This window comes from Rhinatrema bivittatum, chromosome 9, assembly GCF_901001135.1.
Source record: "Rhinatrema bivittatum chromosome 9, aRhiBiv1.1, whole genome shotgun sequence".
NCBI classification, from domain to species: Eukaryota; Metazoa; Chordata; class Amphibia; order Gymnophiona; family Rhinatrematidae; genus Rhinatrema; species Rhinatrema bivittatum.
Window position 1 is genome coordinate 31,316,185 of NC_042623.1, and position 144,179 is coordinate 31,460,363.

Consider the following 144,179-nt stretch of genomic DNA (forward strand, 5'->3'; position numbering starts at 1 on the left):
CAACTGTAACAGCGGCAGGGTTATCTTCTTCCTTGAATGGCCATCTTCCCCTCTGGTTGAGCCTCCTGGCTAGCAGGGCTTAGGTCAGAGCTTTCCAAAGTGTGTGTCGCGACACTTTAGTGTGTCGCCTGCAGTGTGCCGGTGTGTCGCACAAGCCCGGTGCACGTGACACACCAGGAAGTGGGAGCCAATGTGGCCGCAGGTGGACCTCATCCCACTGGCGGCTGAGCAGTGAAGTTTCGCTGGGCTGTGTGCCGGAGACACACAGCAGGAAGATCGGCAGGGCCGTGGTGGAGCTTACGTCACCACGGCCCGAAGAAAAAGGTCACGTTTAAACGTGCAGGTGCTCCACCTCCTTCCTGCCCACGCGGCCCCGGAAGAAAACTGTTGCCGGAGCCGCGCGGGCAGGAAGGAGGTGGAGCATCAGCCGCGTGCAGAAGAGGAGCAGCGTTGTTGCAGCGAGCTAAGAAGAGGAGGAGGCCCAGTAGCAGGGTCCCCACCGCGGATCGGCCCGAGAAGATCAGGGCCGCTGCAGAGCCCATCCTGCAGCGACCCGTGAAGAGGAGGCCCAGAGGTAAGAGAGAGGCTGAGGGCCCGTAGAGTGCGTGTATGAGATGAGTTGAGAGATTGTGTGCGTGTATGAGATGAGTTGAGAGATTGTGAGTGGGAGTAAGGACCTGAATGTTTGCAGAGACAGCATGTGAGAGCCTGTGTGTGTGAGAGAGAGACAGCATGTGACAGTGAGAGCCTGTGTGTATGAATGATTGTATGAGAGAGAGCATGTGACAGTGAGAGTCTGTGCTTGAGCAAGACAGCATGTGGGAGTAAGAGAGAGCCTGGGTGTGTGAGTCAGACAGCATGTGCAAGAGAGAGACTATGTATGAATGATTGTATGAGAGAGAGCATGTGACAGTGCGAGTCTGTGCTTGAGCAAGACAGCATGTGGGAGTGAGAGAGAGCCTGGGTGTGTGAGAGTCAGACAGCATGTGCAAGAGAGAGACTGTGTATGAATGATTGTATGAGAGAGAGCATGTGAGAGTGAGAGCCTGTGTGTATGTGAGAGAGAGAGAAAGCATGTGAGAATGAGAACCTGACTGTATGTTTGAGGGAAGAAGATAGATGGAGAGAAAAGAAATAGAAAAAAAAGACAATATGAAAGGAATTGGCAAAAAAATAAGAAAGGGGAGGTGGAACAAAAAAGCCTGTGACCAACTGATTAGAAAACTAAGATCAGACAGCAAAGGTAAAAAAAAAAAATTTACTTTTTACTGATTGGCACATGTAATCTTTGGTAATGTGCAAGAGTAGCACTTTCTCTATGCGGATCTCACAATGTACAAGATCAACATGGAGGAAGTGGAAACCCACGGGGCCTGCACAGAGGAGGCAGCAGAATGGGCTTCAGTGCCAATAGCAGCAATCAGCGCCTCCCCAATAGCCATGTGGCATCAGTGACAGTGGCAGCAGAGGAATGAGAGAGGCTCCGAGGTTGCTGGCAAAAGAAAGAGAGGGGGTCTGCCTTTAGTGTGCATGTGTATGAATGGAAGTCTGCCTGGAGGTGTATGTGTGTGAATGCATGGGCGCCTGCCTGAGGGTGTGTCTGTGTATGAGAATGTATGGGTGTCTTCCTGGGGTTTGTATGTGTGAGAATAGGTCCCTGCCTGTGTGTGGTGTATGTGTGTGTGTGAGAATGAATTGGTGCCTGCCTGGGGGTCTGTGTGTGTGAGAATGAATTGGTGCCTGCCTGGGGGTCTGTATGTTTGAGAATGCCTGGGGGATGGTGAGGGAATGGTGTGAAAATGAATGAGAGCCTGCCTGGGGGTCAGTTTCAGTGTGTGAGAATGATTGGGAACTTGCCTGGGTGTGTGTGTTTGTGTGTATGTGAGGGAGCCAGAGAGAGTGAGAGCATGAGTGTGTATGAGAAAATCCAGGGGAGTAAGAATTTGTGTGGGGGGTGTGTGTGGAGGGGGAGAGAGTGTCTTAGAGCCTGAGAGTGTGTCAGTGTCTGTGAGAGCGAGAGGTTATGGTGGGTATAAGAGCATGAATGTGTATGTATGTGACTGTATGTGTGAGAGAGAATGGACATGTGAGTATGTGTGAGAGAATAACCTCCTAATCATCGACAATATCAGGGTGACTGGAAATCAAGAGCTCCCATGTATGGACAGCAGGGGCTTTTTTAAAATCCTTATTAGTTTTAATTATTGTGTGTTATTTGATATATGTGCTGTTTTGGAATATTTTATTGGTGTTTGGGAAATTGTAAAAAATGTATATGATTTTAATTAATAGAAATTCTATTTATCAGTAGTTTTAAAATATTCTTTTATTAGTATGGTTTTACTATTATAACTGATGCTTTATGTTTCTTGATTTTGTTTTATGAGGAATGGTGGTTCTGTTTTTCCATTGTTAATACACAGAGTCTGGCTTCTTGAGGTTTCCATTTCAGTTTTTGTCTAATTTGTGCTCCTTTATTTTGTATTCTGTATTTGGTGAGGGTCTGTCTCTGCTCTGTGTGTGTGACCATGATGAGAGATTCTGCTGGCATAGGTGGTGTATTGGTATTCTAGGACCCAGTGTAATATTTACCCTTGCTTTTTCACAGGTAGGGTTATTGTTGTTTGAGTCCTTGGTGTTATTACTGTTATGTTACGATGGGATTGCAGTATAGATTTAGAGTGTCTTTTTTGCAAGATTTTGTGTTAGTTCACAATGTGCCTGGCAGTGGAAACTGTTTGTGCTGCTGTTACTGTGAGGTGACACCAGAATTTGAAAATATCTTTTAGTATGATGAGCTGTAAGGGAAACATCCAAGCTCCATTGTTTGGGGGAATTTCAGTGGATGTACAAAGTTACAAAACTGGAGGTGCAGGATTTGTATTGACATTCTGTCCCTTCCTATATATTCCAGACTTCACTCTCATAGCCATATAGAATTAGTTGAATGAGGCTATCAAATAATTTTATAGTGTGAAACTGGCCAGCTTTTTTAAATTACGCAGAAGACCCTTTGGACTTTTTTATTAACACCAAATATTCAAAAGCTGTGTTCATCCCATCAAGCTCATATATCTCATTAAAGAGGTAAATTGAATAACACAATAACTATGTTTTATTAATGTTACTCATAAATTATAACAATAACATTAATCTTTGAATATTATATATATTTAATATAAATGAAAGGTTTTCACAAGATAGGTTGTGTCGTGAAACATTTTATGATGTATATATTTAAGGAAACATACATAAATTGTCGAAATACATTTCATTCATTTAACCTTTAACCTCTGGTTTGCTAGTAGACTGAATTACTGTGTCCCGAAATTATGTTTGTCTAAAAAGTGTGTCACCAACATGAAAAGTTTGTAAAGCTCTGGTCTAAGGCATAGTCCCCCTTTGTTTCATGTGGCAGCTAAGGAGTAGATCCTGTGGCAAAAATTAAAAAATTCAGACGCAAATTAGCAAACTTTACAAAACAAAAGTAGTTTTACACTATATTAGTTAGTATAACTTATTATTTTTATTGGAAGGCAGCAAATCTTCACCCCCCCTTCCCGTTGCCCTGTGCCTATTGACATATCCACATGCTGCCAAAGGAGGGAGCACTGTTCCAGAGCCGCAACCAGTAAGAGGGAGCACTATACTGGAGATACTGCCAGTAGGTAAGTTGGGGGAGCAAGGCTGAAGATTCACTGAGAGCTCTGGCTAACAGGGAAACTATAGGGCTGAGCATTCAAGAAGGCTGGCAGGGTCCGTCTTCTGCCGGCTTCGGGCACGCGTCTACAGCACTCATCCTCAAGCCAGGAGCTGGTATGCTGGAAAGTAAGGAGCGCAATAAATCTGACGTGGTCAGAAGGCAAAACAAGTGAAAAAGTAAATTTCAACCCCCCGAGACACCAGCTGAAAGGAACCACCACCGAGCTCGACGCCTCCCTAGTGAGGCCTCAGCACGCCCAGCGCATGTTTACATTGCCTAGGCCCCGCCCGCTTACGCTCATTCCACGCTTCCCATTGGTCGCTGGGCGCCGGGACTCACGTGCACCCTAAGCTTCGCTTCCTTCGTTTCCATAGCAGCCACAGCCGGTCGTGGAGGGGCAGCTGCTCGAGCGGAAAGCGGCCGCACACTGGCGCAGAGAGCCATGCAGGTGCGTTAGAACGGGCCGGGGGAGCGGGAAAGTTGGCGGTAGGCCCCGGTCTTGGGAGATGATGTTGAAGAGACAGCCGGCGGAGGCAGGGCCCCTTGCTGGGACCCAGCCCCTGGGAGTCTGAGACCGGCTTTAGCTAGGCCTGGGGTGGCGGGAGAGAGTCTGTTCCGGAGAGGGGAGGCACATGGGGATGGGGATGGGGATGAGGATGAGGTTCGTCGGTGGCCCGAATATCTCTAGGGGTTTGGAAGAAACCCAGTTAGAGGAAGTTGGTAAGCCTGAGGGTCCTGGCTCCGAGTCGTGTGTGACGTGAACCCTACCCCGACTTTCTGCCAAGATTTTGATATTCTTGGTTTATCAAGAGACGCATGCGTGCAGCCATTCCCAGGTGCAAATTCCGCTCGGGGATTTGGGCGTCTAGACTTTTACGGTTTGGGGAACACATAAACATGGGGTAAGTTGCTGATGCGGCGCTTACAACCAACCCTTAGTCATAGAGGGGACGATGCAATACAGTGCGCTCAGCCACACTCCGACGCGGGTTAAATAGGCGCTAATCCACCCCCCTAATGCAATAGGGGTATTAGCACCTATTTAACCCGCGTCTGACGCGGAGTAAATGTAATAGCGCTCATCACATGCAGATGCATGTGAAAGAGGCTATTACTCATGCACATGCATTTGCATGTCGCTTGCACGACCCTGGCGCCTCCTTGCTAGCGCGACCCCCTAGTTTGGGTATTGCGGGCACCATGCGCGTTAGGAAAGCGGGAGTTGACTTTTCAGTGCCCGCCTTCCGCGCTTTATATTGCATCGGCCCCTAAGCCTGATACTTTGATGTAACTCCAACATTGGAATGGTTAAGGGAAATTGGATTCAAATAGCATCTGAGGGCCCTGACTTTAACGGTCTGGTAAACTGATAACTATGGGGGTAACCTGCACACAGGCCAATGCAGTAAAGTTCGCAGGAGAGCAGGCGAGCGCGCACAGGCCAGTGTTCTGTGCGCACGATTCAGTAAACTAAAATATTTAAATTAGGGCCGACGGTAGAAAGAGGCGCTAGGGACACTAGCGCGTCCCTAGCGCCTCGTTTTGGTCAGGAGCGGTGGCTGTCAGCGGGTTTGACAGCCGATGCTCAATTTTGCCGGCGTCGGTTCTCGAGCCTGCTGACAGCCATGTGTTCGGAAACCGGTCGCTGGCAAAATTGAGCGTCCGGTTTTCAACTCGCGGGCCGATTTCAAATTTATTTTTTTTTTTAACTTTTTTTACCTTTCTGGACTTCCGACTTAATATCGCCATGATATTAAGTTGGAGGGTGCACAGAAAAGCAGTTGTTACTGCTTTTCTGTGCACTTTCCCGGTGCCGGCAGAAATTAGCGCCTACCTTTGGGTAGGTGCTAATTTCTGAAAGTAAAATGTGCGGCTTGGCTGCACATTTTACTTTCTGTATTGCGCGGGAGTGACTAATAGGGCCATCAACATGCATTTGCATGTTGCGGGCGCTATTAGTCTCGGGGGGGGTTGGACGTGCGTTTTCGATGCGCTATTTCCCCTTACTGTATCGGCCTGCATGTGCAGCAGATAATGGCATAAGCTTGCTGGGCATACCGGGTGGATCATTTGGTCCTTTTCTGCCATCATTCCTATGTTTCTATGTTAAGTATTGGTTTCTAATGTAAAGAGAGCTGAAGGAGCAGTATTAGTAATAATGTCATTCCTCAATTACATTTGGTAAATAGGAACATAGAAATGATGGCAGAAAAGGACAAATGGTCCATCCAGTCTGCCCAGCAGGCTTCCCATGGTAGTATCTGCCACACTGTACAGGTTTCTCTCCTCATGTATCTGTCAATGGTGCTTGATAGGCTTTGCTTATGGACTTGGTCATATAAGCAGTCCAGTGTTTTTCCATTAATGTCTGATGATCATCAGTACCCTAGACTGTAAAAAAAAAAAAAAAAAAAGTCATGGCTTGTGTTGGTTGTCTCTGAATCCAAATTTCTCTTTCCTTTCAGCCCCCACCCCCTCCTTTGAAGCAGAGAGCAATGTTGCAGTTACATCAGAAGCATCAAGGTTTATTAAGGGTAGTAATCTCATGCCATCTGTTAAGGATAGTAACTGCCTCTCTATCAGGCTGATACAGTACAGTGCGCTTTGGTGGAGCTCACTGTTAACTCGCGATTGGACACGAGTTTTCGATGCGCTAGTTTTACCCCTTATTCAGTAAGGGGTAATAGCGTGTCAAAAACACGTGTCCAACCCCCCCCGAACCTAATAGCGCCCACAACATGCAAATGTTGGCCCTATTAGGTATTCCCGCGCGATTCAGAAAGCAAAATGTGCCGCACATTTTACTTTCAGAAATTAGCGCCTACCCAAAGATAGGCGTTAATTTCTCCAGGCACTGGGAAAGTGCACAGAAAAGCAGCCGTCCAGGTATTTTCTGTCCTTACCTGGAGGTACGTTTGAGTTGCTGACTCAACAACGGAAGCATGCAGTAACTGTACTGGTCCATAGTGTTTTTTTCCTAGAGATGGTAGGATTCGAAAACGGAGAAGTCAGGATTCTTCCAGTAAATCCTCTAGTACTGTGTGGTGGGGTAGTAACGTGGGTTCTGATGGCATGTCGAATATCTTTAATATTTTGTGAACTTGTGTTTTGGATCCGGTATCTTCTTTATTTCAGCTCTGAGGAAGGAGCCTACTTTCTCTATTAATTTAGAGTATGTTAGATCTTCAGGAGGTGAAGATGGTTCAGGAGGTCCTTCAGGTGGGTCTGAAGGAATTCCTGTTGCTGATCCCGGAGATATTAGTGGAGAGGCTGGGACATAAATCTCTTGTTCTGAGTCCGCCGGGCTTAGGTCATGTACCATGGCTGCTTCTTCCTTCTCTTGGTCTGTAGGGGAAGATGGAAGTGACCTTATGGAGATGTTGTCTTCAGGTTCTCTTGATGAGCCCTGCCCCAGAGGGGGCTATCGCATTAATGCAAAGAAATTTTTTAAAATCTCAGATATTTGTGTCATCGCTTGTGAAGCTGCAGTCTTCCCTTTAGGGCGGGATATATGGCCCATTTGGCTAGTATGAGATGGTAGAGTTGCCATAAGGATGGCGGAGTGCGGTTCCCTTTGTATAACTGATCTGCCTTCGGATTCAAATTAGCACTTAAAGGTGCTTTTTTGGGGTACATTGTAGAGTGTAGATGAGAAAATAGAAAAAAAAAGGTGCGAGAGAAGAAAAGCGGGACTATGAGCTGCGCGGGATAAATGAAAACTGAACGGGGGAGGGTAATCAAGTGGGAACACTTGCGCAGGCGCACAGAGAACAGCTCTGTAAATTTTGAGAAGATTCTGCATTGGGCCACCGGGAGGACGTCCCAGAGAGCATGGCAATTCAGCCTGCTTATCTATGGGAAAATAAACGTTTTTTGATACATGTTAATAAGTTTTGGCATTGTGAGAGATAAAAAGAAAAAGAAAAACATCTTTAGATAAGTGTTGGAGAAATAAGAGTATAAAACACTTCTTGTGGTTTATAGAATGATATATTTTTAAATTAATAGTTTATCTTGGGAAAATGTACATTAGGTGAACAAACTGCTCATCTGTATGATACTGGTTGCAGCCCATTGCGGGCAAGAGCCTATGGATTACATTTGAGTGAGCACACTACAATCTGATACTTTTTTCCCATTAGTTTTGTTAGTGAGTCCGTATGGTTTTTCTGAAATCTTTATTCCCAGCATGTAGTACATTCACAGGTTTGAAAGGCCGTAGGATATATGGGATTAAGTCTGACACTTCAGATTTATATTGTGCATGATACCATTCCCAAAATCTCTCCATGAATATTTATGCTAGCTGCTGTGTCAGAATAGAGTAACTCAGTCCACTTTATAAAAGGATGTGGAAGCCATACTTCCGAGGCAGCCAAAACATGTATACCCATTGTATGTTGTCAAATGCTTTCTCAGAGTCTAAACTGACAATGAGCCCATTCGGATTATTCACCTCCCCAGACCAGAGCTTCAAGCAGTTTACGAATGTTAGTAACCCCATTCCTATTTTTAACAAAACCAGTTTGATCTGTAGCTATGAGGTCTGGAATGACTCGACTGAGCTGAGTAGCCAGTATCGAGGCTAATATTTTTATGTCCACATTAATTAAAGAAATTGGCTTGTATGAGCTAGCATGCTTCAAATGTTTTCCAGGTTTAGCAAAAACCGTAATAAGAGCATGATTCATATCTGGATACCACACACCTGTATTGAAACAAGTCTGATAGAGGTTTTGGAGGGGGGACACCACTTCCTCTTTAAGTAACTTATAAAATTCAGCCCCAAAACCATCAAGTCCTGGGGCTTTCGCCAGGGATAGCTTATTGATAGTAAAGAGTATTTCAGATTGAGAGATAGGTCTAGCCAATCGCGAGCAGCATATACTGACCCATCCCCACACATACAGCCAAATACATAACCCAAACATCTCACACACTACTCATTGCACACATACATTGTTCCATACACACTACATGAGTACACTAGGAACAAAGATAATAAAAAGAAAAAAAACTGTAGGGAACATATAATGTAGACATTCTGGCTAGTACACACTTAGAAATATTCCAGCTCTGGATTCCAGTGATACAAAATGGCACCGAAACACAATATGAAAAATGGTTGCCAAGTATATTTCAGCATATGGCAGAATCCTTAAGGCACTGCAAATAGAACTTCTAAAGTCATACCATCCACTCTACATTGTGCAGGCAATGCAAACCAAAAATATGTGATGGTCATCGCGTTTCCAAATGAGTAAGCCATGTTCCCCCACAGTCGGGAGCCATCCACTCTCCTGCCCCTCAACTCACTCGATCCACACTCTTCACCAGAATGCATGCAATACAATTTTAAGGATCGGTCAATGAGTCCTCCTTTGTTTTAAGCGAGGAGAGGAACTTCTGCGCCATTTCTCTAGAAAGAAAGGTACTTGTTTTGCCCACATGAAAAACTTTGTTTCGCAAGATATTGAAGTGTAAACTTGATTCCCCACTGAAATAATTCAGAACACACCACCGAGAAGGCTCTCTGTCCTCAGACGCCTTTGCTTAATAATCGTTAAACAAAAAAAATATGTGCACCTTCATACTTCAATGGTGATGATACCCCTTGTTTTTTATATGCCGTATCTTTATTTTATCTGCAAAATTTGAGTTTTGCAATGACCAGCCTCGACTTAGAAGCATCTGGTTATATTGTCCAAGACGATGGACCCTCTCCATTATCACAAGCTCCATGGTTAAAGAAAGGCCAAGTGACTTGGGTAACCACACCTGCTAAAGTTGAATTAGATCTGGATCTTTCACTGATTCCGGAGCGCCAATTACTTGTAAATTATTTCTTCTTCTTCTATTTTCCTGATCTTCAATGCTGTCTTTTAAGATGGCATTTTCTTTTTTAACTGCCTGCAATTCTGCTTCCATACGATCCGTAGTTGTTTCCTGCGTCACAATACGAGATTCGAGGTCATTGACCCTGTTCCTCTGAGACTCAAGGGATTCTTTTACCTTGATAGAGGACTGCAATTTATTTAATGTATCCTGTAGAACTGCTGAGCCATTCTTCAAAATTTCTTTTATTAAATCGGCTTTCATTTCTTGTATCGTTTTCTCATGTTCTGTCACCATTTGCAGTTCTCCGACTTCACAGCTTCATGACTTCAACGGAAGCCGAATTTTGTTCTTGTAAAAATTTCAATGATCTACTGATGCTTTTATATTTGCAACATAAACTGTCAGAAAAAAAGATCAGGCCGATATAGAAAGACTTGACTCTGCTTGTAAGCCTTCCAGTGCCTGCAGAAAAGTTAAAATGATTGTATACGTTGCAGTTCTTTTTGTTTTCCTGAACTAGCAAACATCCCAAATGAGAGCACTCATGAGCTATTTTAATTGATTTGGCTTTTCATCTGGCTGCCTTTTGTTCTTTTTGTGTACAAAAGCAATTAGTCATGATATTAATCAGAGCTAGCTTCATGAGTTCCAGCAAGTCCAGCCATTTCTCTGTTTGAAGTAAAAATATCAGGATCTCTTTTATCTTTACAAGAACATAATTCAAATTGTTTTCTTGCACAGGACTTTAAGCAGTTTGTGTCTTATGCGATTTGAAATGCTTTTGATGGAGCCGAGCATATAAGGTTAGACTAACATTTGATACACTGTGAGAAACTGTATTTATTTATTTAAAATGTTTAATCTGCGCAATCCTTAGTTCTTAGCAGCATACAACATAACATCCGTAATTAGAAACATGATAGAAAATAGAAATGATGGCAGAAGAAGACCAAATGGTCCATCCAGTCTGCCCAGCAAGCTTTCACACTTTTTTTTTTCATACTTTTCTGTTACTCTTGTCCCTTTAAATAATTTTTTTGGCTCTATTTCCCTTCCACCCCCGCCATCGTAGATAGCAGTGCTGGAGCTGTATCTAAGTGAAGTATCCAGCTAATTGGTTTGGGGTAGTAACCGCCGTAATAAGCAAGCCACTCCCACGCTTGTTTACCCAGCCTATGCAATTCAGTCCTTGATGGTTGTTTGAATATAAATCCTCTTTTCTTCATTCCCCCTGTCGTTGAAGCAATGAGCTGTGCTGGATATCTATTCTAAGTGAAGTATCAGGCTTGATTTGGGGTACTAATCGCCGTAACAAGCAAGCTACACCCATGCTTATTTGTTTTACCCAGACTATGTAATTCAGTCCTTGTTGATAGATGTCTGAATATAAAACATCTTTTCTTCATCCCCCCTGCCGTTGAAGCATAGAGCTATGCTGGATATGCATTGAAAGTGAAGTATCAGGCATTTTTGGTTTAGGATAGTAACCACCGAAACAAGCAAGCTACTCCCCTGCTTTTATGTGGAGGCAAATCCTTTTTTCCACATTTCCTCTTGCCGTTGAAGCATAGAGCAATGTTGGAGTCGCATTAACCGTGTGTATGTTTATTGAATAAGGATATTCATCTCCAGGTAGTAGCCGTCATTCCCGTAAGCCACCCCCATGCCTCTTCTCTTCATTCATTTCCTCTAGACTTTATAAAAGATCATATGACCCATCTAGTCATCCCCCCAAATAATTTAGCTTTACAATTCCCATCTCTCCCTCAGACATCCTCTGTATTTATCCCATACTTTCTTGAATTCAGATACTGTTTTGTCTCCACCACATCCACCGGGAGCCCATGCCATGCATCTACAACCCTCTCTATAAAGAAATATTTCCTAAGATTACTCCTGAGTTTACTCCCTTTCACTGTCATCCCATGACACCTTGTTCTAGAGCTTCCTTTCCATTGAAAGAGACTTGCTTTCTGTGCCTGGAATCCTTGGAGATATTTAAATATCTCCATCATATCTCCCCTATCTTGCCTTTCCTCTAGTGTATACGTATTTAGATATTTTTTTTGGACTGTAATTTTTATTGAATACAATATTAAAACTTACAACTTGAATCCAAAGTGCAATCGAACTGTATTTAGATCTTTACATCTATCCCCATATGCTTTAGAATGAAGACCACTGACCATTTTAGATTCTACCCTCCGGACCAGCTCCATCCTATTTATATCTTTTGAAGGTGCAGACTCCACTATTGTACTGTTATGACTTGAGAGGTGGACCCTTGGACCGGCGAGGAATGTAGACCCCTCGTCGGTCGGCGAGGCCAATCACGAATGTCCCTGGAGGTACTAGAAGAAGATCTGGACGCAGGCGCCTCCTGCAGGTCATTTAGTCCAGATAGCTGGCGCCTCCAGCAGGTCGAGCGAATAGAGATGAGCACCTCCAGTGGGTCGTGAAACTGAAGCTGGCGCCTCCAGCAGGTCGAGGAAAATGAAGAAGTAACAAAGTAGTCCAGAGAATCAGAGCCAACACACTCCGCAGCCAGTCCAAGGATCAAGGAGCCAGAATACCCCGCAACCAGTCCAGGGGTTTAACGCCAGAAGAATCCGCAGCCAGTCCAGGGGTCAAGAGCCAGAAGAAACCACAGCCAGTCCAGGGGTCAAGAGCCAGAAGAATCCACAGCCAGTCCAGGAGTCCAGAAACAACGAGAGTCCGCAGCCAATCCAGAAGTCAGGAGCCAAACAAGAACGAAAGCCAGTCCAGGGATCAAACACAGAGGCAAGCAGGAACCGGAACCAAACAACACTGGAGCCACGAAGCCGAGGCAAGGTCTGAGGCCCCAGACCTTGCCTTAAGTAGTGCAGGGAAGCTGGAGACAACAGGAAGGAACCCCCTACACTTCCTGTAGGGGTTCCTTTAAGGCCGGCCCTAGCTGCCCGCACGGGCCTAAGAGAACTTCAGGGGGCGTGGCTTAGCCACGTCGAAGACGCCGCGGCCATCTTGGAAGGCAGCAACGCTGCCTCGGAGGCAGCCTTCGATGACGGCCCCGATGTAGCGGAGGTGAGTGACCGGCCCCCTGGTCGTGGTTCGCCGCGACCGGCGGTCAACATGTACACAATATTCCAAATGAGGCTCACTAATATCTCCTCCCTTTTTTCCGTTGACCTATGTAGCTAGAATCTTTCATGCTTTTGCTGTTGCACCTGTTGATTTCACTTGGATAAGATCCCAGGGGAAGTCAGTATGCCTCATCAGATACAGTCACTCCCAGATCTTTCTCTTTTGTGCTTATAAGAATTCCACCTCTAATACTGACCTCTCCTTTGGGTTTTTGCATCCTAAATGCATTACTCTGCATTTTTTAACATTAAATCTTAGCTGCCAGACCCTTGAGCTTTGCTAGATTTCTCCTTATGTTTTCCACACTTTCCTGGCGGTCTATTCTAGTGCAAATTTTTATGTCATCGGCAAAAAGATGAACCTTTCCTGACATTCCTTCCACTATATCGCTCACGAAAATGTCCAAAGATGATCCCTGAGGTACAGCACTAGTAATGTCCTCCTCCTCAGAGAAAACTCTGTTTACCACTGTCCTTTATTGCCTCCTACGCAGTCAGTTTCTAACCCTGTCAGTCATTCTCGGTTCCATACAAAGGGCACTCAGTTTATTTGTAAGTTGCCTGTGCGGGACTGTGTCAAAGGCCTTACTGAAATCCAAGTACACTAAATCTAGCGCTCTTCCTTGATCCTACTCTTTGGTCATCCAATCAAAGACATTGATTAGATTCATCTGACAAGATCTAGCTCTGGTAAAACTATGCTGGCTCCGTTCTTGCAATCAATTGAATTCCTGAAACTGCACTATTCACATTTAAAATAACACACTTACAACAAACAATGCCCAAATAAACCTGCTAGAAATTAATCTGCTTAAATGCTCCCGGGCATATCCACTGCAGAGCTGCATTCTCAACTTCTGAACAATAGTCCAAGTTTTAGCCGTGCAACAAAGTTTAACCATTTAAGATGAGTTTAAACAATACTGGCTTCTAACACTCTGCAGTGAGTGTTTAGGTAACTTCAGTCAGTGCCTCCCTGCCTACTTCATTGGAGTCAAAGTGGCTACCATTAATGGTATATTACTGTAAACAGCACCGTAATATTCTGACATTATCCCTGGGTACTAGTTTCTAATTACAGTATTTCTTTGGGTTTTTTTCCCCCACAGTTTCTAAGAGTTTGTCCCTTAAAACAGATTCATCGATTAGAACTGGAGTCTAGACTGGAGATTATTTTTTCACTCATGGGACTTATTTTTCAACATTTTGGAATCTGTTGTTTAATACTGAGACTGCTCTGAGGCTTCAGGATTTGTGACCTAGTTGTGAAGTTTACTGCAAGAAATTACCAGCATATGTATTTATTTATATGTTACAAAACAACATCAAGGTATAAACCAAAGATCCCAATATAGAAATACTTACAAATATGAAGGAATCTAAATTTGCTATATAATTTTTTAATTGTGTCAATTTACAAAACATCAAATTACAAATGGAGCTTAAGGTACAAAATATATAAATAAATGTACAATACAATAAAATAGCAGCAACAATGGTGCAGGTACCACATTTAATATATGTTACAACAACAACATATCTCTGTTAATCACAATCCAACTCTCTCAAAATGCCTAAACTCATTCATGCCCAATCAACATACACTCATTATGGGGTAGATTTTATAACATGCGCGTGCGCTAACTGGCGTGCGCACATGTACACCCAATTTTATAACTGCACGCGCATTTGTTATAAAATCCGGGGTCGGCACGCGCAAGGGGGTGCCCTGGGGCTGAAGTAAGTTGCGTGCGCCAGCCCAGCAGCCATGCAGAGGTCTCTGGCCCCACCCCCAAACCACCCCTTTTGTAAAGCTCCGGGACTTACACACGTTCTGGGGCTTTACACGCATTGCTAGGCTTTTAAAAAATAGGCCCGGCGTACGTAACCTTTTGAAAATCCGGCCCTATCTGTACAAATAAATGAATAGTGTCGCATAATTCTTAATCTGTCCTTACAAAGTAAGGATCCACTCTGTTTCGCCTAAGTAAGACTTCTTCAGGGGACCCTAAAAAAATCACTGTGTTCTAGAATGCTGCAGCTTCTTCTTGTGGATCATAGGTGATCATTCAGCATTCCTCCTATTCCAAATGTGATCACCAGATATATGGACTGAATTGATTTCATCCTGTCTCTATGCTTTTTAAGATACAGTCTCCTGAACTGAACACAGTACTCCAGGTGAGGCTTCATCAAGGACCTGTACGAGGGCATCATCACCTCCTTTTTCTTACTGGTTATTCCTCTGTTTATGCAGCCCAACATTCTTCTGGCTTTGGCTATCACCTTGTCATATTGCTTTGCCGCCTTCAGATCGCAGACACTGTCTTGGTCCGTGCACAGTAGTCTTTCATCCCCCATCACATACAGCTCTTTTGGATTACTGCATCTTAGATGCATGACTCTGCACTTCTTGACAATGAATCCCAGCTGTCAAATCTTAGACCACTCTTCAAGCTTTCTTAAATCACTTTTCATTCTCTCTACTCCTTCAAGCGTCTCCATTCTGTTGCAGATCTTAGTATAATCTGCAAATAGACAAACTTTACCTTCTATCCCTTCTGCAAATTCCCTCACAAAGATATTGAACAGAACCGGTCCCAAAACTGATCCTTGTGGCACTCCACTTAAAGCCATTCTCTCTTCTGAGTAGGCTTCATTTACCATTACACATGTCTCCTGTCAGTCAACCAGTTTGTAATCCACTCCACCACCTTGGCGCCAACTCCCAAGCTTCTCATTTTATGCAGGAGCCTCCTTTGCAGGACCTTATCAAAGGTTTTGCTGAAATCCAAGTATATCACATCGAGTGGTCTTCTTTGATCAATTCTCTAGTCACCCAATCAAAAAAGTCAATCAGATTTGTCCGACGGGACCTACTCCTAATGAATCCATGCTGCCTCGGGTCTAGCAACCCACCAGTTTGTAGATAGTTCACTATTCATTTCTCCAGCAGCATTTCCATTAATTTTCACACCACCAAGGTAAGGGTAACCGGCCTGTAGTTTCCAACCTCCTTTCATCTACCATTCTCGTGAAGCGGGACCACCACCACTCTTCTCCAATCCCTACCCTAAATGCAACTAAAAATGTACATAAGAACGTAATTGCCATACTGGGTCAGACCAAGGGTCCATCAAGCCCAGCATCCTGTTTCCATCAGTGGCCAATCCAAGTCGCAAGTACCCAAACATTAAATAAATATCAAGCTACTATTACTTAATAAATAGCAGGTATTGATTTTTTCCTCTAGAAACTTATCCAAACCTTTTTTAAATCCAGCTACATTAACTGCTGTAACTGTAACCTCTTCCAATGGCAAATTTCCCAGGGTGAGCTCCTGTTTCTTACCAGACAGGCATGCTCAATGTCAGTTTAAAAAGCAGAGTGTACAAGACCCTAACAAAGGGCTGAAGAGCCTGTGACTTACTGTCTACCAAGCTCACATCTCCCCCAATAACAGAAGGACCGGGCCACTGTCCAGAAAAAAAACTTTCATGGAGCCAGCATCAACTACATTTATAGAATTACAGTACAAGACTACTCTCAATCCTGCAAAGTTGGCAGATATATAGTACATTAAACTGCAGAGAATTGATGCTGGGTCTTTGCTCCAAATATTATACAGTCCTTTCATCATGGACATAGCTTAAATTTGAATCTTACTAAAATGTGAGAAATTTAAGCACACTGTACTAAAAATACTGAGCTAAATATTCAAAGCTGTTTAGCTGGATAAAGCACAAGTTATCTGGTTAAATGGCAGTTTTTTGAGAAGGTGACCAAAATGGTGTGGTGTCTGTATCAGAAGACTTATGAGGAGAGGCTAAAGGATCTGAATATGTACACCCTGGAAGAGAGGAGTGTAGGTGCAGGGGAGATATGAAACAGACCTTCAGATACCTGAAAGGTTTTAATGATGCATGAACTTCATACCTTTTCCATTGAAAAGCAAGCAGTAGAACTAGGGATCACAAAATGAAACTCCATGGGGAGCAACTCAGAACCAACATCAGGAAATATTTCTTCATGGAGAGGGTGGTGAATGCCTGGAAATGACCTTCTGGAAGAGGTGATGAAGTTGAAAACAGTAAATGAATTAAAAAAGGCATGAGTAAACACTGTAGATCCCTAAAGGCTAGAGGTAGAAATGAAGAAAGGGTGTATGGGGTAACCTGCAGAGAGCAGCAGCTAATACTCCTAACAGAAGGCATGGGGATTCCCACCTTTAACAAATTAGCTTTCATGATTTTGATGCAACTGCAACATTGCTCTTCATTTTGACGGCAGGGTTGAAAAAATCAGGGCCCTGACTTTTACAGTCCAGGGTACTGATACACAGACATTAGATGAAAAAGTGCAGGACTGCTTCTATGGTCTAGTCCAAAAGCAAAGCACATTCAAGCAATATTGAATAATCAAGAAGGCTGCTTATCCTGTAAAAATGTTGATAGCAGTGTTTGGTTTTGATTGTTAATATTACTATCCTTAGCATAAGGCTTGGAGGTAACCAGCAGGAAGTGGCAGTTACTGCCAAAAGAAATGTGCTGGGCAGACTGGATGGACCATTTAGTCTTTTTCTGCCGTCATTTCCTAGCATGTAGACAGATGGACTCAGGAATAATGAGTTTGTGCTCCCCTGCCAGCAGATGGAGATGGAGCAAGCTGATGTCACAGTATATATAGCCCTGCAGTGATCCCAGCCTACCAGTATTCTCAGTCTCCAGCAGACAGTGGACGTGCATCTCCTTTGGGGATTGCTTTGAGCTTTTTGGAAGGAGAAATTTGAAATTCCAGTATTGGGAAAAGAAAGCCACGCTGTTCTGCAGTAATACCTAAAGGTCCCTCTCCCAGTTGAGAATTCCTGAGGTGATTTCTGTGGACCCTCAGAGGTGTCTCTTGGTCAGGTAGCTGGGTTTCCAGGCGTGGACTTAGCTGCTAGTTCAGCTGAAAGGCAGCGGGTGCAGGAGGCTGAGCACGGCGGTAACGACAGATGCCCCCCCCCCCCCCCCCCCCCCCCCCGCAGCCAGAGACCTTCTCTGTACTCAGCCAGTAAGCGCTGAGCTCAGGTAAGGTTTGAAAAAAAGAAAAGTTTTAACCTGAATTAGAGACAATTAGAGGGGTTTCAGAACTTCCTCCGGTCTCCATTCTCGGTGCGTTATAGCCATTCCTGCTGCCGTTCTCAGTGCGTTATAGTCATTCCTGCTGCCGTTGGGGCTGGGGAACTGGGCAGCCGGGCAGGTTGAGCAGCCCCCGGTGGGATAGACCCCACACTTAGGCTTTGTTCTTGCACACGTGTGGTAGGCTGCGGCAGTCATTTTCGCGTGCTGTTGCGCTACTGCCCTCTATAGGGCGTCAGTGGGTGCAGTGGGTCGGCTCTGCGAACGCGTTGTGTGTTCAGTTTTTGGGCATGCTTTTTATGTGCACAAACTTTTTTACGCGCTTAACTTGGCACACAGGTTGTGTGTGTGCCTTGTCTTGCCTTCTCCTCGATGCTTATTTTTTAGATGCATTTCTTTTTTGAGCGCAAGCCATTCTGAATCATACTTACCACTGCAATGACTGTCTTTCTATTTGTGTTGCTTGTCATATTAGGGCTTCTCAGCCTGACCTGGCTTCTAACCTGTGCCAGTGTTGCTCATATGCTCAGGGAAAGTTGTCTTCTTCGGATTTTGCTAAGCCTGGCTCTTCCCATTTGGATGATGGGTTGATTACGACTTTTGAATGGGGGGTCGCCAGGTCTTGGTTCTCCCTTGATGGTCTCCTCCGCTGGCGAGGGCAGTTCTGTGGGACCAGCTGCAGTTCCTTCTGGGCTTGGTCTGGACCCGGCTGCTTTTTCTTGGGTGGAATTTTTTCAAGGCTTGCAAGCTTTTCTTCAGGTGCAGTCCTCTACTTCCCCCATTTCTGTCCGGTCAGACCTTCGGTGGCTCCTTCCTCTTCCCGTCCTATGCTTAAGCACTGGGCTTCCCTCGGTTCCTTGGAGATGTTCCTGACAAGAATCTGGATGGCACTGTTGATGAGGTTAATCCTGATCATCCCTCAAAGATGGAGAAATTCCTTTAGGGCTGGAACTGTATCGAACCATGTTGCGATTCTTTCATAGAGATGAGCTGCCGGCCCTGATTTTGCAGCCCTTGAAACAATTTGGTGTCCCTGGTTCGGATGCTTTGTCAGAGCCAAAGAAGAATCCCATTTTGGTTTCCTTACGTGAAGCCTCTTGTTTTTTTTCCCTGTGATGGATGCCATTCAGGAATTGACTGATCTGGAATGGGACGCCCAAGAGGCAAATTTTAAAGGGGGTCAGACATTGGAAGTCCTGTACCCCCTAGATCCGGCTGTGAGAAATTATTTGTGTTTTCCCAAAGTGGATGCTCTGGTATGTGCCGTTTCTAGGAGTGGCCTTGAAGGATATACATGATAGACGGATTGAGGCTATTTTTAAGCAAGCCTTTGAGGCGGTGGTGATGAATTTACAGATTGCCTCTAGTGGCAAGATCTTGTCTGCTTCTCTCTCAGGAGGTTGATGAGTCTGGAGAGAATTCCAGAGCAGTTATGGAACCTGCTGCCGCCTTTTTAGCAGATGCAGGCTGTGATTTGGTCCGGACCTCAGCCAGAGGAATGGCTTCGGTGATAGCGGCCAGGCATCAACTCTGGTTGTGAAATTGGTTGGCTGACGCAGCCTCCAAAGCCAGTCTTACCAAGATGCCCTTAAAGGCTCACTCTTGTTTGGGAGTGAGTTGGAGAAACTAGCCAGTAAGTGGGGCGAGTCTCTGGTTCCTCAGTTGCCAGAGGATAAGAAGCAGTTACAATGCCTCTTTGGTATGAGGGGTCGTCTCTGGGGTTTCAGGCGTTTTCACCCCTATAGATGGAACGACCTTTCAGTGGACTCGGCCTTTCGGTAGGTCTCAGTCCTTTCATCCCCGACAGTCCAGGAGAGGAGTGGGCTTGGGTGGCGGATCCTCCTGAGCTGCCCAATGAAGGTTTGCTGACCTACCTTCAGGAACAAGAAATAGGGGGACATCTCTCTCTCTCTTATTGGAGGTGGGTCGAGATCACGTCAGACCAGTGGGTCCTGGAGGTGATATGAGAAGGGTATGTGCTGGAATTTCACAGTATTCCTCAGGATATGTTGATGGTGTCCCCTTGCCATTCCCCACAGAAGAAGCAGGCAGTGGAGTTCATGCTTCAAAGGCTCCTCAGACTGAGAGCTGTGCCCACGTCTCAAGAAAGTATGGGTCGATATTCCATTTATTTTGTTGTGCCCAAGAAGGAGGGCTCCTTTTGTCCCATTCTGGATCTTAAGAGGGTCAACCGTCACTTGAAGGTGACTCATTTTTGCATAGTGGCGGCCTTGCGAAAAGAAAGAATCCTGGTGCACCCATATTTGGCTGGCTGGCTAATTTGAGCCAAGTTTGAGGAAGAGAGCCGCCTGGTGACACACAAGGTGATCTCCTTATTGCAGGAGCTCAGTTGGATGGTGAATCTGTCCAAGAGCAATCTTCAGCCATCCCAGTCGTTGGAGTATCTGGGGTCCGATTCAACACAGGACAGGACAGAGTTTTTCTATCGGAAGTTCGGATCCAGAAATTGATGTCTCAAATGCGTCAATTGATGAACACCATACACCCGACAGTGTGGTCCTACCTCAGGTTCTCTGCTTGATGGCGGCTACCCTGGAAGTGGTACTGTGGGCAAGGGCGCATATGCGTCCTCTTCAGTGCTCTCTGCTGTCTCGTTGGAACTTGCAATCTCAGGACTATGCGGTTTGGTTCCACTTGCCAATGGCAATCTGCTTCCACCTCCAGTGATGGTTGCAGGAGAATCATCTGAGAAAGGGAGTTCCCTTGTCCTCTCCGACCTGGTTGGTACTCATGACGGATGTGAGTCTCCACGGTTGGGGAGTCTCTGTCTGGAGTTAATGGCCCAGGGGCATTGGAATGCCGAAGAGTCCCGCTGGAACATCAGTCACCAGGAGGCCTGGGTGGTATGGCTGGCATGCTTGCAGTTCAGCCACAGGCTGTAAGATCAAGCGGTTCGTGTGATGTTGGACAATGCGTAACAGTAGCCTATATCAATCACCAGGGAGGAACCAAGAGCCAGCAAGTGTCGCAGGATATAGACCAGCTAATGGAATGGAATGGAATTTCACATTGTAGGAAAAGACAACGTAAGCAAGGAGAGTCTGGACCCAGGAGAGTGGGTGTTGTCAGCCGAAGCGTTTCAGCTGATTGTGGATCGCTTGGGGCCTTCCGTTTCTAGACCTGCTGGCAACTTCTTGAAATGCGAGGTTCCTCGATTCTACAGTCACAGGAGAGATCCGTGGTCCCTGGGAAAAAATGCTCTCATACAGGTCTGGTCAGAAGACAGATTGCTTTATGCCTTATGCTTTATGCCTTATGCTTTATGTCATAATGCCTCTGTATCGCTCCATGGTGAGACCGCACCTTGAATACTGTGTACAATTCTGGTCGCCGCATCTCAAAAAAGATATAATTGCGATGGAGAAGGTACAGAGAAGGGCTACCAAAATGATAAGGGGAATGGAAAAACTCCCCTATGAGGAAAGACTAAAGAGGTTAGGACTTTTCAGCTTGGAGAAGAGACGACTGAGGGGGGATATGATAGAGGTGTTTAAAATCATGAGAGGTCTAGAACGGGTAGATGTGAATCGGTTATTTACTCTTTCGGATAGTAGAAAGACTAGGGGACACTCCATGAAGTTAGCATGGGGCACATTTAAAACTAATTGGAGAAAGTTCTTTTTTACTCAACGCACAATTAAACTCTGGAATTTGTTGCCAGAGAATGTGGTTCGTGCAGTTAGTATAGCTGTGTTTAAAAAAGGATTGGATAAGTTCTTGGAGGAGAAGTCCATTACCTGCTATTAAGTTCACTTAGAGAATAGCCACTGCCATTAGCAATGGTTACATGGAATAGACTTAGTTTTTGGGTACTTGCCAGGTTCTTATGGCCTGGATTGGCCACTGTTGGAAACAGGATGCTGGGCTTGATGGACCCTTGGTCTGACCCAGTATGGCATTTTCTTATGTTCTTATGTTCCTCCGTGGCCCTTGCTGGACAGGATAATTCGCAAGATTGAAGGGTACAGAGGGCTAGTACTCCTGGAGATGCTGGACTGGCCCAGGCGTCCATGGTATGCAGATTTGCGACGACTCCTGGTGGACGCCTCCCTTTGTCTTCTGACGCACATGGATCTGTTACAGCAGGGTCCAGTTCTTTCATGAGGATCCGATTCGATTCTGTCTTACGGTTTGGCCCTTGAGAGGACTCATCTGTTAAAGAGTGGTTATTCCTCTGCAGTGATTGTCATTTTACTCCGTGCTCGCAAGTTCTCCACTTCCTTGGTATATGTACGGGTTTGGAGAGTTTTTGAGGCCTGGTGTGAGGAGCGGGGTGTTCTTTCTCATTCTGTTAAGGTCCCTCTCATTCTGGATTTAATAAAGGATTGGCTCTTAATTCCTTGAAGGTGCAGGTTGCGATTCTTGCCTGTTTCACAGGCCTGGTGACTGGTCATCTCATCCTGATGTAATCTCATCCTGATGTTGCCCGTTTTTTTTGAAGGGAGTGAAGCATCTTAGGCCTCCCTTGAGGTTACTGATTTCATTGTGGAGTCTTAATTTGATCCTGGAGTTTTTGGCAGGCTCTACGTTCTGACTACTGCATAGCCTTTCCTTATGATTGTTGACCTTGAAGACTGTGTTCCTGGTGGCTATATGTTCTGCGCATCGAATTTCTGAGCTGCAAGCCTTGTCTTCCTGGGAGCCATTCCTTTGGATGACTCCAGGGGTGTTACAGCTGCATACTGTTCCATCCTTCTTGCCCAAGGTAGTCTTGGACTTTCATTTGAATAAATCCATTTCCTTGCAATCCCTGGATAAGGTCAGGGATGCAGAGGAGTTTTGCCTCTTGCGCTCCTTGGATGTCAAGCGACGTGTTGTGCGGTATCTGAAGGTCTCTGAGTCTTTTCGAAAGACAGATCCCTATTTGTTCTCCTTGGCGGGAGTAAGCAGGGTGCTCTGGCTTTGTGGGCTACCATAACTTGTTGGATTAAGGAGGTAGTCACGGACGTGTAGGTGGATGCTGGAAAGCCATTGCCTATTCAGGTTGGGGCTCATTCTACCAGGGCTTAGGCAGTGTCAAGGGCGGAAGTTAGTCTATGGTCTCCCTTTGATATCTGCTGAGTTGTGACATGATCCTCCTTACACACTTTTTCCAGGTTTTATTGTCTGGATGTGCAGGCCTGGGAGGGTGCAGCCTTTGCATGTGCAGTGTTGACCGGACTGCAGGCAGCCTCCCACCCTGTTAGGGAGTAACTTTGGTACATCCCAATGATCCTGAGTCCATCTGTTTACATGCTAGGAAATGGAGAAATTGCTTACCTCATAATTTTGTTTTCCTTAGAGTAGACAGATGGACTCAGCTTCCTGCCCTCAGCTGCCGCATGAGTGTGTCAGTAGTCGTCCTGTGGAGCTCTGGATCCCAAGGGATTACTGGTAAGTGTTCATCCAATTCCTAGCTTGGAATACCTGCGGATAAAGGTGAACTGGTAGATGTAGTATACTTGGATTTTCAGAAGGTGTTTGACAAAGTTCCTCATGAGATACTTCTAGGAAAAGTAAAAAGTCATGGGATAGGTGGTGATGTCCTTTCATGGATTGCAAACTGGCTAAAAGACAGGAAACAGAGAGTAGGATTAAATGGACAATTTTCTCAGTGGAAGGGAGTGGGCAGTGGAGTGCCTCAGGGATCTGTACTGGGACCCTTACTTTTCAATATATTTATAAATGATCTGGAAAGAAATACAACGAGTGAGATAATCAAATTTGCAGATGATACAAAATTGTTCAGAGTAGTTAAATCGCAAGCTGATTGTGATAAATTGCAGGAAGACCTTGTAAAACTGGAAAATTGGGCATCGAAATGGCAGATGAAATTTAATGTGGATAAGTGCAAGGTGATGCATATAGGGAAAAATAACCCATGCTATAGTTACAAAATGTTAGGTTCCATACTAGGTGCTACAACCCAAGAAAGAGATCTAGGCATCATAGTGGATAACACATTGAAATTGTTGGTTCAGTGTGCTGCGGCAATCAAAAAAGCAAACAGAATGTTGGGAATTATTAGAAAGGGAATGGTGAATAAAACGGAAAATGTCATAATGCCTCTGTATCGCTCCATGGTGAGACTGCACCTTGAATACTGTGTACAATTCTGGTCACCGCATCTCAAAAAAGATATAATTGCGATGGAGAAGGTACAGAGAAGGGCTACTAAAATGATAAGGGGAATGGAACAGCTCCCCTATGAGGAAAGACGAACGAGGTTAGGACTTTTCAGCTTGGAGAAGAGACGGCTGAGGGGGGATATGATAGAGGTGTTTAAAATCATGAGAGGTCTAGAACGGGTAGATGTGAATCGGTTATTTACTCTTTCGGATAATAGAAAGACTAGGGTGCACTCCATGAAGTTAGCATGGGGCACATTTAAAACTAATCGGAGAAAGTTCTTTTTTACTCAAGGCACAATTAAACTCTGGAATCTGTTGCCAGAGGATGTGGTTAGTGCAGTTAGTATAGCTGTGTTTAAAAAAGGATTGGATAAGTTCTTGGAAGAGAAGTCCATTACCTGCTATTAATTAAGTTGACTTAGAAAATAGCCACTGCTATTACTAGCAACGGTAACATGGAATAGACTTAGTTTTTGGTTACTTGCCAAGTTCTTATGGCCTGGATTGGCCACTGTTGGAAACAGGATGCTGGGCTTGATGGACCCTTGGTCTGACCCAGTATGGCATGTTCTTATGTTCTTACGCAAGTTCAGTATTTATGGTTGGTTGAGTACAATTCTGGTTACCTGTTTTTTAATCAAGTTTTTGCTAGTCTTTCCACCGTTGCTTTTAAAGAGAATACTGGCAGGCTGGGGTCACGGCAGAGTTATATATACTGTGATATCAGCTTGCTCCGTCTCCATCTGCTGGCAGGGGAGCATAACCCACTGGTCCTGAGGCCATCTGTCTATATTAAGGAAAAAAAATTATCAGGTAAGTAATTTCTCCAGTAATATGTTACTAAGTTACTATGTTCCTGTGGTTTTGGATGGGAGCAGAAAAGAAAACACGAGGATTGCATTTTCAAGTCTATGCTTGTCGGTTTCCGTAGAAAATCTCTCCATATACAAAGCAGGTGCAAAAGTCTTGATAGTACGTCCATGCTTTTTCTTTGAAATTTGATGTAAAATCCACAGGTAAAAAGTACCTGAAAATTTCCCATAGAAATTCCGGGAAGATAAATATCAGAAGACCCATCAGGTTTGTTCATTGTCCTATCTGTAATATTATCAGCGATCCAGAAAAATCACTAGTTAATATAACTTGTATTGGCAGTTGATTAAATCCCAGAATTTGAAGTTGTTTAATGAGATTAAAATATTCTTTTTATTATCATATGATTAAAATTACTATCATGTTTAATATAGTTTGTGATAACTGTGACAAAATCTTTTCTTTTGAAGAAATCTTTTAAATAGATCTTTTGAAAAAAATCTTTTAAAATCGGAAGATAAGACCTCAGCACTGGCATAGAATTCTGATAATAAACAGAAACTTAATGAACCGGTCGTTACAATCACTGGTCTATTGTCTTCCTTTTATTTTTTTTAAATTAAAGTGCTGAAACGTGCAGTAAAACTGTTTGTTAAATGCACTACAACTTTAAGATATTGGACTAGAACTTCAAACCACAAAGGTTTTAAGTTATCAAATTTGAAGTTAAACTGTAGCAGTTTTATACTGTGCCACCTGAATGAGCATTGGCAAAGCGAGCAAAATTTCTTTTAGTTTTCTTCTACTCCCACATGGAGAGTTACTGTCCTGACATGAGTGAACTTATCTTTCTTAGCAACTTGTTCTATTGTTTGTAACCAGAGTATATTTCTTCAGCTAACACAACCACTGAGTTTTTTCTTTTTAGAACCGCCAAATTGCCAACGTAACCTGCATCAGAGCGGGCTCTACAACATGAAAAAACAAGCGAATAAAATAACACACAACTATTAGTCTAATGTTTGATTTTCTCATGAAGTTTGTTGCTCTGAACTGCTGTCGTGAATTTATGCTGTTATTACTCACTTTTTTGCTATGGACTTTTGCCGTCTCAGTAGTTGGGTTGATGCGAGGCATTTAAACATGGCCGCCTCTATTTAAACAACAAACTTACTTGATAGTGACCAATCATTATGCTCGTGCTGACGACACGACGTGATGACGTATCAGGTTTAAATGTCCTACTACCAATTCTTCTCATCTCCTGTGCACATCAATAAAGAGTTCTAATTTAATTGTAGAAACAATTTTTTTCACTGATGAATTGAATTCTTCCACTTGATGTTGTAATTTAAATGACATGGTTCTTAAGGTGTCAATTTAAGAATTCATCGATGTTCATTTTACATATAGTAATATCTCACAATTGCGTAGATAAGTGGAACAATTGAAATTGAATGTTCTTAGAGCAATTCTTGTCTTAATACTGATGCGATGATGTTCGATGATACAGTAAAACATTTCCTCTCCTATCGAATTATACAAGTCAATAGAGAATCAAAGTTGAATATTCTTCAAACCTTTCTTGTCTGAATATTATAACAATTGCTTCCAGTGATAAACTATACTTTTACACTTGATATTACTGTTTTAAACAACATGGTTATTAAGGCATCAATTTAAAAGTCCATCGATGTTCATTTTAAGTACAGTGATGTTTCACAATTGAACAGGTCAATTGAGCAAATAAAATTGAATGTTCTTGAAGCAATTCTTGTTTTGGTGTAGGAACAATGACGTTCAACAATGAATTAAACTATTCCACTCAATATTGCAATTTAAACCATTTGGTTCTTCTGACATCAATTTGAAAATCCATTGATGTTCTTTTTTGTACAGTAATTTTTCACGATTACCACCTCTTGCATCCAATCCAACATGATCTATAGCAAACCATCGTAAATCTTGTGGTTTATATTGTTCTGCCACAATAGGTGCTGATTCTTTTTTGTTTTTCAAACAGCTTTTATATTCTCCCATACTTAAACGTAATGAACGCTTAGTCTGTCCGACGTAAATTTTATTACATGGGCATTTGGTAATATATACCACAAAAGTGCTCTGACAGGTTGTAAAATGTCTTCATTTATACGTATATTTTGTGATCGGACAAGTGAATTCTTTGAGTTCTAATGTTTGATCACAAATTTTACAATGTCCACATTTATGATGTCCTATTGGTTTGGATCCATCAATGGTTGATGGTTTGGATCAATGGTTGATGGTTATATCATTTTTTTCTGGCAAAGTTGATGGACTCAGGATTTCTTTAAAGTTTCTGCTCCTGGAAAATGCCATACGAAAATCAAGATTCTCAAACCCAGGAATCATTTTAACGAGATGCCAATGATTACGCATGCTTCTTATTATTTTGCGTGTTATGGGTGAATACTTGGTGACACATGTAATTGTCTGAGAACCATCTTGCTTCTCACAAGGAGTCAGCAGTGCACTTCTATCGTAATAAAGTGCCCTTTAAATGCGTTTTTTATGCATTTCTTGGGGTAACGACGTTGTCTAAAATCTTCGGCCAGTTTCTCTGATTGTAGTTTGAAGATCTGGTTTCCTGTTGATAGCAGGGCTGAATTAGCCATGCTGTCATGGGATCTTCCCCTGACTCAGCTTTTTGTAATCTGACATCCAAAAAAGAAATTTCTGTAAAGTTGTGTTACATAACAAATTGAATTTTTTCATCACATGTGTTGATCCATTTTTCAAAAGATAGTAATTCCACTTCATTCCCACACCAAATGATAAAAATGTCATCGATAAATTGTTTATAAAAAAAAGATTTGGGATGCAAAAGGAGAGTTTTCAACCCATGTTGTCTCGAACTTTGACATATATAAATTTGCAATGGAAATGCCATATTATCAGCGATGCTACTTGCTCTCTGACTTTATTCTTACTTTCCCAGTGCTAAGGATTATCTGTGCTTAGCCTGTGCTTTATTGTATTCTAATACCATTTTGTCTTCTAACTTTGTATCCACTACCTTGTCTGTTAAGAAATAATTCCTTATATTACTCTTGAGTCTACGTCTGCTCCACCCTTGTTCTAGAATTTCCTTTCCACCCCAAAATGCTTGCTTTTTGTGCATTTTGAGATATATGAATGTTTTTATCTTATCCCAACTCCTTTTCCCATCAGGGTTATAGATAGACTTCATAGCCTTCCTCTAGATTGCTTGTACTCTATTTAGTCCTCCGAACATGTGAACACACAGGACCAGAGAAAAGTCACATTTAGAATTTTACCATTTATCTGCTTTGTAGCTTGAGCCATACTCCCTGTACTCCTGAAGAAATTGTGATCATGGCATCTGTGTGCCTGAACACTCCTCTCACATCTCTCTTGAAGGGTTTCCCTCCGCCCTCCCTATGGATATTGTTCCACTATGCGCTTCACCGTGCCCTGAATTGGAACATGGTTATGTGGCAGAGTGCATTTCTTATCTGGGACTCCTTTCCTATAATGTGTACTATTTTATTATTATTTATTTTTACGTTTTTATGGGCAGTAAGCAACATGCTCACCTGCTCCGCAGTAATGGCTGGTCAGTTTGAGGGAAGATAAGTAATTGCATTTAATTTAAAAAAACATTTATTATTCACTCTGTCTTATACACTTGGCCACGATTCCCAAACCTGTCCTGGAGATCCCCCAGCTAATCAGGTTTTCAGGATATCTGCAATGAATGCGACTGAGATAAATTTGCAAGCAGTGGAGGCAATGCATGAAAATCTGTCTCATGCATATTCATTGGGAATATCCTGAAATCCTGATTGGTTGGGGGGACCACTGTCCTAGGCAAGTTACAGTCATATACTTAAAAATATAAAAACATACAAATGTCCAAATTAACCGCAGTACGAGACTTGTGAAGCATTAGCAGTTTGAAATGTTCATCATAAGTCTATTCAGGATCATAACAGTTCTCCTCTTCCTCTGCAGAGTTCAATTTCTTTCTCGTATGTGTTTCAGAATAGTGATGAGGAGAGCAGTCCCTGGGACAGTCCACTGTCTAGCACCCGAGATCCAGTGAAAAGGAGAGATAAATTAACCAAAATCAAGGTAAACCACTAACTCAGCACAGGCCACTGCTATTTCTGCAATGCCTCTGGCATCCTCAGTCAGTAAAAACAGCATCAGGCTCGTAGTTGGCCAATAACAGCCAGGCTCAGGGTTCACGGTGGAATCCTGAACCCACCTGAACTAGCGCCTCCTTTTTGACAGAAGCGGCGGCTGTCAGCGGGTTTGACAGCCGACGCTCAATTTTACCGGTGTCGGTTCTCGAACCCGCTGACAGCCATGGGTTCAGAAAACGGACGCCAGCAAAATTGAGCGTCTGTCTTCCAACCCACAGGCATATTTTTTTTTTTTTTTTATTTTTGGGGCCTCCGACTTAATATTGCTATGATATTAAGTCAGATGGTGTACAGAAAAGCAGTTTTTTCTGCTTTTCTGTACACTTTCCCGGTGCTGGCCGAAATTAAAATGTGCGGCTTTGCTGCACATTTTGCTTTCTGTATCGCGTGAGAATGACTAATAGGCCCATCAACATGTATTTGCATGTTGCAGGTGCTATTAGTTTCGGGGGGGGGGGGGGGGGGGGAGCAGGCAAAAATAGCGCGTCGAAAACGCGCGGCCAAACACGGGCTATCAGTGTGCTCCGCCGGAGCGCACTTTACTGTATCGACCCGATAGTCTTCAGCTAAAACCCAGTGTATTCTAGATCTTCCACTGCCTTTTTTTAAAATTTTTTAACATTCATTTTTATTAAAGGCAAAACAGATCCTAGAATATAACAACTTAATGTTCCAGTCTAAAGATACACGTTGCAAGCCCTCAGCCATCATCATGATTGAATTCCAAAAGGGCCGAAATTTATTGCACATATGACACAGAGAACTAGGGCAGTGCTTATTGCACATATGACACAGCGAGCTAGGGCAGTGCTTGCACCTCAAACATCTGATTTCCAGAGATGAAAGACAACTCCTCTAGTTCTAGAAATATAAATGCAATGTATTAATTTATATTGAATTTCCCGGAGGTTTGCCTGCAGTAGGAGCCTGTAAATTGCCACAAATGTAGCAGTAAGGTCACCCTCCTCCATCTGATTTCCAAAGTACACACTCCAGTGCTCCACTAGTTTTAACAAAAACAATACATTAATTTCCTTTTTAAGGGACATCATCCAAATTTCCACTTTATTAAATTTGGAAACTGCCTATAAAAGTTTCCTCATCATCTGAAAAAGTAATTTCCTCTTAATTTAAATATTCCTCTTAAGAGTTTCCACTGCTTCTTGTACGTTATTTACATCTTTGAGGCATTTGAATGTTTGGATCATATCCCACTTCCCTACTCTATGATATACATATTTAGGTGCTTAACATGCCTGAATTCTGACTGACATACCCAGTACTCAATTTTCTCTAGTGTTTCGATATCAGAAGGCTCACTGAGACATTCTGAATGCCTCTGTTAAAAGTTGTTAAGACCTCATCTAATGCACGGTCTCCTATTCTGGAGACTATGCCTCCAAAAAGGATATCGACAAAGCAGAGGCAGTCCAAGACTGGCTACCACCATAGTACAGTCTGCACCATAAGCCCTGTCAAATGGCAGTTTTAAGCCATTCCCAGAAAGCTTATATTTTTGATGACCAAATAATGGCTCTGGGCTTTCGTCACATAGCCTCTGTTACGAATGGGCTCAGGCCCAGAGTTGTGAACACCACTAACAGGGGTGTCTCAGGGTGGAGAAAGGCAGGACTGCAGAAGAGTCTAGATACTGGCTGATGCAGGCAGGAAAGAGTAAACCCTATGGGCAAGTGGGAAGGTGGAATAGACAGACTGAGTCTAATACTGGCTGGAGATGCCTGATACCAGATGCATGAAGGTAAGGTTGAACTTGAATACTGGAACAGCATGGAGGTATGTGTGAGCGTGAATGTAGGTAAAGGTGTACAGGAAACAGGAACTGGGTGCTGGTAAGGATGAATTCAGGAAGCGTGCAGGTAAGAGTGATAATGGCTGGAGGTATAAGTGACTGAATTAAGGAAACAAGACTGACAGAGAACTGTACAGACAAACCAGGACAGCACTAACATTAAACATGAAACACATAAGCCTGAAGGCAGCAGAGTGGGGCAAAGGCCGAAGGCTGCAGACAGCAGACTAAGGGCCCGTAGGCCACACACACACAGTAGGCAGAGGACCCGTAGGCCACACACACACACAGTAGGCAGAGGGCCCGTAGGCCACACACACGAGGCCCGTAGGCCAGACACACACTAAGCAATGCAAGGCAGGTCAGAAGGCCCGTAGGCCACACACACACTAAGCAATGCAAGGCAGGTCAGAAGGCACGTAGGCCACACACACACTAAGCAATGCAAGGCAGGTCAGAAGGCACGTAGGCCACACACACACTAAGCAATGCAAGGCAGGTCAGAAGGCCCGTAGGCCACACACAGAGTAATCAAGGTAAGGCAGGTCAGAAGGCCCGTAGGCCACACACACAGTAAGCAATGCAAGGCAGGTCAGAAGGCCCGTAGGCCACACACACACAGAAGGCCCGTAGGCCACACACAGAGTAATCAAGGTAAGGCAGGTCAGAAGGCCCGTAGGCCACACACACAGTAAGCAATGCAAGGCAGGTCAGAAGGCCTGTAGGCCACACACACAGTAATCAAGGTAAGGCAGGTCAGAAGGCCCGTAGGCCACACACACAGTAAGCAATGCAAGGCAGGTCAGAAGGCCCGTAGGCCACACACACAGTAAGCAAGGCAGGTCAGAAGGCCCGTAGGCCACACACAGAACGCAAGGGAGGCTAGAGCAGGAAGCCCAGGCGAGCTCGATGCCGAAGCACTGATGGAACTACTAGACAGGGTTATAAAGGAGAGTCTGGGATATAGAGTAGACAGGAAGGAAGGAGTGGGCCAGCCAGAAGAGCATGCTCGTGGGGGACCTCTGGTGGTGAGGCGGCTGCATAGCAGCCATGGTCGTAACAGCCTCTCTTGGATTTTGGGACTCTGTCCTGGTTTGGTTCTTGTCTTTCCTCTCCTATCGTACTTTTACGATACATCCTTCTTTACCACCATCCCACTATCAACCTATGTGCCTCAGGGTTCTGTCCTGGGCCATCTTCTCTTCTCTCTCTATACTAATTCTCTTGGTGCTCTGATCTATTCCTTTGGTTTTCAATACCATCTTTATGCTGATGATTCCCAGATTTATCTCTCTATACCAGAATTTCATTAGGGATTTAGCTCCAATCTCAGCCTGCTTGTCTGACATTGCAGCTTGAATGTTCCACTGCCACCTTAATCTTACTGTGGCCAAGATGGAACTTCTTATCTTTTCCCCCAAAACCCAAGTTCCCTCTTCTCCCTTTCTCTTATTTCTGTGGGTAACGCTGCCATCTTTCCAATCTCCTCAGGCTGTAACTTTGGGGTCATCTTCGACTCCTCTGTTTCCTTCTCTACACATATCCAAAGCACTGCTAAAATGTGTCATTTCTTTCTCGATAACCTCACCAAAATCTGCCCCTTCCTTTCTGAACACACTACCAGAACCCTTATGCAATCTCATTGCCTCCCACTTACACTATTATAACCTGCTCCTCACAGGTCACCCAGTGAGCCAGCTCTCTCTACTATAATCTATCCAAAATTTATCTTTTGCCAGTGCCACTATTATGCCCCTCGGACACAGTCAGCTGCGACTGCGTGTACTTACTTCCTGCACCGCTCTCCTGCCCTCCCCGGGTCTGCTCGCGGTGCAGGTCAGTCTCCACTACCGCGTTCCCCGGGACTCCTCATGGCAGCCTGGACGCCGCCACCATCCATGTTGACTTCAGGCCTTCCTAGGCGCGCGCGCATCACCGGCCCAGCCTTTGAAGCCTCTTCGGCGGGAACCTCGGGGGCGTCCCTGGTTGATGATGTCATCGGACCTGTGTATTTAAACTCCATCTTCGCCCTCAGCTAGCCGACTTGGCAACAAGTTCCGTACATCTCTACGACTCCTGCCTTCGTGTTCCTGTGACTACGCTTTCGGGCTCTTGGTCTTGGACCCTGTCTGGCACCCACTCCTCGGGGGTCAGTGTGCGCTCCTAAGAGGACTTGTTCTCCTGGCCTACCCCACTCCTCAGGCTGGCTCTGCACCACCTGGGTCCTATCCTGTAAGACCTCCCGCTCCTCGGGACCATCCCTGGAACACCTCTGCAACCCATGAGTTCTACTTTGGGGCTTCCCCGCTCCTCAGGGTTGTGCCTGTATTCTATACTGGACTATCTGCGCCTCCCCGCTCCTAAGGTCTGCACCCACATGTTACTCAAGAGACTGTCAAAGCTCCTCAGGGTAGTGCTCTCGTGCTTCACTGCGACTGTCAGCACCCCAGCTCCTCGGAGTTGCGTCTTGTGCTCACTGTCACTGCTGGCACTCTGCCGCTCTCCGGGACTGTTCCTACGACACCAGTAGAGACCTGGCTCGGACTTCCCTGCTCCGTGGGTTGGCCTACGTCATTACAGCAACACCCTATACGCTTCGCAGCTCCGCCCCTTGGGGCTGCCTCTCCGGATTACCTCCTGCATGGCTAGTCTTGCGCCTCCTGCTCTGCGGTCTATCTGGTGCCTTCCCATTCGGGGTCTCAGCCCAGGTACTGCCTCCAGCCTGCTCCCTACTGGGGTACACTCCTGGCTCCTGGCAACTCCTCCATAGCTTCGCCCAGAGCTCCCCGCTGTGCCTAACCTCTCCTCCTGAAGGTGCGGACCTGTGGGGCTCCTCCCCACAGGCAGCAACAACTCGCATCTCAGGCCAAGGGTCCACATACCCACAAATCATAACAGTCACTACACCTATTTAACCCCTCTTCTAAGTCACTATGTAGATTTCCTATCTCTTTCTACATACACTTCAGGATCTTCTTGCTCATCTATAAGAGCCTTAACTCTGCAGCTTCTATCTACCTCTCTTCTCTTCTCTTTCCCACAGCCCTCTTCATGAACTCTTCTCGTCATTCCAGTCTAGACCCTTCTCCTCTTCCGCCAACTCTTGACTCCATGCTTTCTACCTGGCTGCACTATGTGCTTGGAATAAGATTCCTGAGTTGGTGCTTTGTGCTCCCTTTCTTGCCTTTTACAAATCCAGTCTAAAACCCAACTTTTTTGAAGCTGCTTTTACATCTTTACCTCTGATTATTCCACTTACAGCTTTGTTTATTTTAACCATTGCTTTAATAATTGACATTTCTGAAGTGTCTTTTGCTCTGTATGTTGTCTTGATTAAATTGTAAGCTCTACTGAGAAGGGACTGTCTCTTATGTGCAGCGCTATAGATGTGATGAGTTGTTTTGTTTTTTTTGCGATTCACTTCCTTGACCCATCACCAGCACCCCGATCACATTGCACACAGCAGATAATGTCTTTGTTTCATAATGTCTTTCAAGGACCTTGAACCCAAATCCTCATGGGACAGTGAGAAGGAGAAATGGAAAGGACATGGGGATGCTCAGGAAAACAGCAACCCTACGCCAAAGCAGGATGGGTAAGCTCCGTTACTGGCATTGGACTAGCTGGGCAGGAGGAGAGGGATTAACAGTGGGGAAAGGCTCAGGGCACTGGAACCCAGTTTGGACGGGTTCTAATGGAGCCGGAGGCCTGAAAGTGCCGGAGGAAGCTGTTTGGGCAGGAATGGTAAAATTGTGCCTCTTCTTTTTTTTTTTGCCAGACATGAGTGTCATTTTCAAACTGCCACAGACGTAAAAGGTCGGCTTTGCACCAGCTCTCGAATGGAAAGCTTTGCCTTTGAAAATTGCCTATGAAACAGTCCCCACAGCACTTTGCACCTGCATGCATACTTTCCCTCTGAAAACGATCTCCCCAAAACTACCCGCACACAATCATACCCGCTAATGTCAAAAGTATGTAGGCAAGTGCAGACCCCTCCCCAGCCCTGCTTACTGGCGGTAAATGTATCTATGCATGTATGTCTGTCAGTGGGCAGTTTTATAACTGGCCATTTCTGAGGGTAAAGCACTGTTTTACCCATGGAAATGCCTTTGAAAAATGACCCTCTCTCTTTATTTATTTATTTATTTATTTATTTATTTAATCTATTTATTTATTTATTTATTTAAGATCTTTTAATATACCGATACTCAAGACAAATATCTGATTGAACCGGTTTACAATAAACAAGGGATAACCAGTGATATGGGAGAAAGTTACATAAAACAGGGAGATGAATTCAGGACAACTGAGAGAGTTAACAGAGAGCTGCTAAAACATGAACAATATGCAATTTAAATCGTAGCTAGGCAGGAAACCTGATAGGTATTCAACATAATGCTGCAAAAACTTGAACAGTAAGCAATTTATAATCGTAACAAGGCGAGATTCCTGAAAGGTACTCAAAGCTAACGCAAAACAAAGCAAACGGTTCTTCAGGGGTGGTTAAATTTATAGGTGGCGAGGCATGAGGGGAGGCGTTGCAACTAGGAGGTAAATGTATTTATATGTCTAAGCCTAAGTTGCCTAATTAGAAACTGGAAAATAATGTTTTAGGAGGACAGTTTTCAGAACAATCTAGCCAGGTTACCGCTGATCCTTGGGTAAATCGTGTATCTAGCATACTGCTGAAAAGTATGTGTGTATATTCCCAAGGCATGTACTTTTTAAAAAGAGGCACTTCCAGGGCATCTGAAGGTCATCGGAGGAAACAATGCACATACAATTGTCTTTTCAATTTGTACATGTAGAGATCTATATTCAGACACACTCTGGATAGCAAAATTAGCTGGGACAATTTATCCAGCTAACTTTGGAGGCATATTCAACAGTGCAGCCACACTAGCCAGCTAACTTTAAGACAGCTCTTGATTTTTTGGGTGAGCTCAAGATGGGCTGTAGGCATGCAGGTCTGAGACCTACTAGTTGTATTCTCTTTGATAAATAATGCCATGTACTGCAATCTACAATGGCTTTCTAAGTAGTTTGCAACAGCCATTATGCATCATTTGTGAAACTTTAAAATATTTTACCTCAGCTACCAGCACTAAAAATTCCTTATTCATCTGTATTATTTGCATTTATTGCAGTTTATAAATATACAAGAATATGTAAAAAGCAAAGAAAAAAACAGATTCAATCAATCATGTAATAAAACAAAAATCAATGTATTCTTTCATGAATCCTCTTTGCAGAAAGGCAGAAATCATAACTACAATAAAATAGCATTAATTATCAGAACAGGTGCAGAGCAGAGCTAGGACAATTCACAATACAACCAACATGAAAAAAATAATATTCAAATTCTGGTGTCACTTCATCAAAAAATATCTCTCCACTGATAAACATTTTGTGAAGTACCGGTAACACAAACGACTGCTAAAAAAGACATCTAGAATCTTGCCATACCAAACAGTCACAGCACTGATCCTAAAAATACTACACCAGGCCCTAGAATATTAATACATCACCTACTGGAGTAACAGAACAAGCTGGTCTGCTACAGAGAAACCACATGCTAGCAGAAATGCTGCACCTCCGTCACACACACAGGCAAAACAGAGACCGATCCTTTTGTTTATTTCAACTTGTCTAACTTCATACCTTTTCATTCATTGCAACTACACATTATCAGTATTATTATTCTTTATATGTAGCATGAAGGAGGGAGGGGGGGGGGGAAATCAAACATATATAGTGTGATAAGATATACAGTGCTGTTACACTTTTGTTTCTTGATAATAATGTTATTGTTCATGACTGATAGCAATAAAATTATCAATTAAAAAAAAAAAAAAAAAGAAATACGAGACTACAAATTAGAAACAGAAACCTGCAGACAAAACCAAAATAGCCAGAGAAACCAGACTATGAACAGTAGAATACTGAAGAAAGAGCAAAATACAAAAATATAAGAAATATGTACATGTAGAGGTCTGTATTCAGACACATTCTGGAAAGCAAAGTTAGCAAGGTCATTCTCAAAGATGGCATATTCCAATTGCAAAAATCTCAATTTTTTTTACCTTTGTTGTCTGATCTTTGTATTTTTCTAATCAGTTGGTCCCCGTCTCTTTTTTCCCACTTTTCTCTTGTTGGTCATTTCCTAATTCCTTTTTAGGGTCTCTCTTCTCATTCTGTTTCTTCTCCTACTGTTTTCCCTTCCTCCCTCTCTCTCTCACACACACACACATATACACACTCTCATGCTTTCTCTCACAGACTCCCTCACATGCAGAAGCTCTCACTCTCATATGCTCTTCCCCCCAAGCTCTCACTCTCACATTCTCAACATATACACACAAGCTCTCACATTCTCCACACACACACACACACACACACACACACACGCTGTTACTCTCACATGCTCTACCACAAACACAAGCTCCCACTCTTAAATACTCTCCTTCCCCCCACACATAAGCTCTCACTATCTCACACACACACACACACACGAGGTCTCACTCTAATATGCTCTACCATACACACACACACACAAGCTCTCTAATATGCTCTACCCTACACACACACAAGTTCTCAACCCCTCTCCTCCGGCTCTCATTTTCACACACACAGATGCACACCCAAATTTCCATTCTTATATACACACAGATGTATACCCAGGTTCCCATTCTTATATACACAGACGCACACCCAGACTCCTGTTCTCACCCACAGACAGATGCACACTCAGGCTCCCATTCTCACCCACCCACACACCCCCACATGCAAGCTCCTATTTTCACCCCCACATACCCCCAGGCTCCCATCCTAATTCACATACATCCCCAGGCTCCCATTGTCACCCACACACACATGGGGCCTTTTCATTAGGCACAGCCAAACTCCTAATTCCGCTGTCACGGGGATGGTATCCCGCGATGGCCTTGCTGCTCTGGTCCTCCTCTTCGCCATCGCGGGGTTGGGATCCTGCAATGGCATTGCTGCTCTGGCCCTCTTTTGGGCCCAAAGTAGGTGGACCAGCAAAGTCATCCGGCTAACTGAATATTGGAATTAGCCGTTCAACTTAGCCAGCTAACTCGACTCCTCCCAGTTATGCCCCTGGGCTGCCCCTAACTTATCTGGCTAAATTCTAGCCACCTATTATGTTATCCGTCTAAAGACTTTTGAATATGGACCTCATATAGTTATGAAGGACTAGGGGGCATTCCATGAAGTTAGCAAGTAGCACATTTAAGACTAATCGGAGAAAATTCTTTTTCACTCAACATACAATAAAGCTCTGGAATTTGTTGCCAGAGGATGTGGTTAGTGCAGTTAGTGTAGCTGGGTTCGAAAAAGGTTTGGATAAGTTCTTGGAGGAGAATTCCATTAACTGCTATTAATCAAGTTTACTTAGGGAATAGCCACTGCTATTAGTTGCATCAGTAGCATGGGATCTTCTTGGTGTTTGGGTAATTGTCAGGTTCTTGTGGCCTGGTTTGGCCTCTGTTGGAAATGGGATGCTGGGCTTGATGGACCCTTGGTCTGACCCAGCATGGCAATTTCTTTTGGTCTTATCAATGGAAGCGTGGATAGCGAAGGGATTGAGGACTGCACCATTCTTGTGGGGGGAGGGGGAGAGCTCATCCTCCCCACATTCTAGGGATCTAGTCTCCATGGGCAGGAGCCCTGGATGATGTAGTCTGTCCTCTTGCTTGCCAATGCTGGCAGTGCAGTCTCCTTGTGAAAGAAGGTGAGCAGGAGCCTGGGCAAGCAGCGTTGCTGCTGCACCCTTGGTGCCATGCTCGGTAACGGTTGCCCGTGCACACCCATGACAGTGCACTGATAATCTGACATGTCGATGTCAGGACCACGTTAGGGACCAGGACTTCCATCGAGCGCCATGGCCCTCCTTGATGCCATCGAGATGCTGGGAAGCCCCCAATGCCATCAAGGTGTGTAACCACCCTCGACATCGTAAGGGCTGTTGAGTGCCATTGAGTGCCATGCAGGCTTCTGATTGCCCTGGATACGGGGCAGGAGTCCTTCTGTGTGCTATGTGTTGGTGGGCACCATAGATGTCATTGAGCCAGAGGAATGGCACCAACCCAAGCATCATAGAGTGCCATGGGCCTCAATGCGGTGTAGTAGTAGCACCAACCTCAAGTGTTACGGTCTGGACCCTGTCTGGGACCAGGATGCCATTAAGCACCATGGTCACCCTTGATGCCATCGAGGTGCAGGGCCACCCTGGAGGCCATCAAGCGCCAAGGAGGCTATCGGGCATGTTTGCCAGCGATGCTATTCATGGCTGCTCTCGACAATATCGCAAACCATCACCACCAGGGGGCAAGGGGATCACCATTGAGTGCCTGGTTGTCCTCAAGGCCATCAACTGCCAGGGCGTGGGGGTCCCAAGAGTCCTTGAGCACCATGGAGGCCCTTGGCTGACAGGGGTTTTGGACCTGAGGCAGCCATGGCCCCATGGAGCACTGGGATTGCCATTGACCCGAGGCACCCTGCAGTGCCGGGGCATCCAGGGTGCACTATAGCCCAGTGCCCTCAAGGCTGTCGAGTGTTAGGAGCAGCAATGAGCCCCTTTTGCAGTGTCTGGAAGGGACACCGAGGAATCGAGGTTTGCCATCGATGACGTAAGGCCATCAGTTGCCGTGGGTGCTGATATTCTTAGGTGTCCGTTGCTGCCATACAGCACCAAAGGCATTGGGATCATGGGGCATCGGAAGCCCCATGGGGCTTCGAGCACCATTGGTGCTGCCAAGCACTGGAGTTGTGGTCAGGGCTAGTGTCAGCCGTAGGTGTTATGTGTGCCGTCCGCGGTGCGGTCCCCTCACCTTCTTACATAGACTCCAGCCTCTGGTTCCTCTGGTAGGCCGCCAGCTCCGACCTCGGGCTGCCCCCCGGTGCCTCCGGCTACGCCATAGTCACCAGCATTTCAGGTCAAGATGCCATTGTTGTCGGTCCTCTCCGCGTGATCCACGGAGAGACGCCACTAACCGCGCCACACCCCTCCCTAGGTGCTTACATCACTGATCCTTATGAAGGGCCCGCGGCGGGAACCTGGCTGCGGCCCCGGATGATGACATCAAACTCTTCAGGGTATTTAAGCTCAGACCTCGCTCCATAGCGTTGCCTTTGCAACAGGTCTCCTCGCTTCTCGAGTACTCGTTGCTGCTAGAGATTCGTCTCTACACTTCACTCCTGACCCTCGTTGTTCCTGGTTCCTGTTCTCTTCGTTCCTGCCCTGTCTATGCTTTGGATTGACTGCACGGAGTCGATTTCGCTTTGTCCAACTATGCTTCAGCCTATCTCCAGACCCAGACCTCCGCTACGCCTGACTACGCTGCTGCCTATCTCTAGACCCAGACCTCCGCTATGCCAGACTACGCTACTGCCTATCTCCAGACCCAGACCTCCGCTATGCCAGACTACGCTATTGCCTATCTCCAGACCCAGACCTCCGCTACGCCTGACTACGCTACTGCCTACTCCAGACCTCGACCATTGCTTCGATTGACTAACGCTATTGACATCTCCGTGATCAGATCTCAGCATTGCTTGCCACGACTTCCATATTGCTGCCGGCCCTGATCCAAGCCTGTTATCGATGCCTCTCCTAGCCTACTCCCTGGACTTCGTCCTACCTTTGCTTGCGCGCCCTCAGTCAGCCTCTGTTCCATTGGCGCCCGAGTTCCAGTACCTTACCCAGTCCAGAGTAGGACTACACCACCTATCGTCTGCGGTCTCTGGGCTGAACCAACCTTCTCTGATATCCAACCTCGAGGCCCACCTAAGTCCTGCCGGCCCCGGCACCTGAAGGCTCAACCCGCGGGGAACGAGGGCTTGTATAGGTGAAGCTCCAGTGGCCTCTGCCTATCAGCCCACTCCACCTACCGACGGTGGGGACCCATAGGTCCTCGCCTACGGGTTGCGTCAACCCCACCTCGTCCCAAGGGTTCACCTCAGAGGCAACAGTAGGCACTGGCATGGACATTATCAAGCCCACAGCATCGACTCCCCTGAGCGCATAGCTGAACCGAGGGGAACCATCGAGGTCACCAGCTGTCATTGGTTCCTTTAAGCACCGATGCAGAACGTTGGTGCCGCGGGGCATCCGGTGGTACATTGGCAGGGTCTCTGCTTTCGGACACCACAGGCATCATTGGTACCGCTGGACCATTGAATCCTTCGATCTCCATTGGTGCCACCAACCTTTGGACATTTTCGGCCTGCGGTGTTCATGAGTCATTGGCACTTTTGAGTGCTGTGTGCACCTGGCCTGGGGTGCCATTGATTGTGCTGCATGCTGTTGAGTATACCAGGCTCCTGTGGCACAGTCAAGAGCCCTAGGCGCGGTTTCATTGGAGCAATAGATGCGATCCATTGCTTGTGACTGCTGAGGGCACTATTGACACTAGGAGTGCAATTGTCACTGTGGGCACCATTGGTTGCAGTTGATGCTGTATGGCACCAACGCAGAGCACAGTGGGCCTCGGTTACCATGGGTTTCCCTTCTGCCATTATGCGACAGAAAGGGCAGTGAGCCATCCATGACACTAATTCAAAGTCTTCGATCAGCTTCTTAGAGCATTGTCAGGTACTGTGGGTACCATGAAGGCAACGCCACTCACCAGCAGGGATGGTCACAGTCAGAATCCCAGTGGAACTGGGGACACAGTCGTCACACTGTACATACTGACTCCATTAGGAGTTAGTGCAACAGTGGAGCATATCATGCGCTGTTGGGTGGTATTCTCTCTGTCAGTGCCATGCACAGCCATGCCAGTGATAGCAGGATCGCCATAGTCGCGTCAAGGTATCAGCTTCCTCATCTGTTTTGCACTTTAGGGTGCAACGGGACACTAGAAAGGAGGGCGCCGTCACATACTCTTTAATTGCTTTTTGGCAGTGCACAGCCACCGACTCTAACAGGTGGAACTCTGTCCCTTTTGTGCAGTGGTATTCTACCCACAAGCGCAGCGATGGGGTGTGTATGTGCACCGCCATTCATAAGATGGGGTACCACTGCATGAGTACTGGTCATCACGCTTTTAAACGTGGAGGGCACTCTTCCTCCAGTTGCCCTCTAGTGTGTAGGTGTGTGTTTACTTTGTGGTGAACACAACAGGTTGTGTGCCTCTGCCATTGGTTGGCCCCTGTCACATGGTAGGGGCTAAAGGCCACCGGCGCCATTTTGATTAGTGGCAGCCGAGGCCCCGGGAGCGGCAGATCGCTCCCGGACCCTCTGCTGGACCACCAGGGGGGCATCGGGAGGGTGGCACGACGGGGGGAGGGGGATGGGCAGAATTTTGAAGGGGCACTTTTTGCCCTTTCAAAATTCTGCCGCCCGAAGTGGTTGCGAGCGGCGGCGGCAGCGCCCCCTAAGTCTGGGCGCCCTAGGCACAGGCCTAGCTCGCCTAGTGCTTCCTCCTAGGGATGTGAATCGTTTTTGAACAATTAAAATTATCGTCAGATAATTTTAAAATCGTCCTAAATCGTTAGAGTGCACGATACAATACAAATGCCCCCGATTTATCGTCAGGGGCATTTGTATTGTATCGTTAAAACAGGGCACGGGAATTACTTGGGGGAGGGCGGGAAAACCGGCCCCTAAACCCACCCCGACCCTTTAAAACCAATTCCTTACCCTCCCCCACCCTCCCAAACCCCCCCCAAAATGTTAAGTTACCTGGTGGTCCACTGGGGGGGGGGGGCCCGGCGCGATCTCCCACTCTTGGGCCATCGGCGCCATTTTGGCTGCCACTAATTAAAATGGCGCCGATGGCCCGATAAAAAAAAAACAACCCACCCGACCCTTTAAATCGACCCCCCTTAGCCTCCCCCACCCGACCCATCGCTAATTTATTTTTTAGGGAGGCCCGCGCCGCTAAAAAAAAAACCAACCCACCCGACCCTTTACTCATCAGCCCCTGTCACATGGTAGGAGCACTGGATGGCCGGCGCCAAGATGGCGCCGGCCATCCAGTGCTCCTACCATGTGACAGGGGCCGGCCAATGGCACGGATACCCTGTCACATGGTAAGGGCAAAGGGGCATCGGCGCCATTTTTTTTTTAGAACAGCTGATGCCTGGGAACGGGAAATCTTTCCCCGAGGTCCCCCTGGACCACCAGGTAACTTTAAAAGGTTGAGGGGGGGGGGGGGTCGATTTAAAGGGTCGGGTGGGTTTTGTTTTTTTAGCGGCGCGGGTCTACCTAAAAAAAAAATTAGCGATGTGAATTGGAATCGGAAACGATTCCAATTCACATATCTTAACGATCAGATTTCCCCCCCCCCCCCCCCCCCAGCCGAATCTGATCGTTAAGACGATCTGGCACACGATTCACATCTCTAGTTCCTCCGGCCCTGGGAACATGTACATAGTCACTTATAGGTAGAGAACCCAGATTACTGGGCAGAAGAGAAACAATTCATTCACAGTCTTGTTTAAGCCAGGCAGATTACAGAGTACTTGTTTTTTTAAACATCTGAAACCCAAGGAAGTACTGAAAGAAAGATACCAGAGAAAGGTGGGTTGTGGGTGTGAGGGTATCTTTTCTACTTTTATCCGGACCCTTTCTCAGAGGACCCTAAAAGAAACAGAAAAAGAGATCAAAGTTCAAAACCTTACAAAAGTTTTTTGAAGTTGGACATCTCTGAGTATTGATCACCTTCTTTTCCCCAACTCCTTCTTAAAATGTCCTCTGAGCAAGGAGATGCTGAAGACCTGAGACTGAGCAGGAGATGTGCAGCGTTTCTTTGGAACTCTGTTAATTCATTGCCTGGAGAGTTTCCAGACCAGGGAAAGTGTATTTCTTTGAAGACAAACGGATTGCCACTCACATGGGTGAGGTCATTGCTGCTCGGCACCAATTGGACTTTTCCAGAACTTTCCAGGAATCATTGAAAACCAACCTTGAGCATACGCAGTAGTTCCCATGCTCTCACAGTTGTGCAGCATGCGCCTGTTCGCTTTTCTGCACACTCGAATGGAGGTGTTCTCTGCTAACTTGTTTTTAGAGAGCTGAATTTTCAAAAACATGTATGCACACGAAACTGGATTTTGTGCACAGAAATGGGCTTTCAAAAATTATCTGGGGGTTTGTGCACGCAGAGGGGATTCCGTGTGTACTTTTATGTGTTCTGCAGTGAGGTGATCTGGGGAGTGGTGTAATCGTTTGTGTGCATAATTTCAGTTTTTGAATGTATACACATAAATGTATGTGTACACATTTACATCTGTTCCCAGCAGGTTTAAATGTCTGCACGTATGTGCCATTGGGTTACAAGCACACCCGCTAATTTTCAAAGCAGACTTATGCGCATAAGTTCACGTTGAAAATTGCAGTTAAAGTCTGTGGCGACTGTCTACATACAGACTTTAGCCCTATATGGGCTGTTATAAAATTACCCACTCAATGGATTTCTTCTCCTTTTCAGCTGTTTTTCAGCTGTCAGTGTACCTCATGTCATTTTTCTTCATTCTAGTTCCTTAGTTAGGGTTTTTCAACACTTTTGAAATTTTCTTATCTTTTCAGCAGTCCTTGTCACTGGACCCATTTTTAGGCCGTGGTCCCTAGTTTGCCACCCATGTTTCTCCTTTTATTTGAAAGCAACCCTCAGCTAGAGAGTTCCACGTGTGTGATGGGTGATCTGCCTGTCTCCAGAGAAAGCGAAGTTGCTTACCTGTAACGGGTGGTTTTCTGAAGAGAGCAGATCTTCCATCGCGCATGTCTTCTCACCTCCCCTTTGAGTTTACTAGCTTAATGACAGAACCAAGGTACGCTATGGGATCTGCCACACATGCTTAAAGATGGTTTTCAAGGAATTCCTGGCTAGCTCTGGAAATGTTTAATCGGCACCGAGCAGTGATCACCTCGCTCACATGTGACTAGTGAGCCACCATCTTCAGAGAATGCAGGTAAATAGCTTTGCTTAACCCCCTAGCCCCGGCCGCCTGATTCATTGCACTTACTTTTACTGTTTTCTTTTTTTTGTAACCAATTTTTGTCTTCTCCATTAGTGCCTGGATTGATATTGATCTCTCAAGTACTAGAATTTCTCGACGCTGCAGTGAAGAAGTAAATCAGACGTCCAGAAAATCTCCTTGCAGTGTGAAAGTAGAAGGGCGGCGACTTCCCTTGGAAGATTTTAAGGGAGCACTGAATGGTATTATCTTTCTCTGCTGTCTCACAGATATAAGTGGGAGAATTATTGGGGGGGGGGGGGAGGGGGGAAATCGTCAGAGAGCCTGCACAGCTGCACACTGTGTGGGTGCTTTTAGCGGGAATAGTTTTTCAGAGAGGATCTGCCAGGTCGTTTCCCCTGTGAAAATGAGCTAGCATAAAAGTACGCTTGCTGGAAATGCCCATGTGCTGTGCTTGTGCTGGTGGCCGAGGGAGTGGGAAATCCAGTGAGTGCAAGCTGTTTCCTCCCTGGACACCCCTGGAATGCCTTCTTTTAACCTGGCTGTGGAAGCCTGCACCCTTTTTCAGCTAATCCATTTTACCCATGCAGCTCGCCATTTACCTAGGTAAACAGCTTTGAAATTTGCCCCCGCGTGGCTTTTGCTCACCATTCAGAGTTATTTCCCTGCAGAACTCACAATGGGACCTGTAATTCACTTATTATGCATCTGTTTTCATGTAGTCAGTATGTGTCCTCTCTCTTATTTTGCACACATTGAGATCTCAGATTAAGGAATTTTTTTCCCTTTGTTTTGCAAAAGGCATAGTCCTTCTACTTTGGCAATGGTTGAATGTAATTGTGTCCTCAGTGGAGTCTGGTGGCAGGGCATTATCACCCCATGCTGAACAGATTCTCAACCTCAGCCAAAAGGCCAAGAAGGGTCTATCCTCAGCTCATAGCCCGGTCGCTGCTCTTGGATCTTAGCCAAAGGAGTCCAAGTTTCATGCTCCACTTTATTCAGTCTGATGAGAAACCAAAGAAGACTAGCACTAAGATCAATATTCAAAAGCTTTGTCTGACTCACTTTGGGAGTGAGCTAGATAAATCTTTGTGGCTAAAATCCAGCTCAGCTCAGTGAGTAGATTTTGTTCCTGCAAATTGTTGGCCATATAAAAAGAGGCGAGTTCAGAGATGTTCCCAGAGTGTGGTGAAACTTTTATCTGCTCAACACCGTCATTCAGTACTGGTCAGGTAATGTCAGACAGACGAGTCTAATCGCAGTGCAGGTCTGTCCAAATTATCCAGATAAGTCCTATACATATATAATTTATGCAGGTATGGGTAGAAAAAACGGGTTCCTTACTTCATTTGTTTACTGATCCTCTTGTCCCAACTAATCGTTCTCTTATAAATTCAGACGGGGCTCCAGCACACTAAGCCATTTGTGCCTGAGTTAGCTTTTTGTTCTTTTTCTCCTTGGCAGTTGTCGCAGATAGAGAGCCCATGGATCAACCAGCCCCTCTGCCTTTGAAGAACCCGAGGGGAGCAGCTTACAGGCCCTCTGAACCTGAGGACTCTCACGGTAAGAGAAAGACCAATGTGAATGCTGTCCCCAGAGATTAGAGTAGTGATGGATGATATTTTTAAATAGAATGTGGATGGCTTCTGGAACCTTAAAGGCATCAGTGGATACAGGGATGCATATCAAGCAGGTGACGCACCCTCTCCACCTACTACTTTGCAACACTCGTCATTCTCTACTGTCTCTCTGTTTGCAGAACCCCCTCAAATCCCACTTCAAAACTCATTGCCAGTTGTTAAGCTCCAGGACACGGCTGTCCCCTCTTCTCTCTTCGCAGCTGTCTTTGTGAACCACCCTGACTTACATTTCCATCTCTGTTATTTTCCTTTTGACTGTACAAGGGTATGAGAGACTTGGATGGGTGAGCAGTGAGGCTCAGTGGATTTACTAGCATCCATAGGAAACTTAACTGCATGCATGACGTCTTTTCTCTGTGGACAAGCAGGAACAAACAGCCATACAAATGGGTGATGCCATCAGACGGTGCTGATGCAGAAAAAAGTCTCTTACAGCTTCCATAGACTGTGAGCATGCACAGAAGTCCCTGTATGAGCCCTTTCAGTTTTTTATCATCCATCATTGTAATCAGATGTGGAAAATTTTTCTCTCTCACACGTTGCAGTCACTGCATTTTTCCAGTAATTTCTTTCTTATTTTTGAGTGTATTATATTTTTTCTCCTTTTCTTCCAAATACTCATCTTATGCAAGCCAAAAAAATCAAATCCAAAATAACAAGCAAGTCACCAAAATTGGGGAAGAGCCTCTTTAAATTATGTAGGAAATGTCACTAAAAATAGGAATCCAGGATCTGCATGATCGACACCTCAAGTGCCTACCTAGTTCCCAACCATGACCAAAGGGCAGCGCACAAAATTGGAAATGGTTGCCGAGAACCATGAAGCGGAGAATCTTCTGGTAATCCGTGCGGATAGGTATGTGTAAGTACGCTTCGGTCAGATCCAGGGAACCAGGAACTCACCGCTGCAGCCCATGCCGGAAGAATGTCACAGCAGGTTATCGGGTACAGGAGCAAGAAGCTCAGATATGAGCTTTCTTCAACCTCAGAAAGGCAAAGTTCCTCCTTAAAAGGCCCACAAAATCATGTCGTAGCCTTGAGGCACAAACATGATCAGCTATAGAGGACCGTCCAAGAAAAGAAAGCATGTCTCTTTGAAATCCTCAGATACAAAATGTAGAGACGGTAGACCAGTGCAAGAAAAAAAGCTATTGCGCTGAAAACTTGGTGCTGGAACCCTCGCCAGTGCTGAAGCATCCTTTGGTGCGAGTCATTTCAGCACCATTCACCTTTGTGCCATGCACATTAGTGCCAGTTTCATTGGTGCTGCAAAAAGTACCTTTGGTGCCAAAATCATTGACATCAAATACTAAGAGTTCTAGTGAAAAACATCATCTCCTTCAGTTTTAGTTCTGGAGTCCGATAAGTCATTGGAATGAACCCTACCAGTGCTTTCTCTGCTCCCACTGCCAGAGGCCTTGTTGAGAAGATTTGGAAAGATTTTTTAGAATCTTGTATGTCAAACTCAGTACATCCAAAATCAACACTTCCAATATTGGAAAAGCTGAACACAAAGGGCCGGATTTTAAAAGCTCTATGCGCATAAATCGGCTTACGAGCGCTGGGCCTCTTTTATAAAGCCCCAGGTCACATCTAAGTCCCAGGGCTTTACTAAAGGGGAGGGGCGGGGCCAGAGGCCTCTGGCACAGCGCCCATTTGCCAGGCAGGTACAAGAAGTATAATAAGAATTTTTTGGGGGGGTTAGAGTAGGGCTAGGGGGAGAAAGGTTAGGAGAAGGGGTGGGAAGATTAGGGGGAAGGGAAGTTCCCTCACAGGCTGTGCATGTTAAAAAAAAATCGGGCGTACATGTGCGCGCGCCAGGTAATGCTCGCACATATGTACACCTGTGCGCAGGTCTTAAAATCTACCCCAACGCTTTCAGCTTAATCTTCAGCTTCTATGGCTCATCCTCTGCAGGTTTTAGCATCGGATAAAGAAAAACAAGAGTATTTATCAGAGTTCACCTGTAGTAATCCCAGATTGTTTTATTTATGTATTTTTTTTATTTAATTAAATGTATTTATATCCCACCCCTCCAAAGTTCGGTGCGGGTTACAATGTAACATACATAATACCATTTAAAAATAATAAACACAAAGTAATAATAAAACAATGAAACATACGTTCTACTAAATGATAGAAGGTAAAAACAGACAAGGAAACTTAAAAATAAGTGTTAACTTAGAAACATAAAGGGGTAGATTTTATAAAAGTATGCCCATGTGTACTTTTGTTCGCACACCAGGCGCAAACAAAAGTATGCCAGATTTTAATAGATACGCGCGTAGCCATTCGTATCTTTTAAAATCCGGGGTCGGCGCGCGCAAGGCTGCGCAAAATCGGCAGCCTCCACGCACCGAGCTGCGCAGCCTGCCTCCGTTCTCTCCGAGGCCACTCCGAAATCGGAGCGGCCTTGGAGGGAATTTTCCTTCCACCCCCCCCCCCCCCCCGGTCCTAACTAATTCCCCCCCCTACCTTTATCGCGAAAGTTACGCCTGTTCTGGGGCCGCAGCCATGCCCCCGGAACGCCCCCGATGATGCGCCGGCCATGACACGCCCCCGACACGCCCTCCCAGGAAAGCCCTGGGACTTACGCGCGTCCCGGGGCTTTGCGCACGCCGGCAGCCTATGCAACATAGGCTCGACGCGCGCAGGGGGAGCTTGGAGCAGGTTTTCGGGGGGTACACGCGTATCTTACTCACGTACCCCTTTGAAAATTTGCCCCCAAATAAATAGAACATAAAATAGAGGATGGGACTAATTAAAATGTCAAGACTTACATAAGTCAGGAAAGACTTGAAGGAAGAGATGATGTTTGATGGCTTTCTTGAATGTGTTTTTATCTTGAATTCCCTGTACGTACCCGGATCAGTCCAGACTGCTGGGTTTTGCCTCCCTTCCAGCAGATGGAGACAGAAAAAAACTTGTAAAGCACTCCCTCATAACCTGGTGTGCTACCTGCAACTCAGGGCCGGCGGAACCACTAGGCGAGCTAGGCCTGTGCCTAGGGCGCCGAGACTTAGGGGGCCCCGCGGCAGGCAGCAGAATTTTGAAAGGGCAGATGGAGACCAAGCGCCGAGATTTAGGGGGCGCCACGGCAGGCAGCCAGCTCCCGACTCGCCCTGCCTCCCCCCCGAGTGTCACCCTCCTGACACCCCACTAGTGGTCTAGCCGAGGTCCCGGGAGCGATCTGCCGCTCCCGGGCCTTGGCTGCCACTAAGCAAAATGGCACCGGTGGCCTTCAGCCCCTACCATGTGACAGGGGTCAACCAATGGCACCATTAGCCCTTGTCACATGGTAGGGGCTGAAGGCCACCGGCGCCATTTTGCTTAGTGGCAGACGAGGCCCCGGGAGCGGCAGATCGCTCCCGGGACCTCTGCTGGACCAGTAGCGGGGTGTCGGGAGGGTGGCACTCGGGGGGGGAGGCAGGGCGAGTCGGGAGCTGGCTGCCTACCTGCCGCGGCATCCCCTAAGTCTCGGCGCCGATCTTCTTTCTGTGAGTATGTGTATGTGAGAAAGGAATCTGCCAGTTTAAAAAAATGAAATATGATAATATATATAGCTGAACTTTTGAAAAGTTGGATGAAAGATAAAATTACTAAATTTTAAGCATCCCTCTTCTGGAAAATAAAATTTAACTTAAAGTGGGTAGAGACAAATACTAAAGCAAAAAAAATTAAAGTATTTAAAATGTTCATCTCACAAAATCACAAATTTAAGATACTGATGCCAGGTGGGGTTTGTTTGTTTGTTTGTTTTTTTTTAAGCATAATTTAAGCATGAAGACTAGAATAGAATCTGAAATGGTTTTGCTTTTTTTTTTAAGCCTTTAGAAAATGTATATTTTTAAATGACTAAGACTGGAATCTTGTTGAAAGACACCACATGTTATGAAAGACACCCTAGTAGATGCATTAGTTCATTAGCTTATGTTATGCCCATTAACATTGTTCGCTGTTACATGTATCATTCAATTTTATTTTATTTAGTTTGTTACGGTTTTTTTTAGCGCTGTTCGAGTTATTTATGACTATCTAATATCTACGTTCTAATGTTCAGACACCCTGTTCAATGTAACGCCTTAACCGCGACTGTTTTGTTTAATGGAAACCGATCTGATTTGATATTTGTATCGAGAATGTCGGTATATAAAAATTCTAAATAAATAAATAAATCTTCCCATTTAAAAGGGAAGATTGACCAGGTCCGCGAACCATGGGTGCCGAGGCCATTCCGGAGTCACTAAAATCACCTTCCCTGGGTGAACGTCTATGCGGCGTAACACTTTCCCGATCAGTGGCTACAGAGGAAACACATAGAGCAGGACTTGAGGTGGCAACGGAAGAACCAAGGCGTCGACTCCTTCCGCCCCGTGTTCCCGTCTGCGACTGAAAAAGCTGGCAGCCTTGGCGTTCCTCTGTGTTGCCATCAAGTCCAGATGGGGCAATCCCCACCTGCGAATGATGAGATCCATCGCCTACTCGGGATCAATCTGTTGTCGACTCAAGTAGTCTGCCTGCATGTTGTCTGTGCCTGCGATGTGGGACGCTGCCAGCATGGCGAGATGCTTCTCTGCCCAGATATGAGAGAACTTGTAACTGCAACATTTCCAGCTTCGCACTTGTCAAAGTTTTATTGTATTTTCTAATTTTACTCACCCCTTGTTTAATGTAAACCGGCATGATGTGATGCCTATCGTGAATGCCGGTATAAAAAACACTAAATAAATTAAATAAATAAATATAAGGAAGGTATTAAAATCACCACCATGAGAACTAATCACTAGTTTCTTCAACACAGAAAAAGTGAACTGATCAAACATATGTTGAGCAATCATCAAATATTTAACTAAAGGCACTTCTTTTCTTTGGCATGATATAGTACTATGGTGTTCGATCATGCAGACTTGCAACAATTGCATAGATTTACCAATGGATAGCAAGTTACATATGCATCATATAATGTAAATCACCCCTCTGGAAGCACAAGTAGTGTATGACCTTACAGTATATGAAACTGGAAAAGGTAAAGTCTCACCATCAAAAGATCGTTCACACATGAACAATTAACCATAAGGGTGATGGCTGCGAGTGGACTGTTATAATTCAGGGTCCCCTCTTTTGGATCTATATTCAGAGTGCACAATTGTATCCCTGAATGTAATCTGCTTTGAAGTACCTGAGAAAGCAGAAAATAAATCAAATAAATAATAATTCTTTTAATCAGTGAAGCGATTCATAAATAAATAAATGGTTTATGGACTTTTCTTCCGGGAACTTGTCTAAACCATTTTCCCTGTACGTACCCAGATCAGTCCAGACTCCTGGGTTTTGCCTCCCTTCCAGGAGATGGAGACAGAGAAAAAACTTCAAGAGTACCTCCTCTTTAGGTGATGTGCAACCTGTATCTCTTCAGTATTTCTCTTGTCTCCAGCAGTTGGAGGTGGTGCAAAACCTGCGGTTCTGAACCGATCTTCAAAAAAAAATAAAAATACAAAGAAGGAAAAAGAAGACTTTTGGCTGTCAAGCAAGTGTCCTCCCAGGGGTTTGGCAGATTCTGGTGGGACCATCCCCCCTGGTAGCAGGTTTTAATGGAGCAGGGGTTGGGGACCCCAAAATGTCCTTGTGCTGGGGCGCCGGGGGTGACAGCAGGTGGTCCTGTTCCATCCCCCACCAGCAAGGATCTGGAGGAGCCTTTGCCAGTCGGTGTGGTAATCGTTTAAAGTTGTTTTAATTCTTTAAAAGAAAAGCCAAAAACAGAGGACAGTGCTCCAAGCATGGGGCTTTTCGGCACGGGGATGGCAGGCTTTTTGCTAGATAGCGGGCGGAGATAGGCGCAGACAGACCCGCGGTTTTCAGCCGCATCAGTCCCGTTGTCAGCAACTGGCGTCTGTCGTGCATTCTTATTCACGGCGGCCATGCCACATGCCTTGTGCGGCACGACCTGCGGGGAGTAGGCTGCGCGACTCTCCCGCTCGGGCCATGCCTTTGGTTCTTCAGGCACAGTGATCGCAGCAACTGGAAAGCAGCGCGGTGCAGGGAAGCTGCAGGCTGCCCCAGAGGCTAAGGCTGACCCGTTCCTGCTGAGCGCGGGAATGGCAGCCATCTTGAAAGCTTTCCACGAGGCTGAACAGAGGATGGCAGGGGGAGGAGATCTCCTGTCAGACCTGTCCCTGGCAGATTTTAGCCCTGGAGAGTCTCAGGAGTCTTTCCAAGAGCTCTCTGTGGACGATCCTGATCATCCACAGAGAACTCCTAAGAGCGCACTTTGATTCCTGGATGGGCAAAGTCTTCCTCTCGGATGAACGTATCGCCAAATTGCAGAGGCAATTTCAGCATTTCTTGAATGCTCAAGTACCCAGGGTCTGGGATTACTTGCAGGTCCTTGGCTCCATGGCTTACATCCTGGAATGGATCTCCTGGCCGTTTGCTCATATGAGGCCTCTACAGAAAGCATTGCTCTCCCGTTGCAATCCAATGTCAAAGGACTTTCAAATTCCCTTACCACTTACAGAGTCCACCAGGTCCAGTCTTGGTTGGTAGCTTGCCAGAGCCCACTTAGAGCGAGGGGTGGCCCTAGTCATTACTCAGTGGGCGATTGTGACCACGGATGCCAGCCTCTCCATTAGGGGAGCAGTATGTCAATCTCCGTCCGTCCAGGGCCAATGGTCATTAGCAGAGGTGCAGTGGTCTATCAACCATCTACAAACACGAGTGTTGCACCTGGCTCCGAGGAGCTTTCTCCCTCTCCTCCGCAACAGAGCAGTGAGAGTACTGTCAGATAATGCAACATCAGTGTCCTACTTAAACAGACAGGGAGGAACCTAGAGTCGCCTGGTAGCTCTAGAGGCGAAGAGTCTAATGGCTTGCACAGAGCGGAACTTAGTCTTGTTGACAGCATCCCACATAATGGGGACCGGTTACATACAACTGAGCCTCCAGCATCTGGATGCTGGAGAGTGGGAGCTTTCGGAAGAAGCAACGAGCCTCATCTCCCGCCATTGGAGTGCACCACATTTGGGTTGATGGCAACTCAAAAGAATGCCAAGTTGCCATGCTTCAGTCACGGAAGAGAACACAGAGCGGAAAGGTTTGATGCCCTGGTGCTCCCTTGGCCTCGAGATGTTCTAATCTATGAATTTCCTCCGTGGCTCCTTGGGGGAACGGTCCTCAGGAGAGTAAAGGTTCTTCCCGGCAGGGTGATTCTGGTAGCTACAGAGTGGCTGCGAAGTCCTTGGTTTGCCGACCTGGTCAACCTAGCAGTGGACGGACTCCTGTAGTTGAGTCATCTTCCAAATCTGCCTTGTCACGGCCCTATATTTTTCGATCAGGCGGATCCCTCTTGTCTAGCGGCCTGGCTTTTGATAGGAGGCAACTGAGGAAGAAAGGATGTCTAGGGGATGTCATTACTACTTTGCTCTGGGCTCATAAGGCTTCTTTGACTTACATCACGGTATGGTGAGTCTTCGAGTTGGGGTGTCGAGAACAGGGGAAGATCCCACATCGGTCCTCAGTGGGGCACATTTTGTCTTTTATTTCCCTGCGAGTACAGGTAGCAGCCTTAAGCTGTCTGCGGGGCAAAATTCATGGAGCTCCCTTGGCAGCACATCCAGGTGTGGTGCTTTTTCTTCGAGGGATGAAGCTTCTAAACCCTCCAGGTCGCCGAGTGTGTCCTACCTGGAGTTTTGTCTTGGTTCTTAAAGTCTTGTGTGAAGCTCCTTTTGAGACAATCAAAAAGGGCCACCATTAATGATTTGATTTGGAAAGTAGTCTTTTTGCTGGCAATTGGCTCAGCCAGAAGGGGGTCTGAACTTCAGGTCTTGTCCGACAGGGAACCCTTTTTGCGAATATCTGATTCCGGAGTGTTGCTCAGAACGGTTTCTTCCTTTCTGCCAAAGGTCGTGTCAGCTTTTCATTTAAATCAGTAGGTAGAGCTTCCGGCTTTCTCCATTTTGGACAGGGATTCGCCGCATGCTAGGGTATTGAAACGTTTGGATGTCAGGAGGGCTCTGTTGCAATATCTAGAGGTCACTGATAGTTTCTGCCTGCAGACCATCTTTTGTGCTCTGGAGTGGTGCTAAGAAAGGACATAAGGCATCAAAGGCCACTATAGCCTGCTGGTTGAAAGAGGTGCTTGCTTCGGCGTCTATCTGTCGTGGTTGGCCTGTTCCAGAGAGTTTGAAGGCCCATTCGACACGTTTGTAGGCCACTTACTGGGCAGAATGCCAGTTTGGTTTCTCCACAAGGTATTTGTAGGGCAGCTACACAGAAGTCCTTGCATACCTTTGCCAGACACTATTATCTACATAAATATTTTCGGGAGTAGTGTCCTTCGAGCGGAACTCACAGTCCCACCCCAGATAGGGAAGCTTTGGTACATTCCAGGAGTCTGGACTGATCTGGGTATGTACGGGAAAAGGAACGTTGGTTCTTACCTGCTAATTTTCATTCCTGTAGTACCACAGATAAGTCCAGATGCCCGCTTAATATGGTGGGTGAAGGGTCATTGAGGGGCTATTGGAGAGTCTGCTCGTATTTGGCTGATCAGTGTATTACTTCATTGTAAAGGATATCACCTCCTCCTGCTCATCAGGGCTTGGGATTCCCTGATATGTTTTAAGGTTTTCTGCTTTGGTAATGTTTAATACTGAAGAGATACGGGTTGCACATCACCTAAAGAGGGGGGGTACTCTTGGTGTTATTTTTCTGTCTCCATCTGCTGGAAGGGAAGCAAAACCCAGGAGTCTGGACTGATCTGTGGTACTACAGGAACGAAAATTAGCAGGTAAGAACCAATTTTCCTTTTAAACCAGCTACACTAGCAGCTTTCACCACATCTCCTGGCAACGAATTCCAGAGTTTAATTATGTGTTGAGTAAAAAAAATATTTTCTCCTATTTGTAACTTCACTGTGTGTCCCCTGATCTTTGTGCTTTTTGAAAGAGTAAACAACCAATTCACATTTACTCATTCCACTCTATTCATTATTTTATAGACCTCTAGCATATCTCCCCTTTGCCATCTCTTCTCCAAACTGAAGAGCCCTAACCTAGGCTTGCTTGAAAAGAGCTGCCGGTTGGAGCAAACACTTAACCTTCCCAAGTTTAGATTTCTGGGACTGTTTTCAGAAGCGGCATACTATAAGAAATCACATGAGCCAACGGTGTGACTCCATGAAAATACTATATATGGAGGATGATTCCATAACTTTCCTTTCCTGAATGTAGTGACATGTGTCTCTTATTGTTTTCCTGTAGCAGATCTTTCATCGTGGACCAACTCGGCTAAAGATGCCACGCTGCATTCTCCAAGCCAAAGTAAGTGCGAGAAGACAGAAATATAATTTCCAGTCTTGGGTCAGGGGCTGCCATCCTCTTTGCCTGCTCTGGAGAATATAATTTTAAAAAACATTTATTAAGAATAATACATCCTAATACAACCCCCTAAATACATACAATGGGGTAGATTTTCAAAAAACGCGAATAGGCGTACTTTTGCTGGCGCATCAGGCGCCAGCAAAAGTACGCTGGATTTTAGTAGATACGCGCGGAGCCGCGCGTATCCGCTAAAATCCTGGATCGGCGTGCGCAAGGCTATGAATTCTGTATAGCCGGCGCGCGCCGAGCCGCGCAGCCTACCCCCGTTCCCTCCGAGGCCGCTCCGATTTCGGAGCGGCCTTGGAGGGAACTTCCTTTTGCCCTCCCCTCACCTTCCCCTCCCTTCCCCTACCTAACCCACCCACCCGGCCCTGTCTAAGCCCCCCCCTTACCTTTGTCGGGGGATTTACGCCTCCCAGAGGGAGGCGTAAATCCCCGCGCGCCAGCGGGCCGCTAGCGCGCCGGGACGCGACCTGGGGGCAGGTCCGGAGGGCGCGGCCACGCCCCCGGGCCGCCCCGGGTCGTAACCATGCCCCCGGGCCCGCCCCCGAAACACTCCCGGCACGCCCCCTAAACGCCACGACGACCGGGCCCGCCCACCGACACGCCCCCGACACGCCCCCCTCGGAGAACCCCGGGACTTACGCGAGTCCCGGGGTCTGCGCGCGCCGGTGAGCCTATGTAAAATAGGCTCACCGGCGCACAGGGCCCTGCTCGCCTAAATCCGCCCGGTTTTCGGCGGATTTAGGCGAGCAGGGCTCTTAAAATCCGCCCCAATATAATCAGCCACACATTAAAACATCACATACTGAATAGCATATAGGCAGTGAACAAATAGGATATAATCATCAATTTGTTTAACACATCACATTCACATTATTTCTAACACCATATCATAATGTTTTACATTGACTCCTATATAAACATCATGTACTCAATAAGATCTCATCTCAGTCATCACATGTAGTTCATTAAAGTGCTTTTCAATGCAGATTCCCGTAGTTTTCAACTCCACGGCTTTCCTCCATTAATCACTGCCACAATGTGATTCAATAAGTACTGAGCAGTACTGAGCAGTAATGCAGATTCCCGTAGTTTTCAACTACTGCTCAGTACTGCTCAGTACTGCTCAGTACTTATTGAATCACATTGTGGCAGTGATTAATGGAGGAAAGCCGTGGAGTTGAAAACTACGGGAATCTGCATTGAAAAAACTACGGGAATCTGCATTGAAAAGCACTTTAATGAACTACATGTGATGACTGAGATGAGATCTTATTGAGTACATGATGTTTATATAGGAGTCAATGTAAAACATTATGATATGGTGTTAGAAATAATGTGAATGTGATGTGTTAAACAAATTGATGATTATATCCTATTTGTTCACTGCCTATATGCTATTCAGTATGTGATGTTTTAATGTGTGGCTGATTATATTGTATGTATTTAGGGGGTTGTATTAGGATGTATTATTCTTAATAAATGTTTTTTAAAATTATATATGAGATTAATAGTTAAGGTTCTCCTTTTGTGTGGGGTGATTGTGTATATTGGGGAACCGATTTGTGATTTATTTCCCTCAGTATTGTATTGCTCTAGAGAATAGACAGAAGGAGAGTAAAGCTAGAGGTTAATATAGACTAGTTTGGCTAGATGAAGGGGGGGGGGGGGGCTGTCTGTGCTTCAAATGGAAGGAACTTGGTTTGCTGACATGTTTGACTTGCACTCCAACCAAGTCGCCAACATTTTCATAACTTCAGAGTCTAGACAAAAGTATTTGAGTCTCCAGAAATCTCATCAGAGTGCTGGCAAACTTGTAGAATAATCACCAGCATAGTACTGAAAGCCCTTCAAGCACATGAATTGGAGCTGTACTATTTATGGGTCAGTCTTGTTTCACTGTAAGCAATTTCCTTTCCATTTCTGTGATATCAGTGTCGTGGAAAATGAGAAGAGGCAAGTGTCTGGCCTTCTTTACCCATAAGTAACAGAAAACATAGGTTTCATTAATGAACTGTTGTTTAAATTCATCACTACGGAAAAAACTAATTTACTTTCACCATAAAACAATAGAAAAGATATCTGAAACAGTTCCTAAAGCCATTTATGTGGGAAAATATCGATTTACACATCTAAATTGGCCGTCTGAAAATTACCCTGCCTTGTATTGGCTAAACTTTTATAATAAAGATCACTGTCCTGGGTTTAACCTTAAACTTGAAATCATACAAAACCCAGTATGTCCTGATTGTACCTCAAATTGTATTGCCGGGATTACCTATAATTTTTCAAAAGATCATTTCTATTAAAAAGGAAATGTTTTAAAGTGAAATGTGGTGGTTTCATTTAATGCTTAAACGGGAACCCTCCGGGTTACCTCGTGATTCTCATTGGTATAATTATAAATTTACCATCTCCTCCCTATTTATTTTTTTTAAGATTTAGTTATAATGGTGTCACCAACTATAAAATTTGCTTGTGCTGTGTCAAATTTATTTCTATCTAACTTATCTTGTGTCCTGCACGTGACATCCTAACATATGAAACACCGCCATAATCTCAATACTTAGCTTTGAAAGTTTCCCTTATGTTTCAGTATCCAATGCTCTTTGGTACGATGTTAATCAACCCGACTTGTACAAGTTTCCAAAATTGTTCCCGATAGTTAAGAGTGGTCAATTATGCACAGAACAACCAGGTGGTCTAAACGATGAATTGGATTGGATGTCTCTAACATGAGGAGTTTTCCGAAAGCCCATGTGACCATAAATTGCAAGGAAGGAGGAGAGAGTGAGTTGACCGCCATTAAGACGCCGAAGAGGAGGCTCATCGCACTGAAGCCAAAAAACTTGAAAAGAAAAAGTTTTGGAAGGAGTTATAGCATCAATTTCAGGTGTCTCTGTGAAGGTAACCCCTGAAGAAGGAAGCCATCCGAAACTTGTACAAGTTTATGAATATACCAATGAGAATCACGAGGTAACCCGGAGGGTTCCCATTTAAGCATTAAATGAAACCACCACATTTCACCTTAAGACATTTTCTTTTTAATAAAAATGATCTTTTGAAAAATTATATGTGATCACGGCAATCAATTTGAGGTACTATCAGGACATACTGGGTTTTGTTATGGCTAAAAGCATGCATGATATTCCAGAACATTCCTATTTTTGGCCACATTTAGGGGAGTCACTCTCAGGGGCATGTTTTGGTGGGATTGGAAAGTAACATGCACCAATTGTATTTTCAAGTCTTTGTGCATAATTTTCCTTTGGAAATCTACCCACACAATGTCTGTGGCTGCTTTGTATCCTTGGTACATGCACACTTCCTCTCTGAAAACTGGTGCAGAGTCTGCAGGTAAAAGGTATCTGTGGAGCTGGTCCCAGTGCAGACAATCTGAATATTTCTCTCCTGAATTCATATCAGTTACATTTCATATTAAAAATAATGTTGTTCATATTCAGAGACTTTGATTACCCAGACAAAAACTGAGATTTCAAAATGATCTTTTGCTCCCTGCTAAATTTTATTTTTTTCAATTTAATTTCTATTACGATTTTTCCAAATAAAAGCAAAGTAGTAAATCCAACAAGCAAAACCGTATACCTGACTTATAGTGCCTGGCTAAATGTTATCTGATTGAGTTGCAGGGCTGTTCCATCCTAGCTTTTGCCTAGCTGAAACTACAGCTCCTCTCATAGATGTGTGTCTGACATGGGAACTCCTCTGTAGCTACAAATTGTTCAGGATTCAACCTCTGACAACGAGAAAGTGCTGTGTGTAGAAAATGTCACAGAGCAGCCACACACAGGCCATATAAAGGTCCCATTTTTCTACTGGGACTCTGAATTATGAGTCAGGTCTGGTTCTCCTGATTGTGACACCAACATTTCCTCTACTTCTTCTGTTTTATGCAGAATTATCTGCAAACCAGAATCCGCTGCCCAGCTGCCCAGGCCCAGGGGACACACTGAATAAGAGGAACTTCTCCTCAGTGGAGGCAAGAGGAAGGAAATCTGTTGAGGGGTCAGAAGTGAAACGTGAAGAGGAACTGAAAGAGGTAATAGAGCTGAAGCTGAATATGCAGTCAGCCAGAGGTCTTGCTGCACTTTGCACATCACCTCAAGTGCAAGAAACCTCAGCTGCCTTGCAGAGCACAGATTGAATACCATCTTTTCTGTATCTGGCGAGTCACAGCTTTCTCTATGCCTAGGGTTGTAACATCACAACATCCCCTCCAGCATATCTTCTGGCTTGCAGAGGAAGATGTAGTCCCCTTGTTCTGGTTTAAAAATGGATGTTGCGCCCGTCGGTCGCAGACAGCTGCGACCTCTGATGCTCGCCTCTTTTTTTCCCTGCACCAGCGATTCTTAGAGGAGTGGCAGTCTCCGCCTGCAAGCGCCGCCTTCCCCAGCGTCCCCAGGATGGCGTGGGTGATCCTGTCCTCCATCTTGAATCAGGGATTACCTAGGGCATGCGCGCACCAGGCCCTCTCTTAAACACGTCATGGCAGGAACCTCGGGGGCGTCCCCTCCGCATGACATCACCCGCCAGTGTATTTAAGCTATTCGGACTTTTGATCCTATGAGTTAGTAAGGACTTCCTTCCTGCTGAATTCCACTCCACTTGGAGACGCTTCGCTATTCGCTACTCTGAACTCTCTCCTGCACTCTGGGCCTTGGACGCTTTAGGTACCCGCTCCTCGGGGGCCTTGTCGCGTTCTGGCTATCCGCTCCTCAGAGGGCCTTCCTGCCTGGAGAATCCATCTACTCATATTGGGAACCAGCCTTGTTCAGCCTTATGAGTACTATCTTGCTGAAGGAACCTCCGGTGTACCCCATACCTCGGGTCACTACTGTGCTCACCTTAGCATACCTGCTTCTACACTTCGGAGTGAGTAACCTCATCTATTCTGCTCTGCTGACCTCCTGCACTTCTCTTACCAAACATCTGTGCTGATTCTCGGCGTACCCCATGCTGCAGGCCACTACCGGGGATATCATCACTGAACCACCTTACTACTCTGGACTGTGTCTCTTCCCACTCTGTGGGTACTTCACCTACGTTCCAGTCTAATAAAGTCTTGTTACTAACTGTGTCCGTCTCAGCTGAGGCTATGCCTATCGTGGTGAATCCCCACAGGGCTCCTCCCTGTGGGTGGAGTCAGCTCTCACTACGATTCAGGGTCCACAACCGTACCAGAACATAAGATTGCTAACTCCATGGACCCGGCACAGGTCTCAGCCCTGGAGGCCATCTCTGGCCTGGCCCAACGTATTGCTGAAAAACAGAGGACCTTAGAGACATTGACTGATGCTTTTAATCAGTTGAATTACCGACTGAACATTTCTACAACGCCTGATAAAGATGCTTTGTCGCAAGTGGTTTCCGTATGAACTGCAGTACCTTTACCAGCCCCCACTCGCTTCTCAGGAGATTCCCTGTTATGTAGAGGTTTTCTCAACCAGTGCTGTATGCACTTGTCACTACAGCCAACCTACTTTCCTAATGTAGTAGCCAAAACTACATATATCCTGTCTCTTTTAGATGGGAAAGCCCTGGCCTGGGCTTCACCTCTCTGGGAACGCAATGGCCCAATCCTCAGTGACTTGCCAGGTTTTCTTGCTCTCTTCAAGTCAGTATTTGATGACCCAGTTCGCAAGACAGACACAGGATCTGCTCTTTTACATCTCCAACAAGGAGCTAAGCCACTTCCGGACCATGTTATTGAATTTAAAACCCTATCTTCAGAGTTTCACTAGGACCTGGGGTGCCTACGTGCAATTTTCCTAGAGGGCCTTAACTCCCGCATCAAGGATGAATTATCAGCACATGAATTACCTGACACTTTGGACTCACTCATTGACCTTGCAAGGAGAATTGATCACCGCCTACGTGAACATTCACAGGAGGTAAAGAGTCCTAAGAAACATCCATCAGGGAGTATGCGCTCTTGATCAACACCAACAACCCAGACCCTGCCTTCACCTATTTCTGAGGAAGATGAACCCATGCAATAAGGCCACAGCCACCTAACCGCCAAGGAGAGGCGCTACCGTAAGCCATGCGGTTTCCATCTGTCCAGGAAACATGCAGACCTAGGATCCACTGGAGGACTCTTCCTAGGTCTTACTACCCCTTCTCCTCCACTGACTCTCTCAGTCTCAATCATTTCCGGGACTCTTGTATTCCAGATTCTAGCACTTGTAGATTCCGGAGCCAGTGGTAATTTTATACTTAAAAGGCTGGTGGAACACCTACGGATTCCGATTGTTCCGACACCTACTCTGCTGCTTCTCTCCTCTATACACAGCAAGCCACTACCTGGAGAGGTTTCCTACACCATGCAACTGATATGCCTGCGCACTGGTTCTCTTCATACTGAGACCATCTCATTTTTGGTCACTGACAAAGCCATTCAACCAGTAGTACTTGGCCTACCTTGGCTGCAAGATCACACACCCCAGTTTGACTGGGGCACCCTGGAATTATCACAGTGGGGAGCGGCTTGTCACAACAGATGCATGAAGAAAGTAACACCTGTGCCCTGCATGTCTACCACTACTTCTCTCCCAGGTTTGCTGCCACAATACTCGTCCTTTCAAGACTTGTTTTCAAAAAAAGCAGCTGACGTATTACCATCACATCGGTCCTTCGACTGTGCTATTAACTTAAAGCCTGACTCGGAGCCCCCAAGAGGAAGGGTGTACCCACTTTCTCTATCAGAGACTGAGGCCTTGTCGGCCTATATTCAAGAAAATTTGCAAAAAGGATGTATCCGGCCTTCCAAGTCACCTGCTGGAGCCGGATTCTTTTTTGTCGGCAAGAAGGATGGATCCCTTCGCCCATGTATAGACTACAGAGGACTTAACAAAATCACCATAAAGGACCGATACCCTTTACCTCTGATTTCAGAGTTATTCAACAGATTCCAGGGAGCCAAGATTTTCACGAAGCTGGACCTAAAAGGGGCATACAATCTGATCCACATTCTTCAAGAGGACGAGTGGAAAACGGCTTTTAATACTTGCGATGGCCACTTTGAGTACTTGGTCATGCCCTTTGGCCTGTGTAATGCTCCGGCCGTATTCCAAAATATGATGAATGAGATCCTGCGAGATATGCTGTACCAATGCGTAGTTGTGTATTTAGACGACATACTAATTTTCTCCCAAGATCTACAAAGTCACCAGGTAGATGTTGCCAGAGTCCTGCAGAGACTAAGGGACAACCATCTCTACGCTAAGCTTGAAAAGTGTGTCTTCCACCAGGAGTCTGTTCCCTTTCTGGGCTACGTGGTGTCCAGCAGGGGCTTCCAAATGGATCCACAAAAGACCAAAAGCATACAGGACTGGCCTCAAACCACTGGTCTCAAAGCTCTCCGCCGATTCCTCGGCTTCACCAATTATTATCGCACATTCATCCACCACTACTTGACCTTGACTGCACCACTTACTGCCATGACAAAGAAGGGAGCCAACCCTGAAGACTGTTGCTGCCTTCCAAACCCTCAAGGAGGCTTTTCTCAAAAAACCTTGCCTTTGCCACCCGGACCCTCGACGACCGTTTATAGTCTAGGTTAATGCCTCTGATGTCTGAGTAGGAGCCATGCTGAGTCAGAGCAGTGACACCCATACACTGCGCTCTTGCTCTTTTTTTTCCTGGCATTTTTCTCCAGCCGAGAGAAATTATGGTATAGGAGATAAAGAGCTGTTGGCTATCAAGCTAGTATTCGAAGAGTGGCGCCCATGGCTCGAGGGGGCACAACATCAGATAACTGTTATACACAGACCACAAAAATTTGGAATATCTGCATCATGTGCAGCGACTGAATCGTAGACAAGCCCAATGGTCTTTGTTTTTTTTAATCGGTTTGACTTTCTGCTGAAGTACCGTCCTGCTGACAAGAATACCTGGCAGACGCCCTCTCACGCTCCTTCACTTCAGAGGATGTCCTGGATGCACCTCACCATATTATCAACCCCGATAAGGTGATTCTGGCCGCTACCCATTCCATTCCAGCTGGAAAGACGATGGTACCTCGGACCCTGAGAGAGAAACTTCTTAAGTGGGCTCATGATTCTCGATTTGCCAGTCACCCTGGGCAATCCCGTACGCTATCCACCTTACAGAGGTATTATTGATGGCCTTCAATGAAGGAGGACGTATGAGCGTACGTTGAATCTTGCACCACCTGTGCAAGGCAGAAGCCTCTGGCTGGTCGCCCTTGGGGTCTTCTCCAGCCTTTGCCAGTTCCAGAGGAACCTTGGACGCACATTGCGACGGATTTAAGATCATAAGAACATGCCATACTGGGTCAGACCAAGGGTCCATCAAGCCCAGCATCCTGTTTCCAACAGTGGCCAATCCAGGCCATAAGAACCTGGCAAGTACCCAAAAACTAAGTCTAGTCCATGTTACCGTTGCTAGTAATAGCAGTGGCTATTTTCTAACCTAAGAACATAAGGACATAAGAAATTGCCATGCTGGGTCAGACCAAGGGTCCATCAAGCCCAGCATTCTGTTTCCAACAGAGGCCAAAACCAGGCCACAAGAACCTGGCAATTACCCAAACACTAAGAAGAACCCATGCTACTGATGCAATTAATAGCAGTGGCTATTCCCTAAGTATAATTGATTAATAGCCATTAATGGACTTCTCCTCCAAGAACTTATCCAAACCTTTTTTAAACCCAGCTACACTAACTTAACTAACCACATCCTCTGGCAACAAATTCCAGACCTTTATTGTGCGTTGAGTGAAAAAGAATTTTCTCTGATTAGTCTTAAATGTGCTACTTGCTTACTTCATGGAATGCCCCCTAGTCCTTCTATTATTCGAAAGTGTAAATAACCGAGGCACATCTACTCGTTCAAGACCTCTCATGATCTTAAAAACCTCTATCATATCCCCCTCAGCTGTCTCTTCTCCAAGCTGAACAGCCCTAACCTCTTCAGCCTTTCCTTATAGGGGAGCTGTTCCATCCCCTTTATCATTTTGGTTGCCCTTCTCTGTACCTTCTCCATTGCAACTATATCTTTTTTGAGATGCGGCGACCAGAATTGTTCACAGTATTCAAGGTGCGGTCTCACCATGGAGCGATACAGAGGCATTAATACATTTTCCGTTCTATTAACCATTCCCTTCCTAATAATTCTTAACATTCTATTTGCTTTTTTGACTGCTGCAGCACACTGAGCTGACGATTTTAAAGTATTATCCACTATGATGCCTAGATCTTTTTCCTGGGTGGTAGCTCCTAATATGGAACCTAACATCGTGTAACTACAGCAAGGGTTATTTTTCCCTATATGCAACACCTTGCACTTGTCCACATTAAATTTCATCTGCCATTTGGATGCCCAATCTTCCAGTCTTGCAAGGTCCTCCTGTAATGTATCACAGTCTGCTTGTGATTTAACTATTCTGAATAATTTTGTATCATCCACAAATTTGATAACCTCACTCGTCGTATTCCTTTCCAGATCATTTATAAATATATTGAAAAGCACCGGTCCAAGTACAGATCCCTGAGGTACTCCATTATTTACCCTTTTCCACTGAGAAAATTGACCATTTAATCCTACTCTCTGTTTCCTGTCTTTTAACCAGTTTGTAATCCATGAAAGGACATCGCCTCCTATCCCATGACTTTTTAGTTTTCGTAGAAGCCTCTCATGAGGGACTTTGTCAAACACCTTCTGAAAATCCAAATACACTACATCTACCAGTTCACCTTTATCCACATGTTTATTAACACCTTCAGAAAAAATGAAGCAGATTTGTTAAGCAAGACTTCCCTTGGGTAAATCCATGTTGACTGTGTCCCATTAAATCATGTCTTTCTATATGCTCTACGAATTTGATCTTGAGAATAGTTTCCACTATTTTTCCCGGCACTGAAGTCAAGCTCACTGGTCTATAGTTACCTGGATCGCCCCTGGAGCCTTTTTTAAATATTCTAAGTCAACTTAATTAATAGCAGGTAATGGACTTCTCCTCCAAGAAGTTATCCAATCCTTTTTTAAACACAGCTATACTAACTGCACTAACCACATCCTCTGGCAACAAATTCCAGAGTTTAATTGTGCATTGAGTAAAAAAGAACTTTCTCCAATTAGTTTTAAATGTGCCATATGCTAACTTCATGGAGTGCCCCCTAGTCTTTCTATTATCCAAAACAGTAAATAACCGATTCACATCTACCCGTTCTGGACCTCTCATGATTTTAAACACCTCTATCATATCCCCCCTCAGTCGTCTCTTCTCCAAGCTGAAAAGTCCTAACCTCTTTAGTCTGTCCTCATAGGGGAGCTGTTCCATTCCCCTTATCATTTTGGTAGCCCTTCTCTGTACCTTCTTGACCTGCCAGTGTCCAGCGGAAACAACACCATATGGGTCACAGTAGATTGCTTCTCGAAAATGACGCATATCATTGCATTACCTGGGCTACCATCTGCCCCAGAATTGGCAAAGCTGTTTATACAGCATATATTTCGCCTGCACGGCATGCCGAAGTGTATCCTCTCGGATAGAAGTGTACAGTTCACAGCTAAATTCTGGAGAGCCCTTTGTAAGAAATTCGAAATTTCTTTAGACCTGACATCAGCATACCATCCACAATCAAATGGTCAAACTGAAAGAACGAACCGTACACTTAAACAGTTCCTCCGCTCCTACGTCAACTCCAGACAAAGCGACTGGGCAGAGTTGCTTCCCTGGGCTGAGTTTGCCCTGAATTCACACCCATCAGGCGCTACTGGATCAGCACCTTTTCAATTAGTGTATGGCTATCAGCCATTACCTCTGCTACCAATACCCTTGTTGGTTTCATCCCCTGCAGCCCAGGCTTTGGCTGAAGAACTCCATCAGCTTTGGGAACAAACCAAAGGCCTTTTACAAAAGGCAGGACAACAGGCCAAGAAATGTTATGACGCTCATCACAGAGCAGCAATCTAATTCCAACCAGGAGACAAGGTATGGCTCAGTACCAAGTTCATCCGTCTCAAGCTGCCATCTGTTCGATTTGCTCCATGCTACATTGAGCCTTTTCCCATTCTTCGCCGCCTGGGCCCAGTAACTTACAGTTTGCAACTACCTACTTCCATGAAGATACCAATGCCTTCCATGTATCTCTCTCTTGAAGCCACTCATCCTCTCAGAGTTTTCAAAAAAAGACTCCGGACCCGCTACCTCTTACTGCCGAAGAGGACATCACGTATCAAGTGGATGACATTCTTGACATACGTAAACATGGAAAGCAATGGGAGTACCTCAAATCCTGGGAAGGATATAGGCCAGAAGAAAATAGTTGGGAACCTGCTAATAACATCATTGACAAGGATTTAATTCGTCAATTTCATCTAACTCATCCAAGGAAGCCGAAAGCCCCTGGGAGGGGCCCTAAGAAGGGGGGTACTGTTGCGCCCGTCTGTCGCAGATGACTGTGACCTCCGATGCTCACCTCTTTTTTCCCTGCACCAGCGATTCTTAGAGGAGTGGCAGTCTCCGCCTGCAAGCGCCGCCTTCCCCAGCGTCCCAGGATGGCGTGGATGATCCTGTCCTCCATCTTGAATCAGGGATTACCTAGGGCATGCGCGCGCCAGGCCCTCTCTTAAACACGTCATGGCAGGAACCTCGGGGGGCGTCCCCTCCGCATGACGTCACCCGCCAGTGTATTTAAGCTATTCGGACTTTGCTTCCTACGAGTTAGCAAAGACTTCCTTCCTGATGAATTCCACTCTACCTGGAGATGCTTCGCTATTCACTACTCTGAACTCGTTCCTGCACTCCGGGCCTTGGACGCTTTAGGAACCCGCTCTTCAGTGGCCTTGTCGCATTCTGGCTATCCGCTCCTCGGAGGGCCTTCCTGCCTGGAGAATCCATCTACTCATATTGGGACCCAGCCTTGTGAGTACTATCTTGCTGACGGAACCTCCGGTGTACCCCGTACCTCTGGCCACTGCCGTGCTCACTTCAGCATACCTGCTTCTACACTTCGGAGTGAGTAACCTCATCTATTCTGCTCTGCTGACCTCCTGCACTTCTCTTACCAAACATCTGTGCTGATTCTCGGCGTACTCCGCGCTGCGGGCCACTACCGGATCTACCCCTGAGAAGTGTTCATTGGAAGAGGAGTTTCCTGGCGTATCCCGCTCCGCAGGCCACTACCGGAGATATCATCACTGAGCCACCTTACTACTCTGGACTGTGCCTTTCTTCCCACTCTGTGGGTACTTCACCTACGTTCCAATCTAATAAAGTCTCGTTACTAACTGTGTCCGTCTCAGCTGAGGCTACGCCTATGTGGTGAGTCCCCACAGGGCTCCTCCCTGTGGGTGGAGTCAGCTCTCACTACGATCCAGGGTCCACAACCATCCCAGAACATAACAATGGATATGTTTTTCAACTCTTCCCCTCAGAATTGTTCCTTATGCCCAAACTATTTCAGTGGGAGGATAAGACCTGTCCCTAATCGTTCCTCATGCCATTCCTTTGACCTAAGTATCTCTGATCAGAGCATTCAGGTCTTGTAATTCTGAGGTCAGTATTGAAAGAGCCTCTGCTTGCTGGCTAAATTTTGTCTGGGTAAATCATTCCTCACTCACAGTGTACCCAGCTAAGGTTCTGGGGGCATTCCCCAGGGCACATTTCACTTTATCCATCTAGCATTGCTGTTCAGCGCTAGCCGGGAAAAGTTAATTAGGTAAGTCTAGCCAGAAGAATACCTGTCCTTAAGTTACCCTGGTAACTGTAACTGGGTGTATTCAATGGAACCACTTATCTAGGTAAGTGCCACTGAATAAGGCTAACTTTAACTGGGTGTATAGTATGGAACACTTATCTAGGTAAGTGCTGCTGAATCCAGGTAACTTTAACTGGGTGTATAGTATGGAACACTTATCTAGGTAAGTGCCACTGAATCTGGCTAACTTTAACTGGGTGTATAGTATGGAACACTTATCTAGGTAAGTGCCACTGAATCCAGGTAACTTTAACTGGGTGTATAATATGGAACATTTAGCTGGGTAAGTGCCACTGAATCAGGCTAACTTTAACTGGGTGTATAGTATGGAACACTTATCTGGGTAAATGCCGCTGAATCCGGGTAACTTTAACTGGGTGTATTCAATAGAACACTTATCTAGGTAAGTGCCGCTGAATCCGGTGTATAATATGGAACATTTAGCTGGGTAAGTGCCGCTGAATCCGGGTAACTTTAACTGGGTGTATAATATGGAACACTTATCTAGGTAAGTGCCACTGAATCCGGCTAACTTTAACTGGGTGTTTAATATGGAACATTTAGCTGAGTAAGTGCTGCTGAATCCGGCTAACTTTAACTGGGTGTATAATATGGAACACTTATCTAGGTAAGTGCCGCTGAATCCGGCTAACTTTAACTGGGTGTATAATATGGAACATTTAGCTGGGTAAGTGCCGCTGAATCCAGGTAACTTTACCCACATTAGTTTACCACTGATTGGCTTGCTGAATACTGTGTCCATTCTTGGGTGAGAAAGCTGTACTTGATATGCACATATGGCAGGCAGTGCTAATCACCCTGCGTACAAATGTAATCTTTTACTTTTAAGTTGCTTTTGTTGAAAATCTTTCATCTGTTCTGTTGCAGCTGCTGATCCACCTTTTCTAGAAGCACATCTGTAAGAGTCAATTGTGCCTTTGTTGGCAGTGAAGTAGTTAAAGCTTGTCATGCCTTTCTTTCTGTCTGCCCCCCCTTCCCTTCTCACACTCTGCTAATAGTTTCGCTGCATAAACCATGGGTCCAACATGGAGCCGGTGTATACAGAGCCTGACCCTGGGGTCCAAGAGCGCATTGAAGTGAGCATTGTAACAGACCTGGTTAGTTATAAGGATGACCTGTAAGTGAATCATCTTTGTCGGTAATCTTTCCCTTCTCCCCTGGGCCCTGGTGCATTCCTGGGGAAGTGCTGTATTGTGATGGAACCCCTATTAGTTGCTCCTGATGTTTGATTGATCATTTTGAGCTTCAGTTCTCCTGTTTTATGGAACAAATAGGACCCATAATATCTAGGGGAGGAAGAAATGAAAAAGAATTTGGTTTCATGTAGGCTATGACCTTTTGTGCTCTAGAGCAGTGTTTCCTAGCCCTCTCCTGGAGGCAGACAAACTGGTTTGGTTTTCAGGATATCCATAATGAATATGCACGAGATAGATAGATTTGCATACACTGGGCCTCCTAATTAAGCAAATCTATCTCGTGCATATTCATAGTGGCAATCCTGAAAGCCCGACTGGCTGGATGTACCTCCAGGAGAGGGTTGGGAAACACTGCACTGGAGCAATCAGCTCATTAGACAGCCTGAGTGAGCATGCCAACTGTGGTATAGGCTTCCATTATGCATGGCTCAAAAAGTTTCCTGCCCCCTTACTATAAAAATTGTTCCAGCTTCCCTGCCAGGCCCTGTTATTCTGGCCACTGTCTCTCCAGCAGGTGAGGGCCAATCCCTCTGTTTTTCTTAGCCTCCCCTGAATTTTCTTTGTAATCTTAGCTTCAATAGCTGCTGCAGTTCTTCCTGGCTTATAAAGTGGTACAAAAGGCATACTAGAAAGCAAATGTCTTTTCTTTCTTTTCTCATGCTGTATAATACCAGCTATTATTGAACGAGATTATCTTTTTTAGATTTTTATATTCTGCTTTTCGGCACTTCAAAGGGGATTACATTTGGTTACTGTAGGTATTTGATTTATAAAATATTGCTTTATGAACAGCAAACCACTGAAAGCAATAGTGCCAGCAAACATTAAAAATCCCTGAACATACCCAGATCAATCCAGACAAGTGGGTTTATGCATCCCTACCAGCAGATGGAGGCAGAGAACAAAAACTTTGAGGCACTGCTACATAATTGAGAGTGCCACCTGTAGTCCCTCAGTAATTCTCTGTCTCCAGCAGATGGTAGAGGTGCAAACCTGCAGACTTGGCTGATCTGGAGTTGTAGATTTGGAGCTGCTCCCCAATGTGCCAGGTTCCTTAGTGGGCCATCCCTCGGGTTGAGCCGGGCGAACGGGGGATTGGATACCCCTAGCTGTAGCTGTCCCATGGTTCCGGGGCCCTTGATAGCCAGGGACTGGCTCCCTCTTCGTGCCACGAGGTTCCCTCCTTTCCGCTGCTGGCTCCCTCAGGGAAGTATCCCCTTTTGGGTTTTTCTTGCTTTTTTTTCTTTTAGTAAAGTTTTGTTTAAAAATTTTTTTTAATTTTTCTTATTAGGATTGCAGAGGGAGAGCCAGAAGAGTCTGCCTGCGGTGCAGTGCCAAGGTGCTTGACCTCCATAAGTGTTGGGGTCGCTGAGGGAATGGGATCTTGTGTGTGCCGGCGCGATTACAGCGATTTCCACAGCAGGGTTTTGTTCGTGCCCGTGCGCCGTGGTTTGACTTTGTTCTGGGCAGCCATTTCTTTTTTTAGTGCTCCCGATTTCTCGCCGCTTCTGCTCCTGCCACGTGATCAGGGCAGTCACCCTGGCGGGGATCAGTCCTTCATTGTGTTACCTCGCGACGAGCTGGGGCGGCAAGGGCGTCAGGTACCAGGTTCCTTTGGCGACGTTCTCGGGCAGCAGCGCGGGCCGACACGATTCAGCCACTAGCTCCGCCCCTCACGGCGTGTCAGACTTTAACCCGGAAGTCCCCGCGTTTACGTGGGAACTTCGGGTATTTAAAGGACTGAGCCCAGCACAGCATTGTCTCGGCTAGGCTTGCTTGTGCTGGTGCTCCTGTGAGTGAATTCTGGTTCCTGTCTGATTCTGACCTCGGATTGCCTCTGGACCTGTTTGCCTGCCGCCTGCCTTTAACTTTGGATTGCCTCTGGACCTGTTTGCCTGCCGCCTGCCTTTGACTTTGGATTGCCTCAGGACCTGTTTGCCTGCCACCTGCCTTGACTACGGATTGCCCCTGGACCTGCTCTGCCTGCCGCCTGCCATGACTTCGGATTGTTTCTGGACTTACCTAGCTCACCCCAGCGAGAAGCACGGTGTGCCATCTCCACTGGCTGAGATCTCCCTAGGATCTACCATTCCGGAAGGTAAGATCCTTGACTACCTTGGATTCACATATTTAAATCATAACACATTGTGCTGCGGCCTTTGTGGTTTTAGGAGCTGGGTTTTTTTTTCCGGCACTTATTTTCCCAGTGTTGCCACACGCCGTCAGCGTTTGTGCGGCGGCGCAGCCTGGTCTCTTGGCAGCCATGTGGTGCAGCCTACCTTGGAGCGGAGCTCGTGCTTGAGCCAATGCATTCTGGATGACTGATAAGCCGCATGCACAGGGTGTGCCTCGGGGGAGAGGGATCCTCCGCTAAGTGTCCTAAAGCCCGGAGGGTTTCTCGCTTGGTGGGACCCACGGTAGGGTCTAAGGTGGGGGTACCGTTCTCACTGCACCCAAGGGGGATTGCAGTCAGGGAGCCCCGACAGGCCGCAAATCTGGTGACTCCCCTCCACCTCTCTCTCCTGTGGGACAGGATCTCGAGGATGGTGGTGATGAGGAAAAGGTGTCAGAGCCCAGTAGCCCTGAGATGGTGGTTGAGGGTCTATGGGGTTTTTCTCCTGAATTTGTTTTGCTTCTGTACGAGGCCTTTCTGGCAAGGAAGGCAGCTAAGCGGAGGCCCAAGGAGAAGTCTTTAGGCCCTTCCAAAAGATGTTTGATGACCTCAGGGGCGCCCTTGGGGAGGTTGGACAAGCATCAAGGGTTCCGGACCGTGATTAAGACCTCAGAGATCTGGATGACTCGGATGAGCCGCAAGAGGATGTGGCGTCCTCTCCAGCTGTGGATTCGGAAGGGACCTGGATGCAGAGCAGAACCTGGACTTGGATGGGAGCAAAGATGAACTGGACCTCGTTGAAGGAGCCTGGGCAGACCTGGATTAACTCATGAAGTCCTTGGGAGAAACCAAGTGTAATAGACTACCGGAGGACAAGAAAGACATTAAGAACTTTCCCACTTGTCTTCGCTTTTAGGAGTTGAGATTTTGGTCCGGTAGAGGATCTTCCTCCTTGGGGCCTAAGCAGTCGTCACATCATCAGCGTTCCTTTCGGTGGGCCGGCTTGTCCTCCAGAGACGGTTCCGGTCAGGGGGCAGGAGGAAGTAAGCTGTTCCAATGAAGCCAAGGTCGCCCACTCCTTGTTGGTCGCGGTTGGGGGCAGGTTGTCTCGTTTTTATGAGGAGTGGGTCAAGATTACCTCAGACCGGGGGAGTTCTGAGGTGGTAAGGGACAGTTATGCCTTAGAATTTTCTTGCCCGCCCAGGGTCGCTTTCCTGGAGTTGCACTTTTCTTCTTGAAACAAACAGGAAGCGGTAGAGAGTACTCTGCAAAGGTTGATAAGCTTGGAAGCAATCCTTCCGGTGCCTTTGAGCGATCAGGGGCAGGGAAGGTATTCCATCTATTTTGTGGTTCCAAAAAAAGAGGGCACCTTCTGTCCCATCTTGGATTTGCAGCAGGTGAACCTGAATTTGTGGGTACTGCGCTTCTGAATGGAGATGCGAACGGTAATTGCGGCAGTCCACAAAGGAGTTCCTGGCATCTTTGGATCTCACTGAGGCTTATCTACATAAGATATGCCGTACTGGGTCAAATCAAGGGTCCATCAATCCCAGCATCTTGCCTCAAACAGTAGCCAATCCAAGGCACAGGTACCTGGCAAGTACCCAAACATCAGATAGATCACAATCTACTATTGCTTAGTAATTACCATCATAGCAGTTTACGGACTTATCCTCTAGGAACTTATCCAAACCTTCTCCAAACCCATGTACACTGCCACAACCACATCCTCTGGCAATGAACTCCAGAGCCCATCCTTGCACCGAGTGAAAAAGAATTTTCTTCGATTTGTTTCAAATGAGCCACTCACTAACTTCATGGAGTGCCCCCCAGTCCTTCCACTATCCGGGAGAGTAAATAACCGATTCACATTAACTTGTTCAAGTCCTTTCATGATTTTGTAGACTTCCCTCACATCCTCCCTCAGTCGGCCCAGACCCAACTTCGTCAGCCTTTCCTCACAGGGCAGCCGCTCCATGCCCCCCATCACTTTGGTCACCCTTCTCTGCACTCTCTCCAGTGCAGCTACATCTTTTTGATGTTGCGTCGGAGGTGGAACCTTGGGCTGAGGTGGGATTTGAAGCAACCCGTAGGCAAGGACCTACGGGTCCCCACCGTCAGCAGGTGGAGTGGGCTGAAGCTAGAGCCGCTGGAGCTTCACCTATACCAGCTCTCGTTCCCCTCGGGTTGAGCCTTTGGGTGCCGGAGCCGGCAGGACTTAGGTGGGCCTCGAGGTTAGCTAGAGATGAAAAGTGATTCAGCCCAGAGACAGCAGCCGGTACATGGCGTAGTCCTAACCTGGACTGGATTCGGTACTGGAACTCAGGCGCCAAAGGAACAATGAGTATCTGGAGATGCTGAAGCAAAGGAAGGCCTAAGCCTTGTAAGTCCACGTCCAGAGGATAGGCGAGAGGAGGCATCACAGACAGGCTAGGATCAGAGCCGGCGGCAAGTGAAAGTTGTGGCAAGCAATGTAGAAATCTGGACACAGGAAGGTCTGTAGCGTAGTCGTTCAAAGCGAGGGTCAGGGCACGAATAAGGCAGGCGTAGTCAATCAAGGCAATGGTCAGAGCACGGAGAAGGCAGGCATGGTCAGGTGTAGCGGAGGTCCGGGGCTGGAGAGAAGCTGAAGAGTCATCAGGCATAGCAGAGGTCCGGGGCTGAAGAGTAGTCAGGCATAGCGGAGGTCCGGGGCTGGAGAGAAGCTGAAGAGTAGTCAGGTGTAGCGGAGGTCCGGGGCTGGAGAGAAGCTGAAGAGTAGTCAGGCGTGGCGGAGGTCCAGGGCTGGAGAGAAGCTGAAGAGTAGTCAGGCGTGGCGGAGGTCCAGGGCTGGAGAGAAGCTGAAGAGTAGTCAGGCGTAGCGGAGGTCCGGGGCTGGAGAGAAGCTGAAGAGTAGTCAGGCGTAGCGGAGGTCCGGGGCTGGGGAGAATCTGAAGAGTAGTCAGGTGTAGCGGTGGTCAAATCCAAAGAGTCAGTCCAACACATAGACTAAACAGGAACAAGGAGAACAGGAACCGGGAACCACAGGAAACAGGAACACAATGAAGAGACGATTCTAGGATCAGCAACGAGTACGAGGAGACCTGTTGCAAAGGCAACGCTGTGGAGCGAGGCCTAATCTTTTATACGCTGAAGAGTCTGACGACAGCATCCGGGTTTGCGGCCAGGTTCCTGCTGCGGGGCCTTTAAAAGAACTAATGATGCGCGCGCGCCTAGGAAGGGGCACGGCGCCGATGGCAGCATCTCTCCACAGGCCACATGGAGAGGCCTGACGAACAGGGACATCTTGGCTGGCAACACTGGGTAGCGTGGTAGGGTCGGAGGCACCTGAGGGAACCCAAGGTCGGAGCTGGCAACCCATTGCCGCCAGCGACAAGGAGCCAGGAGCTGGAGTCCGTGTGGAAAGGTGAGAGGGCTGCGCTGTGGGGTTGCCGCGGTCGGCACGCATAACATTTGAGATGCAGTGACCAGAACTGCACACAGTATTCAAGGTGTGGTTTCACCATGCAGTGATGCAGATACATTATGACATCCTCTGTTTTAATTTCTATTCCCTTCTTAACAATTCCAAACACTCTGTTTGCTTTTCCGATCGCCAAAGCACACTGGGCCGACAACTTCAATGAACCATCCGCCATGACGCCCTGATCTCCCTCCTCGGTGGCAACTCTCAACATATTCCCATTTGAAAGGACCACCAGAAGTTCCTGCAGTTCAAGTGATGGGTCAGAATTTTCAGTTTCAGGCCCTTCCCTTCGGTTTGCCAACGGCTCCTCGAACCTTCCCGAAGGTGATGGTGGTGGTAGTGGCGATCTTGCATAGAGAAGGGGTGTTGGTTCACCCATACCTGGGCTATTGGCTCATCCGTTTGGTGCAGCAAGTGAGGCATCTCCTAAGCTCGTTGGGATGGGTGATGAATGTGGCGAAGAGCCATCTGGTTCCATCTCAATCTCTGGAGTACCTTGGAGCCCGCTTCGATACCCGGAGGGTCAAGGTATATCTGACAGTGGAGAAGTTGCAGGAGCAAGTTTCTCGACTTCTACGACTCCCAGTTCCGAGGGTCTGGGATTACCTGCAGGTCCTGGATTCCAAGGCCTCAATGTTGGACCTGCTTCCATTGGTCTTTGCTCATATACGACCGCTGCAGAGGACATTGTTGTCACGATGGGATCCAAGGTCGGAGAAGTATTTTGTCCCCTTGCCTTTGCTGAGGGATGCCAAGTCCAGTTGTGGTGGCTGTCGAGGAACAATTTGGAAAGAGTAGTGGACCTCGAAGTTCAAGATTGGGTGGTGCTGACCATGGATGCCAGTCTCAAGGGCTGGGGAGCAGGGTGCCTGGAATGTTTGGCTCAGGGTCTCTGGTCAGTGGCGGAAAAAGCCTGGTCCATCAATCATCTGGAGATGAGAGCAGTGCGTGGAGTCCTAAAAATGTTTCTGCCTCTGGTCCAGGGTCGAATGCTTCAAGTGTTTTCAAATAATGTGACGACTGTGGCTTACATCAACCGTCAAGGAAGAACAAAGAGTCTTGCGGTGCCTCGGGAAGCTCAGCTGCTGTTTGTGTGGGCGGAGTGTCATCTCAAAGGGATTGCAGCCTCTCACATAGCAGGAATAGACAATGTGCAGGTGGATTTCTTAAGCCAGCAGCAGTTGGACCTGGGAAGTGGGAATTGTCCCTGGAAGCCAGGAATCACATTTGTGCCAGATGGGGCGTTTCTCAGCTGGATCCTCATGGCAACAAGAGCCAACGCAAAGACATCAAGGTTCTTCAGTTGCAGAAGAGAAGTCGCTTCGGTGGGACTAGATGCTCTAGTGTTTCCTCCGTGGCCATTCATAGGGCGAGTGCTACGTTGCATAGAAGCGCATCCAGGGTCAGTGGTTTTGGTGATGCTGGAGTGGTCGAGTCAGTGGTTCGTGGGCCTGGTGCATCTGTCGGTGGACGGTCCTCTGCGATTGGCTCATCTGCAGGAGTTGCTTCTGCAAGGTCCCATATTTTAGGATCGAGAGGATCGCTTTTGAGAAGAGGAGACTGCGTATGAAGTGCTATTCCAAGCCGGTAATTGCTACACTCCTCCAGGCTAGATGTTCTTCTACTTCCATGGCTCATGTCAGGGTTTGGAAGGTGTTTGAGACCTGGTGTGCACAGCAGTGGTTGGATCCTCTGCGGGTGTCTGGGCCGCATATTTTGTCTTTCTCCAGCAGGGCTTGTCCAAAAGTTTGGCTTATAGCTCGCTTCAGGTCCAGGTTTCGGCCTTGGATTGTCTCAGGGGCAAGGTGCAGGGCAGGCCTTTGGCTTCTCATCTCAATGTCATCTGTTTCCTAAAGGGAGTAAAGCATTTGAAGCCTCCAGTTCGCAAGGTATGTCCAGATTGGAACCTCAACTTAGTTTTGAGGGTTCTCTGTGAGCCTCCCTTTGAGCCTTTAGGTCGAGCCTCCTTGAAAGATCTTGCATTAAAAATGGCTTTTCTGGTGGCAATTTGCTCAGCCAGGAGCATCTCAGAGCTTCAGGCTCTTTCTTGCTGCAACCCTTTCTTGCGTATTTCTAATGACAGTGTGTCTTTGAGTACAGTGCCTTCCTTTTTGCCAAAGGTAGTTTCTGCCTTCCATGTGAATCAGACAGTGGACTTACTGGGTTTTCCAGAGTGGTCTCATGATTTTGCGATGGGTAGAGATCTTCATCTTCTGGATGTTCGGTGTGCTCTCTTGCATTATTTGAAGGTTACCAATTCTTTCAGATGTTTGGACCATCTTTTTGTGGAGTTTGGTGGAGCGAAGAAGGGGGAGAAAAGCGTTGAAAGCTATTTTGGCCCGGTGATTGAAAGAAGCTATTGCTTTGGCCTATATTTGTAAGGGTCATGCTGTCCCGATTGGCCTTAAAGTGCATTCCACTAGGGCACAAGCAGCCTCTTGGGCAGAGTGTCAGTTAGTGTCTCCTCAGTGTACCTCCGCAGTGTGATCCTCACTTCATACTTTCACCAAGCGTTACTGATTGGATGTTCGTGTGCCAGAGGATGCGACTTTCAATGAAAGTGTGTTGAAAGTGGGTCTTTTGGATTCCCGCCTGGTATAGGGTTGCTTTGGTACATCCCACTTGTCTGGACTGATCTGGGTATCTTCAGGAAAGGAAAACTGATTCTTACCTGCTAATTTTCTTTCCTGTAATACCACAGATCAGTTCAGAGACTAGCCTCGGTGCTATTACCAAAAGACTGATTTTCCTGGCACTCATCCGCTCAATCTTGAAGAGTTTTCCTTACTAATGGCAAGAGTTATGTTTGTTGAGTTAAGCAGTTGACAGGAAGTTGTTGGTGCTGGGGTTTGGTAGGTTTCCAGTTCAGGGGAATCCAACCCTGGGTTTTTCTAGTTCGCCCTGGGAGAGGAGAAGGATTTCTAATCTTGGCTTGGGTATAGGTCAATACTGAGGGACTGCAGGTGGCACTCTCGGTTAAATAGCAGTGCCGCAAAGTTTTTGTTCTCTGCCTCCATCTGCTGGTAGAGATGCATAAACCCACTTGCCTGGACTGAGCTCCAATATTACAGGAACGAAAATTAGCACTCAAGAATTATTTGCAATGTGTAAAATATAATATTAAATAAGGAATATATTAAATAAGGAATACTTTCAGGATATAAACTGTGCGTTCCCTCTCCAGCTCCTCCATGGCCCCTTTCCAAGTGCCTTCCCTCCCGCTCTTTCCTTCCTGCAGCCCCTTCTCTGGTTCTGTCCCTCCTGCCACCTTCCTGTGTTCCTCCTGAGTGCCCACCCTCCTGTCTTCTCCCCTCCCCAAATGCCTTACCTCCTGCCCTGCTTGCCCCCGCCCAAGGCCCCTTCCCTTCTGTCCTCTCCCTCCCATGTCTCCTTCTCTGGTCTCACCCTCAAGGCCCCTTTTTGGGTGCTTTCCCTCCTGTGTTCCTTCCTCCCACCTACCCTTCGTCCATGGCCCTTTTCTGAGTGCCACACCTCCCTTCCATGGCCCATTCCCAAGTACCTTCCCTCCCCCATGGCTCCTTCCCGTGTGCTTTGCTTGTTCCTTTCCTGTACCCAAGACTCCATCCCAAATATTCTTTATTTATTTGGATTTATTACCCATCTTTTTGAATAAGAAATTCACTTAAAGCAGAGTACAACCGATTTGAAAGGTATACAGTCTGAAGGAGACTTAACAGTTCTCATCTGGAGGAGACTTCAGTAAGAATTAAACTTGATATCCATCAATGACAAGATTAAACTAGGTAAGTGTAGAACAGGACTAAACTTGAAATAAGTCAACAACTAGACTAACAATATAACACATCTGAGTGAAATCAACACAAGACTAATTAGATAAGATTGTAGCAGCATTTTCAAACCACTCAAATACAAACCTCTCAGTAAAAGAAGAGGCTGTAGCAGCACGTTTAAGACACCCCTATAAGGTGCCAAGCATTTTATAGCACTCCTTCCTGCTGTCCTTTCTCTGAAGACCCTTTTCAATTGCTTTCACTCCTATGTGCTTCTCTTGTTCTCTCCTGTGATCCTTTCTCTGTCCCTTTCTGAGTGCTCATCTCACTATGGGCCCTTCCCTCTGCTCCCCCCTCCCCCACCATGTCAGCTAGAGCACGTGTAGCAGTGGCCAGAAATGCTCCTCAAGATTATCACCCTTAGTGCTGCCTCTGGGGTGGAGCAGCAACTGTTGAAGGAGCTGGTGGCAGTGCATTTCCCCTTCTCTTCTCAGCACAGCTTCAGATTCACACACTTTCCTGCCCCCTCTCTGCACCAGTTTTGAGCTTCCTGTGGCTGCAATTGTCCTTTTCTTAGCATCTAGACAGATGAATTCAGAACTAGTGGGTTATGCAACTCTACCAGTAGATGGAGACGGAGCAAAGCTGACATCACAGTATATATATCCCTGCAGTGACATCAGCCTGCCGGTAATCTCCATCTGCAGCAGATGGTGGACGTGTACCTCCCTACTGGGGATTGCTTCAAGTTTTGAAGGAGAAAGAAAGAAGGAAATTTAATTTGCCCTGCTCTCCTGTGATGATACTAAATGGTCCATCCCCCATTTGAGAATTCCTGAGGTGATTTCCATGGTCCCTCAGATAAGAACATAAGAAATTGCCATGCTGGGTCAGACCAAGGGTCCATCAAGCTCAGCATCCTGTTTCCAACAGAGGCCAAACCAGGCCACAAGAACCTGGCAATTACCCAAACACCAAAAAGATCCCATGCTACTGATGCAATTGATAGTGGCTATTCCCTAAGTAAACTTAGGAGCCTTCTCCATTGCCGGTCCCACCCGCTGGAACTCATTACCCACAAACCTCCGACTTGAGCCTTGCACCATCAAATTCAAAAATAAGTTAAAGACCTGGCTTTTCAAACAGGCTTACCCAGATTAGATCCCCTGCGCCTTAACCCCCTGCTGCATCAGTACGTTACTTGAACTTATTTGTTAAGTTATGTTACATTGTTTAACATGTTATTTCTTTATTTTGACTTCTTGTTTGCCAGTTCCCAGCTATCCTTCTCTCCTGTTCCTTGTAGTCCCACCCCCTGTCCCTGTTTGATGTACTTTCTACCTTCAGTTCAGATGTAAACCGGTATGATGTAACCACTAATACCGGTATAGAAAAGAAATAAATAAATAAATAAATAGACAGACTTGATTAATAGCCATTAATGGACTTCTTCTCCAAGAACTTATCCAAACATTTTTTGAACCCAGCTACACTAAGGGGCGGATTTTCAGACTCCGCGAATAGGCCTACTTTTGTTTGCGCTCCAGGCGCAAACAAAAGTACGCTGGATTTTAGTAGATACGCGCGGAGCCGCGCGTATCTGCTAAAAACCTGGATCGGCGCGCGCAAGGCTATCGATTTTGTATAGCCGGCGCGCGCCGAGCCGCGCAGCCTACCCCCGTTCCCTCCAAGGCCGCTCCGAAATCGGAATCCTCTAACGCCCTCCCCTCACCTTCCCCTCCCTTCCTCTACCTAACCCACCCGCCCGGCCCTGTCTACACCCCCCCCTTACCTTTCTCCGGGGATTTACGCCTCCCGGAGGGAGAAGTAAATCCCCGTGCGCGAGCGGGCCTCCTGCGCGCCGGGCCGCGACCTGGGGGCGGGTACGGAGGGCGCGGCCACGCCCCCGGACCGCCCCGGGCCATAGCCACGCCCCCGTACCCGCCCCCAAAATGCTGCCGACACGCCCCCGAAACGCTGCGACGACCGGGCCCGCCCCCGACACGCTCCCGATACGCCCCCCTTGGAGAACCCCGGGACTTACGCGAGTCCCGGGGCTCTGCGCGCGCCGGTAGGCCTATGTAAAATAGGCTCACCGGCGCGCAGGGCCCTGCTCGCCTAAATCCGCCCGGTTTTGGGCGGATTTAGGCGAGCAGGGCTCTTAAAATCCGCCCCTAACTGCACTAACCACATCCTCTGGCAACAAATTCCAGAGCTTAATTGTGCGTTGAGTGAAAAAGAACTTTCTCCGATTAGTCTTAAATGTGCTACTTGCTAACTTCATGGAATGCCCCCTAGTCCTTCTATTACCTGAAAGTGTAAATAACCGATTCACATCTACTCATGCAAGACCTCTCATGATCTTAGAGGCCTCTATCATATCCCCACTTAGCCATCTCTTCTCCAAGCTGAACAGCCCTAACCTCTTCAGCCTTTCCTCATAGGGAAGCTGTTCCATCCCCTTTATCATTTTGGTTTCCCTTCTCCATCGCAACTATATTTTTTTTGAGATGCGGCGACCAGAATTGTACACAGTATTCATGGTGCGGTCTTACCATGGAGCGATACAGAGGCATTATGACATTTTCGGTTTTATTAACCATTCCCTTCCTAATAATTCCTAACATTCTGTTTGCTTTTTTGACTGCTGCAGCACACTGAGCCGACAATTTCAAAGTATTATCCACTATGATGCCTAGATGTTTCCTGGGTGGTAATTCCTAATATGGAACCTAACATCGTGTAACTACAGCTAGGGTTATTTTTCCCTATGTGCAACACCTTGCACTTGTCCACATTAAATTTCATCTGCCATTTGGATGCCCAATCTTCCAGTCTTGCAAAGTCCTCCTGTAATGTATCACAGTCTGCTTGTGATTTAACTACTCTGAATAATTTTGTATCATCCGCAAATTTGATGACCCCACTCGTCGTATTCCTTTCCAGATCATTTATATATATAATTGAAAAGCACCGGTCTAAGTACAGATCCCTGAGGCACTCCACTGTTTACCCTTTTCCCACTGAGAAAATTAACCATTTAATCCTACTCTCTGTTTCCTGTCTTTTAACCAGTTTGTAATCCACGAAAGGACATCGCCTCCTATCCGATGACTTTTTAGATGAGTGCCTTGTTTCAGTAGCTAGATTTGTCAGCCAGCATGGACTTAGCTGTTAAAACAGCTGAAAGGCAGCAGGCGCAGGATGGTGATGGTATATGTCCTCTTCCCCTGCAGCCGGAGACAGTCTCTGTACTCAGCTGGAATGGGCTGAAAAAAAAAAACGAGACTGAGAAGGAGTCTCAGTGTGCCGATACGACGTTCGTTCCCGCCCACAAGGGAGGTTAAGGGACGTAAGCAGCCTGGCAGGTTGAGCAGCCCTTTTGAGTTAGGCCACGCTTTTAGGCTTTTTCTCTGTGCGCCGTGTGGTAGGCCGTGGCGGTGTTTTTGCGCTCTTCTTCCTGCGCGTTAGGCTGCCCTCTTCAGGACCGTTGATTCGTTCAAGTGCGCCTGGGTCTGCATCCAGGTTGTGTGTCCAGGATTTGGACTCTTAGTTGGACCCCTGCTTGGGCATCCAGGTGGTAGTGGCATCTGTGTTAGGCATGCGCTTACCTGTATGCCAAATTTGGGCTGCATTGGGTTTGGATACCTATGTTTGGAACACCTACATTTTGGATGCCTAAGTTTGGGATGCCTAAATTTTGGACGCATATATTTTACAGCGCAAATTCAGCTGGATGCACACCTTTCAGCCTTCTATTAAGCATACCGATAAAATGATGGTGCCTATAGCTAAAAACCTAAGCACCTTTCCCTCTGTTCTGCCTGTCATATTCAGGCATCTCAGCCTGGTGTTCCTTCTAACTTGTGCCAGCACAGATTAAAGGCTCAGGGAGAATTACCTTCATTTGATTTCATTAAACCTAGTTCTTCCCAGCCTCATGAGAGCCTGGGTAAAAAAACATGACAGGAGGGATGCCTGACGTTGGAACTCCTTAACTGGTTCGTCAGTGGGGGAAGGTAGCTCAGTGGGCATGGCACAGGTGCCTTCTGGTTTTGGCATGGATCCTTCTACCTTTTGGAATTTTTTTCAAGGATTGCAATCCTTTCTTCAGGCGCATTCCTCAGCCCTCACCAGTTCAGAGTCGTAGGTGGTGACCTCTCACTTGCTGCTCACTTGCTGCTGTTAAGCACTGAAGTACATCTAGATTGGCAGCAGGTCTTCCCGATAGGGATTTGGATGGCACGGTTGATGAGGTCAATCCTTACTCTCTGGAGGATGGAGAAATTCCTCTGGCCCTGAAACCATATAGGACTATATTGTGATTCTTTCATAGAGATGACTCACTGGCTCTGATTTCCCAGACATTAAAGATGCTGGGAGTATTAGGGGCTGATTTTATGTCTGAGCCAAAGAAAAATCCCATTTGGTTTCTTTGTGTAAAGCCTCTTGCTTTTTTCCCTGTTTTGGAGGCCATTCAAGAATTGATTGATCTTGAGTGGGGTGCCCCGGAGGCTAATTTCAAAGGGGGTCAAGTCTCGGAAGGCCTGTACCCCCTGGATCCAGTGGGGAGAAAGCGTTTGCGTTTTCCAAAAGTGGACGCACTTGTCTGTGCCTTCTCCAAGTGGACAACTATCCCCGTGGAGGGAGGAGTGGCCCTGAAGGATGTGCACGATAGAAGGATTTAGTCCTTCCTTAAGCAAGCATTTGAAGCAGTGGCAGTGACCTTACAGATAGCTTCTTGTTGTTCCTTGGTGGCTCGTTCTTGTTTACTTCTCTCTCAAGAGGTCGATGAATCTGGAGTGAATTCCAGGGCAGTTATGGAGCCAGCAGCCGCCTTTTTTGGCAGATGCAGGCTGAGATTTGGTCAGAACCTCAGCCAGAGGGGTGGCTTCGATATTAGCGGCATCAGTTATGGCTGAGAAATTGGTCGGCTGATGCGACCTCCAAGGCTAACCTTAAGAAATTGCCCTTTAAATACTTATTCTTGTTTGGGAGCGAGTTGGAGAAACTGGCCAATAAGTGGAGTGGGTCCCCGGTTCCTCGGTCGCCAGAGGATAAGTAGCAGGCACCTTACTCCTTTGGCACGAGAGGTCGTGCTAGGGGATCCAAGTGTTTTCGACCCTACAGCGGAGCAACCTTTCAGAGAACTCAATATTTTGGTAGGTCTCAGTCCTTTCTTCCCAGACAGCCCAAACGGGGTGCAGACTCAGGTAGTGGAGCCCACCGAGCCTCCCAATGAAGGTGTGCTGACCCACCCCCGGGAACAGGAGATAGGGGGTTGCCTCTCTCTCTTTTATCAGAGGTGGCTTGAAATCACATCAGACCAGTGGGTCCTGGAAGTGATACAAGATGGATATGTGCTGGAGTTTCACAGTGTTCCTCAGAACTTGTTCATGGTGTCTCCCTGCCACTCCCCACAGAAGAAGCAGGCAGTGGAGTTTACATTGTCAAGGCTCCTCAGTCTGAGGGCTGTGGTTCCAGTGACCACATCTCAAGAAAATACGGGTCGATACCTCATTTATTTCATTGTGCCCAAGAAGGAGGGCTCCTTTTGTCCCATCCTGGACCTCAAAGGGGTCAACCATCATTTGCGGGTGATTTTTCACATGGAAACATTGCACTCAGTGATAATTGCCATGCAGTTGGAGGAATTTCTGACCTTCTTGGATCTGTCCGAGGCATACATGCATATTCCCAACCGACTAGAGCACTAACGTTTTCTGTGATTCGCGGTTTTGGGACATCATTATCAGTTTTGAGTGCTGCCTTTTGGTCTAGCCACTGTATCCAGAACTTTTTCCAAGGTTATGGTGGCGGTGGCGGCAGAGTTGAGAAAGGATGGGATCCTGGTACATCCGTACTTGGACTGGCTGATTCGGGCCAAGTCTCTGTAAGAGAGCCTCCTGGTGATGCACAAGGTGATTTCCTTGTTGAGGGAGCTCGGTTGGGTAGTGAACTTCGCCAAGAGCAGTCTTCATCCATCTCAGTCGCTAGAGTATCTTGGTGTTTGGTTCAACACAAAGCAGGGCAGGATTTTCCTGCCGGAGTGTTGTATTCAGAAGTTGTTGGTGCAGGTGCAACTGTTGATGAACACAATATGCCCAATCATGTGGTCCTATCTACAGGTGCTCGGTCTGATGGTGGCAATCCTGGAAGTGGTGCTGTGGGCGAGGACGCATATGCATCCTCTTCAGTGTTCTCTGCTATCTCGTTGGAGCCCACATTCTCAGGACTATTTAATTCGGCTCCACCTGCCGATGGAGATCTGCTCTCAACTACAGTGGTGGTTACAAGTGGATCATCTAAGAAAGGGAGTTTCCCTAAAAGCACCAGATTGGCTACGACAGTGGATGCGACCCTCCAAGGTTGGGGTACTCACTGTCAGGAACTGACAGCGCAAGGGTGCTGGAGTGCAGAAGAGTCTCTCTGGAACATCAATCAGCTGGAAGCCTGGATGGTCCATCTGGCATGCTTACAGGTCGGCAACAGGTTGCAAGGTCGAGTGGTCCAGATAATATCTGACAATGCAATGATAGTGGCTTACATCACTCGTCAGGGAGGAACCAATAGCCAGCAGATGTCGCAGGAAATAGATCGACTTATGGAATGGGTGGAAGTGCATCTTCAGGTATCATGCGTAGGCGTGCTGTTCACGCACGCCTACGCATGATACCTTTCTCTGCCTACACCCCCTTCTCATACCCCCCACCTCCTCACCCATCCCCTCTCAACTACCCTTCTGACCCTCCCCCCTCCGCCTTCCCATGTATCTCACCCTCCCCCCTCCGCTTGTTCCCCTCTACCCCCCTGCCTCCTCCTACCCTCCCCCCCTTCCCTCCTCAGCCCCCCTCTTCCCCTCCCCTCCTCCCTGTTCCACTGATTGTATATAACTTGTACATATGTATCTAATTTTGTTTCGTGTTTATTGTATGCATACCATAGCTCCCGTTTTACCCATCCCCTTCCCCCCTCCTTTCCCTCCCCCTCCCCTCAGTTACATTATCAGTTTCACTGTAAAGCCACGTTGACTAAATTCATGTTGTATGGAAACCGATGTGATGTTTTCTTAACGAGTATCGGTATATAAAAAACTTTAAATAAATAAATAAATAAATCTCAGTCTTGCACATTGCAGGAAAAGACAATGTAAGAGCAGACTTTCTCAGGAAGCAGAGTCTGGACCCAGGAGAATGGGTGTTGTCAGACAAGGTGTTTCAGCTGATAGTGGATTGCTGGAGCCTTCCATTTCTGGACCTGCTGTCGACTTCTCACAATACAAAGGTTCCTCGATTCTTCAGTCACAGGAGAGATCCAAAGTCATTGGGGATCGATGCTCTTGTGCAGGAATGGTTGGAGGAGAAGTTCCTGTAAGCCTTTCCCCCGTGGCCTTCAGAATGGTTTGGAGGGTCATGAGTCACAGATGTTTGGTGCTTTTGGTGGCACCAGATTGGCTAGGAGGCCATGGTATGTGGATCTGTGAAGGCTCCTGGTAGACTCTCCTCTCTGGTTTCCGGCGCACAGGGATCTGTTGCAGCAGAGGTCTGTTCTTCATGAAAATCTGACTTGATTTTGTCATACAATATGGTCCTTGAGAGGGCTTACTTGCTGAAGCGTGGATATTCTGCTGCGGTAATTGCCACCTTGGTACAAGCAAGAAAATTCTCCATTTCCATAGCCTATGTGCAGGTTTGGCAAGTGTTTGAGGCTTGGTGTGAAGATCAAGGCGTGCTTCCTCATTCAGTTAGGATCCCGCTCATTTTGGAATTTTTGCAGGATGGATTGAATAAAGGGTTGGGCCTCAATTCCTTAAAGGTACAGATAGCGACTTTTGCTTGTTTTAGGGATTAGGTGAATGGTGGTCCCTTTTTGGCTCATCCAGATGTGGCCCGTTTCTTGAAAGGAGTGAAACATCTTCATCCTCCCTTGCGGTTACTGGTGTCCTTGTGGAGTCTTAATCTGGTTTTGGATTTTTTAGCGGGCCCTATTTTTCGACTGATGTGTAACCTTTCCTTGCAATTATTGACATTGAAAATGGTGTTTCTTGTGGCAATTTGTTCTACACATATAGAATCTGAGCTGCAGGCCTTGTCTTTCAAGGATCCGTTCCTTCGAGTGACTGTGGGGGTGATACAACTGTTTACTGTTCCTTCCTTTTTGCCAAAAGTAATCTCAGATTTTCACTTGATTATAATCTATTTCTTTGCTGTCTCTGGATAGGAAGAGAGATATGGAGGAATATCACCTGTTGTGACCCTTGGATGTCAAGAGACTTATAGTGAGGCATCTGGAGGTTTCGCAACCTCTCAGGAAGGCGGATTGCCTGTTTGTCTTCAACGGTGGAAGTAAATAGGGTGAGCCGGCTTCACAGGCTACAATAGTTCACTGGATTAAGGAGGTAGTCATGGCCGCATATGTGGATGCTGGTGAGCTGTTGCCCAGTCAGGTAAGGGCTCATTCCACTAGGGCTCAGGCAGTGACATAGGCGGAAGTTAGATTGTTGTCTCCCATCAACATTTGCCGAGCTGTGATGTGGTCCTCCTTTCACACCTTTTCCAGGTATTATCATCTGGATGTGCAGGCCTGGGAGGACGTAGCCTTTGCACAGGCAGTTTTGACTGGACCGGAGGCAGTCTCCCGCCCTATTTGGGAGTAGCTTGGGTACATCTCACTGATTCTGAATTCATCTGTCTGGATGAAATGAGAAATTACTACTTACCTGATAATTTCCTTTTCTTTAGACCAGACAGATGAATTCAGCTACCCATCCTTGGCTGCCGAATGATTGTGATTTCAGGGGTTACTGATAAGTGTTAGTCCAGTTCAAAGATAGTGTTGATACATTCTCTGTCTGAGCTCAGTGTTTCCTGTTCGCTGAGTCCTGAAATGGTTATTTGTTATTAACCACATTTTTGCTAGTCTGTCCACAGTTGGCTTTTGAAGAGAATATTGGCGGGCTGATGTCACTGCAGGAGTATATATACTATGATGTGAGCTGTGCTCTGTCTCCATCTGCTGGTAGAGGTGCGTAACCCACTGGTTCTGAATTCATCTGTCTGGTCTAAAGAAAAGGAAATTATCAGGTAAGTAGTAATTTCTCATTTCTCAGTATGGGATCACACAGTGGGATTAGGCAGCAGGAGCCTTAGAGGTGAGGTCAGCCTCTTCTATTTCTCAGCAATTGCATTTTGGTTGTCTCCCTTCAGGTGGACCCCCTGTAATGGTCTCATGGACCCCTAGTTGGGAACCACTGGTTTACAGTTTAAATCCATGTACTACACAATAAAATGCACTGGGACCTGAAATGATTCTTTCAGGAGTTGGCATCACTGGGCAATGCCAGCTTGTTTGATAGCAATGGCAAGCCAGTGGTCGGTCCGCTTCTGTCCCCATCTACACATGCTAACACTACAAGAGTACAAACAGATACAAATCAAAATTCCAACATGCTTCAGGTTTTAAACCTCAGAGGAAGAAGTGGGCTGTTGGAGACCTGCATTCAAGTTCTACTCCTGTTACTGACACTCCTTGGGACCTTGGGAAAGTTATTTCATCCATCTCCTTGTGCCTTAGGCTCCCACTTATTCCATAAGCTCTTTGGGGAAGAGTATTCATTATATTTGTTTGTCATTTGTTCTACCACCTCCTGGTTTATGTTGTCATATAAATAAGACTAAAGCAGCTGTATATACCATGAAACAGATTGGGATTTTAACTTGTGCTGTTGGATCTGACATTTTCTATAAATAAATGCTTTTAGCCAAGTAGTGTGCATTTCACTGTGTACACTTGTTTTTTAGTGTGATGTTGGGTCCTGACAGAATCAGGCTGTATTCTGTTGACACTGTATTTTTCACCAGTGTGCCACAATATAACAGCAGATTTACTAAAGAAGAAGCTGTATGCTCAGATCCCCAAAGCCTTACAGGAAAGGAATACAGAGAAAAGCCTTGCTGGCAAACTGATAGGCTGATACAGTAAGACTCGTGTTCAAACCAGGCGCTTGTATTGAACACCTTTTGGCCTAACTCGTGCACGTTCATATCCCCTGTGTGCCTGATGCAATATTTAAATGAGAGGGAAATCAGAGAAGCATAAAAAAAGGCACACAAAGGGAGAATTGTGCGATTGTAGCGCTCAAAGTAATATATTGCATCAGGTGCCCACGATTGCAATGGGTGCTCAATACAAGTGTCCATTTTGATTCCGCTACTTTTTGGTTATTTTGCTGATGTTACTGAAGTGTAATATACCAGGTGCCCATTGCTACAGACATCTAAATTGTGAGCTCATAAGATAAGTGGGTTTCTTTTTGATCAAATCAATATACAATTATTTTTCTCTACTGCAAGCAATAAATTTAAGAGTCAGGATGTTTCTAGGGAGGAGGACACACTTATTGCAACACAGAGGACCATATTTTTTAAAGTTTCTCATGAGCCCTTGACTGCGAGTTAACGTTACTCCACCTTCGGAGCTGGTGTTAAATTCTTGATGTTAAAAAGTGTGCGTTGGGTGCCCAATGCTTTCTTGCTTCGCAGGGGTTATAGCTAATGACCTCATCTCCATGGAATTTACAAGTGATGGGCACTATTGGGTACGCATTTGCTAGGGTGCACATTTTGGATGCGCTAATCTCCCTATTGCATCGAGCGCTAGTCTTCCACACCCAAAACATGCACCCAACTGCAGGTAAACCCATGTGCTAAGCTGGGTGCACCTTATTGCATCGGCCTGTGGGAAACAAAAAGAACTGGCCTGAAACATCAGCGTTTTGGACCTCGCGGTACCTACTGCTTTTGGGAAAGAGCAAATTTAGAGGTATTTCAGCTTCTTATGTATGTTTTCCCTCTCTTTATTTGGGATTTTACAGCCACATGTATCGGTTTGACTATGGACATAAGCACTATTTCCGGGTGCGAAAAGAAACTGAGGAGGCTTACATGATGCAGCTTGCAGACAGGTCAGTAATATCTGTTTGTGTGGGTAATTGTTGGCATTGGTGCTTCTCTTACCTGTTATTCCACACATATTCCAGTGTTCCCCCCACCCTCAGAATCTTGCCACAATATCTGTCTCACTTCAACAGCAAGAGTCTCATGCATGTGTGCACTGTGTAAATAAAACCGCTGAATAGGTACAGGATTTCAGTGCAAGTCCTGGGTTCGCTGTCAGGCATGAGACCAGAGGATGAGGTCTTTCAGTATGAGCAAAGGTTGTAGAAATCCTTTTTTTTCCCCGTCGATAAGCAGGTTGAATTAGCCATGTTGTCTGGGACGTCCATTAGAGGGCGGCCTCGATGGAGCTTCACAGAGCTTTGCTTTGTGCAGCTGCGCGGCTGTTCTGTTTTTCCCGCGCAGCACCATCTTTCTCTCAGGCTCTTTTTTCCACGTTGCGAGCTGCACACGGGGCTTTACAGAGATCCTCTCAGTTTTTTCTCGGAATCTTTCTTCAGAGTTTTTTGGACCACATTTTTTCTCTTGAACAGCACTTTTGGTGCTACCATGCCTCTGCACGCCCTGGGCTTCAAATTTTGCCAGTGTGGCAAAATTATATCGGCAACGGATGGCCACAGTTATTGTTACTTATGCCTGGGCCCAGACCACAACCAGGCTAACTGCTGGCACTGCGTCCGTATGTCCCCCATGGCAGAGGGCCATGAAGATCGCCAAGTTGCTAGAGGAAGGCTTGGACTGACACTCCTCCCACTCCTCTCAGGGTCCTTGCCAAAAGGGCTTCCTCCTTACAACCTCTGGGGCCGTCAGGCACAGTGGGCCATGCATCGGAGGCACAGGACAGAGTGGCAAAGCAGCATGCATCAGGAGATGCATCACACATGCATCGTCTGAGGCCTCTAAGCAGGCACACACTCCAAGCAAGGAATCCAGTTCAGCGCTGTTGGTGCATTCACCAATGCATACGCTGACAGCAAAGCCCATGGATGATCGATGCAGAGATGCGTCAGGCGTGACCGATGCATCGGCGCCATTCTTCCCGCCCGACATATGAAACCCTGATGCAACTGATGCAAGTGAAAAGATCGACACAGTCGACGGTGCCCGAAGCATGAATTCCAAAGTGCTCCACGCCCCAGCCTGCAGATCCTCACAAACACAAGAGGCAACTAGCGGAAGAATGGGGCTTCCCACAAAGAGAACTTCTTGAGTTGGAGATGTCCGATATTGAGCCCCTCTCGGAACAGCTATCTTCTAGCTCATCAGAGCAAGTATTCTTGGACCTTTCCTCCTCTGCAAATGCAAGAGGGCTTTTCCTCAATTGCAAGAGCCCCTGCAAAAGCGACTCAAGTCTTATCGAAGGGAGGAGTACAAGGGGCATCCGAGGGCCACTTCGGACATCCTTCAGGCAGCGGTCTCCACCAAGGGCGGGGGGCAAGAAATAAAATCAGTTAGGGCTACACTAGCATTGCAGGCCCATGACTCAGATCTCCCAGAATCTTTCACAGTTCTTTCACACCTGGGAGAATGCAGATGAGGGTCTGTCTAGTCCTCCTCAGGACTGCCTCACTGCGACCAAATAGATTGCCACCACAATCTCCTGGGGACTGCACCCCAGTGCAGCACCATGGCGAGCATCCCCCTATCTTGCCTCAACCAGTCTCTGCACCGGATGATTCCCCCCTTCTTCTCCAGGGTCCTCCACGGGGATCCCCTCGGAGGGGCAGCTGGAACCCTTCTCTCCCCTAATAGAACTTTCTTACTCAAAATTCGTGGAGAAGGTGGAGATTCGACTAGGTATCAAGACAAAGAAGATCCTGGACCCCTGCTCAGAGGTTATGAGCATTCTCAAAATATTTGAAGTTCCAGTGGAGCCCACCATCTTGCCGTCCCATATGGTTTTGGACGTGGTAATGGAAAAGATGTGGGGTTTCCTGTTCTTGGCTCAACCTACCTCTAGGAAGACTGACCTGAAGTTCAGGATGAGACAGTTGCCTTTATTACAATGCGGTGCAGCTTCCCTATGCCTCGGTGGTTGTAGAGTCCGCAATGAAGCGGTCCAAGAAGACTCATCTGCACTCTAACACCCCGCCAGTTGTAAATATCTGGATGACTTTGGGAAGAGGACATACTAGGTGGGCATGCTTAATGTGAAGATACAGCAGCACCAATTTTATATAACCCAATACCTATATGAGTGCCTGCAGTCCTTGAAGCCCCACCTCATCCACTCTGCCTCAGAGGAGGCTCCCCGCAGCCATTTACTGACCTAGAGGAAGGCCTGAGGCATCTGCTGGGAACAATTTATGAGGCCTTTGACACGTTAGCCCGAACGTCGGTGGGAGTGATCGCGGCCCAATGGTTGGCTTGGCGCCGTTCGTGAAAATGCACACGAGAAGCTCGCAGATCTTCTGTGCAAGGGAGACAACTTGCTTGGCGACAAGCTACAGGAGACGGTCTCCCAGTTGAAGGAACAGAACATGGCTGTCCTCTCTCATATTCCCGGGGAAGCAGCGAAGCACCAATAGACAGTATCCCTCAAGCTACTGCCGTCCATACCAACACATGCGCTAGTTCCGTGTGTACTCCACCTGTCACCCTAATAGGAAACAGTCCCAACAGCCTCCTAGCTGTGGCAGGCCATGGGCGCCACGACAAGAGCGCCTGCCTCAGTCCACCAAACCCAAGAATCAGCAAGGTTTTTGAGAATATCGGGGTCCCTGCCATAACTTCCAGTAGGGGGGAAGAATATACTTTTTCTACAGCTCTTGAGCAACGATCACCTCCAACTGTTGGGTACTCTGCATTGTCAAAGAAGGCTACTCCCTCAGCTTCAAAGGCAAATCCTCCCTTCTGCATCTGATCCAAGGCCCAGGATTCAGATACCAAATGACTCTGCTCCAGGAGGAAGTTTGGAACCTGCTCCGATACCGCTCGATTCAGCAGGTGTCCATTCACAAGCGGAACGAATGGTTTTACTCCCAGTACTTCCTCATCCTCAAGATGAGAGGGGGGCGCCACCCTATCCTGGATTTATGGCCCTCAACAAATTCTTACTGAGGGAAAAATTCAGCATGACATCTCTCATGTCTATTCTGCCTTTCCTTCAGCCCAATGATTGGATATGCTTGCTGGACTTCAAGGATGCTTATTCCCACATTCCAATGCACCCTGGGTCCTGGCATTACCTATGTTTCCAGGTGAATGCCTGTCATTACCAGTACAAAGTCCTCCCATTTGGACTTTCGTCTGTGCCCAGAGTGTTTACAAAGTGTCTGGTGGTAGTGGTGGTCCACTTGAGGAAACATGGCATTCAGCTGTTTCCATACCTGGACAACTGGCTAATAGTCATGTCGAGCGCTGCCCAATTGCAACACCTCCTAGTCTCGGCAATCCAGTGCTTGGAGAACCTGGAATTCCTAATCAACTGCAAGAAGTCCAATCTCGGGCCCATGCAGGTGCTCCAATTCATTGGAGCATTGATAAACACAATAGTGAGGAAAGCATTTCTGCCGAACGACCGAGCCAAGACACTTCAATCCCTAGCAACGCAGCTGATGCGTTGCAGGCGCCCTTCTGCCTGTTCGATCCTGACATTGCTAGGCCAAATGGCAACATCCATTTACGTGATTCCTCACACTTGCCTCCACATGCAACGCCTGCAATGGAGCCTCAAGCAACAGTGAATACAGTTAGTCCATTTGCTCTCCCAGACAGTGCGCTGTACCCCCTCCATGCGGAGGGAGCTACACTCGCTTTTTCAATCTGGACTATCGACGACATCCCTGCAGGTTCATCTAAGTGCAATTGCGGCCTATCATCACTTGCACAATGGTCTGCCAGTCTCGCACCATCCCTTGGTCTCACGTTTCATGCGAAGACTTCTCAGGTTGTGTCCACTGGTGGCTAAGCCTCCAGTGCCGTGGGACCTCAATCTAGTGTTTGGAACAGCTCATGCTTCTCCCATTTGAACCTCTGCAAAGTTGCCACACGAAGTACCTTATATGGAAAGTGCTTTTCCTGGTGGTGGTAACCTTGGCCAGGTGGGTTAGTGGGAGCACACCTCCACTATCAGGGAATGCACATGTTCTCCTAGTTGGACGACTGGCTGGTCAAGAGCACCACCCAGGAGGGGGCGCTTCGCTCTCTGAAGTTGACCATTCAGATGCTTACAGTCTCTCGGGTTTGTCATCAATTACCCGATGTCCCACCTCAGCCCATCGCCACAGCTGGCCTTCATCGTCTAGACACGGCTCAGGCCAGGGCGTTCCTACCCCGCAATCAGGTGCTTGTTCCATTGTCACTTGCAAGTTTGATCCGCCGAAGCTGGGAGGTCTTTGCCCGCCTTTTGCTTCGTCTTCCCGGTCACATGGCTGCATCAGTCCATGTTACCATTCTGGCATGCTTGTGCGTGCGCAGGTCGCAATGGACACTGCAGTCACAGTGGCAGCAGGCCACCAAGGACCTCAGTGCGTGCATCTGCATTATGCAGCCTCTTCAGATCTCCCTGCTTGGTGGGAAGATCTTTCCAGTCTGGAGCGGGGGGTTCCTTTCTAGGCTCCCCCATCTCAGGTTGAATTTACTGCAGGTGCACATGTGAACAACCTCCATACGCAAGGTCGATGGACAGCTCAGGAATCTCGTTTCCAGATCAACTTCCTGGAGCTGCAAGCAATCCGCTACGCTCTTTGGGCATTCCCGGATCACTTGTCCAACCGTTCGATCCTCATCCAGACGAACAATCAGGTGGCAGTGTGGTACATCAAGAAACAGGGAGGCACTGGGTCATTCCACCTCTGTCAGGAGAAGGTGCAGATTTGGTACTGGGCTCTGTCAAGAGGCATGCTCTTACAAGTGATGTATCTAGCCGGGACAGAGAATGTGGTTGCAGACCACCTGAGTTGAGTGTTCCGGCCACACGAGTGGTCCCTGAATCCAGTAGTGGCGGATCGCATCTTCCACATGTGGGAGACCCCAGATGTGGACCTCTTTGCCTCCCCTTTCAACAGCAAAGTGAGCCACTTCTACTCCCTGTTCAGGTCAGACAGAACACCAGCCTCGGACGCCTTTGCCTGCCACTGGGGCAAGGTCCTCTGTACGCGTATCCTCCACTTCTGCTGGTGATGAAGACTATCTTGAAGCTCCAGCAGGACAAGGGGGCCATGATTCTCGTGGCCACTTGTTGGCCGAAGCAGGTCTAGTTCCCCCTCCTGAAGAACCTGTCAGTCAGAAAACCAATCAGTCTGAAGACCTCACCCGACTTGATCACACAGGATCAGGGCAGGCTATGCTATCCAAACCTTAGGGTGTTAGTCTTGATGGCCTGGATGTTGAGAGGCTAGTTCTGCGGCCCCTGGGCTTCTCTGGTGATGTGTCTCGGGTGCTGGTAGCTTCCAGGAAGCCGTCCACCAGAAAGCCTTACAGATTGAAGTGGAAGAGGTTTTTCATATGGTGTGTGGGTCATGGCTTTGATCTGTTTGCCTGCTCCACTCCGAAGTTGCTCGACTATTTGTGGCACTTTCGGAGGCTGGCTTGAAGACCAACTCAGTCAGAGTACACCTGAGTGCCATCAGTGCTTACCACCAGGGAGCAATACACTCGTCTCTGTGCAGCCCATAGTGGGGCGGTTTATGCGGGGTTTGCTTCAGCTGAAGTCTCCCCTGTAGCCTCCCATTGTGTGGTGGGACCCCAACGTTGTATTGGCTTGGCTCATGCATGATCTTTCGAGCCTCTGCGCTCCTGTGATCTGAGGTACCTGACCTGGTTGCAGTCACTTTGGCGCGCAGAGCTAGTGAGCTTCAGGTGTTGGTGACATATCCACCCTACATAAAATTCTTTCACAATAGGGTGGCCCTGCACACTCACTCCAAGTACCTGCCTAAGGTGGTGACTGATTTTCATCTCAATCAGTCAATTGTTCTGCCCACCTTCTTTCTGAGGCCTCATTCAAACCAGGGCGAACAGGCTCTGCACAGTTTGGATTGCAAGAGGGCCTTAGCTTTCCATCTAGAACGCACAGCAGCCCACCAGCAGTTCGTGCAGCTCTTCATATCTTTTGATAAGAATAGATTGGGAATTGCGGTGACCAAGCAAACTCTGTCAAACTGGCTGGCAGATTGTATTTCCTTCCGCTATGCACAGGCAGGTCTTCAGCTTGGAGGCTGTGTCAAGGCTCACTCTGTGAGAGCCATGGCGGCTTCGGTAGCTCACTTGCAAGTGGTTCCCATTGCCGAAATCTGCAAGGCTGTGATGTAGAGTTCTCTCCACCTGTTCCACTGCTCATTACTGTTTGGACAAGAATGGCCGACATGACAGTAGCTTCAGACAATCTGTCCTTTGAAATTTCTTTCAGCTGTAAATCCAGTTTTCCATTGTTCAGGCTCAGGCTGTCTCCCTCTGTTGCCAACAGCACCGTGGTTTTTGTACCCATTGGCACCCAATTAGGTGTCTGTTGGTCAGTGTTCCTGCCAGGAGCAGCCTGTAGCTTGGCATTCACCCACATGCGAGGACTACCATCCTGCTTGTCCTAGGAGAAAGCAAAGTTGCTTACCTGTAACAGATGTTCTCCTAGGACAGCAGGATGCTAGTCCTCAGGAAACCCACCCGCCACCCTGCGTAGTTGGGTTTCTCCTATGTTGTTTTATTTTTTCTTACTTCTTTGTTATGAGACTGAAGAGGGTCCCAGTGTGGATGCGTGGATAGTGACATCCTGGGCATGCTTAGTGTGCCAGTCAAAGTTTCTAGAGCAAAAGTGTTCTGTGCTGGGCTCCATCTGATGATGTCACCCATGTGTGAGGACTAACATCCTGCTGTCCTAGGAGAACACCTGTTACAGGTAAGCAACTCTGCTATATCCCCACCCTTCTTGGGGATTGCCACAGAGTCTGATAGTTCAAACTAGTTCCTCAAATTGAAGGCAGTGCTTCACGATTGGCACCTTTACCCTTCTTGTATTCAATCAAGTGTGATGTTCCTGTATCCTAACCTTTAGGGAACAAGATGTCCTCCCTACATATAGTAGGGGGTAATTACATTTAGTGAAATACACAGCATTAGATGTGTTACAGCCTGTAAGCCAAGTTCTTTTAAAGGTGGTGAGAGTTACTGGATGTTCCCAAGAAACGTTTGTACAGATGTCGCAGTTATTATGTGTATAATGACCAACCTGTGGGTCTTACTGGGTTGCATTTGTCAATGCAGGTAAATCAGCTCTTACAACTAAGTTCTTGATATTTTTGCCCCTACTGTAAGTAATTAAAGGAGCCTCCGTGAAAATGGGGATTTATTTGAATGTGGAAATCTGCTAGCTCCCAACTAACGTGTACTTCCACATTCGATTAAATCTACTTTAGTTGCGTCCAGTATCAGGCGACACTGGAATATTTTGGCTTCACACCCCATTTTCACGGAGGCTCCTTTAAAGGGGAAGCCATCTCGTTCCCTAGAGGTTAGGATACAGGAATATCGTAGTTGTTTGAATACAAATAGGGGTAATTTTCAAAAGGAAATACACCTGTAAATGTAACTATGTTTTATAGCAATTTTCAAAAGCCTACTTACACGAGTAAAGTGCATTTAGTCATGTAGAACCCATCTTTTAAGAGTGTAGATACTTTTGAAAATCAGGCCCTAAGCTCTTAGATGTTACTTATGGAACCCAGTTGTACAGGTGACTCACTTTTTATGTCTGGTGCCAGTGTGTTTTTTATATCAGGCAGAGATTAGCTACCAGATAGTCCTTTGTTTTTTAAACTTAACAGGCTAATGCTGTTTTTCTGTACTAGCCAGCAAAATTTAACCAGGGAACCCAGTCGCACTAAATCTAGCCATTCAAATTTTGATTGGCTACGTTTAGGGAAACTTTCAGCTGAAAACCTAGCTGACTAGGCTCCGCAGAAAATTCACCCAAAGATAACCAGGTAAAATTAGTCAGTTATCTTGTCCAATGAGTGGGTCTTTGAAAATGGGCTTCTCTGCTTGTGAGAATAGCCACTTTGTAGCAAAGACATTTTTCAGTTGCTTGTGTGCAGCTTCTTTTTGATTTCTTACTGGAATGGCTAAATCCTTTCTTTACACATCAGATTCTGTACAGTGAAAATAGAGCACAAAGCTCAGAATGTGTTCTTGGACTGATTTTGTCAGCTGATATAATTAGACAGTGATGATCCTATCCTGTCTGGTGATTTCAAATAATGAAATACTGAATCTTTAGCGTTGTAGTCCAGCTTCTCTGCGCAGTAACAGTGCATGAAACACAATGTGACTGTAACCAATAACCAGAGCAAATCTGTTCTAAGACTCACAGTGCAGCCACACACAGGCACCGTACTTTTTTTTTTTTTTTTTTGCAGTTTTATTATCAGGTGGCCATTGCAATGTGAGTGTTTTTGGTCTGCAGCTCAGAAAAGTTGATTCGTCGAGGCTGGAGAGAAGTGTTTGGGTTACTCAGGATCTTCATTAACATCATCACTGTTTTCCTCATTGAAACAATCAGCTTCCTCAGCAAGTTTGTCTTCCAGGTTAGTGGGTTATTGATATCTGGCTCCTGGGGCACGAGACACCTGTCATGTCCCCAAGGACCCTGAGCAGCTAAGGGCAAGAAGGCTGTAATGCCATGAAGGGCTCCAGTGACATCAGGAGTAACATCGCATAAGGTCTTGGGGTTTGTGAGAACTGTCAGCATAGTTCTGGACAGCACTGGAAGGAAGGATAAGAGCTACCACCACCACAAAGTAATACTGCTGCTGATCCCATCATTCAGTATTGTGACATTGTTTCCACCATGAATTAAGAGGAACGTGTGAAAAATGTTGGAGCAAAGTACAAAAGAAGTACACCACTACTCCAAGACCTGGTTTTGTGAGCGTGCAAGCACAGGAGTGTACAGCAGGTACATAGCTAGAGCTGCTTTCGCAGTGGTCTCCAGTCCAGTCCTAGAAGGTCCTCCATTCAGTTGGGTTTTTAGGACATCCACAATGAATATGCATGAGTTAGATTTGTATACAATGGAAGCAGTGCACCATTTCATATTTATTGTAGATATCCTGAAAACCCGACTGGCTGGGGAATATTCTAAGACTGGCTTATAGTATATCCTTCTTGCACAAAAATAAAAACAGCCTCAGGAAAAGGGATAATCTCTTGGAAGCATAACAATGTTACCTATCTGGTTTTCTCTTTTGCTGAAATTGGAGGAAGCAAATTGTAGTCTCCTTTGTTTAGTGTTCAAACAAATCATGAGAAATATTATATCTCGCCCTCCAAAACAAAGGACTGAATTAGACATTTTTACCTGATACCTACTTGTAAATTTTTGAAAATTTCCATCTCAAATTTAGGATCAGGCAAGGAGGATAATTAGCAGTGAGGAAGTGAGAGCAAAGCTGGGAGTCAATTCAGGCTGGCACCACAGTGTTGCAGTAGGTAGAGAAAATGGCCAGTTTAAATGGGCATGGTGGCTTTTACCTTATGGCATGCACCAAATTCTGTCTGCCGTTGGTTAATAAGTAAACAGAGAGGATTTTCTGTGTTTAAGGGAAATCTGTACCGTATTTTATTGCCAAGGCATTCTTAGTGATATTCTTTCTGCTTTTCTCTATACAAAGCCCTCTTAGCAAGGGAGTCGCTCATGGGATGAGATTGGCTCATACTGTCTATGAAATTACAAATGTCAAAACACCTACTGCATGAACCAGTTGGTCCCATTGCATGTGACTCTGCTTTGAACTTGGCTGCCACTAGGGGTTCAAGAGAACTGCAGCTTAAAAAGCATTAAATAAATGACTTAAACAATAAAAAATGTTTATTTGTGCACAATACACAGAGAGGCTGATATTCAAACACCACTTAGCCGAATAAGTCAGGCTTATCAGGCTAAATGGTGGCCGCTATATTCAGCAGCTTCCACTAGCCGGAGAAGTCACTTATCCAGCTAAATTTTTAGCCAGACAACTTGTGAGCAGGCAGTGGGTATAATGGGGTGAGGCTTACTTAGCTGGATAAGTTATCCATCCGAGTAGCGGTGTTGAGACTTAGATGGATAGATTATCTGTTTAGGTTAGACCTGCTCTGAATTTAGACAGATAAGTCTTAACTGGCTAAGTATCGCCAAATATGGGGATATTCAGATGCATAGCCGTGCAGTTGCATATCCTGTCTAAGTTAGCCAGAGAAGTCTGTACAGCTAACTTAGATAACTGACTATGTTTTGAAAATCTACCCCTTAGGGCACAGCTTTCTCTTAAGTGGCAGATTTCCTCTGAGTATGGCCAAAATGGGTCTGTTTTTCTCTTGTCTCCTACTTGAAAGTTCCCAGACTTTAAGCCTTATCAGTGGAGGATTATGACTTCTGTCCCTCCTTTCTGAACTTTCAGATGTTGGGGTGTATGCCAAATTTTAGGGTTTTCACTCTTTACCACTTAGTAGTAGTTGTGCTGTGCAGGATACAGAGAAATAAGGGGCAACAAACAGGTTGTAGGTGTTACATTTTCATTGGATTAGCTCAGTACATCTGGCAACTATTGAGTCAATCCAATAACAAAATGTCATCTATAGCTTGTTTATAGACCCTTATTTCTACATATTCTTAGGATATGGAGACTAAGTTCCTTGTACATGGAACAATATTTCTACCCAAGATGGTCTTTATAAAGCAAAGAACTTAATGCAGCAATGCCCACCCTCAACTGAAAAATCTCAAGAAACTTCTTGTACTCAAAGTGCATTCATTCTGCAGTTTCTCATTACCTTTTCTCTCCTCTTCCCAAACTTTCTTCATCAGGAAAACTGCTTTTTCTTATCGTCCATGTCAGACCAGTCCAGACAAGTGGCTTATTTCCCCCCTGTCAGCAGATACAGACTGATCAAAAAAGCTCAAAGTTGACCTCACTCCTCTGTGCATCTGATATTACCTTCATCTTTTCAGTATTTCTCTGTTTTTAGCAGATGGTGCAGACATGTGGATTAGTGCTGTAGCTATGAGTAGTCTGCTCCAGGAAAGGTTTTAGTCCTAAGTTCCCAGTGGAGCTTTATAGATTAGGAGAGGAGTTATGATCTAGGGCAGCTGAAGCAGGAACAGAAGTCCTAGGGCGAGGGCCAAACCCAGCCATCTAGCACTCCAGAAATCCTGGTCTCTGTCTTGGGAGAAGATAGCCTGGTTGACGGCAGTCAATGTTACACCATTAGCTGATGTGAACAAGTTGAGGGAATCTAATATCCCTCAGGTATCCTGGTAAGTGAATCAGATTTGGTCTGAGACGGTGCTCCTCTGCATTTCCTAGCAGCAGCTCATATAGCAAACACCATCATCTCACCAGACCAGTAAAGACGCATGGGTCTTACTCCCCCCACCAGCAGATGGAGACAGAGAACAACTGTTTTTCTGACTGTAGCAAGCTAGCTGTGTGTTTTTTGTTTATTTTATTGTTTTTATTCTTATGTACTGTATTGGTTTTATTTGTTTTTATTTGACAGGATATGCAATATATATACATTTTATAAATAAATAATAAATCAATTCATAATTAGATCTGTGCCACCTGCAGCACTTTAGTATTATTTGTCTCCAGCAGATTGTAGAGTTCTAACCCCGCAGCCTGATTTCAACTATAAAAAGGAGATTACGTAAATTAATAAACTATGTAAACTAAACACGATTTCTCCTGTGGGGACAGAGGTTTGTTCTGTGGAATAGACACATTTTTTGACCTGACACTCTTGAGACCCAAGAAGTCTAGAAACTGGCAGAAATGGCCTCTGTCCTACTAGCAGTGAAGTGGGTCATCAATGAGAGTGGATTTCAGATCAGCTTGGCGAAGCTCCAAAATGAGCAAGTTCTTCAGCCGAAAAAGGCAGACAAGAGCTTAGAGTTTTGGCTGTCTTTGTTGAATCATGGCCGGTATCCAGTCTATATAATGAGGATACTTAGTTTCAGGAGTTACAGCCTTCAGTAGTGTGAAAGAGGATCACATAATGGACCTGACTTGAGTTTGAAACTTCTGCAAAATCAGTTTATGGAGGGGACAATATCTCCCTTTGAGGGATCAATTCTTTTAATCTTGTCCTTCTACCAGAGGAGGCTGGGATGAAGGCATAACTCACAAATCTCCTAGAGGGCAGAAACCGGCTCTGGCTTGTGGCAAAGATCAGTCACGAAAGCTCTCTCATTCATCTCTCGGATGCAGAGCCGGCCTTTGGGGTGGGCGAGCTGGGCGGTCACCTGTGGCGCCATGAGCTCAGCTGCACAGCGCCTAGGAACTGCTAGCAACACCATTGATTTCTCAGCACACAGTGACGATGCGCAAGAAGCCCAATGGCAGTAGACCACCCCACTGCGCTAACGTATATCTCTCCCGCCTTCCTTAGGTTGTCTCCTCCCCCTTCTGCACAGCAGGTCTCGAGCCTGTAGGGCAGCGGCTTGCTGACTCTGGTGCATGTGGCCCCCATGGATCTGACTAATATGAGACTAATTCTGAGCCGGCCATTTCAGTGGGAGGTGATGACAGCCATGTGGCGCCTGGCAGCATTGCTTTACTGCCGCAGGCCGGGATCTTCGGCCACTCACTGCCAGTGCTTCTGTCTGCTGCACTCATTTCCCTTTGAGTCTTTGGGCCCCATCCCTGTCTTAGTCACAGCATAAAAAAGGGGAAGTTAAGTATTTTACAACAAACGCCAAACTATAAAACAGTAGCAATTATTCAGAGTGGTGTATAGAGGCAGCGCTGGACAGAGGGACTGCAGAAATAAGTTTGAAGGGAAGCATTGACTAGTGAGAGAGAGACTGATTTGGGGAGAGGGGGGTGAATGCTGAGAGAGAAGGCGATTCAGGAGGAGGGGATGACTGGTGAGTGAGAGAAAAACTGGTTTCACTTGTATCTTTGGTCATGGAAAACCCTAAGTATGCCAGAAGTTGAAACCAAACTTGAGAAAGTACCAAATTTATGGACTGATGGAGAATCGGGATCTAAAGGAGAACCTGCATCAGCACTGCTTTATTGCCAAATTCATGGACTGCAAACACTCTGGCTAGGCCTGTGATTCATTTCTTTTGTGAAATGTGAATGTTTTGTTGTAAAACAGGTGACTGAGAAAATTGCTTTGCAAATTCTTATTTGTTTGTTTGTTATGCTTATTTAGTAGAAATATAACCAATATTTGGAGATCAGTTGTGTGTGTGTGTGTTGGGGGGGGGGGGGGGGGCGGGGCACCAACCACAATTTTTGCCCAGAGTACGTTTTGCCCTAAATCTGGACCCGCTTGGATGGGATACTTTCTTCCATGGCATCAAGAAAACAAGTCCTCTGCTGCGGAAGGTCTACTTGACTTGGATCTTGAGCTTAATTTTGAAGAGATCTGGCCTCCCTTACTCTCAAGCCTCAGGGCACCTCTTTAAATCTTGTTGTTGAAGTCAGTTTTTTTTTTTAGTAATGTTAGAGAAAAGGGTATCTCTGCTCCCTATACTATCCCTCTTCTAAGGGTAGTGTTTCAGTTCTGTTGAAATCAGGCTTTTCTCTCTTAAGATGGTGAGAAAATCAGGTGATGTACACCAGGGCAGGGACAGCCATTCTCAAGATTGTTCTAGGTCGTCTTTCAGATGTTTTGTAGATGACCAGTTTTTTTCTTGGATAGGTCTTTGTTGTATCAGTGATTTCTAAGGCATTGGTTCAGGAGGAATCAAGGATATCAGCGCTTTCAGCCTGCTCCAGCAAGAGTTTACAGAGCCCAGAGGGCTGTCAAGCTCACTTGACAAGGGTGCAAGACTCCTTGTAAGCAGAATCAGAACCTGTCTTTCCAGAGGATAATTGCAGGGCAGTGCTCTTTTCTCCCTTGCATCCCTGCTCTAAGCATCTCGATGTGTATGTACAGGTTGGAAAAGGCTATTCCTTGGATGCATAAGTCCTGAGAGTTATTATGGCTTCCTCTCACCCAGTCTGGGTGGAGCTTGGGCTTGACCCACTTATCTGGACTGGTCTGGCATGGACAAGAATGAAGGTGAAATTTACTTATTAATTTCCTTTCCTTTAGTCTTACCAGTCCAGTTCAGAACTCACCCAGGGAAGCCACAAGGATCAAGGGCTCTCAGTCTGACAAGTTCAGAACACTAGTGGCAAGTATGACCTTGGTGTAGGGATTACCTTATTGCTGGTTAATGACCATGAAGTGAAGTTTCTTGGCTGCATCAGGTTTTGGTTGTGAAGGTGATTTAGAAACCAGAACAAACAATTGCCTTTGGTTGCCTTAGCTTTATCATAGAATTCTGAAGAGTTAAAGGCAACACCAGACACCTATGAGAGGATTGAAGTCAGCTTTGAACTTTTATTTTCTCTGTTTCCCTCTGCTGGCAGGTCAGTCAATAACCCACTTGTCTGGACTGGGCTGGCAGGACTAAAGGAAAGGAAATGAAAAAGTACATTTACATTTCATCTTATCTGTACCGTTCTCCTCCATTTTCAAATCTTGACATTACACTTCCACAGTATATGCCTGGAATGGCTTTCCTGAGTAGGAGCATCACATTCCTTCTCTTGCCAGATTGAAAACCCACCTTTTTTAGATTGCTTTTAAAGCTTAAAGTGTCTCTGGTGGCCTTCTCCGACCCCTAAAACTGCTGGCTATAGAAGGAGGCATCATTTCTCCTACTTGAAGCCCACCCACCTCACACTTTACATTTCTTATATAGATAGTGGTCCCTTTGAGACTTTACATCAGTCCTGCAAAAGGTCTTGAGTCTTATCTGTCTGGCTTGACCAGATTGTAAGCTCCCCGGAGAAGGGACTGTCTCTTATTTGATTTTGTACTGTCCTGCATATGTCTTGTAGCTCTATGTAACTGACCATTAGTAATGCCCAAGATAAGAGGGCAAAGGCCATGCCCACATACTTTGCTGCAACTGACTGATTTAGTATGTGTGTGTTTATGCTTAGGTGCTGGCAGTGGGACTGATGACCGCATTGGGTGATCACATGGTTAAGCCCTTTCTGGTGACTCTCTTTAACAGCCTTCTGCAGCCCCTGTTCATCTTTCTGCTGAATGTCTGCTCCAGCCTGCAGAGCCTGGCTGATCCCCTCATTGAAGTACTGCGGGGCCTCAGCATGCAGTTGGCCTTCCTGCTGCGAGCCTTCCGATTGGTGGAAGTTCATGTCACGCCCAAGCAACCAAACATTCAGCTGGTTTAACAAAGGAGACCCTGCAAGGAAAGAAAGGTCTTCAACCAAGCAGAGTCAGCATTAGACACATTGGGACACAAGGCAAAAATTAAAAGAGAGTTTCCACCCAGGGCCAGGTGCTCTCAAATTCTGCCTCATTCACCTTTCTAATGGGCTCACTTATGGTACTGGGGCCCCAGGCAGTTGCTCTCCTTCCCTTTCCCCTTGCCCTCCCATAACTAGTCCTGCTGCCAAAGAATGCAGATGAGCCTCGCAGGAGCTGTGATCTCATCATTTTCTAATGAAGTCTGCTCCTGGAAGAATCACCCAGAGCTTCCTTTTGTATCTCACTGTGCACACAGATATTGCTGAAGGTCGCATCTTTCCACAAAGACTTTTGTATGCAGGAAGTCAGAAACTGAAGGGCCTAGGCTAAGGGTGATACTTGGCTTTTCCCAGCAGCCAAAACGTTGTACCTGAAATGAGCCCACAATCTTCAGAGATTGCTTGTGTTTTTTATACATTATCCCAAGAACATGCCCAATTTTTGTTAGTATTAGTTTTCCATGGAAAGAGTTGCGCTTCTTTTTAAAAAGACACTAGTTTTGTCATCTTTTCAGTTTTTAGCTAATGTTCATGTCACAGTTGGGGCAGCTGGATAAGAGGATTCCTCCTACAGGAGCTGTACAGGGCTCTTCTGCCTGACCAGTCTCTTCTCTTTTGAGTTGGGCCCACAGATTCTAGTGGCTGGCAAGACTTTCCTGGCATGATACATGGCAGGATGTAGTCAGAAAAGCAGGACTTCTGAAGGTGGTGCACTGAGTAAGGAACAGGGTACTCACTGGAACAGGGAGTGCACCAACAGGACAGGGAGATAAAGAGACACAAGACTGGAACAGGGTGTGCAGGGCAAGGAATACCCAGGAGAGCTAGGCCACTAGGAAGCCTGGAAAGACACAGATCAAGGGCACAGGGAGACTCACAGGAAACAGAAGGCCACCGGGGCCCACAAGGAACAAAAAGGTCACTGGGAGACCCACCAGGAAACAGGAGGGCCGGTGAGAGACCCACAGTGAACAGAATGGGAACACATAAATAAGGGAGGCAACTGGAGGACCTGGACTGGGCAGGACAGGACTGAATACAAGTAGATAGGAAAGGCCCAAACAAGACAAGGAACACAGACCATGCAGGCAGACAAGAAGCCTAAACAGGGCAGGAGGAATAGAGCAAGGCAAGGATGCAAGTACAAGGATAAGGGCAAGGTATACAGGCAAGGGCCCAAGAACAAAGAGCAAGGGCAACAAACATACAAGGAGAAAATAGTCAATACAAGAAGGCCTAAAGGCCACGCTAGAACAAAGCTAGGTAAGAAGGCCAAAAGGGAACCGGGACAAGGCAAGACCACACTGTAGCAAGAATAAGTGCAAGGTTGGCCAAAGCAAGGAGCCAAGATGTCTCCATGAAGAGGCTCCGAGGGAACTGTGGGGGAGGTTCTTATAGAGCGTGCCTTGCAGATTCATGCAGCCTTTAAGATGGCAGCTAGAGCGGGTGTGAGCGTGGCTCAGCGAGGACCCCTGCTAGAGGGGGGACTGTAATATACAGGTTTGTTACAGTTCACTATGCTTCTCGTGAAGGCCCATAGCCCACTGTAAGGAGTCAAAATTACCGAGAACATTTGAGGTTGCCTCTGTGCTGGTCTTCACTTCTACTATGTCTTATTTGTAAACGAAAAGCATAATTCATGTTAAAAAGAACTGAGTTCCCTTTTTTCTTCTGTTTTAAGATAAAAAGGATGGGGATGCATTTAAACTCCCCAAAAAATCCTTAGAGAACATTGATTAGGAGTAAGCATCCAATTTAATAAATCTCTGTGATCAGGTACAGTTCTTCATTTTCAACCCAGTGGTAATGACTAAAGGATAAAAAAGAGAAGAGCTGCAGTGAAGGACCAACTAAAAGGGCTGAGTACAAGGGAGAATTTGTGCACAAGAGGGGGCTGTCAGCCAGTGCCAGTGTGGGAAAGCTCAGAATCAGTACTGATGCTCTCAGCAGGGATATCATTTAGCTACTGCTCCTACCCTGACGCATTCAATGTTGAAAATCTAGGAATTGTTTGAGTCAAAGCATGTAAAACAGAAAATGAAAGGCCCTGACAACAGAACAGTCGGGCCGATACAGTAAACCGTGTGGGAGAGCCGGTGAGCGCCCACTCTCCCGACGCGTGCTCAGGCCACTCTCCTGGGTGCACGATTCACTAAGGAAAGGTATGCAAATTAGGGCCCGCGTAAAAAGGCGCTAGGGACACTAGCGCGTCCCTAGCGCCTCCTTTTTGACAAATGAGGCGGCTGTCAGCGGGTTTGACAGCCGACGCTTTAATTTTACCAGCGTCAGTTGTCGAACCCGCTGACAGCCACGGGTTTGGAAAATGGACGCCGGCAAATTGAGCGTCCGTTTTTCAACCTGCGGACCGCGGGCAGATTTTTTTTTTTTTTTTTTAATTTTTGGGGCCTCCGACTTAATAGTGCTATGATATTAAGTCAGAGGGTGTAAGAAAAGCATTTTTTTCTGCTTTTCTGTACACTTTCCTGGTGCAGGCCGAAATTAACCCCTGCCTTTGGCAGGAATTAATTTCTGAGAGTAAAATGTGCGGCTTGGCTGCACATTTTACTTTCTGGATCACGCAGGACTAACTAATAGGCTCATCAACATGCATTTGCATGTTGCGGGCGCTATTAATTTTGGGGGGGTTGGCCGCACATTTTCCACGCGCTATTACCCCTTACTGTAGAAGGGGTAAAAATAGCGTGTCAAAAATGCACATCCAAACGGGGGCTAATGGTGCACTCGGCCTGAGCGCACTTTACTGTATCGGCCCGAGTGTGAGTTTGACATTTTCAGGGTACAGTTATGCGTGTAATTTTATCCGGCTCTTCAATTAAACATACTTGGCTAAGTCTGCCGCTGACTATACCTGGCTAAAGCTGCATGTGTAACTTTACCTGGATGACTTTAGAACAGCTGTTTTTCTGATTACACTTCTGCATATAACTTTAGCTGGTCCTCACTCAATATCTGTGCTCACCCTCTTCCAATGCCACCTAATTTTATCCAGATGTATTTTCTTGCACACTCTGAGCTGTGTGCACAACATTTATCCCTCAGTAGGGGATGCTATTCAAATTTTGGGTTTTGTCCAGCTAAGAAAGCCTTTGCAAATTGACTTCTATGTGCCTTATGGGCAGCGTGCCCATTCCATTTAAAGTTTGTCATTTCTAGAAAACTGTGTGGCATCTTTCAACAGAAGTTTATTTTGTGGAAAAGATTTGTACAGAAGGCATGAGCAGCAATAGACGTTACCATTGGTAGACACATGAGTAGATAACATGGGGCACAATTCAGGTTGCAAGGTGTTATCTACCTTTGTACCTCCAAAGCAAATATTAACCAACAGCCAAATATTTATTTATGTTCTAGAAATAATTCTGTTTTTGGCTGACCCAGTGGCCTTTGATCCCTGGGCTAGGCATGTACAGTCAGTGTTCACAGCTCTTATAGAGCAGGAAAGAAGGAGTTGCACCCATTACACAAGGGTGAAGTTGTGATCACTTGGGACATTCCTCTTCCAACTGATAACAAGCTTGATGCAAGAAAACCATCTATTATGGTGCACAAGAACATCATTGCTGATAGCAGTGTTGGTACCAAGCACCTAGTATGTGGACTAGATGGAGAGAGGGAAGATCATCAAGTGCCAAATGAGGCAATCAGAGACCAAGAAAATGTGGCAGCAAGATTTAAAAATTGTCTCAAATGTATTGAGCACCATTGACCTCATTAAAAAAAAAAAAATGCTTCCAGATGCATCTAACCATGTTACTTCTTCATATTATACCCTATGAACTCCAGAAGTAAGATCTCTTTAGTACAATGCCAAGTATTAAGGGCATTAGCAGTAAGCTCCAGAGATTAAGATTGTGCTCATCATCATCCTGGCTTACGAGTGAGGTTCATTCCTGTCAAGGTATGCGCAAAACTAACCCATCTGGAGACATTACCCCTGCGTGACCCCTGGTAGCCAAACCAGATTCCATTGGGAGCTGTGTTCCCTGGCCAAAGACTTTTACTGCAGTGGCTGGGCTAGTTGAAGGAGAGAGATTGTAAAATAGGATAAACCTGCAGAAAATTGCAAATGAAGGCTTATGGTACTGTAGCCCAATAGAGCAGGGCTTCCCAAATTTGTCCTGGGGACTCTACAGCCACTCGTGGTTTTAGGATATCCACAAGGAATATGCATGAGCTCAATTTGCATATCATGGAGACTCTATATGCAAATATATCTCCTGCACATTCCTTGTGGATATCCTGAGAACCCGACTGACTGTGGGGAACAGGTTTGGGGAAGCCTTGCAATAGAAGCTGGTCCCAATTGAGCTGAAGGTCCTAATGAGCAGGAGGAAAAACTACCAGACCAACCCCTTCCCCCCACCCCCCTGCCAAAAAAAGAAAAAAATGTTTGCCTGATGTATGGCAGCAGAGCATGGTGGGATATAAGATCTGGGACAGTTCCCAGCTCTTCTAAAGTAATTTATGCTATTGTTTGTCCTTGTACTAAGCTTTATATAGGACATAGAAAGCATCAGGTGAGGACACGTATTATTCAACATAGGAGCAACGTAAGAAACCAAAAGCGAGGAGCTCCACTGGTGTCTCATTGAATTACAATGAATCAGATTGCTGATTTAACATTTTTTATTATCCAGTTTCCCTGAAGCAGGGAGGTAATCTGTCGCAGTGTCTATGATGATGTGAACTGCTTTATATTTATAAATAGCAAAGTGTACAGCCTCAAGGCCTAAATCGGTCTACTGAGTGGCAAGCGTTTCTACAGGTAGATTTTCATGGTAACTGAAAACTTCTGAATTTTCTGTTATTCTCTCTTTTTAAAAAAAAAAAAAATCCTACCATATTTAAGAAGCTACTTATTTTTGACTGAGAAGATTCCTAAGTAGGAGTCATTTTGCATTGATTTGACAGTCCAAGGCAGTACACTCAGAATGAAGCCATCCTGTGAATGAGAATGCAAACCGTCAGCTCTGTAAGGTGAGATCAGGCAGAGCAATACTTCTTACCTTTAAAACTAGGATTGAGAAACTTGTAGTTTCTGAGTAAATGTTTGATTTTACCTTTTCAGTTCTGTCATTATGAGTCTTGGAGAGCTATTTGTTTGAGATGACTTTTACATGAAGGCTGGATAAAAAAAACCACACAGAGAAGTGTTTTGCATGTTTCTTTAGTTTTTGCACTGAGTGGTCTGAAGTATTTTTGTCTGGCTCAGGATTATTAAACTGTAAGGTAACCATTGTTAAGCAGAACACATTTTTGGACTGACGGAGTCTTTTTCACTTCTATTTTGTTTTATTATTTTTCACATTAATTTTTCTATATCCTTTGTTTTGTGTTCTTATTACATTTTGGATATAGTTTTTTTTTTTTTTTTTTGCCTTTGTAAGACCGTGTTGGAAAATGCAAACAACATAAAACAGTAAAGAATCATAACTAACCATAATACATCAAACAGTATAAGAAAATCAGAATAAAGTATTTAGACTGTGATACCTTTCATTGGCCTAACAAGAATGTTGGTGTGCATAAGCTTTTGATAACACATTTTTGGCTGTACATGACCAGCCTGGGTTTGAGTGGGTGGGGGAAGCTCCAGCAGTGTGTGGTTGAGAATGTACCAGGGAAAGCTACTATAATGGTACATGAGTTGTAGAACTGAAACTTTGTGGAGGCAGAGATCAGCATAATCTGTGGTGTATAAGAAACTCGTGGGAGACCTGATCCAATTTTTCAAAATAATTCAAGCTCATGCCTTCATTGGTGCCTCTAGTACTTCCCTCGATGCCTTCAGATCCTAGACCAGGACCTTCAGGAATACCATCGTCCCATCCTTCTCAGGTTCCTACAGGGACAGGTGCTGATCCCTATGACACCTGGACTGACGAGTCATCTCAAGACACCGATGATTTACCATCGCCACCTTCTCCTATTAAAAGTAGAAAGCGTTCTCCTCCAGAGGACTTGTCCTTCATAAATTTTGTGAAGGAAATGTCTGCATTGGTTCGCTTCCAATTACAGACTGAGCAAGATGATAGGCATCAAATGATGGAACTGTTACAATTCCTGGATGCTCCCAAGGAAATAACTTCCATCCCTATTCAGCAGGGGAGATCTTTTGGATCTCCTCAAAAAGAACTGGGAACACCCTGGTTCTGTTGCTTCAGTCAACAGGAAAGCTGATACCACTTATTTGGTCCAGTCAGCCCCAGGATTCCAGAAACCTCAGCTGGATCACCAGTTTGCGGTTGTAGAATTGGCCCAAAAGAGGGCAAAAAGATCAAAACCCCACTCTTCCTTTCCCCCAGGTAAGGAACAGAAATTCCTGGATGCCATTGGCCAGCGTGTCTTCCAGGGATCAATGCTTATCTCCCAGATCGCCTCTTACCAGCTGTATATGACCCAGTACAACAGGGTCTTATTCAAGCAGATACAGGACTTTGCAGAGTCCCTGCCTCAGCAATTCCAGGAACAGCTTCAAGCCCTGGTACACAAGGGCTTCATGGCAGGGAAGCATGAAATCAGATCCTCTTATGATACCTTTGACACTGCTTCCAGGGTATCTGCAACTGCTATTTTGGCAATAAGATGGGCCTGGCTTAAGTCACTGGACTTGCGATCAGATAATCGCCTATGCAGGGCAGATTATCTGATCTGCCCTGCATAGGCGAGAATCTGTTTGGCGAACAGATTCAGCAGACGGTGGCGGAACTCAAGGACCATCATGAGACCCTTCCCCAGCTCTCTCTGATGCCCTCCTAGAAATCCTCCAAACAGCATTTCAGGAAGGATACTAAAAAGTCATTCTTCCATCCAAAGAAGTCCTATCCACCACAGTCTAGGGCTCATTCCACGAGACCTTTCCAAAAGGCCCAGTCTCGTCAACCGCGGAAACAAAAGCCGCAGGTAGCTCCTCAACCGGGCCCTGCATAGAGAGCAGCAGCCAGTTTCCACTGCCTCAGATACCAGTGGGAGGTCGATTGTGCCTTTTCAACAACAGGTGGCACACAATCACCTCAGACTAGTGGCTCCTTGCCATAATCTCTCAAGGTTATCACCTGAACTTTCCATCCCACCGGACTCCCTACCTCTACCGACGTGGAGAACATCCGACCACTCACTTCTCCTGGAGCAGGAGGTCTCCCTCCTCCTCCAGTCCAGAGTAATAGAGCCAGTGCTTACTCCCAACAAGACCTAGGATTCTATTCCCGGTACTTTCTAATCCCCAAAAAATCAGGCGGCATTCGTCCAATTCTGGACCTACTTGCCCTCAACAAGTACCTCCACCGAGAAAAGTTCAAGATGGTAACCTTGGGTTCCCTCCTTCCTCTTCTGCAAAAAAAGATCTCCAAGATCTCTCGATCTCCAAGATGCGTATACACACATTGCGATAACTCCATCTCATCGCAGGCTCCTGAGATTTCTGGTAGGCCCCAAGCACTATCAGTACCAAGTGCTACCATTCGGCCTGGCATCTGCACCACGAGTTTTCACCAAGTGCCTCGTAGTAGTAGCAGCCTTCCTCAAGACTCAAGGTGTTCATGTCTACCCCTATCTAGACGATTGGTTGATCAGGGCTCCCACTCAGCAGGCTGCTCTGTCGTCCCTACATCTTACTTTATACACTCTGACTTCGCTAGGATTTCTTGTCAATTACGCAAAATCCTGCTTAGTCCCATTTCAAACTTCATCATTCATTGGGGCAGACTTGGACACCTTGCAGGCAAAGGCATTTCTGCCTCGACAGCAAGCTCTCACTCTCATCTCTCTCGCACACCAGCTACAGTCTCAGCAATACACGACTGCACGCCACTTCCTCATTCTGCTAGGACACATGCATCCTTAGTACAGGTTCCCCCAATGGCCAGCTTGGCCATGAGAGTCATGCAGTGGACGCTAAGATTTCAATGGACTAGGTCCGAACAACCTCTATCAACCACTGTCACATCACCGACTCACCGTCAGTCTCTAGCCTGGTGGCAAAAATAGATCAACCTCCTCCAAGGCCTGCCCTTCTAGGCTCCAGACCCTCAAATAATTCTCACCACCGATGCTTCCAACCTCGGCTGGGGAGCTCATATCACCAATTTGTGGACACAAGGAGCTTGGTCTCCAGAGGAAGCCAAACACCAGATCAATTTCCTGGAGCTGCGAGCAATCAGATATGCTCTCAGGGTGTTTCAGGATCACCTTTCCAACCAGGTCATCCTGATTCAGACGGACAACCAGTGGCCATGTGGTACATCAACAAACAGGGAGGGACGTGTTCCTACCTACTGTGTCAGGAAGCTGCACAGATATGGGCGGAGGCCCTCTCCTATTCGATGTACCTCAAGGCCACCTACTTGCCGGGAGTGAACAATGTGTTGGCGGACAAGCTGAGTCGCACCTTTCAGCAGCATGAGTGGCCTCTCAACCCCACAGTAGCGGACTCAATATTCCAATGTTGGGGTTATCTTCATATAGACCTCTTTGCGTCACCCAAAACCGCACAGTAGAGAACTTTTGCTCTCTCACTCGCAGCCAACACTCAGCCAAGAGACGCATTCTCCCTCATGGGCAACCGGTCTCCTATATGCATTCCCTCCACTTCCACTTCTCTCGAAGACTCTTGTGAAGCTACGTCAGGACAAAGGAAGCATGATCCTGATAGCACCTCACTGGCCATGCCAAGTGTGGTTCCCGATCCTTCAGGACCTCTCCATTCGCAGGCACATTCCCTTGGGAAAGGACCTGCTTCTGATCACTCAGAACGACGGGTGCCTACACCACCCCAATCTTCAGGCCTTGTCTCTGACGGCCTGGATGTTGAAAGGTTAATTCTTCAGCCACTTAACCTTTCGGAGCCAGTTTCCCGTGTCCTGATTGCTTCGCGGAAGCCTTCCATGAGAAAATCTTATCTTTACAAATGGAACAGGTTTACATCATGGTGTTCTTCTCAATCCCTTTATCCCTTTACCTGTTCCACCACGAAGTTTCTAGACTATCTCTGGCACTTGTCAGAATCAGGTCTAAAAACCTCCTCCATCAGAATGCATGTCAGTGCGGTAGCCGCCTTCCATAGAGGTGTCTGAGATGTTCCTCTTTCAGTACAACCCCTCATAACACGTTTTCTGAAGGGCTTGCTTCACCTCAAGCCTCCACTGCGCCCTCCGGCCCCTTCTTGGGACCTCAATCTGGTTTTAGGAAGGCTCATGAAACCACCATTCGAGCCTCTCCAATCCTGTGATCTTCGCTATCTCACATGGAAAGTGATTTTTCTTTTGGCAATCACATCTGCTCGCAGAGTTAGTGAGTTACAGGCCCTAGTTATCTATCTGTCTTACACTAAACTTCTGCAGGACCGGGCAGTACTCTGCACTCACCCTAAGTTCTTACCTAAGGTAGTATCGGAATTTCACAATAATCAATCCATTATACTACCTACCTTCTTTCCCAGGCCCCACTCCAATCCAGGAGAACAGGCTCTGCATACCCTTGACTGTAAACGGGCTCTAGCATTCTATCTAGACCGTACAGCTGCCCACAAGAAAAGCACTCAATTGTTTGTCTCTTTCCATTCCAACAAATTGGGGCAGCCTGTGGGTAAGCAGACTCTCTCCTCCTGGTTAGCGGACTGCATAACCTTTTGCTATCAGCAAGCAGGCATTCCACTTCAAGACCGTGTTAAAGCACACTCTGTGAGGGCCATGGCGACTTCAGTAGCACACCTACGCTCGGTGCCACTTCCTGACATTTGCAGGGCTGCTACCTGGAGTTCTCTCCATACCTTTACAGCCCATTATTGCTTAGACAAGGCTGGAAGACAAGATTCCATCTTCGGCCAATCTGTCTTGACGTACCAACACCCTTCTGCCTGCCCGTTAGGGTTCAGGATGCCCTCTACCAAATTCCTCCCCAATCCTTTTGCCTATTGCACATCTTGTGTACATTTGGTGCATTTCTCTGACATCCTCAGCTCGGTACTCACCCATATGTGAGGACTACCAACCTGCTTGTCCTGTGAGAAAGCAAATGTTGCTTACCTGTAACAGGTGTTCTCACAGGACAGCAGGATGTTAGTCCTCACGAAACCCGCCTGCCACCCCGCGGTGTTGGGTTCGTTTTCTTATTTTATTTTTCGGCACTTCCTGTAGCTTTAAACAAGACTGAAGGGGGACCCCTGCTGGCTGCAGGTTTAGTGCCATGCTGGGCATGCCCAGTAGGTGCCAGTCAGAGTTCTAGAAACTTTGACAAAAGTGTTTCGTGATTGGGCTCCATCCTGTGATGTCACCCATATGTGAGGACTAACATCCTGCTGTCCTGTGAGAACACCTGTTACAGGTAAGCAACACTTGCTTACTACAGATTCCACAGTGGCTCTGGCTGACCTAAGGTACAGGCCCAAACTGAAGCTGACCCAATGGTATTTTATTAGCACATGTCACACCATTATATTCAGGGTTTTACATCACGTCTATCTAAATGCCTTACCAATCAGTTGCAAAATAATTATTCTAATACAATGGGGTTCATTTTACCTAGAGGGATGAAAGACAGAGCTGCCCATGTTTGGTATCTGTTCTGGGATGCTAGATGCCGAAGCATTAGAAAGCACAGCAGTCCCACTGGCTTTTAAATAATGATATGAATTATTCACAGCAAAAAAGATTAATGTTTTTATTCAATATGAATTTGAAACAATACATCAAATATTTTTAAACAATGAAATTAATTTGAACCTAAGGTCTGTGTATGTATTATTAATAGGTGAAGTTTCATGCTTCACAGACTGTAAATAGCTACTGACCAGGCCAATATCACCAGGTATGGACTGTAGGCATAATTACCCAGCCCAGGCCAAAATAAGGGGGAATACTAGAGATCAAATATACGTGACAGTAAAGCCAGTGGCTTCAGGGTAGAAATACTTTCATAAGATGACTTTTTGTTTTAGGTACATCTTAAAAAGAAAACATTTTCTCAGATGATAAGCAGCTGCAGTGAGGGCACATGTGGGTCAGTGGAGAAATGTTTGTAAAGACTTCTGGAAGCAACTTTTGAGCATGTGCATTTAGAGAAAGAGATGCTTGCTTATAACCACCCAGGTGCTCCAGTGGCAGAGTTCATCTTTGGTTTTGCCAAGTCCCATCTCTGCTCATTACACTGTAGGAAAAGGTTTATTCAAAGCCCAAGACATCATGGCCTCAGCAGGGGCAATTCTGTTACTTCAGGAAAGGGACACAAAGATGAGATTTGTACAATGTACTCTTCACCTAGCTTGATAGCAGCGAGGTAGAGAGTGCATCAAACTAGGTCGAGAGTACATTGTATAAATCTCATCTTTGTATACCTTGCCTCACTCCAAATCACATCAAATCTTCACTCATGTGTACTGTGCTGTTCATGCCTCTAATTGTGCATGTAAAACTACCCTCCAAACCCTAGACCACCAGCAAACCCTCACCTCGAGTTACTAGTTGATCCTCCTATACTGGTAGGTGTGCCACCCCAGAGGTTTTCTCTCTCCCTCCCTCAACGGAACTTGCAATAAATATCACAAATTCTGTTTTGGGCATATCGCACAGCATAATGCCAGGAAAAAAGGTGTTATTTCCGGCATTAAAACCCCTCGTTTTCATAAACTCTGCCCAAACCTCTCCATTTTGACTAAATTTTAAAAATTTGCATACACATCTCGTGATGCGTTATTTATCGCGGGCATTAGGGTGTTATTGCGTGCGTTAGGGCCCGCACTAATGCCCTAACGCGATTTGATAAATGACCCTGTAAGGTAGCATTTGAGTTCCACCTTAATTAGTCAGTTATCCTTCCAAATGTTTGCTCTCACCCCCATAGCGAATAAGCTCCTTTTTGTAGCCTGAAGAAAGCTGTGACCTTTTGTCTGGAGTGGATTAAAGCCTTTAGAAAGTTCACACAGCTTTTCATGTAACAGACCCCAAGTTCCGCTCTAGCTAGCAGCTAGATTGCATTTCTTATGCTTACTCAGTTTAAAAGATTTTCAGCCAAATTTAGGGACCTGTGTTTTCAGCTGAAAATTCACAAAACTCTATGCCTTCAATTCATTTGCCTAGATTTAGGAACTAGGTAATTGGTCCATTGCCACATGGGGCCTCACCTGCACATGTTCAATAAAGCTTTTTCTGAAAGGATCCTCTTGATGCAAATGATGCAGGTCACATATCCCATGTATGTGCCCATCAAGCTGCTGTCAAAACCCAAACCTTACCGTTAACTTATTTCACTTTTCTGCATGCATAATGGAGTTACACTGCTGTGGGGCGGTCAGCCAAATTTCACTCATGAAGTGCTTCCCCAATCTGATCCTCAGGATCCCAGAAAGATCTGTTTTTCAAAAGAAGCAAATTATGGACGTTAACTTGGCTCTTAGGCCAAGCCTATGCAGATATTTTCAGGACTGGTCAGTGCGGATATCCTGAAGTTATGCTTCATTTTTGCCTTTGTTGTACTCTTAATGCTTCTGGATAAATCTCTTAATTTAATGTGATGTATTGCCCTCAGTGCAGCCTCCACTCTCATTCACTATGTGCCAATGCAGTCAATGTATATCCTTGCTCCTCTCACTCTCGGGTGCACCTGTAACTGGCCTGACACTGTCAGGGTAACTACCAGCTCTCTGAATAACTGGTGTGGCTTTTGCCCTCTCCTACCTTCCGTTAACACTCGACGGAGTCCTCTAGGAGCCACATCAGGGAGTCTGGTGTTATCACTCCACTACCATGCTCTGGAGAGCGGTTACCTGCTGACTGGAATTTCTTTGGTGGCTTGTGCTCCAGCATCCCTTCGCTCACCTCCATGCTGGCTAATTTAGCTACATGAAGGTATGGTGCCTTGAAATCAGCATCGGGGCAGTAGTTCTTATTGGTTTCCCTTGTCTCAGCACTTGTGTCCTCATGCTGGATATCCACCTGCTGGTCTTCCTTGCCCACACGGCTGTTCTCAGTGACCTTGGCTGTGACCTTGACGGTGGTGGTGCTAGCATTTGTAGCTTTCTGACCAGCTGCGGCAACGGTTCTCACTTCCTCCCCTTTCACTGCAGCATCTGCCAGCCTTCCCTTTCTCCTCTCCTCTGGCCATTGGGCCTCTCCCTGGTCTGCAACAGATTGGACATCAACGTTATGTTCCAGGGACCTTTGCTGAATTCGGACCTGGCTGTCATTTGAAGACCTATCATTCTCCCTTGTAGCTGCTTTCTCATTGGTCAGGATGGATCTGATGCTGGATTCTGCTTTCTTGGACGTCACAGCTGCAGGCGCATGTTGAACCAGGCTTTCCTTGATGTCCTCTCTTTTTTCGGCCATGCTAGTGTTTGCACTGCTCCTCCCAGTCAATTCTCTCTTCTCTGTGTCAGCTGGGTTGTCATTTAGCTCCTCAGCTAACTCATTATGGAAATATAGCTCATTTGTACTTGCTGCTGATTTGCTGAAGTTGACCTGCAAAATAATGTTTTTGCCCAATAAATGAACGGCACATAATGCACAGAGTTTTGCTTTATATTCACCCTGCCTAACCCCATTGTTTTCCTACCTCCCTCTCTGCCTGAGTTGAGATCCTTGATAGCAGAAATTCAGCAACCAGACTTAATCAGGATCTAATGACTCAGGAATGCTGGTGTCCTGGCCTTGGAACCTTGGCTGTGAGGCAGCCAATGAGCATGGATTCCCTAACCTCTGGTACTCTCCCTTCCCACATTTTAAGTAATGGATGAATGCTCATATAGATATGAGCATAAATAAATTTATTAAAAAAATAATAAAAAATAATAAAAATTATTATTAAAAAAAAACATCTTGCATTTTTTGGAGCTTTGTGGTCCTAAAATTCTAAGACTGCATAAGAAGCACTCTTCTGGAGGTAAAAGTGACCCTGTGGTCTGAGTCCAGTAAGAATTAATTAAAATTAACCTGTGAGTTAAATAGCCAGTAACAAGATCTGTGAAATTTGCAGATGTAAAGAAATCATGCACAGATGTCACACATTTGGAGGAAATGACATTTTGACAGCATGAGAAAAATGCTGCAGACATAGAGGTGCTCTTCCCAGGGGTGTGTTTGGGTCAGGAGAAGAGGGAGGAGGTAAATAACCCATTTAGATTGCATTTTCAGATTGATGCACATTATTTTCTGGGGAAATAGTACCCCCAGAAAAAGCAGCTGCAAACATCTGCTGGGACCTTTTCCCTGGGGCCAATCATCGAAGGAAAAGTAGGCACCAACTTTCTCTTTAGAATTGGTGCAAAGTCCCCGGGTCAAACGTACCTGCGCGTTGCATCAATGCAAGCTGTTTGAAAATTGCTTCCTAAGGGCCTGGTTTTAAAAAGCATTTACTCAAGGAAAACTGGGTTTTCCTTGAGAAAATGTACTTTATTCAAGAGTAAATTGGCTTTTGAAAATTGCTACAATAGTAGTTACATTTACACACATAACTTCTTTTGAAAATTGCCCCCAAGAGAGCAATTTTTAAAGGTCTCCAATCAGCCATTTAGATCTTCTTGGGTGAAAACTGCCATGAGCAGAGTGGCGGGATGTCTGAAAACATCCCTCCCGCAATGTGGCTAGACGTTCACGCATCGTAAGGCTGCATTGAGAGGAGGCGTTCCCAGGGGTACACGTAGGGCCTCGTTTCCTGAGCATTTTTTTCCCATGGACACAGAATGGGAGAAAAGCCTTCGTAAATCAGGCCCTTAGGTTGGGGGGGGAGGGGGGGGGGGGGGGAGGGGGGGGGAGTGTGCAAGCGCATTGCATTGTTAATTCTACACACCCACTTTTAAATTCTACCCAGAGAAGAAGCAGATACGCGGGACAGTGCGTGTTTTGTAGCTGCAGTGAGTCGCAAGGTGAAAGCACATGCATACACGCTGAAAATCTCTGCATGGGCCCCTGGTAAGAAATGCGCATGGTCTTGCCTCAGTCCAGATGGTTGGAAAATTGGTTCCAAAGTGAGTGGCTCTGAGCAGAGTTTTAATGGCAGCATTTTCCTTTCTTCTCACCGCTCTTCTAATGTCCTGGAAATCCAGCACCAAACAGTTCACAACCTTCCACCCTCGAGAGAGCTGTTTGTACTCCTCTGAGGTGCGTGGTGATGAAAAATCCAATATGACCCCGAATTAATGTCACCGTCCTTGCCCAGCTTCCTCAGATGGATCACGGGATGGAAAGTCAGGATCTCTCAAGCAAGGATTGTGCTGATCTTCCAGCTGTCAGGGAAGGGTCCGGTCGTTGGTCCAGTCACCCGGGTGAAACGAATAAACGAATATTAAGTGCCGGTTCACCTGATAGCTGTACCAGCACTTACTATTCAGCCCGGCAGCCCACTGGGCTTCTGGGGCCATTTCAGGGTGGGGATTTGCTGTAATGGCATCTTTTTTAAGATAAGGAATGGTGGGGGGAATCAGTGCCGCTTGGCTCAAATTACCTTTTTTTCAAATATCTTGGCAGTAACCATGCTACATTTTTTTAATCCTGGGAGGGTAGGAGGGAAGGGAGATTGAGCTGCTGTTGGTCCCTCTTTTTGTTTTCCAATTTTCAAATGCCCGCTGAACAGAAAAGTTGCCCAAATAACTGTATCTGGATAACTTTAGTCCCATTGTCACTGAATATTTGGCTAAATATATCCAGGTAACTTCTCTGCTCACCAGCTTTCTGAATATGGACCTCCTAATCCTTAATATGATGCTCATTTGCTCCTCCCTTGACACCACAGACCCTACTTTTCTCCACTCAGATCTCCCTCCCTTGCCCTTATCACTGCTCTTAATATGTGTCCCAAGCATGTTTAAGTTTCACTCTTGGTTATTACCACCTCTGCTAGTAGGCTATTCTAAGGATACCGCCCTCTCTCAGTAAAGTAGTTATTTCTTCATACTTTGTCCGAGTCTTCCTCCATCCAACTTCAGATCTTAATCCCTTACCTGTGAACTGTTTCTTCTATAGGAAATGTCTCCTTCTTGAACTTTACTGAATCCTGCTAGATATTCTAATGTTTCTACCCTATCCCCCTCCGATATTTCTAGAGAGAACATTTTAAGTTCTTTATGTTCTTAAGTTGCTGTCACCTTTGCCCTGCAGGCTGTGCACCATTTTTGGAGGTTCTTTACTAAACTGCGTCCTGGAAAAGTGTGACCCTGAACCGAATGCCGTATTTCAAGTGGGAGTTTGACTAATAGCCTGCACCTCCTTTTTCCTACTGATGAAAGGTCTCCTTATGCATTCTCACTCAGACTAGGAACCTTGGCAGAGTTACCTATCTGGAAAAGTTTGCATTTATATGTAAATTCCTACAACATGCAGTAGTAACAGTATGTCCTCTTGTTGTTTCTGACAGCGTTCTCCTTTATGGGTGTAGAAGGGCACATCATCCCTCTAATATTCAAATTCAAATTACAAGTCTTAAAAAGACTTAGACCACTCCTCCATTTTCAGGATTTCCGATTGGTTCTACAAGCAATCATACTCACGAAAATAGATTACTGCAACTCTCTTCTAGTAGGCCTCCCCGCAAACGCATTAAAACCATTACAAATGTTGCAAAACGCCTCGGCAAGGATCCTAACCAAGACAAAAAAAAGAGACCACATCTCACCCATCTTAAAAAGCCTACACTGGCTTCCCGTCAATTTCAGAATACTCTTCAAAGTGCTTTCATCAATACACAAAGCAATACACAACCTGGCCCCACTGAAGCTCAAAATCCCTCTCCAACTCCACACCTCTACTAGACCAGTGAGACAAGCCTACAGAAACAATCTCCAGATACCACCAATGAAATCAACGTTAAGCAAAAGAGCATTCTCCACAGCTGGTCCCAAACTCTGGAATATGCTCCCGCCGGAACTCAAATCAGTGCAATGCCACATTATCTTCAAAAAAAGACTTAAGACTTGGCTCTTCCACCAAGCTTTTCCATAACATCAGTCTGCTGAATTATCTCTGCCAAGGTCCCCTTTAGGTCATTTCCAATCGAATTATAAAGAGAACTATTTATAAAGAGATCTATTTAAGATCCTCAGTTATTTTCAATAACCTACAAGAGAACTACACAAGAACCAGACAAGTACAACTCTAAAAAATTCTTTTAACCCTCTATGAATACCCTAAGAACAACACAAAGAATTCTCTTAAGAATTATGCAATTCAACTTCAACTCCTTGGCAGTCCAAAACTCTGCCTACTTAGGCAATGTATATTATATCTCTTTGTTATTAACCCCATATATTTATTTCCAAGTTATTTATACCTGTCCTTTGTAAGACATTTTCTTGTCACTGTTATTGTTCAAAATGTAAACCGAATTGATCAGTAATTCTGTTACTGGAAAGTCGGTATAAAAAAGTTCTAAATAAATAAATAAATAAATAAATAATATTTCAACATTTCAATCACCGAGGCTAACAGCTCCTATTGATTATTTTGGGGGTGAAAAGTAGAGCTTTCTTGAAGTGTACAGTAAAAGTTTATGAAGCTTTAGTAAGCTTACATCTGATATTTAATAAACAGAAACAATCCCCGAGACAGCTCAGGGCCTAGGGTGGATTTCATGTGCTTTTCCTGTTAATTATGTGCTTATTGAAAATATGGGGCATAATTAATAGTGCTGTGCACCTAGGGCTGATATGGTTCTCCATGCAATGATATCCTGGTTTCTCCTGCATACAGCAGCTCACTCACTGGCTGGAACCACTTTAAGCTCTTTCATACAGCAGCAGCAGTAGCACCGACGAGCAGAAAGACGGGAGAGAGATGGGAACAATGAGCACAGAGAAAGGAACATAAGAAGCTGCCATATTGGGTCAGAACAAGGGTCCATCAAGCCCAGCATCCTGTTTCCAGCAGTGGCCAATCCAGGTTACAAGTACCCAAACATTAAATACATCCCAAGCTACTAATGCCGGTAATAGCAGTGGCTATTCCCTACGTCAGCTTGACTAATAGCTTTTTATGGACTTCTCCTCCATACAAACAGATGCAAAATGCAGCAGCAATAAGCACATCAGCTTTTTGAATTTAGCTCTTTAATCTGAGTTTTGATAGCCCATGTTCTTTGTACTCTGTGGGATATGGCAGTATCTACTTGCTAGTGTGAGGCTGGCAGTGTGGCCGAGCAGTTACACCTGGAAACCCCATTTCCAGGCCCATCTTCACTACTGTGTATTCCACAGCTGTTAATGCCAACAGGTGGACATTTGAGCAGGAAAGAATCAGAAACTACCTCCTGCTGAGCCTCAACACATATTGGGATTTGATCATTGGAAAATTGAAGTGCCTGAAAGAAAGAATGATTTAGAAGGGACCAATAAATGGGCTGAATGTACTGACAGTTGTACTGCACTAGAATATTGGACCTCATTGAATTTTATCATTGATTACTGATGTGCAGAACCTGTGGTAGTGTATTGCAAGGAATTGAAAGGCAATAGGCTACTGAACAATTCTGTAGGGAACTGTAGGTTATTGAAGGCCAACATAGGGTACTTGATTATGCTAAGGTACTAAAGGGTGCTAGGTTACTGAAAAGTACGGAATGACAATCTGTATTTTAAGGTATTGAAGAGCTTTAGAAGAACATAAGAAGTGCCATGTTGGGTAAGACCGAGGTCCATCGAGGCCAGCATCCTCTTTCCAACAGTGACCAATCCGGGTCACAAGTACCTGGCAAATCACAAAGAGAAGATCCATTCCTTGTTCCTCATTCTCAGGGATAAGCAGCGGCTTTCCAAGGCTACCTGGCCAATAGTGGTTTATGGACTTTTCCTCCAGGAACTTGTTAAACCCCCTTTAAACCCTGCTATGGGAGTCATTTAGACCATGTCCTCCGAAAACAAACTCCACAGCTTGATCGTCCATTTGATGAAAAATTACTTTCTACAATTCGTTTTACATCTGCTCCCTGCTAGTTTCATGGAGTGCTTTTGGGACTTAGTACTATTTGAGAAGATAAATAACCATTTCCTATTTACCTGTCCCACCCTACACAAGATTTTGTAAACCTCTTTCCTATCCCCTCTCAGTCTTCTCTTTTCCAAGCTGGGTAGCCTTCCTTGCTCATAGGCCAAAATGTCCTGGGAATCTAGGGTGGTGTAGATCAAATAACTGATCCTGTGATAACAAGCTACCTTGATGGAGTAGATTGCCTACCGTAGTAATACCCTTTTCCCGCCATAAGTGCATGCTTTTGGATTGAAAGCCACCGGAGAAGAATATATTATGAAATAGGGAGGTTCCATTACCATTTTTGTTGCCCTTCTCTGCATCTTTTCTAGTTCACTACCTCTTTTTTTTTTTTTAAATGGAGGGAGAGCAGAACTGCTCAAAATACACGAGGCGTAGTCATGCTATGGATCAGTTTAGAGGCGATTTATTTATTTACAGGTTCTTATATACCACCCCTATTGAGGTTTACAGTATTGAAACAAAAAGCAAGCAGTACTCAAAACAGCAACAATTTAGCAAAACAAGACAAGGTGATAACATGTAGCAAGAGACAGCACAGCACACAAAGAGCAAAACAGGAGGGCTCAGCAAAGCATATAGTCTCCATTTCTTTCCAAAGACTCCCATTCTGCTCCCATTTTTTTTGACCACCAACACACTGAGCTAAAAATGGCAATGCATTGTCCTCAATAGGAGTAGCAGCCTATAAACCAGGGTTCAAAATTTCACTGCTGCTGCTTGTGAAAGTGGGCAAATCACTTTACTCTCTGTTGCCTCCAGTACAAGCTTAACCTCTGATTTTAAAAGGAATGCGCGTGTGCCCATAAACGCGCATATCAGCATGCGAGCGGAGGTGTGCTGCAGTTTTATTTTGTTCGTGCAAGTACGCACATATTTAAAATCCCTCCCTCCCCCACTGCGCGTGTGTGTGCTCATAATCTTAAGAGGCAGCTCGAGTAAATGCCCCACGCATACGTCTGCTAGGGCTTGAGCAGCTTTCACGTGCATATGCAGACGGATTTGAAAACATGCCCGCGTGAGGGAAAAACCAATTTTTTTCAAATAAGTCCGCCAGTTTGTCCAGTTAATATTGAGGTCTTCAGGACCCCTCTGCTGATTCATCCTGTAAGCCCCCCCCCCCCACTTGACCCCGAACCTTTTCGCTGTGCTGAAAGCCCTAAAACTGGAGGCCTCCAGCCTTGCTCCTCCTGGATGCCGAGGGGGTCCCTGAGCCTGATCTCCTGCCCCTCCCTCTGCTGCATCAATGGAGTTGCGTGATCCAGGGCTCGCTGCTACTCGCTCGGATGGGCGCGCAGGGAGGGGGCCGATGCTGATCTTGGCAGCCGAAGGCACTCAAGAGTGTGATAGACGCACACCATGGTCAGCTTTTTTTAAATTCAGAGCTGCGCTCATAAGTCTTGGCCCCGCCCTGGAACGCCCGCCTATCTGACTACCTTGAACAACACAACATTCTTCCTCCCTCCCAATACAGCTTCCGAAAATATTTGAGCACCGAAAAGCTACTCCTCTCCCTAACTGACACCATCATCAATGGTTGCGATACAGGGTGCTCATTTCTCCTTGCCATGCTAGACATCTCCGCTGCCTTTGATACCGTGAATCACACTATACTAATCAACATCCTCAGCAACATTGGAATCTCCGGTACCGCTCTATCCTGGATCAAATCATACCTACAAAATCGTCACTACACAGTTTCCTCTGATAACAAGGAATCTGACCCAATCAGCCTCAACCAAGGTGTCCCCCAGGGCTCATCCCTCTCGTCCACCCTTTTCAACATTTACATGCTGCCCCTCACAACCCTCCTCACTAACCTTGGTTTCAAACATTTCATATACGCAGACGATGTTCAGATTCTTTTCCCTTTTACTGACTCACTCCAAACTGCTCTTCAAAACTGGGAATCATGCCTTACTGCTATCAACCAACTTCTTACAGACATGCACCTTGCCCTTAACCCCCAAAAAACTGAACTCCTCATCATCTCTACCAAACGTCCTCTACCCCCCACACCCCCCGCTTACACCAGCACTACTTTCCCTGCCCACACCCGTAATCTGGGTGTCCTCATAGACAATCAGCTCTCTTTCAAACCCTTCATCAAATCTATCATAAGTGACTGCTACTTCAAACTTCAAACCATCAAAAAACTCAGACCTCTACTTTACTGACTTTCGTACAGTACTGCAATCTATCATCTTCTCCAAGATTGACTACTGTAATGCTCTCTTCCTTGGCCTCCCTGCATCATATACCAAACCTTTACAACTCCTACAGAATGCCTCAGCACGCATCCTCACCAACTCCAAAAAACGTGACCACATCACACCCTCCCTGATCGAACTCCACTGGCTGCCTATACAATCCCGTATCCTTTTCAAGACACTCTCACTCATCCACAAAAGCATCAATAATGAAAACTCTGACTGGCTCAACCCTCCCTTACTTCTACGCACATCCACTCGACCATCTCGTTCCGTACACCAAGGAACACTCCGTACCCCCTCTATCAAATCAACAAAACTCACCTCCACAATGAACAGAGCCTTTTCCCTAGCCGGCCCCACCCTTTGGAACTCCATACCACCAGACCTACGCACCGAATCCTCTACCCCTAAATTTAAAAAAAAACTAAAAACTTGGTTGTTCCTCCAAGCCTACCCATCCAACATGAACCTCTCTCCGAATGTTATCTGATCCTTCCTCAGTCGTCCCCCCCCCCCCCCGCTCACCTCTCATCCTATCTTCCTTTCGTGCTTACTCATCTCTTCTTCCCCCCCCCTTTCCCTCCGCTCCTAATGTAATTCCACTTATTGTTTATCAAATAGTATTATATAATGCCATTCTCAATCTTTATTAAACTTTGTGTAAATATCCTTTCCCCTCCCATTCACCTAAGCAGCACCCCCTCCAGAGGTGCTTGCTCCTTGTAAATTATAGCCATCTTCCTACTCCTTGTAAATTATAGCCATATTTATTTAATTGTTTTTGTTTCCTTAATACCACAGTTACTGTTCAATGTAAAGGCTTCGCCTAAAGTTATTAAGTTACTTGTAAACCGATGCGATGTGCAAACGGATGTCGGTATATAAAAGGTTTTAAATAAATAAATAAATAAATAAATAAATAAATAAAATGATTTTTTAACACCTTTGAGCAGTTTTCTGTCATCTGCAAATGTGGTCACCTCAGTCACTGTTCCCTTTTCCCGGTCATTCATGCGCACGTTAAAACAGCAGCAGTCCCAGTACAGATCCCTGGGGCAATCCTTTATTTCACTTTCTCCATTGGGAAATCTGACCATGTAGTCCTGCTCTGTGTTTTCTATCTTCTAATCACAGTATCCAGAATACAAACAGCTGGAAAAGCGGGCTAGTGGTTATAGCATTAGACTAGGATTCAAGAGAAACTCTAGACCCGAGTTCAAAATTCTCTCTCTGCCTTGTTCACTCAGTCAAACCCAAGGCATCTCTGACTCTGTTCCAAAAAGAATTGAAGTCTAGTACATACAAAAGGACTGTAAAGTACCTGCCAGCACTTAGGTATAAAAAGCCATTACCAAGTAACATGGTACTACAGATTGCTAAACTCCATTTTAGGGTAAGGAAAAGTATTGGAGAGCACTGTAGAGTAATAAACAGCATTCGATGTGGGCTGAAGGACACTGGAGGGTACAGAAAAGCATTGAAGGACCGTGGAAAACAGGGAAGAATTGGCATTAGAGAGGATGGTTTAAAATAATTTTTCAGGGCTGAAATCTGAAAATAAAAAAATGGAGTAAATGTGTAGTAGCTGCTCGGCTGCAAGATAGCAGCTAAGTTTAGGCACATTTTCAATCAACACCACCTTGCCAGAAAGTTTGTGTCTGAAAGTTTGCCTTCACTTAATTACAAACAGAAGATCTAACTCCTAACTAACTAACTCCTAACAGTCTAACTCCTTCACTTAGGGTAGATTCTTAGGGGAAAAAAACCCCCCAAACCCTCCGATCCTTCCCTCCCTGGCAGTCTGATCTTCAGCAGAAACTCCCAGCGCCCTGATCTCTTGCAGCAGTGCTGAGTTAGTACAGCGCTGCCTTCCAGCATTATTAGCAACTTGGTGCTGGAACAAGGAGGAGCTTAGTTGGGTGGCTATAATTAACCACTCCCAGGCAGGAAATTTGCATTTCTGAGGATGCAGCAGTTCTGAGGACCTAGCCAGTTAGATTGCGTTGAATGTTGACCCCCACTCTGAACTGAGCTGGCACGTGGTGTGATGATAGCATCGTCTCCTCCAGGTCACTATGCCAAAGCTTAGGTCTGGCAATCAGGATGAGGATGTATTGCAAAGGCAATTAATTGAAATCCTGGGGAGCAGCACTGAAAAGTTCAGGACCAAAGTGTAACTGCAGAGCTATGTTTGAGGGAAGAGGATCTCGGGACTGGAACAGCACAGGGTGCAGCCGCTCAGGATCAAGGTGCACCAGCAGAACTGTGGGGTGGAGGTCTCTGTATTAGAATAAAAAGGCAGGCTGCAGTTCAGAGTAAGATACAGTGACAGCAGGGTGGGTCTCAGTACTGGAACAGCAGGGATTACTACCCTAGCAGAGCTATGGCACAGGGTGCTACAGCTCAGGAACACCTCAAGGGAAATTAAAAAATGAGAATGGAATTCAAGAAAGCATGGCACAACCATACAGGATCATTTGCGTGGGAGTAATAAAAGGTAAGGTGGGAGATCCAGTAGGAGCAGGGACTCCATTACTGCAGCAAACTGGATGGACCGGCATGTTTCTGTGATTGTGAGTTCCACTGTCTGTCTCTAAAGAAAAATATGATCAATCATTTGCTTTCAGACTCATTAACCCTTCACCACCAGTTTAAAGCTAAAGCACCGAGGGAACAGAGTCAAGATGGCATCCTGAGCAGACGTGCTGTGCGAAGCTCTGTGATTGCTGCAAGTTACCTATTGCTTACAAGCCTTTTTTTCCTGAGGACCTGTGGTCAAGTGGCATGGGAAGCTCACCCTCAATCAGCTCACCCGTGACAGGCGGCTCTGCCAGAGTTCCTGCAGCTTCCTCCATCGTTGTTGGTGGCGGCTCCTGTTGCTGGCGACATCGAGGGAGTGATTCGCCAGCTGGGACTGGATGGTGAGGGGTCCCTGAGCCTGATCTCCTGCTCCGCCCTCTGCTGCATCAATGGAGTTGCGTGATCCAGGGCTTGTTGCTACTCACCCGGATGGACACACAGGGAGGCTGCAGATGCTGATCTTGGTGGCAGAAGGCACTCAGAGTGTGATAGCATCATCGGTATTGAGCTCTGTGGAGGTTCTCCCATCTGGAATGAGCTTCTTGTCAGCTTTTGCCATCCTGCCTACGCTTCAGAGTTCATTGACATTGCTTCCACCAGTAATATCTAGTGCTAAACCATGCCCCATTACTTTAGACAGCATTTGGTTACTCCTTTCCTCTATGGAGCGGACATTAGCTTCTCTGGAAAGACTAAAGAGGTTAGGACTTTTCAGCTTGGAGAAGAGACGACTGAGGGGGGATATGATAGAGGTGTTTAAAATCATGAGAGGTCTAGAACGGGTAGATGTGAATCGGTTATTTACTCTTTCGGATAATAGAAAGACTAGGGGGCACTCCATGAAGTTAGCATGTGGCACAATTAAAACTAATCGGAGAAAGTTCTTTTTTACTCAACGCACAATTAAACTTTGGAATTTGTTGCTGGAGGATGTGGTTAGTGCAGTTAGTGTAGCTGTGTTTAAAAAAGGATTGGATAAGTTCTTGGAGGAGAAGTCCATTACCTGCTATTAAGTTCACTTAGAGAATAGCCACTGCCATTAGCAATGGTAACATGGGATAGACTTAGTTTTTGGGTACTTGCCAGGTTCTTATGGCCTGGATTGGCCACTGTTGGAAACAGGATGCTGGGCTTGATGGACCCTTGGTCTGACCCAGTATGGCATGTTCTTATGTTCTTATGTTCTCTGTTTCCACCAATAACATTTTATCCCACATTCTATCTCAGGAGGTTCCTGCTTCCTCTCATTCTAAAGATATTCAAGATCTTAAACTTTTCCAAGGTCCAGGCTTCTATCCTTAAGGATAAGATGATTGACTCTGGGAGGATAGAGAACTTGGAAAACTCTGTAAGGGTGACGAATCTGAGAGTGGTTCATTTTCCTATTGTCCCTAAGATTTCTCCTGCTGAACTTTTTCAAATCATGCATGCGAAGCAAAAAACTCTGAAACCGGAGTAGAACAGCCAGGACGGGCTCGCCTGAGCTGGAGCAAGGTGGCCACTCTGTGCACTTGCTTGCAGGGAAGGATCCATCTGCTGAGTTCTGGAGGGACTTCTTGATCTCGTCACCTTTTCTGCATCCTCAGTCTGGAGCTGACCTGCCTGTGAACCGGCTGCTGCCATGCCAACAGCTGCAGGCTCTTAAAAGGGAGGACTTAGTACATAGAAACATAGAAACATAGAAATGACGGCAGAAGAAGACCGAACGGCCCATCCAGTCTGCCCAGCAAGCCTCACACATTTTTTTCTCTCATTCTTATCTGTTTCTCTTAGCTCCTTGTTCTATTCCCCTTCCACCCCCACCATGAATGTAGAGAGCAGTGATGGAGCTGCATCCAAGTGAAATATCTAGCTTGATTAGTTAGGGGTAGTAGGGGCAGTAACCGCCGCGATAAGCAAGCTACACCCATGCTTATTTGTTTTACCTAGACTATGTTGTACAGCCCTTGTTGGGTTTTTTTTCTTCTCCCCTGCCGTTGAAGCAGAGAGCCATGCTGGATATGCATTGAAAGTGAAGTATCAGGCACATTTGGTTTGGGGTAGTAACCGCCGTAACAAGCCAGCTACTCCTCGCTTTGTGATTGCGAATCCTTTTTTTCTTCACCCCTGTCGTTGAAGCTATGCAGGATATGCGTGAAGCATCAGTTTTTGTTTTTTTTTTCCCCTGCCGTTGAAGCAGAGAGCTATGCTGGAAATGCGTGATGTATCAGTCCTTCTCCCCTGCCGATGAAGCAGAGAGCCATGCTGGATATGCATGGAAAGTGAAGTATCAGGCACATTTGGTTTGGGGTAGTAACCGCCGTAACAAGCCAGCTACTCCCCGCTTTTTGAGTGCGAACCCTTTTTCTTCTCCCTTGCTGTTGTAGCAGAGAGCTCTGCTGGATGTGTGAAGTATCAGTTATTCTTCTCCCCTGTCATTGAAGCAGAGAGCTATGCTGTATATGCATTGAAAGTGAAGTATCAGGCTTATTTGGTTTGGGGTAGTAACCGCCGTAACAAGCCAGCTACTCCCCTCTTTGTGAGTGCAAATCCTTTTTTCCATTACCTCTTGCTGTTGAAGCTTAGAGCGATGTAGGAGTCACAGTAAGCATGTGTATGTTTATTTAATAAGGGTATTGTGTCAATAGCCATCATTCTGGCGAGTCACCCACTCTTCATTGGCGGCCTCTTGACTTTATGGATCCGCAGTGTTTATCCCACGCCCCTTTGAAGTCTTTCACATTCTGGTCTTCACCACTTCCTCCGGAAGGGCATTCCAGGCATCCACCACCCTCTCCGTGAAGAAATACTTCCTGACATTGGTTCTGAATCTTCCTCCCTGGAGCCTATGGAGACGCATATGGATGTCTCGGTCTTCTATGCACATGCCTTGGGCTCAGGAAGCTTTTAGAAGGGAGACTGAACAAATGGTAACATTTTGGGGTCATAACATAGGAGTCTTCTGCCTAAAGCTGGCAACTCTGCTACGGAGCAATGCTGGCTGCGACTGCTCCCTCCAACCGTACATTGTTCTATGCCTTTGATTTGTGTAGATCATGTCTCCTTGCATTATCTCCTGGGGAATAAATATAGCCAATCTCCCACACTTCATTACATTAGAACTCAGAATCAATAACATGAGATACCTGGCTTATTTTCTCCTTGCAGGTTCGTCTTCCTGCTTCTGGTTGGAACTTTGCTGGGAGCCCATCCCCACCCGTTGGCATGAGCTGGACCTTTGTTTACAGCTATCAATTGCTGCTGTGGTATCGTGCATTTCCCTAGCAGTAGGTCGCATGAGTCATGCCCGAGTGTTAGCATTATTTAGATGATGTCCAATGTTTCTCACCCGTCCCATTTTCAACTCTTCCCATACCCTCAGATCAAGCACTGCAGTGGCCTTTGCTTGAGGACCTCGCCCCTGGCAAACTGTCTTCCAGTGCTGCACTACAGCCATTGGCCAGTAGGTGTCACCCTTACACTTGCTAAAGAAATCTATGACTGAATTCTGATTACTTCCAACCTGGTTTGTTTGGCCAGTGCCAATTTACTATTGTGTGCTTCAAGACCTTCCTTAACCTCCTTATTCTGCCTTCATGTAGGGGAGACAAGGCACCGTAGCATTTGCATCACCCTCCCTGTCCATGGCTGCACAGGGTCAGGAACTGGTTGGTCCATGCAGGCACACATCCAAGGCTCCTTATATCCTGGTTCCCGGTCATTTTTGTCCTCCATAGCAATGTTTGCAATCCCCTAGGAGCAGAAAGTGCAGGTCCTATGCATTTCTGACCCCTGCCAGGGCTTAAATCAGGAAACATCTCTAGAACAAAATCACCAAAAAATTACTCCGACCCCAAACATCTGTGGACTACATTGCCACATGCATTCAAAATGCTGAGGGAGAGACCTTAGCAGTTCTGAATGCTTGCACCTCTATCCATTCATTAACTTAAAAGGTATCATCTCTTCCCACCAATTAATTAGAATCTCCACTAACCCAATACCCAGCATTGCCATTTCTAGGAACTCACCAACTTCATTTAAAAAAAGATTCAGGGTTGTGAGAAGTGCTGTCTCCAAAACCTAACCACTCAGTCTGAACTTGTCAGTAAGGTTCCAGTCCTAGCCCTGTACTGTTGGCCTAACTTCCTTCCTACCCAGGCATCCATGGTGGGCTCTGGCCTCCGCATGATCCCCCTTGTCCTGTGTGTCCGCAGAAGTCAGTATGTGCTGTCCACTATGCTGTCCATCCTTTGCTGGGCCACATGGAGGTGACCATCCCAGGCGCAGCAGGTGCTGTGGGTCCAGGCAGCGTCCTCCCCCATTACAGTGCCCCCATGCTGCTCTTCTCTTTGACCTCATGGGCACGTCTAGCCCGTGATTCGCTTCTGGCACCACAGTGGCACTCTGTTCCCTTCCTTGCCACGGTGCCCCCATGTGGTCTCCTAGGTTGCATGGACGCTTCTATCTGGCTATGAGCTTCATCTCCCCTGCCACAGTGTCCCCATGCAACAGACACCGGACTACTGTACCAAAAGGGCCACAGACGGACGGATAGACAGAACCTGAACATAAAATGTTCTTTTTTCTTTTTCAGAAACAATGTCTAAAACCCCTTTCCTCTGAAAGAGCTTAAAACACCTTTCTTCCCACCTCCACGGCTTCCCTCTTATCCTTACTTAAAGTAATCTTATTTTCAAGTTATATTTCCACAGTAATGTTAAGCAGCACAGTCACCATATATGTGGCTAGGAGCATTGCTTCTGCCAGAGCCTGCACCAGTATGGCCCTGCTTCATCTGATACCTTGTGAATAATTATCTGTCATGAGGCACATACGGATGCTAATCCCTTCTACATGGTGAATGCCCAGGTGAGGGCAGTGCCTGGCAAGGAGAGGGCAGCATCAGGCAATGCCCGGCAGCTCCCATACAGGCCGATGCAGTATCAGCACCCGGAAAATGGGCGCTCATGACTGAGCTCCCGCTCTGCTAATGCGCACCGATCGATCTCTCCAGGGCGCCCAATGCAAAATGCAAATGGGCTGCCATGGTAAAAAGGTGGAACGAGGGGGAGATTGTGTGCCCCTGGTGCCTCCTCGGCAGCAGGCACCCGGGAGAGGTGGCTGTCAGCGGGTTAGGAATACGCTCGCTCAGTTTTATGAGCGTCTCTTTTCCAAACCTGACCGCCGGCAAACTTAAAAAAAAAATTTATTTTTTTTTACCTAACTCCTTTTTTCAGTTTCTCTGACTTAATATCACGCGTTTTGGACTCACTAATCCCTTTATTGCATAAGGGGGCTGTGGATGTGCGTCCAAAACGCACGTCCAACCACAGGTTAACCGGTGCGGTCAGCTGAGCGCGCACTGTGTTGCATTCAGCCTGATAGTGCGCATATGCTTGCAAGGTACAGTTCAGGGGGAGAGATGGCTCTTACCACACTAGGATGTTTCTCGATTGCCAGCGATGCCTGGTCCGTGCGGCGCTGGTGGCGGTGGTAGCAGCAGCTCTTCACAGCGCATACAATCAAGCAAAGCGCAAGGCCCAGAAGCAATACCGAGGCTGCCAGGCTCCCAGCCAGAGTGGCGGCATCAGTCAGGCGAGCGGCCCTCTGGGCCTTCGTGGGATCACGTGGCACTGCCGGAGAGAGGTGAGAAGGCAAGGCACCGGACACTGATGAAATCCAGCATTTCTGGCCTTGCTGTGAAGAGAAAATCCTATGCTAGCAGCGGGTTTGGCTTACCTTCCTGCCCGTGTCCAAGAACTTCCACATTCACGGCACAGGTATCGCTTTCCCCCGACTCCTCATCTCTCACTGTAACCTATGACCCCCAGCGTGGGAGAGAGGTGCACGGGACAAGAAAGGCGCATCAGAGAAGCAGTGCAGCAGAATCATTTCCCCCAACAGCAGTCACAGGAAGACTTATTAAAAAGTAAGTCATTTTCCTGGAAGCATCCTTTGCCAATTTCCTTTAACCCCTGAAGGCATGCTGTCCTGCGAGATTCATGGAGAGCACTGCAGAAAGAGCTTTCCTAGGACAGGAAGCAAACCTTATAAACAAAGTCCCACGGTCCTGCCTTTTACAAAGCACTAAAAGTCCTTTGAATGATGATCAATATTAAAAGCTAAGAGGGAGATTCATCAAGCTGTGCTAGGGCTATAACTCACGTGAAACATATCACACGATATAGCCCTATCGTGGCAATATTGCACGATATCTGCAATGATTTACGTAAACTTGCTTAGAGTCCCTCTCCTGTTCCAAATGAGCTGCTTTGCATGGTATTTGCATGCATGAATTATGCAAATCAATCCCATGCATAGGTAATCCTATGTAACTAATATAACATGGCTGACTTAGACAACTTTCCTGCAATCGATAATCTACTGTGGGAGCATTGAGACTCTAACGTGCTTCCTGATGCTCCCGCAGTTAAAAAAAAAAAAAAAAAGTGATTGGCTCTTACCTGAAGGAGTCATGATCCATCACGTGCAACTGATTGGCTCTTACCTGAAGGAGTCATGATCCATCACGTGCAACTGATTGACTGTTACCTGAAGGAGTCATGATCCATCACATGCAACTGATTGACTCTTACCTGAAGGAGTCATGATCCATCATGTGCAGGTTATTGGTGCTTACCTGAAGGAGTCATGATCCGTCACGTGCAACTGATTGGCTCTTACCTGAAGGAGTCATGATCCATCACGTGCAACTGATTGGCTCTTACCTGAAGGAGTCATGATCCGTCACGTGCAACTGATTGGCTCTTACCTGAAGGAGTCATGATCCGTCACGTGCAACTGATTGGCTCTTACCTGAAGGAGTCATGATCCGTCACGTGCAACTGATTGGCTCTTACCTGAAGGAGTCATGATCCATCACGTGCAGTTTATTGGCTCTTACCTACAGGAAATCATGATCCATCACATGCAACTGATTGACTCTTACCTGAAGGAGTCATGATCCATCATGTGCAGGTTATTGGTGCTTACCTGAAGGAGTCATGATCCATCACGTGCAACTGATTGGATCTTACCTGAAGGAGTCATGATCCATCACGTGCAGGTTATTGGCTCTTACCTGAAGGAGTCATGATCCATCACATGCAGGTTATTGGCTCTTACCTGAAGGAGTCATGATCCATCATGTGCAAGTGATTGATTCTTACCTGCAGGGAGTAGTGCTCCATCGCATGCAGTTGATTGGCTCTTGCTATGAGCAGTCCATTGTCCAGGACCTGGAAGAGCTCAGTATGGTTTGACTGGGGCTTCAGGCTGAACTGGAGCTTGGGATTGGAACCCTGGAATCAGCAGCAGAAAGTGTGTGTGAGCACATAGAAGGTGAGATAGGAAGAGACAGTCTGGCTGCCCAACGCACAAGCATATGAAAACAGACTGAGGATGGACATACAGACACAACTATGGACAGATGGCTTAGCTGCCCTTCTGACTTCATGTCACTCAGCATAAGCAGGGCTGGATTTAAGATGGCAGCACACAGGCAGAGGACTTGGAGCCAGAGGTTTCCTCCTTCTCCACCCCTGGAAATCAGAGAGCACTGGGGGGAGGGGCCCCAGTTTGTAGGCACCTTCAGAATTTGGCACCCAAGGCGTACACCTATGTTACCTATGCCTAAATCTGGCTCTGAACATAGGCATTCCTGGGAACTCTGGTTTTTACCTCATTGACACTTTTAGAAAGCGAGAAGTCTGAAAAGCTGAGAGTTTGCTCCTTTGGTTAAAAAAGACATAGAACACACATTATATATATAAAATCAGCAAAGAAGGGCAGGTTTGGGCAGATCGCTCTCCCACGTGAGAATGGATGCCCAATAGAAGAGGGGAGGGAGCAGCCTTCCCTCAGAGAACAGCGCCACTGATTCAGAAAGTCAGAGGCAGAGCCCTGGCTCTCTGGGAGATGTTTACAGCTTCCGCAGGGGCTGGAACATGGCTTCCTGAAGCTCCCGGCCGGGCCCAGAGAACCGCTCAGCCTTGATCCTAGATCACGGCCCAGCCCTGCTTTTCTTACCCTAGTCCCAATTTCTTCTTGCCGGCTCTGGCCATCCTGCTTTTACCCCCGGGCCAAGAATAGGCTGAAACTGCCACCGTGACCTGCAGCTTCCTTCTGGTGCAGGAGAGAGCTGCCCTCCCCCAGACTGATGACAATGTGATGGGCAGCTCACCCAGGACCATGTGCTATAGGAACTTTTACACAATCCATGACGGCACTTTGGGACATCTCAATGTCTTGGTGTGATCCTTCTTGCAAGAGTTATCCATGTTACGACTTCACTTGCTAAAACAGGCCAGGGTAAGCCTTGTTGCACACACCCTCTGCGGATCTTTGTTCCGTGCGTTCCTCTTGAGTTTTCTTCAATGTGAAGAAGCAGTGATTGTGCCATGTTACAGTAAAACTGCCAGGCACAGTTCTCGTCTAGAGTAAACGTTACCACATGAATTTCTGAAAGCCTCAGGAGTAAACCTATACCTTCTTTAGAAACTTTATAGGCATGGACTTTCAAGTGACAATTCCTCCAAATGGTAAACAACTGGAACAATCATGTTGCGTGGTATCAACATCAGTGGAACATCATTTCCTCTCAGCCAGAAGTGCCAGTGGGATTGGCCATCGAGGCCAACTTAGGCAAGCAGGCCACGGGATCGGCTATCACTGTCATAGTGGAAAGTCTGACGGTTTTGTGTTTCTTGGGTATCTCTGGCACAGAGCTCTGCCGTGGCTGGCACTGCCCGATTACAGCGGGGGTCACAGGCCATGGGTACACACCACACAGGGAACTCACGTTTGTGAAGTCTGCATCGGAGGCATGGAGGGCCAGCACCCTGCCGCTGTACGTCGTCACCAATGCTGCTGTGCTGCTGTCTTCTCCCACAAAACCTTTATACCCACGCGTCCGGAACCTGGGAGGGTGGCTGTTTGTGGCCAGAACCCGGACGAGGACTTGTGTCACAGAGTATTTCTTCGCGTCATTAAACTGCACTGCCTGATTCCAGGCAAGGCAACAAAGAGACAAGAAGAAGAATTTAGTAATTATGTTAAACATCAAAACTTTGTAAACCGTTTGTGATGGCGAAACCGAACGACGGTATATAAAACTCGATAAATAAATAAATAGTTGAGATCGCACGTGGGCAGACTGCCGGAAGGACAACACCACCCGTCAACTTCAACCTTCTTAAGATGCTGGAGGTTTGGGTAAAAAGCCATTTGGGGAGAAAAAGGGAAGGCAAACATTCTGCAGGGTGACAAATGCTAATCTTCCCTGGGTAAAAGAAAAATGCCTTCTTAACCCCAAGAAGGTGATCAGAGCAATTTCCTATCAGAACCTCACCAAATCTGAAGCCCCATTCACCTCTAGGAATGCATCAAAAGTCACTTTAAAAGTGATACGCCCTATCTTAATAATAACAATGGTTAATGATAGTATAATATAAAATTCCTATACATCCATGCAGAATCTCAGCTCCCTTATTAAAGCATCTAGCAAGCTTCATAAACACCCACCACTTAGATGGGTGACCCCTGGCACTTTTGGACTGCATGAAAGCTGGTAGAGTGGAGAAGAGAAAAAGAGATTCGGGAAAGATATCAGGAATTCTGATTTCCTGATTATATTTGGGCGAGCTGAGGCTGAGGGAGATAAAGGGCCTGATTTATTAAGGCTTTTTCCCCCCATTCCAGATCTGGGAAGAAAGCTTGGTACATTGGGGACAAAGTGACTGGTCCAGGGTTGCACAGAGATTTAGTGGCAGAGCTGGGATTAGAATCCAGAAATCTTTTGATGGCACCAATAAGAAAACCAACACCACCTTAGGTATAGAATTTATCATATAGTGCACAAGCCACACACAGTCATTACTAGGGTAGCCAAATGTCCTGTATGGCGAGACATTCACACATTTTTTATTTTAAAAAAATGGGCATTTATTAAAATTTGGTCATAGAAAGATTTCCACCCAATCTACTAGATAAGGGAGCCCTGACCGACGTGCCGCAAATGCGCAGTAGAGAGCAGATCTACCGCACATGCGCGGGCGAGCACGTCGGTCAGAGCGGAGCGTGCCTGAAAAAATGGCACTGGGAGGAGCAGTAGCAGCGGCGGTGGCGAGGAGCAGTAGCAGCGGCAGCGGCACGCGCGAGGGATGGACCACCCCCCCGGAGATCTTCCGTCTGCACCATCCGAGGGAAGGGGTTGTGGATGAGCTGAAAGGGGAGGGGATTGAGAGGGGGGAGTGACTGAGGGGAGAGTGAGGGGGGAGGGGAGTGACTGAGGGGAGGGGGAAGGTGAGAGGGAGGGAGACTAGAGGAGGGAGGTGAGAGGGACTAGAGGGGGGAGGTGAGAGGGAGTGGGAGGGAGAATAGAGGTGGGAGGGAGAATGGGGAGGGGAGGGGGAAGGAGAATGAGGGGGACGGAGTGGGAAGGAGAATGAGTGGGAAGGAAATGGACCAAAAAATTTTTTAAATGTAGCCCGTTGTTACGGGCTTAACGGCTAGTAAACTATATTTAAAGCATGTCCTCATTCACATAAGTGTCACAAAATGCCCCAGTTATTATGCAAAGATGTGTTGTTTCATTCAGCAGAAGATCCTCCTGGACTATCTCCAGTGATCCTCACAGACCTACCATGACGCGGAGGCTGAAGGTCAGCGTGTCAGTACTGCTCTCCACTGCTCGCATGAGGGTGATAGCTCCTGTTGCGTTGTCTATTAGAAACCGGTCATTGTCTGCACCTGAAAAAGCAGAAGGAAGAGTGATATTTCTCCCCTGCTGTAGCTTTCAGGCTGGTCTCCTGGCCAGCTTCACGTTCTCTCACTTTCCCATCAGCAGGAGGGAACAAAGCACATGGAACTGAATTTTCAAATTGACGCACATTCAGGCCGATTCAGTAAAGTCCGTGGGAGAGCGGCGAATGCCCGCTTTCCCGGCGCACGCACAGGCCACTCGCCTGTGCGCACGATACAGTATTCAAACGAGACCCGGTGGTAGACACGGGCAAAAGGAGGCACTAGGGACACTAGCGCATCCCTAGCGCCTCCTTTTTGACAGGAGCGGCGGCTGTCAGCGGGTTTGACAGCCGACGCTCAATTTTGCCGGCGTTGGTTCTCGAGCCCGCTGACAGCCACGGGCTCGGAAATTGGACGCTGGCAAAATTGAGAATCCAATTTTCGACCAGACGGCCGCCAGCCGACTTCAAATTTTTTTTTTTTTAACCTTTTTTTACTCTTCGGGACCTCTGACTTAATATTGCCATGATATTAAGTCGGAGGGTACACAGAAAAGCAGTTTTTACTGCTTTTCTGTGCACTTTCCTGGTGCCAGAAGAAATCAGCGCCTACCTTTGGGTCGGAGCTAATTTCTGAAAGTAAAATGTGTGGCTTGGCTGCACATTTTCCTTTCTGAATTGCGCGGGAATACCTAATAGGGCCCTCAACATGAATTTGCATGTTGAGGGCGCTATTAGGTTCAGCGGGTTGGATGCGCATTTTCCGCCCCTTACTGAATAAGGGGTAAGGAAAAACGCGCATCCAATGGCGGGTTAACAGTGCGCTCTGTATTGGCCTGATTGTTTTGTCCTTTCCAGTCCCTCCCCATTCCCGTTGGCTGCAGAAAGAACAGGTGCCCGTGAAAGCCCCTCCAGCGAGCTCCCTCTCTTCTCTTTGCAATCCGGTTGTGTCACGGTGGTCTTCTGGGACCAAGAGAGATAGGGAGAACTACGTGCAGTGCTGCTCTCTAACGGGTATCGCAGTGGGCATTAGGGATGTGCATTCGTTTCATTCGTTTCCTATACAAGCATGTAATGTTAAACGAATGAAACGAATGCACAGTGGGCATGCAAGGGAACAATATCCATACCAGGCAAGGCATTGCCCTGCTTCACGTAAAGTCTGGTGTCCCCCGGTCCCTCTGCCATAGTACTCAGAGTGCTACGTCATTGAGGGAGTCGACCGTGAAACAGGAACCATGCAAGTTCCACGGACAAAACGTGCCCATGTATTTTGCACCTGTTCTTTCTGCAGCCAACGGGAATGGGGAGGGACTGGGAAGGACAAAACAAATGTGCGTCGATTTGAAAATTCAGTTCCGCGTGCTTTGTTCCCTCCCCCCCCCCCCACCTCATCATGCTCCCAGGAACATTTAAAAAAAAAAAAAAAAAAGATCCACGTGAAAATACACCCTAGCTTGGTAACCTTTAACCGGCCTTGGATGCCGGCTCACGCCAGTGGACGCAGCCATTTTATAACATACACGCACAATTTTATGTAGACGTGGGCATGTGCGCAGAAATGCCGCCTTTACTGCACAGGTGGGAGGATTTTAGTAGAGGCGCGTGCCGACGCAATTACCATTTTCCCCAGTTCGTTCCGGCCAGGTAAGGGATAGGACTTCCTAACCACCCCTAGTTAATTCACCTACCTTTTACCCTGTTACCCCCAATCCTTAAAACCCCGCTAACCACTTTCATTTTTTTTTTTTTGTTTCAGGACTTTCATGCCATCCATAGCAGAAGTAAAGTTACGCGGCAGGGGCTCGGGCGCATGAATTACTTATGTGCAGATTTCATTGAGAACTCTAGGAACGCCCATGCCCTGCCCGGATCATGCCCACACTCTGCCCCTTTTCAGAAAAAAAATGTTTTTTGTGCCCTTACTTAGCAGATACGCGTGTACTCGCGGGCTTTTTAAAATCCACGTGGTGCGCGCCGGCCCAACTTCTGCAGGTATCTCCCAGCTTTGGCGCACCCAGGGCTTTCAAAATCCATCTTAATGTGAAAGCTCGCACAGGCTTTAAAATGTTCACCCAGGGAATCTAGCCCGGTAATAACTTAGTCACTCAGTAAAATCCCTGCGGAACTTGTCCTTGGATTCAGATGCAGAACCTCAGCACGGGGTACTGGCCATCTTCAGGGAGCCACGGAAGAGGTAACAGGGCAGCGGGGGATCATGACTTTTTTTTTTGTTTTGGTTACATTTTGTGACAGCGTGAGCTGTTTGCTAATAGGGCGCACTATTTGCCAAAAAAATTAAAAAGTTCAGGTTTTTCAGTGTCACCAGGGATTCATTTTTGTGCTTTCTCGATTTGGATTCCACGTTTGTTTCAGACAAATGCACAACTCTATATTGATCTGTGATCTCAGTGATAGTGCTAGCCAATGACCACAACTGCCAATAGCCCTGTTACTACCACGTCTGCCATTACTGCTGCTCCTCGCTTCTATAGCGCTACCAGACCTGCAGCACTATTCAGATGCGTATTGGACAGTCCCTTCCATGGGGGGACACTGGTAGCCCCTGTCACATGGTAGGGACAAAGGGCGGGCGGCAACATCTTGATAATGGCAGTCGCTGGTCCGGAACAGGAGGATGCTCCCAGGCCCTCGCGAGACCACCAGTGACTGAGCTGTTAAACAGGAAAACTTTGCTAAGATTGCTGGCATTCCTGAGGAAGCTTTATATTAGTTTTTTTTTATTGTATAGAACATTTAGGATAACTGGCACAAAGAGGGCTTTTATGTGTGACTGGAGTGATTATGAGTGAAGGTCAGGTATGTTTTTGAATGTGAGGTATTTGTATGGCTGCGAGGGAGATTTTTAAATTATATTCTTTGCATTTTGCACAGTACACCTGCACAGTACACCTGTATAATTTACACCTGCACAGTACACCTGTATAATGTACACCTGCACAGTACACCTGTATAATTTTATACTCCTAGGTTTTATAATTCATATTTAGTTGCATTTTAGAAGTTTAATTAATTTATTGTCTTTTAGTGAATTTTATATTTATGAGAAATTGTAATTTTTCTTTTCTCTCTATGTTATTGTAATGTAGAAATTGTGAACCGTAGAGATGGACTTTGTCTAATCAACGGTATATAAAAACTGTTTAAATAAATAAATAAATAAATAAATAAATAAATAAATGATTTAAATGTAAAATTGCGGTAGATGTGAAACTGTGGTGTATGTGACACACATGGATATGTTATTTGATGTTGTGGAATTAAATTTACATTGGAATGTTTTTTGTAATAAAAAATATTATATGCGTTTCCTAGCGTGTAGCCAGATGGACTCAGGACCAATGAGTATTGTGCTCTTCTGCTAGCAGATGGGAGACAGAGTCAGATTTCAAAGCTGACGTCACTCTAGATATACCCCTGCAGTAACCTCAGCTCTTCAGTATCTCTCTGTCTCCTAGCAGATGCGGACACTATCCCACACACTAGAATAGTGGAATGTTTTTTGCAATTAAAAATATTATATGCATTAGTGAAACTTTGTTCTCCCATCCTATTGTATAATAATATAGTGTTTGCAGCTAGCCAGCTGCTGAATGGATGTACCCCTAAGTTTTGGTGGTTGTTGTAGATGAAACTAACAGATGTACAGCGATGGGGGACCCCATCTTACCTGACAGAATAGAGTAGTTAACAGCAGCCATCAGTCCCTTGTCCCCATCTTCAGCATACACTGGGCCCGGGAGGAATTCTAAAGGTTCTGACTGGAAGACAAGAGTCAGTGCTTGGCAGGATACTCCAGGTAAAGCTACAGACACAGGTCAACATAGGCATGCTCCATGCAGCTGCTCAGAGACGTATGCCAAATGCACACAGAAGGGTACAGTAAGGACGGCACACACAGAAACACGCAGCGTGCCTGCTGCTCACATAGGCCATCAGTGTACGTGCTGTACATACGCATACATATACATTTCTCTGATGGCCAGCTTTCAACCCTGAATACACAGTCTGCCCACGTTCAGGCTCATGAGAAAAGCCCCATTACCTTTACTTGCCCCTCTGTGATATTTGCAGTGTATATGGGGTTCACGCAGATACTGGTCCCCTCGTGTGACGTGAATTGACAAGGTAGGAACTGTGGGTAATGATCATCCCCATCCAGGACGCTGATCTGGATCCTGGCTGAAGAACTGTACCTTTCTTTGGTGTTCAGTTCCTAAGGGAAGTACAAGCCGCATTTGACTCTTCAAGCATCAGGTGCAGGTATTCAGTCCTACGCCTGCGATGCGCTAGCAGTAGTGGGGCTCTGAGATCTTCATGGGGCTCTGAACCCAGCGCAGCAGCGCCACCTTCCATACTTCTCTGATGGATTATCTGAGGACTGTGCAATGATAACTGTGAAACCCGTCCCTGCAACTCAGCACGCATGCCTCAGAATGCAATTCCCTC

At 46.2% G+C, this 144,179-nt stretch overlaps 1 protein-coding gene across 1 annotated transcript; it reads left to right on the forward strand.

Annotated features, from left to right (window-relative positions):
• The first annotated feature begins 4,048 nt into the window (after positions 1 to 4,048).
• On the forward strand, positions 4,049 to 107,306 carry LOC115099412. The gene is made up of 11 exons (XM_029617043.1): positions 4,049 to 4,151; positions 28,772 to 28,861; positions 34,243 to 34,340; positions 44,786 to 44,931; positions 46,154 to 46,252; positions 55,587 to 55,646; positions 59,627 to 59,769; positions 69,475 to 69,593; positions 89,877 to 89,966; positions 98,357 to 98,477; positions 104,880 to 107,306. The coding sequence occupies exons 1-11, from the start codon at positions 4,146 to 4,148 to the stop codon at positions 105,129 to 105,131; spliced, it is 1,224 nt and encodes a 407-aa protein (XP_029472903.1). The 5' UTR covers positions 4,049 to 4,145; the 3' UTR covers positions 105,132 to 107,306.
• Positions 107,307 to 144,179: the final 36,873 nt, after the last annotated feature.

Coding starts and splice junctions, on each gene's coding strand:
- LOC115099412 (XM_029617043.1), top strand. Junction 59,770..69,474: donor GTGAAGAGGAACTGAAAGAG/GTAATAGAGCTG, acceptor CTCTGCTAATAG/TTTCGCTGCATAAACCATGG. Junction 69,594..89,876: donor GTTAGTTATAAGGATGACCT/GTAAGTGAATCA, acceptor GGGATTTTACAG/CCACATGTATCGGTTTGACT.